This window comes from Cervus canadensis, chromosome 15 (genome assembly GCF_019320065.1).
Source record: "Cervus canadensis isolate Bull #8, Minnesota chromosome 15, ASM1932006v1, whole genome shotgun sequence".
NCBI classification, from domain to species: Eukaryota; Metazoa; Chordata; class Mammalia; order Artiodactyla; family Cervidae; genus Cervus; species Cervus canadensis.
The window spans coordinates 3,186,758-3,330,936 of record NC_057400.1 but is presented as its reverse complement, the minus strand read 5'-3'; the positions used below and the strand labels follow the sequence as shown (position 1 = coordinate 3,330,936).

At 38.6% G+C, this 144,179-nt stretch overlaps 1 pseudogene; it reads left to right on the top strand.

Moving 5' to 3' along the window:
• Window positions 1-52,668: 52,668 nt before the first annotated feature.
• On the top strand, window positions 52,669-52,915 carry LOC122453550 (annotated as a pseudogene).
• The last annotated feature ends 91,264 nt before the right edge of the window (window positions 52,916-144,179 follow it).

The window sequence follows — 144,179 nt, the reverse complement described above, 5'->3', positions numbered from 1 at the left end:
CCAGATTCCACATAGATGCTTTAATATGTAGTATTTTTTTCTCCTGCTGACTAACTTCACTCTATATGACAGACTCTAGGTCCATACACATCTCTACAAATGATCTAATTTAATCCTTTTTTATGGCCAAGTAATGTTCCATTGTATATATGTACCACATCTTATTTACCCATTCATCTGTCAAAGAACATTTAAGTTACTTCCTTGTTCTGGATAGTGTAAATAGTGCTGCAGTGAACTTTGAGGTGCATGTGTCTTTTTGAATTGTGAATTTTCTCAGGGTACATGCCAGTAGTTAGATTACTGGATCATATGGTAGTTCGATTTTTAGTTTTCTAAGGAACCTCCATAATGTCCTCCACAGACGCTGAATCAATTTACATCTCCACCAACCATGAAAGAAGATTCCCCTTTTTCCACATCCTCTCCATCATTTGTTGTTGCAGATATTTTGATGATGGCCATTCTGACCAGTGTGAAGCGATACCTCATTGTAGTTTTGATCTGTATTTCTCTAATAATTAGTGAAGCTAAGAATCTTTTCACATACCTATTGGTCATCTGTATATCTTCTCAATAATTGGTGCTGGAAAACTGGACAGCTACATGTAAAAGAGTGAAATTAGAATGTTACTGAACATCATACACAAAAGTAAATTCCAAATGGATTAAAGATCTAAGTGTAAGACCAGACAACATAGGAAGAACACTATGATATAAATCACAACAAGATCTTTCAGACCTAACTCCTAGAGTCATGAAAAAGAAAACAAAAAATAAACAAATGGGAACTAATTAAACTTAAAAGGTTTTTCACACAGCAAAGAAAATAATAAATGAGGTAAAAAGACAACTCTCAAAATGGGAGAAAATATTTGCACATGAAGCAACTGAAAAGGTATTAATATCCAAAGTATATAAACAACTTATGCAGCTCAATATAAAAATAAAATAAAATAAACCAACCAAAAAAAAAAATGTGCAGAAGACCTAATAGCCATTTCTTCAAAGAAGACATACAGATGGCCAAAGGGAACTTGAAAAGATTACTGAGGTTTAAAGAACTCATTGCTTAATTTTAATGTTCATAGTCTTCACCAGGATATGTCAATATATACAATGAAATGATATACCCAGGCAATGTATTTGAAAAACAAAGTGTTTAGGGTCCAGTCGTTTGGTAAGTGGAATATACTGTACAATCCTCTCTGAAGAACCATTGTGAACACTTGCATGTCTCTGAGAAGCCCAGCAGTAAAAGATCCTGGTAGATTCTGCTCTATCCAATACTCTTCAGACTCTAAATATATTCAGTTCTTCACTGTTACTTTGAGCTAACAATTCTTTTAGGAGATATTTTGTAAATATTGATACCTTCTAAGTAATTTTTATGATACCTTTTGAGTTTTTCCAATATATAAAATCTCATGTCTCAGCAGAAAAGCTTTGTTATATTCCATTTTGGTTCTTATCTGTTCAGAAACATTCTTGATACCGCTCTCTTTTCCTTTATTCCCAGCAGCTTTCCCTCTTTGTATATATCTATAATTTTATGAAATTCATTCTCAAAATCACAAGAATGAAAATTTCTTGGTTTTAGACAACAGAAAGGACTTGCACTTACTCAGTAGAAAATATATTTGTAGGAAGCATATCCAAACACTTAAATTGTTCTCTGAAGTAGGGAGTGGGCTGCAGAACCAGACTCAGGTAGGTGGCAAGGATCAATGGTGGCAAGGAAGAGGAGGACATCACCAGGAACCATCTACCTCAGACACCACTGCCTCCGGACACCCACCTCTGTCACTACTGCCTGATCCTAGTCACTCAGAAGTGCCCTCTCTGGATCTACTCTCGAGGACACTTGCTTCCACACTGCTGAGTGCTAGATCTTCTAGAAGTCTCTTCAGAATTCCCTAACATTTCTGTGAAACAGTGTCTCCCTTTAGTTACTGAGCTATGCTATCTACTTCACCAAACTTGGGCCACATGACCCTACTGTGTTATACAAAGGGGAAAACCTGAAACATTGAAGGGGAGCAGTATTTTGTCTCCTTCTCATTTTGATATATCCCCAAATTTAAAGGGTGCTTTTTGGCAAGGCAAGCAAATACACACACACACACACACACACATCCTTTATATCACTCATTTACTTTTTGAATTACCCTTTTCCCTTATGTTTACTGTGTACTCTTTATTATTATGTTGATGAATATTTGATTTTATAGCATTCTTCACATTATCTAGTTTCCTTGTTGTAAATTTCTGCTTGATTTTCAATTAACTTTTCACCTCATACTGTTATCCTATCTCATCTCTCATTATATAGAATACATGCTCCATAAATTTGACTAAGATAACAACAGATGCTATTTAAAGTTTACTCCTTTTCCCTACAGTGAATCTGTTGGGAAAAAAATGCATTTCTGCCTTTTATTGTTATATCTTGTTTCTGACATAATAGCAGATTTCCTTGAGTTTGATATTATTTTTTATCCATCTTTATTCATCCTTTTAAAATGAGACCACTCTAAAATTTAATGCCTATTCCTAAAACAAAGTATGGATAATTGTCTTTGATATGTTGTGTTTACATTTAGGTACCACTCCTCTGGAATCTGGAAACTGGAGAGCTGATTCAGCAACCCAGGATAAATGCAAAGGGCCAGGGATGGAGGAAGCTGAGTGGAGCAGCAGTGGGATTAACGACCCCAGTGGGGCACGGAGTCTAATGAGACTTACATGCTGTCTCACTATTTTCACCTTCCACGTCAGGGACTAGCATGTGCTCTTTATAAAGAAATTCCTGTCAATTCTCCGGATTCCTCCCTGTGATAACACTTGTCTCAACAGGAAAGATGCTATCATGTCTCTGAAGATGCTACGGGAGCCACTCGATGCTGTGACCTGCTGTCTCTGGAGCTACTGAATTTTACACATATTTCTTAGCCCCATTCTTAATACTATCCCTTGATATGCAAAGGACAAGAATATATTTCCTTTTCCCCGCTAAGAGCTATAGCTGGCACCTTGCTTGTAGGCGTAGGCAGCCATTCCTCGGGCCACCAATGGACTACCCGCCTCTAGGCTGACTGGCATTGGTCCGGGGGCTGCTGCCTGATCACGGGGGCAGCACGTTTCGGCCATGGGTAGCCTTCACTTGTTGCCATGGCCCACCACTCCTGTGGCTCTTTCGTTCACTAAATCCTAGCGGCGCATTCTCCAGGGCTCTGTTTCTTCTCTGTTCATTCCACACTGTAGAGAACTCATGGAACTCAACACATCTTTTAGTTATTTCCCACACATCTAAGCTGACTTCAAAGGAAGGAAGTCTCTGTGTCCTTCTTCAAAAGTAGTGTCGTCTGAATATCACCCTTGCTTATTTTTTAATAGTGACCAGACCTATTTATGTTCACTTTTTTTGGTTGTTGCATATGCTGCAGAGATGGAAGGAAGGAGAGTCATCTACTTCTACCCAAGTTTTCCCAAAGGATGGATCTTTATGAACTTTTCAGCATTAGCTATATTATCAATTGACTTCCTTACTTGCAAATAAAATTTAGTAGTTGCTTTTTATAGCAAAATGGGGTAAATTTCAAGGATTCCATATTTTGGCCTGATCACTTGGAACATAATTGTACACTGAGAGATCAGTTCAGAATCTTCTGACATTTGGGGAAATGTACAAGATCTTCTTGTTCCTGACCCAAAGTACAGTTCTAAGTTGTTAGAAATTGTTTCCCATGAATAGAGACATTCTGAAGAAATAATTCTTTGGGAAAAAAATAATTTGAGGTCACATTGAGAAGAAAGTAGAGATATATGGTAACTGTAGAAAATGGTTTAAGATAGATGTCATTTTTAGAATTTTAAGGAAAATCAATTTATATATTACTCATTTAGTAGATTATAACTGTTCATCTTAAATGGGCTAGATAAATTCATATAAATGTTTATTATAAACTACAGGTAAACTTCACTAAATTCTATGGGGTGTGCTTTTTTGAAAGTTATTTTTCATTTTATTTTCAATGAAAGAAAACATGGAAGCAGGCATAACCATAAGCAGCCACAGCAGGCAGACAGGCTGCCGAGCGTTAGACATCTCCTGTGCAATCTGAAGGCAGCCCTTGTCTGCTCTGCTTCATGCAATGTGCCCAAGCTAAGATTGTGGTGCCCCAAAGAACACAAAGGAATGAGACCTGTCTCATTTTCCAATACTTGTGGAAAATGGAACATTTTGACATATTTGGAAAAGTGTATCTGCTTTTCTAGTTTACTAGAGTCTTCTTTCAGATAGAGGAAAAATAAGAGTGTATGTTCTTGACTGTTCTTGGCATATAAGTAATAAAAGCAAGGGTCTAGATAGAATAAACTATACAGTAATAAATTTAATTTCGTGCTTATGACATAGTTTTAATAATAGTATGTATTATGGAGGGAGTCTTTTAAAATTCCTATTGGAGTGTAGTTGATCTACAAAGCTACATTAGCTTCAGGTATACATGTATATGTTATGAATATAACATATATATATATGTTTGTGTGTATCCATTATTTTTCATATTCTTTTCCTATGTAGATTATTTCAGAAGATTGAATAGAGTTCTCTGTGCTATACAATAGGTCCTTATTAGTGACATATTTTATGTATTGCAGTGTGTATATGTTAATTTAAATCTCTTAATTTGTCACACCCCCCAAGTTTTCCCCTTTGGTAGCCACAATTTTGATTTTTAGGTCTGTGGGTCTGTTTCTGTTTTGTAAAAAAAGTTCATTTGTATCATCTTTTATTAGATTCTACACATAAGTGATATCATATGCTGTTTGTCTTCTCTGTCTGACTTATTTCAGTTAGTATAATAATCTCTAAAGGATAAAAGGATAAAGAAGATTTGTTAATATACACAATGGAATATTACTCAGCCATAGAAAAGAAGGAAAATAATTATTAAGTACTGAAAACCCATTAGAAACATTGCTAAATCATTGGCCTTATGAAATTAAAGTTTAAAATGTCTTTGGGGTCAACTACAGTCTTTAAAGTAGACACGTCATAGGAAACAAATGTATGCGTGAGACGGGGCGGAAAACCAGGACATTTGTGAATGGGATTGCTCTGCAGAGAGGGAGAAAGTGTGGAGAGGAGCACAGGCAGAAGGAAGGCAGCTCTGAAGGAGAATGGAGTCCTTTCTTTAGCGCTTCTTTAGTAACAGTAAGAGTCTGTGACCTAAGCTAACACATTCCCGGAGAACTGGGACTTAATTATATACTTATTTTATACAGGCGTACCAGGTGGCTAAGTGAGAAAGAATCCGCCTGCCAACGGAGGAGATATAGGTTCAGTCCCTGGGTCGGGAAGATCCCCTGAAGAAGGAAATGACAACCCACTTCATTATTCTTACCTGGGAAATCCCATGGATGGAGGAGCCTGGCAGGCTATGTAGTACATGGGGTTGCAAAAGAGTTGGACACGACTTAACAACTAAATGACATTTTCTACACACAAAAATAAACATTTATGATAATTAAACTCAGAAGTATTGACAGTATTATTAATAACAGTACAACCTAAAAATAAACTAAATGTCTAACAATAAAAATTCATAAAAGCTTGTAATTCAATGAACTATCAGGTTGTTGATTGTGGTCATTCATATCTGATAATAATTACATGTGAACCTAATTATGTATAAATATAAAGTTAAAGTGGTTGTATTTAGATATCAAACTATGGTCTTTTTTAACATTTGTGTGGGGGTGCTTACCCAATTATTTTAACAAATTTTAATGAAATATATAGTAGCAATAAAAATAACATAACATGTTTAATACATATTCAAGTAAAATAACCTAATTGGAAAGGTTACATGCTGTGTGACTCCAACAATAAGACATACCATAAAAAGCAAAACTATAGAGACAGTCAAAAAGCAAAGCAGTGGTTTCCAGGAGTGGAGGAGTGGAAGGTGAATGATAAATAGTTGAAACACTGAGAAATTTTAGGGCAGTGAAAATGCTCTGTATGATGCCATGTGATGAATATATGTTATTATGGCATTTATTCAAAATCATAGAATGTACAATAGCAAGATTGGACTTTGGGTGATTATGATGTGCCAACATAGGTTGATCAATTGTAACCAAATGGGGAATGATGAAAGAGGGGGAGACTCTCCATGTGTTTAGGCAGATGATTCAGGGAACCTCTGTATCTTCCCTTCAATTTTTCTGTGAATCTAAAACTGCCCCCAAAGAGTAAAGTAATAACTGGAAAAAATTACAAATGTTAATATGACTTTCATTAAAGCACATTGGTTAAAGTTAAAGCTCTAGGTGCTATTCCAAATAAGCCCCCAATCTCTAGAGTTTCAAAATAAACTTTGTAGCAATTTTAGACTATTTTTAATTAAAAATAATTTAATTTTCAAACTAGCAGAAATCAACACTATGTATTTAGAGCCTAATATATTATAAGTGCCTTACATATTCTATATTCAATTTCATAAGCAGATTATTATGTGTTCCACATATGTGGAAACAAATCCTCAGAAACATTAAGCAACTTACCTGGGATCACACTGCAATTAACTAGCAAACCTGGATTCAAATCTGCATCTGTGTGACTCCAAGATGTGACTCTTTCCTCTCTACTTGGAACCACTGATTCACTGTTCGTCCATTCATAAGCCAGTGTTTCATAGTGACAAACAGGAAACTCAAAGTGCCATCGCTCAAGGCTTCATATGTGATACTTTTAGAAAGAACACAATCTATCTTCACTCTAGCCAGGGCTGGGAATTGTTTTCACAAAACTTTAACTCCCCACTGTGGAAAGGCCTCCATCTGATTTCACCATCCCTTGATTTACAATAGCCATTAGTTGGGGTCGGTCACTTTTACGGGTATCCATGTCCCAGTGAACTGATTTGTCCATGGCCATATATAATTATAGCCCAATTGGTTCAGGCAGGGACCATCCAACTGCCCAGACATTCATTTTATTACAAGCCTTGATTTGAGCTTTAATTAAATAATAATTTATTCAGTACCACCTTCAAAGAAGTCTGCTGTGATTAATACCCATATATCTCTCCAAATGTCTATATGTACTGTGGAAACTCAATAAACGGTGCTGACTAACTTCATGCCTGGCAGAAAGAGAAATATTGTTGAGGCAGATGAGGTGGAAACAAACCCAGTAGTGCGATATATAAAATTGAATCAGTTGATCTTTCTTTGGTTAATGCAGGGACACAGCCAGGCATCAGATGAGAAACAGCAGTTCAGAGCCATGTAATATCAGAAGCAGCTGCATAACCTTAGCTGCTGTGCCCACTGGCTCATTTCTCTTGTCATTAGAAAGATCAGCTATGACATTTCCACAAACGTACTGGCGTCTGACAGAGCAGACTTCTCTGGAGGTCGGTTGTGTGGCGATCCTGGGCTTCGGCCCCAACAGCCACTGCGAGATCAAGCTGTTTTCCCTTTACCCTGGTATCCACATGGGAAAACGGGGAGAGAGTGCTGCTGTCCTCAGTAACACCACACTGTTTACTTCTAGGAAAAGGAGTTAAGATGCATCTGTAGTGGATGGGATACCCAGCTCCAAGCACAGCATCTGCATTCTGCAGATAAGAAAATAAACACCCAATTATAAATAAAACATCAATAAAATAAATGAAGGTAGTCAGATCACATGCATACCATACATGCAAAGGCACAAAGCCTTAACCATTATAATTGAGCAGTCTAAATGGTAATGAATATTTAAGAAGAGAATTATGTGTATCAATGGGTCAAATAGATAAAGAGCCTGTGATTTATCACCAGACTTATTTAGGTAAATATAAAGCACATGAAAATGGATTAGTACACAGAACCATCTCTTATTTGCACCTTTCAATGCTGTGCTTCCAGTGGATTCAGAGATTATTCTGCTCTCTCATTTACCAAAGCTACATAGACTATAGCCCGCCTGATTCCTCTGTATTTGGAATTCTCCAGGCAAGAATACTGGAGTGAGCAGCCATTTTCTCCAGGGGATCTCCTTGACCCAGGGATTGAATGCAGGCATCCCACATTGCAGACAGATTCCCAGGTGGTGCTGGTGATAAAGAACCCGCCCGCCAAAGCAGGAGGTGTAAGAGACTCAAGTTTGATCCCTGGGACAGGAAGATCCCATGAAGAGGGAATGGCAATGCATTCCAGTATTCTTGCTTGGAGAATCCCATGGACAGCGGAGCCTGGAGGGCTTTAGTGCATGAGGTTGCAAAGAGTCAGACACAACTTGAGCATGCGTGTCTCATTAACATTCCCAAGACTCCCTCATACTCTCTCTCAGTCAAGGATGACTATGAATCCTCTTCCCATGAACACACATCTCATGTTATTTTTCCTATCAAGTCAGTCATCAGCTATGAACTTCTGAGAAAAGGGACTAAGGAAAGGGGTAACAGGGAACAAGATTCAGTTTAGTTCAGATCAGTCACTTAATTGTGTCCAACTCTTTGTGACGCCATGGACTGCAGCATACCAGGCCTCCCTGTCCATCATCAACTCCTTGAGCTTACTCAAACCCATGTCCATCAAGTCGATGATGCCATCCAACCATCTCATCCTCTGTTGCCCCCTTGTCCTCCTGCCTTCAGTCTTTCCCAGAATCAGGGTCTTTTCCATTGAGTCAGTTCTTTGCATCAGGTGGCCAAAGTATTGGAGATGCAGCTTTAGCATCAGTCCTTCCAATGAACACCCAGGACTGATCTCCTTCAGGATGGACTGGTTGGATCTCCTTGCAGCCCAAGGAACTCTCAAGAGTCTTCTCCAACACCACAGTTCAATACCACAACTCTTCACTGCTCAGCTTTCTTTATAGTCCAATGCTCACATCCATACATGACTACTGGAAAAACCATAGCTTTGACCAGACAGATTTTTGTTGGCAAAGTAATGTCTCTGCTTTTTAATAAGCTGTCTATGTTGGTCATAGCTTTTCTTCCAAGGAGCAAGCGTCATTTAATTTCATGGCTACAGTCACCATCTGCAATGATTTTGGAGTACTAAAAAAATAAATTCTCTCCCTGTTTCCATTATTTACTCAACTATTTGCCATGAGGTGATGGGACTGGATGCCATGATCTTAGTTTTCCAAATGTTGAGTTCTAAGCCAACTTTTTCATTCTCCTCTTTCATATTCATCAAGAGGCTCTTTAGTTTTTCTTCAATTTCTGACATAAAGGTGGTGTCATCTGTATTTCTGAGGTTATTGATGTTTCTTCCAGTAACCTTGAATCTAGCTTGTGCTTCATCCAGCCTGGCATTTCACATGATGTATTCTGCATATAAGCTAAATAAGCAGGGTGACAATATACAGCCTTGATGTACTCACTTTCCAATTTGGAGCCAGTCTGTTGTTCCACGTCTAGTTCTAACTGTTGCTTCCTGACCTGAATATGGATTTCACAGGTGGTCTGGTATTCCCATCTCTTTAAAAATTTTCCATAGTTTGTTGTGATCCACACAGTCCAAGGCTTTTGTGTAGTCAATAAAGCAGAAAAAGATATTTTTCTGGAACTCTCATGCTTTTTTGGTGATCCATTGGATGCTGGCAATTTGATTTCTGGTTCCTCTCCCTTTTCCAAATCCAGCTTGAACATCTGTAGTGCACAGTTCATGTACTGTTGAAGCCTGGCTTGGAGAATTTTGATCATTACTCTGCTAGCGTGTGAGATGAGTGCAATTGTGCAGTAGTTTGAACATTCTTTGGCATTGCCTTTCTATGGGATTGGAATGAAAACTGACCTTTTCCAGTCCTGTGGCCACTGCTGAGTTTTCCAAATTTGCTGGCATATTGAGTGCAGCATTTTCACAGCATCATCTTTTAGAATTTGAAATAACTCAGCTGGAATTTCATCACCTCCACTAGCTTTGTTCGTAGTGACTTACGAGGCCACTTAGGGCTTCCCAAGACCCAGTCGACTTTGCATTCAAGGATGTCTGGCTCTAGCTGAGTGATCACACCACCGTGATTTTCTGGGTCATGAAGATCTTTTTTGTACAGTTCTTCTGTGTATTCTTGCCACCTCTTCTTTCTGATTCTCTTAGGTCCATACCATTTCCCTCCTTTATTGTGCCCATCCATCTTTGCATGAAATGTTCCCTTGGTATCTCTAATTTTCTTGAAGAGATCTCTAGTTTTTCCCCATTTTATTGTTTTCCTCTATATCTTTGCATTGATCACTGAGGAAGAGTTTCTTATCTTGTTATTCTTTGAAACTCTGCATTCAAATGGGTATATCTTTCCTTTTCTCCTTTGTCTTTAGCTTCTCTTTTCTTAGCTATTTGTAAGGTCTCCTCAGACAACCATTTGCCTTTTTGCCTTTCTTTTTCTTAGAGATTATTTTGATCACTGCCTCCTGTATAATGTTATGAACCTCCATCCATAGTTTTTCAGACACTCTATCAGATCTAATCCCTTGAATCTATTTGTCACTTCCCCACATAGTCATAGTCATAAGGAATTTGATTTAGGTCATACCTGAATGGTCTAGTGGTTTTCCCTACTTTCTTCAGTTTCAGCCTGATTTGGCAATAAGGAGTTCATGGTCTGAGCCACAGTCAACACCCAGTCTTGTGAATATAATCAATCTGATTTCAATATTGACCATCTGGGTATGTCCACATGTAGGGTCTTTTCTTGTGTTTTTGGAAGAGGGTGTTTGCTATTACAAGTGCATTCTCTTGGCAAGATTCTGTTAGCCTTTGACCTGCTTTGTTTTGTAATCCAAGGCCAAATTTGTCTGTTACTCCAGGTATCTCTTGACTTCCTACTTTTGCATTCCAGTTCCCTAAAATGGAAAGGATACCTTTTTTGGGGTGTTAGTTCTAGAAGGTCTTGTAGGTCTTCATAGAACTGTTCAATGTCAGCTTCTTCAGCATTACTGGTCAGGGCATAATCTTGGATTACTATAATATTGAATGGTTTGCTTTGGCGACAAAGAGTTCATTCTGCCCTTTTTGAGACTGGATCCAAGTACTGCATTTTGGACTCTTTTGTGGACTATGAGGGCTACTCCATTTCTTCAAGAAGGTTGGATTCTTTTATTACATGAGGTTATAGATCCTTGAAAACGCAAGAACTCCAAAGCCTTGTTTTTGTCTTAGGTTGTCTTCATACCCTTCTTTATAAGGATGCCTATCATAACTCTATTCAGAACCTGCCCCATTTCTCCATCCTCACTCTCAACTTCCACTTGGTTGATTGAACTCTTGTTACCTGCAGTCAGAATGCACTAGGTTCTGACACTGACTGCCTACTTGTTTTTGTTTGTTTGTTTGTATAACCTGTATATACAGTAATATTCCCATGTTTCACTTGTATACAGAGCATCCTCAGGACTTAAGTTAGCATTCTGGATGCTATAGAGGAACTTCCCAGACAGCACAAGTGGAAAAGAAACCACCTGCAGATACAGGAGATGCAATAGATGCAGGTTTGATCCCTGGGGTGGGGAAGATCTCCTGGAGTAGGAAATGGCAGCCCTCTCCAGTGTTCTTGCCTGGAAAACTTCCATGGACATAGGAGGCTGCTGAGTTACAGTTTATGGGGTGGCACAGAGTTGGGCATGGCTGAGTGACAGAGTACACACGTGCACACACTAGAGACAGCTCACCCCTCCTACTTGCCACAATTTACAAGTGACATGATCTGCCTTTTGGGTAAGACATCTCTGTCTCTGTCTCTTTATTTCTTACCTACTTTTTTTTTCTCATTTAAAAAACAAAACAAAAAACAACAACAACAACAACAAAACTCCTTGCTTCTGTCTGTGTAGATAGCTCTTATAAACTCCTGAGAAATTTTTCCAGAATTGCAAACCTGTGGAGATCACATGAACTCAGAGAGGCTAACTAGAAAGTGTAATAATGGCCATATATTGCCCCTTGCTCTAACATTTACTCAAGCTTCACAACAGAAGGCCTTGTGACTAAAATGATGGTTCGGAATCTATAAGCATCAGTAGATAAAAGTTTACAAGTTCTGAAATTCTCTAAAAGTTCTCCTTTTGGTTCCCCATTTTGGTAAAGGACAATTCTGCCTTACCAGTTGTTCAAAAGCAAGAACAATGGAATCATTGATTCCTTTACCTCTCTTATCATACATCAGAACCACCAGCAAAGTCTGTTAGCTTTGACTTCAGAGCGTGTCCTCTGTCCATTTACTTCTCTCTACATATCCTGTCACACTGCTTCTCCCCGTGGTGGCCACACATTTGGTCTCTATGTCTGTGTCTCTATTTCTGCTTTGCAAATAGATCATCTGTACCATTTTTCTATTCCACATATATGTGCCAATACAGGATATGTATTTTTTCTTTCTAACTTACTTCACTCGGTGTGGCACTGTGTAGGTCCAACTTGTGAATCATCCAGCCTGGCATTTTGCATGATGTACTCTGCAAGTAAGTTAAATAATCACGGTGACGACATACAGCCTTGTCACATTCCTTTCCCAATTTTGAACCAGTCCATTGTTCTGTGTCCTTTTCTAACTGTTGCTTCTTGATCCACATACCGGTTTCTCAGGAGACAGGTAAGGTAGTCTTGAACTCCCATCTCTTCAAAAATTGTCCACCGTTTGTTGTTATCCACACAAAGGCTTTAGTATAGTCACTGAAGCAAAAGGAGATGTTTTTCTGGACGGCCCTTGTTTTCTCTATGACCCAGTGAATGACAGCAATTTGATTTCTGGTTCCTCTGACTCTTTGAAGCCTAGCTTGTACATCTGCCCCTGGCTTAAAGAATTTTGAGTATAATCTTTCTAGCATGTAAAATGAGCACAATTGTGTGGTAGTTCGAACATTCTCTGCCACTGTCTTTCTCTGCATCAATTAATAATACTTCCCTACAATGTTCCTACCCAAGTTGCTCACAATCTCTATTCCACTTTCTGCCTCTATAAATTTACCTCTTCTATGTAACTCATAGAAGTGGAATCATAAAAGAGAAAGAGGGAAATAGAGTTTAAATGTTGGTAAGAGAAGACTATCATTACTAATAGTCATCTATAAATATTCAAGACAATAAGCTATCAACTATTAGAACTAATGAGTATCTAAAATTACCAAGATACAAGATAAATCTTAGAAGAATCAAAAGCTCTCACTAAAGTAATCAATTAGAATTTTTAACTTCAAAATGACTCAAGTTATAGTGAATTTAAAATCAGCAGTGTTAACAGATGTTAAAAATTGCCTATCAATAAAATTGAAAAAATCTAAAGTGAAGGTGTTAGTTTCTTGAGTCGTGTCCGACTCTTTGCAACCCCATGGACTGTAGCCTCTCAGGTTCCTCTGTCCATGGAATTCTCCAGGCAAGAATAGTAGAGTGGGTAGCCATTTCCTTCTCCAGGGGATCTGCCCAACCCCGATCAAACCTGGGTCTCCTGCACTGCAGGCAGATTCTTAACCACCTGAGCCAGCAGGTAAAGCACTAATAAGCACTGTAAAGACAAAAAAGTGACTTAACAAACAGAAAAGTAACTATATTCCTCTATTAAAAAGCTCAATTAGAGTATGTTAAAATTTCAAAATCTATAAATGTATGCACTTCACATTTAAACCTTTGTAGTATTCATTTATGAATTTTGTATAATTATATTGTAGGAATATCTGAATTTTTAATAGAATAATAATAAGAATTGTACTTTCAAATATTAACACACACAATGAAGCTATGTTCATTTAAATGGTGGGATATGTTCAAAAATTGACAATTTCATCAATAGAACAGATTAGAGAATCTAAAATATGTAGAATTTGTTGCATTATAATGGTAACGATTCTAACTGGTGGCAAGTAGGTTGATATATTCAATATATGTCATTCAGACATTTGGCTAAATATTTAGAAAATGTGTCTATTACCTTACCTGTTCTCTAAATAGGATGGGTCAAAAGCTCTAATGTAAAACACAGAATCACAAAATCAACAAAACTGTAGCAAATTGCACATTGAGCTTGAGTATAATTAAGGCCATGGCAAGTAAGATGAAATTTTAGAAACCATAAAAGATGAAGAGATTTGACTCTAGAAATCTAAAATAGCTGAGCAGTGAAAGGTACTATAAATATATTAAGAAGCCCTATACTGGAATAAAATACTTCCTTTTATACAACTAGCATCTATGTAAATTAATATCTAAACTTATAAAATAATTCTACAAATAAAAATAATAAATATAATAGCCCAAAAGATAAATTAACCAAGGATAGAAATTGAAAATTCATAAAATAAGACCTTCATATGGTGAGTGGATAAATGAAAAGATGTCAAATTTTTCTAGCAATTAAAGAAAAGCAAATTGAAATAGTAAATGCTATGCAGATTGATAAAATTTTTCAGAATTTGATAATATTGATGTTTGCCATGGAGATGTGGAGGTCGTGTGGCTATTTTTATAAATTACAGATACGGAGTAAAAATTAGTTCAGCCTCTTTGAATTTTAAATATGCATAGACTTTGAACTCAGAAATTCTATTTTTCAAAGTTCAGCTAGGGAAATATGTATTCAGGTAAACATGAATATATGTGTATGGTACCCCACTGTTTGTAACAGTAAAACTGGAAATAATCAGAGAACATACTGAGCATAGAAAAATAAATTATAACATGTATGTTTTTTAAGAATAAGTTGGAACTATTAAAAAGAATGGCTTAAATCTGTTCATATTGACACAGAAATTTAGGTAAGCTTTAATATGCCAGTAAAAAGCCTAGTGGTAGAACATATGAATACCAAGATCCCATATGTGCCTTGAGCAAAAAATTTGGAAAGATGTAATCCTATTAACAGTGGTTACCTCTAAAATTAGTGTATGAAGAGGGAGAATTGGCTTGAGAAAATACAATAGGAGCTGAAGAGAAATTATAATTCTCTTTCTGTAGTTTTCTATATCATTCTTACCATAAGCATGCATTAATTCTATAACTGAAATGAAAATGTTCACTAATTACAAAACAATATAAACTAATGGTAAGTATGTACCGTTAGTAAAGAACAGAGAAGAACTCAGAGTAGCAGAAAAGAAGTTCCAGGAAAGTTGGTTTAAAGACAAACAACAGGGGCCTTCACGGGTGGTCCTGCGGTTAGGACTGCTTCCACCGCAGGGGTGCAGGTTCCATCTCTGGTCTGGGAACCGAGATTCCATATACCAAGACACGGCAAAGAAAGAAGAAGAAAGAAAAGATAGAAAGCAGAAGGGAAATGTCTTCTGGAAGGCCTCTGCTCTACAGTCTTTAACCCAGTTTTGATTTTGTGATTATTAAATATCTGTAGATCAGCATATCCTAGGTTTGCACTGTCCGTGTCCTTGCGTTTTATCAGAAATACCTGTATGAAAATATAGAATTTGTCTCTGCTTCCACCGCAGGGGTGCAGGTTCAATCTCTGGTCTGGGAACCAAGATTCCATATACCAAGACACGGCAAAGAAAGAAGAAGAAAGAAAAGATAGAAAGCAGAAGGGAAATGTCTTCTGGAAGGCCTCTGCTCTACAGTCTTTAACCCAGTTTTGATTTTGTGATTATTAAATATCTGTAGATCAGCATATCCTAGGTTTGCACTGTCCGTGTCCTTGCGTTTTATCAGAAATACCTGTATGAAAATATAGAATTTGTCTCTGTGTTTTTGTGTTTATGTTTGTGTTCATGAATTTAAGAATTAGAGATTTTCAAAGACGTATTGCTTATTTATCCCTTGTTGTTTCAAAGCATTGATTAGCAGAACCTCAAATTATTATCTCTTTAACCTGTGTGTCTCTAACTTATTATTGCTTGAGGCCTGGGTAATGTTTATATGCAACATAAATGATGAACGTAAAATGGCACAGGGATGATGTTTCCCCTAGATATGTAGCAATTGCAAAAGCAACATTTGATCATTTTAGAAAAAAACTGAAATTCTTCTGTCTCTGTTAAGTGGATGTGTTTTTTTTTCCTAAGCCCTTTCACTGTGTAGCTGTGAGATTGACTACCAACAGCTCTCCCTAGATGTATTTATTGAATCTAGGAGTTTCATTTTGTTGCCAGAAATGTTGTAATTGTGAAGAATGGCAAGAAATAATAAAATACAGATAGAACCAGCCTGATCCTGTCATCCCTGGAAATGTTTTTCATGGGCCTTAAATTTGGCTCCTGGCTCCATTTCAGTCTGTTCAATGTTGATGGAACAATGAAATGCAGACCTTCCTAGCCAAGGAAAAGGCTGCTTGAATCATCAGGTAGGTGTGTGGCAGGCAGCCATAAGGAATTCAAACCCAATAAATCTAAAAATCCATGCAAACGGTGAGTCAGTGAACCCCGGAACACTAATGCCTTAGACACCATCTGTTCATTTTTCCAATCACTAAAGGCAAATTCAAAGTTCCTCAGCTCTTGAGATAGCTGAATACACAAGATTTTTCATTTAATAGTTCTATCTGTCCCTTTCTCAGTTTCTGACCCAATCCTGCTTCCCTGTAGCACGGAAAATAGTTGGCTTACAGTGACTCCTTCTTAGTTACATATTTCTTAGATTGCTAACATGTCAAATATGTAGAGTATCTATAAAGATGAATAATTTGTCTTCCATATTTTAAAGGTACTTCCACACGTTAGAAGTTACCTGGCTTGCCTAGAGTCATAACAGAAAATTTTGTCTCATGGTCTGAGGCTTTCTTTAGAAACATACTAGTTTATCACAATGAAATGTAAAGTCCTCAAAACACTGAAAAACAGCAGAAAAAAAGAAACTTTCATATGCAAGAAAAGCAGGAATTGAGGGAAAGGGAGACAGAGAAGGAAGAAGAAGGGCATAACAGGAGAAAGGGAAAGTGAGAAGAAAAATATGAAATTAGAACATAAATGTGAAGCCGAAATGAAATAAATTCATTATGAGGAGCTGTTACAATAATAAAATATAAAAACCCAGGCATCATTTTTTAATCCATAATTAACTCCAGAATATCATACTGAGGACTAATATCATACTGGATAAAATAGATACCCAAAGAACAAAAGAGTATAAGACTAAGAAACTCTCCACCCCAACAGGGAGACAAAAAGCAAGATAAAATTTTCTATCCAGTAAATACAGTGAAGGCTTTCCAAATATGAAGAAAATGGCATAAAGGGGAGGTGGGGAGGAGAGAGAGAGAGAGAGATGCAGAAGGAAAGACATGTATTCTTTACTGCACTTATTTCAAATTCGTTCATGTAATATTTAATTAAATTATTTAAAGCACAAATATTTTGGAAAGAAGCATATCCAGTGAGAGGAGGATGGTCCAGCCATACTAGACAAGAACTTACTAGCAGGGAGTATTCAGGATTCCATTAGCATTGGTCTGTCTGTAAGGTTTCTGGAGTGTAGTTTAATTCAGTTCAGTTCAGTTCCATCCCTCACTCATGTCTGACTCTCTGTGACCCCATGGACTGCAGCATGCCAGGCTTCCCTGTCCATCACCACTCCCAGACCTTGCTCAGACTCATGTCCATCGAATCGGTGATGCCATCCAGCCATTTCATCCTCTGTTATCCCCTTCTCCTCCTGCCTTCAATCTTTCCCAGCATCAGGATCTTTCCAATGAGTCAGGTTTTTGCATCAGGTGGCCAAAGTATTGGCGTTTCAGCTTCAGCATCAGCCCTTCCAATGAATATTCAGGACTGATTTCCTTTAGGATGAACTGGTTGGGCCTCCTTGCAGTCCAAGGGACTCTCAAGAGTCTTCTCCAACACCACAGTTCAAAAGCATCAATTCTTTAGCACTCAGCTTTTTTTATAGTCCAACTCTCACATCCATACATGACTACTGGAAAATCTATAGCTTTGACTAGACAGACTTTTGCTGGCAAAGCAATGTCTCTGCTTTTTAATATGCTAAGTTGGTCATAACTTTTCTTCTAAGGAGCAAGTGTCTTTTAATTTCATGGCAGCAGTTACTATCTGCAGTGATTTTGGAGCCCCCCAAAAAATAAAGTCTCTTACTGCTTCCATTGTTTCCCCATCTACTTGTCAAGAAGTGATGGGACTGGATGCCATGATCTTCGGTTTTTGAATGTTGAGTTTTAAGCCAGCCTTTTCACTCTCCTCTTTCACTTTCATCAACAGACTCTTTAGTTCCTCTTCACTTTCTGCCATAAGGGTGATATCATCTGTGTATCTGAGGTTATTGATATTTCTCCCATCAATATTGATCCCAGCTTGTGCTCCATCCAGTCTGGCATTTCGCATGATGTATTCTGCATATAAGTTAAAAGCAGGGTGAAAATATACAGCCTTGATGTACTCCTTTCCGAATTTGTAACCAGTCTGTTGTTCCATGTCCAGTTCTAACTGTTGCTTGACCTGCAAACAGATTTCTCAGGAAGCAGTTAAGGTGGTATGGTATTCCCATCTCTTTAAGAATTTTCCAGTTTGTTGTGATCTATACATTCAAAAAGGCTTTGGCATAACCAATAAAGCAGAAGTCCATGTTTTTCTGGAATTCTCTTGCTTTTACCATGATCCAAAGGATGCTAGCAATTTGATCTCTGGCTCCTCTTCCTTTTCTAAATCCAACTTGAACATCTGGAAGTTCATGGTTCATGTACTGTTGAAGCCTGGCTTGGAGAATTTTGAGCATTACTTTCCCAGCAGTGAGATGAGTAGAATTGTGTGGTAGTTTGAACATTCTTTGGCATTGGAATTGGAATTGGAATGAAAACTGACCTTTTCCAGTCCTGTGGTCACTGCTGAGTTTTCCAAACTTGCTGGTGTATTGAGTGCAGCACTTTCACAGCATCATTTTTTAGGATTTGAATTAGCTCAACTGGAATTCCATCACCTCCATTACCTTTGTTTGTAGTGATGCTTCCTAAGGCCCATTTGACTTTGCATTCAAGAGTATCTGGCTCTAGATGAGTGATGAAAGCATCATGGCTATCTGGGTCATGAAGATCTTTTTTGTAGAGTTCTTCTGTGTATTCTTGCCACCTGTTCTTAGTATCTTCTACTTCTGTTAGGTCCATTCTCAGTGGATCATTAAGTTGAAGTCAGCTCAGATAGCTCCTACTGTAAATAACCAATAATAATCTGTCATCCTTTCAGCACTTGCTTTCTGAAATTGTTCTGGCAATGAACTCAGCTGGTAGGTATTCTTCTAAGTGATTTAAAATAACAGATTTAGAAACCTCAGATGCATGCCCACTGTGAATAGACCCCCTTGAAAATCCTAAAAGGATAATTTTCTCCTATAGATAAGATTCTTCATTGCAGAGAACCTCATCTTCCATCAGCCAGTTAGGTTAATTCAGTAGCACCATCAGTGCACAAGTAAGACTGTGGCCTCTAGTTAAGGAATTCTTTCCTGTGATATGTGTTAGATAAGAGTCAAGCTTTCTCATGTTTTTCTCTAACTTCAAGGCAATGTAGCTCAGTTAGATGCAAGATTAGTTGTCCAAAATTATTATTGGGGATCACAGGGCATTCTTAGTGATAGAAAATGTAATTTTGATAGAAATTAGCTCAAAGTTCTGAAAGAAGCAAGTAAAACCAAATCTGATTTCTATTTCCAGATATATTTGCATTTCTGTCCACACATGTATGTGTTCATGCGTGCATGTGTGTCTGGCCATTTCTTTATACAACTTCCTGTGTAACAATCCAATGAAACTTAAGAAGTAATTGAAGAAAATATTCACTTTGTAAAAAATTTTAGTAAGTACTTGTTGAAATAAAAGCCTTACATTTGTATATATATTAATGTATATTAATAATATAAGAATATTTATATGTCCTACTATATAATTTATACATATTAATATATTGCTATACACATAACTAGCTTCCCTGGTGGCTCAGAGGTTAAAGCATCTGCCTGTAATGTGGGAGACCCAGGTTCGATCCCTGGGTCAGGAAGATCCCCTGGAGAAGGAAATGGCAACCCACTCCAGTATTCTCGCCTGGAGAATCCCATGGATAGAGGAGCCTGGTAGGCTACAGTCCACAGGGTCACAAAGAGTCGGACACAACTGAGCGATTTCACTTTCTATACACATAAGTCATATATGTATATTAATTAATATATTAATATGTTAATACTTTTATATAGTGACATATATATTAAGGTATATTATATATGTGTATATATATGTATATTCTGTACATACGATATGTATAATATACAATATACATTATATAATATGTATATATTAATATATACATACAAGGCTTATGCATATATTAATATATATTAATTTTGTATTTTAACATAAATAAATTCAAAAAACTAAGATCATGGCATCTGGTTCCATCACCTTATGGTATATAGATTGGTAAACAATGGAAAAAGTGAAAGACTTTAATTTCTTGGGCTCAAAAATCACTGTGGAGCTGACTTCAGCCATGAAATTAAAACACACTTGCTCCCTGGAAGAAAAGCTATAACAAACCTAGACAGTGTATTAAAAACCAGAGACATTACATTGCCAACAAAGGTCCATATAGTCACATCTACGGGCTTCCCTTGTGGCTCAGCTGGTATAGAACCCTCCTGCAATGCAGGAGACCTGAGTTCGATCCCTGGATTGGGAAGATCCCCTGGAGAAGGGAAAGGCTAACCACTCCAGTATTCTGGCCTGGAGAACTCCATGGACTGTATAGGCCATGGGGTTGCAAAGAGTTGGACACAACTGAGAGACCTTAATTTTCATTTCACGTTCATCGTTTTTCCAGTGGTCACGTATGGATGTGCGAGTTGGACCATAAAGTAGGCTGAGCACCGAAGAATTGATGTTTTGAACTGTGGTGTTGGAGAAGACTCTGGAGAGTCTCTTGGACTACAAGGAGATCAAACCTGTCAATCCTAAAGGATATCAACCCTGAATATTCATTGAAAGGAATGCTGAAGCTGAAGCTCCAATATTTTGGCCACCTCATGCAGAGACCCGACTCTGATTCTGGGAAAGACAGAAGTCAGGAGAAGGGGATAACAGAGGATGAGATGGTTGTATGGCATGTCTGACTCAATGCACATGAGTTTGAGCAAGCTCCGGGAGTTGGTGAAGTTCAGGGAAGCGTGAAGTGCTGCAGTCCATGGGGTTGCAGAGTTGGACACAACTGAGTGACTGAACAACAACATATAAATATATATTGTATATGATATGTACTATATGCTATAAATGCATATACTAATATATATGCACATTCAAGCCTTTTTATTTCAACAAATATTTAGTGAATATTTTTGTTAAGTGGATATTTTCCCTGGTAGCTCAGAGTATAAAAAATCTGCCTGCAATGCAGGAGACCTGGGTTCAATCCCTAAGTTGGGATGATCCCCTGGAGAAGGGAATGGCAATCCACTCCAGTATTCTTCTCTCAGAAAACACCCTTGCTGTTTGATTGAAGCATAGCTTTCTAGGACCACATTACTTTGAACAATTTGGGCTTGATGCCCACCATTAATCTTGCCCAACCATCTATAGGAAATGTGATTGAAGGATAATAAAGATTAGGAAGACACATCTCCATTAGAAATATTTGCCCTGAACCCTTCTGACTTTACTTTTATTTTTTTCCATCTCTGACCCAGTCTCAACCTTAATTTGATTAAAATTATCATTTAATTACCAATACTGAGTTCCAACTATTCTATTGAGCTGTTGAATAATATATATGCATTTAATTTTTAGCGCATTTTTGAGAAATATCTTATTTTCTAGTTAAGAAAAAACAAAACAAAACATGTGTCTAATGTCACACACTACTGGAAACAATATCCTCCTAACTTCAAAATCCATGATTTCCCAAATAGATCCTTAGCTTTCCTAAGGACTTAGGATTTCACTCACTGTTTACTTTCAGTAACTTAGATGCATAAGAGTAGTTTATCTTAATCCAAGCCTTCTGGAAGAGAAAAGTTTGGCTTTATTTCTATATTTCTTGTCTAAAATGTTCCACTTCTGCAGGACTGGAATGTTGAAATATAGAAACTATTTGCAATTAAAAATAAATACTAAGTGCATTCCAAGGTTTCCTTCTGTTTGCTGTGTAATAAACACAGTGAAATTCCCTGAGGTGACCCTGAGGTATACAGGGATATAGCAAAAAATGATCATGTTATGATGCTTCTGTACAAATCGTTCCAGAAGATTATACTTAAGTTAGTGTTTCTAATTCAGTTTTGTCCTGTGAAGTTCAAATACATCTACAACTTATGTAAAATAATTCATCAAAGTTAAAAGGATTATTGGCATGTCTGACTGTACTCCTACATTTGACATTTAACAAGTAGGCAAGATTGCCTCCTAATTTGGAGGTGGTACCATTTCCGAGGCCTTAGTATGGGTACATTGCTTACCTTGAGATTCACCTTAGCTCTGGGAGCTGTGTTGATCAAAACTTAATCTAAACATAAGCTTAATGAAAATAAAAATGTCTTTTTCCACTAGTTCTGATAGGAGAGCAGTCTTGAATTTCTTGTGATCCCCATGTTGTTATTTAATAATGCATATTTTGAGTGAATAATTATTACCCTATCTAAAAATAGATGATTTCAGAAGTTGGGCTTTTTCTTCTGTTTATAAATGGAAGGATTTTACAACTGCAAGAAAACTTAGGTATTTCTGTTCATTCATTATGCATATGTATTTACTATTTTTAAACAGAGTTATATTTTATTTTATTTCTTACATAATAAAGAAAATCATCTTTGTGTCAAAAGTTACTATAGATGAAAGAGGAGACCCTAGGAAAAATGTTTGGTAACATGTAAGAAACAAAGTTACTATTCTTTTTTTTCTTAATTTTTATTTGGATATAGTTGCTTTATAATGCTGTGTTAATTTCCGTTGTAAAACGAAGTGACTCAGCTACATGAATACATGTGTCCCCTTCCTCTTGGACCTTCTGCCTACCACCCACACCCAGGTCACTACCAACCTGGGGGTCTCACTGTGATATACAGCAGCATCCCACTAGCTATTTTATACATGGTAATATGTATGTGTTGATATTACAAATTATAGGAAATGCATTTCATAATAAAAAGAAGAAAGATATTAGTGTGTGAAATGCACATAAAAGTAGAAGAAGCCAAAAATGTGAAAAAATATAGAACTTTATAGTAATAGAGGAAATGCAAATTAAAATAACATTGGGCTTCTCTTTATCAAATGAGCATTTTTTCAAAGGAAGATACTCAATATTGACGAGAGTACATAAAGTTCGGTATTTGGGCAGGTGAGGGTGTTTGTCCTGAAACCAATCTCTTGTGAATACTGAGAGAGGGCTCTGTATAGACTTCTCTCCAATTCTCTGGCATCAGTCAACTTTCTTTCCTAGAATGTATTCATAGGGGAATAACTGGACCTGAAATCTTTTACCTGGTCTTAGGAGGGTTGCAACAATAAGAACAAAAACAAAAGAAAACTTGTCAGGAATCGCTAACTCCCACTTATGTGTTCATGCACATGCGTCTTTCTTTCCCTTCAAAGTACATCTCAGTGCCTGAAATTTGGTTATTTGGTTTTTGAATTATTTAATTTATTCATCTATCATCTTTTTCAAGAAAGTGAACTGTATAACGACATGAATGCCTTATCTCTTTTACCTCAAAATTTCCAGAAACTAAACAATGGCTGGTACAGAGATTGAAAATATTTACATATTATTTTATATTAAGACAATAACATGCTAATGGAAGAAAGCAAAGAGGAACTAAAGAGCCTCTTGATGAGGGTGAAGGAGGAGAGTGAAAGAGCTGGCTTAAAACTTAATATTAAAAAATCCAAGATCATGGCATCCAGATCTATGACTTCATGCAAACAGAAGGAGAAAAGCTGGAAGTAGTGACATATTTTCTCTTCTTGGGCCCTAAAATAACTGCAGATGGTGACTGCAGCCATGAAATCAGTAGACATTTGCTTCTTGGCAGGAAAGCTATGATAAATCTAGACGGTGTGTTGAAAAGCAGAGACATCACTTTGCTGACAAAGGTCTGTGCAGTCAAGGCTATGGTCTTTCCAAAGGTCACGTACTGTTGTGAGTGAGGGACCTTAAAGAAGGCAGAGAGCCTGAAATTGATGCCTTCAAACTGTGAGGCTGGAGAAGGTTTCTGAGAGTCCCTTGGACAGGAAGCGTATCAAACCAGTCAATGTTAAGGGAAATCAGCCCTGAATATTCACTAGAAAGACTCATGCTGGAGATGAAACTCCAGTGTTTTGGTCGTCTGATGTGAACAGATGGCTCATTGGAAAAGCCCCTGATGCTGGGAAAGATTGAGGGCAGAAGGAGAAGAGGTGTCAGAGAATGAGATGGATAGATGACATCACCAAAGCAATGGACATGTGCTTGGGCAAACCGTCAGATGGTGAGGGACAGGGAGGCCTGTCATGCTGCTGTCCACGGGATTACAAAGGGTTGGACAGGTCTGGGCGACTGAAAGCAACAGCAATTAATGCATGTTTCTCAAGTGCTTCCAGTGGTAAGGAATCTGCCTGCAAAACAGGAGCTGTAAAAGACGTGGGCTTGTTCTCTGGGATGAGAAAACTTGGAAGAAGGCATCGCAACCCACTCCAGTATTGCTGCCCAGAGAGTGCCATGGACAGAGAGCCTGGCTGGCTGCAATTCATAGGGTCACAAGGAGTTTGACATAACTGAAGTGACATAGCATACACCTATTAATAATATTGTTGTTGCTATTCAGTCACCCAGTTGAGTCCGACTCTTTACCACCCCATGGACTGCAGCACACCAGGCCTCCCTGTGCATCACCGTCTCCAGAGTTTGCCCAAGTTCATGTTCATTGCATCACTGATGCCATCCATCCATCTCATCCTCTGACTTCCTCTTCTCCTTCTGCCCTTGATCTTCCCCATCATTAGGGATTTTTCCAATGAGTCATCTGTTCATATCAGATGACCAAAATGCTGGCGTTTCAGCTTTAGCATCAGTCCTTCCAGTGAATATTCAGGGTTGATCTCCCTTAAGATTGACTGGCTTGATATCCTTGCTGTCCAAAGGAATCTCAGGAGTCTTCTCCAGCACTACAGTTCAAAGGCATCAATTCTTTGGTATTCTGCTTTCTTTACAGTCCAACTTTCACAACCATACATGACCACTGGGAAGACCATAGCCTTGACTATACGGACATCTGTCGGCAGAGTAATGTCTCTGCTTTTCAACACACTGTCTAGGTTTATCATCCCTTTCCTGCCAAGAAGCAAACATCTTCTGATTCTGTGGCAGTGTCTGTATATTAATATACATAAATATTTAAATATAAGTATACATTAAATATATCTTCAATTTAACATATATAATTAAATATATGTATCATATATATTGTTCAGGAAGAATGAAAGAAAAAGAAGAAAGGGAAGAAAGGAAACCAAGAAAAAGAGAAGGAGTGAAATTAAGCAAATGAGGAATGAAAGAATGGAGAAAAGAAAGAGCCATTGAATAAAATGAAAGACGAAAAGAGAGAGAAGAAAAAGAGGGCAAGAATTTTGAGTGTCTTATACTTCTTGTGCACTTAATAATAAGTGTACAAAGATAATTCTCAGCATAGTATTTAGCAGAATGTCATTGATATATAGGCCAATAACCTGAGAGCAAAGCTTCAGTATATTGTTCATCCCATTTCTCCTTTGTATTCTGTATTCAACATGTGCCATTTCTTCAAGGCTCTTCAGTGCTATGTAGAAGAGCCTGCGTAGAAGAGAGGAAATTTATTTCCCCTTTGCCTTCCAATCCTTTTGCTGTAACCTTCTTCTGGCCCTCTTTTCACAAGGGTCAGCCTTAGATGGCCTTCTAACAAGTATCCATTCTTCCCCAGTTCAGTTCAGTTCATTGGTCAGTCATGTCCAGTTATTTGCGACCCCATGGACAGCAGCATGCCAGGCGTCCTTGTCGATCACCAACTCCAGTTTACTCAAACTCATGTCCATTGAGTTGGTGATGCCGTCTAACCATCTCAACCTCTGTCGGCCCCTTCTCCTGCCTTCAATCTTTTCCAGCATCAGGGTCTTTTCAAATGAATCAGTTCTTCACATCGGGTGGCCAAAGTATTAGAGTTTCAGTCTAATACTTCCTTCCTTCCTTCCATAATCAGTCCTTCCTATGAATACTCAGGGTTGATTTCCTTTAGGATGGACTTCCCCAAGTACAAGATCTTCCTCCCCAAAATCCTGTCAAATTAATTTCTCTAAACCAGCGATCAATTCATGCCCACTCAAAATAAAATCTAAGTCTTCATTAAAAGCAGAACAAGGTTGAATCTTCTTTCCCTCACAATCAAATAGATTCTCCCATAAAGTTGCCCATCATCTTTTCTAGTGTATTCGGCCAATAGTGGTACGGCATAGGAGCTCTGGTCACAAACCAAAAGATCCCGTTCTTTCGTCATGTGGTTTTGGAAAAATTAATCATCACTTTTCCTGTGGAAAAATGTCTGTGAGGAGTGCCTGTGTTACAGAGTTGTTGCAATAATTGTGAGCCATAGAGCACCTGGGCCCCGGGTTTCAGATTCAGTGTCTCCATGTTTGCTCTGTAATTTTGAGCACACACTTAAGGACTCTGCGATTTAGCTTTTCAAGTGTAAAACGAAGATAGTACCTACTTCACAACGTTCTTATAGGGTTTAAGTAAATATCTGAAGGCTCTTCAGGCATATAATGTTCATATATGCTCATTTGGGGTCTTCCCTGGCGGCTCTAGTGGTAAAGAACCTGCCCGCCAATGCAGGAGACATAAGAGATTCAGGTTCAATCCCTGGGTTGGGAAGATCCCGTGGAGGAGAGCATGGCAATCACTCCAATAGTCTTGCCTGGAAAATCCCAAGGACAGAGAAGCCTGGCAGGCTACAGTCCATGGGGTCGCAAAGAGTCGGACATGACTGAAGTGACTGAGCACACACGCTTGCATGTTCATTTATAAGACACATAATTTTAGCCAAATATTCATTTTAAAAATTAAATTTACCCTGGTTTCCTTTATATATTTCCATCTTGTTTTCAACAGAAGATCTATTCTGAGATTCTGGCAATAAAAATCCTTCTCACTCTTCAAGGCTCCTCCCTGGAGCCTTCTCTAGGTTCTTATTGAAGTTCTAATCTATCTACAAATTCTTATATCCCTCTTCCTTAAGAATGCAACAATGTATGCCTTTCTTACAATATTACTGTTTCCCTTTATTTTTTAACTGAAAAAAAAATAGTTTTTAGTTAGTTGAGATTTTATTCTTGTAGGTATGACATTTTTCTCGCTTCATGGATCACAGCCTTGTCATAGCAAAGAGATTGGCATAAATCAATGAAACTATGAGTCATGCCATGCAGGGTCATCCAGGATGGATGGGTCATGCTGGAAAGTTCTGACAAAACATGGTCCACTGGAGGACCGTGGCAAACCACTCCAGTGTGCTACAGTGAGAATCCCATGAACAGTATAAAAAGGCAAAACGCTATGACACCTAAGGATGAGTTCCCCCAGAAGAGAAGGTGTCCAACAGGCTACTGGGGAAGAGGGAGGGCAAGGTCAAGGGCACTGACCTTGGAGAAAGAATGAAGTCGCTGGGCTAAAGCACAAACACTGCTCGGTTGTGGATATGTATGGTGGTGAAAATAATGTCCAATACTGTAATTAACAGTTGCATAGGAACCTGGAATGTTAGGTCCATGAAATCAAGGTAAATTAGATGTGGTCAAGCAGGAAATGGCAAGAATGAATATAGACAGTTTAGGAATCAGTGAACTAAAATGGACAAGAATGGGTGAATTTAATTCAGATGACTATATATATATGGGAGTAGCCCCCATAGTCAACAAAATAGTCCAAAATTCAGTACCTGGGTGGAATCTCAAAAATAACAGAATGATCTTGGTTCGTTTCTAAGGCAACCACTCAACATCAGAATAGATGCTGAATTCTAGATTCAAGTCTATGTCCCAATCATTGATGCTGAGAATTTGAAGTTGACCAGTTCTGTGAAGACCTATAAGACTTTCTAGAACTAATACCAAAAAAGAAAAGATGATGTCCTTTTCATCATGGGGGACTGGAATGCAAAAGTAGGAAGTCAATAGATACCTGGAGTAACAAACAAGTTTGGCCGTGGAGTACAAAATGAAGCAGGGCAAAGGCTAGCAGAGTTTTCCCAGGAGAACAAGCTAGTCATAGCAAACACCCTTGTCCAACAACACAAGAGATGACTCTGAGCATAGACATCACCAAATGATCAATACAGAAATTAGATTGATTTTATTCTTTGCAGCCATAGATGGAGAAATTCTGCATAGTCAGTAAAAACAAGACCAGAAGCTGACTGTGGCTCAGATCATCAACTGCTTAGGACAAAATTTGGGCTTAAATTTTAAAAGTAGGAAAAAACCACTAAGCCATTCAGTCATGACTTAAATCAAATCCCTTATGATTATACAGTGGAGGTGATGAATAGATTCAAGGGATTAGATCTGGTAGAGACAGTGCTTGAAGAAATATGGACAGAGGTTCTTAACATTGTACGGGAGGTGGTGACCAAAATTATCCCAAAGAAAAAGAAATGCAAGAAGCATAGCACTTGTCTGAGAAAGCTATAAAAAAATAACTGAGGAAAGAAGAGAAGTAAAATGCAAGGGAGAAGGGGAAAGATATACCCAACTGCATGCAGAGTTCCAGAGAATAGCAAGGAGAGCTAAGAAGACCTTCTTCAATGAACAATGCAAAGAAATAGAAGAAAACAATAGAATGGAAAAGACTAGAGATCTCTTCAAGAAAAGTGGAGATATCAAGGGAACATTTCATGCAAGGATGGACATGATTAAGGACAGAAATGTTGAGGACATAACAAAAGCAGAAGAGATTAAGAAGAGGTGGCAAAAATACATAGACAACTGTATCATAAATGTCTTAGTGACTAGGCTAACTGTGATGGTGAGGTAACTCATATAGAACTAGACATCCTGGAGTGTGAAGTCAAGGGGGCCTTAAGAACTAGAGCACTCTCTAACAGCATACACAAAAATAAACTCAAAATGGGTTAAAGATCTAAATGTAAGACCAGAAACTATAAAACTCCTAGAGGGAAACATAGGCAGAACACTCTCTGACATAAATCACAGCAGGATCCTCTATGACCCACCTCCAAAATAATGGAAATAAAAGCAAAAATAATCAAATGGGACTTAAAAGCTTTTTCACAATGAAGGAAACTATAAGCAAGGTGAAAAGACAGCCTTCAGGATGGGATAAAATAATAGCAAATGAAAGTGAAATTGAAGTCATGTCCAACTCTTTGCAACCCCGTGGACTATAGCCTACCAGGCTCCTCCATCCATGGGATTCTCCAGGCAAGAATACTGGAGTGGGTTGCCATTTCCTTCTCCAGGGAATCTTCCCAACCCAGGGATCCAACCCAGGTCTCCTGAATTGCAGGTAGACACTTTAACCTCTGAGCCACCAAGGAAGCCCTATAGCAAATGAAGCAACTGACAAAGAATTAATCTCAAACATGTACAAGCAACTCATGCAGTTCAATACCAGAAAAATAAATGACCTAATCAAAAAATGGGCCAAAGAACTAAACAGACATTTCTCCAAAGAAGACATGCAGATGGCTAACAAACACATGAAAAGAGGCTCAACATCACTCATTATCAGTGAAATGCAAATCAAAACCACAATGAGGTACTGTCTCACGCTGGTCAGAATGGCTACTATCAATAAGTCTACAAGTAATAAATGCTGGAGAGGTTGTGCAGAAGAGAATCCTCTTAAACTGTTGGTGGGAATGCAAACTAGTACAGCCACTATGGAGAACAGTGTGGAGGTTCCTTAAGAAACTGGAAATAGAACTGCCATATGGCCCAGCAATCCCACTTCTGGGCATACACACCAAGGAAACCAGTGTTGAAAAGACATGTACCCCAGTGTTCATCACAGCACTGTTTACAATAGCTAGGACATACACTACTGTAAAGTAATTCACCTTCAGTTAAAATTTAAAAAGAAAGAAAGGAAAAAAAAAAAACATAAACTATAGGATGATGTTATAAATGAAGAATGGGTTTCCCACTTAATAGCATTCCAACTGAAACAATCAAACCCTGTATCAGCTAAATAAATTCAGTGGACTAGATTCAACTCATAAGCCTTAAATTTAAGCCCACTAGTCTGGACTTGCATTTTAAAAAGAGAGAGAAACAAAAAAGAAATGTGAAGAGTGTGCCTGTGATTAATCGCGGGGGTGGGAGTGGGGGTGATGTGCATTCTGAGTGTAGCCGGAAGAGGGCAGCAAGCGGCAGGCTGGGCTCTACCCCTGTGTCCTGATGGACTGCCCAAACCCTCTCTCCTCTGTATCTGGTGCAGCGCAAAGCAGTCTTTTTCTAGATGGTCAGGTACCATGTATTGGATTGTACATATTGAATTCCATCTGTACGATCACTTCTTGGCATCCATGCCTGATTCAATTCCTTGACAGGTCATCCTGTTTCTCTGTAGTTAAAGACTTAAGCTCTAAATTGACAATTCCCAAAATCCTTCTGAAACCCTTTAATGTAAAAAAGGTTCAACATAAACCCTGCTCTCTCTTGTTCCATTCTGGGCTCACATAGGTAGCTCTGTAGGGATAATAATGTGACATAAAGAGACATTTTTTAGTGTTTATAGTTAAAAGGGTCTTTGTGTAAAAGCTTTAAAATTAAACTCATGGGAAAAATTCAAGCATTAACAGAATTGTTCCACTATTCACTCAGTTCTACCATCCTTCAAACAGAGATTTTAAACTTTCTCTGCCTGTTTCTTTCTCTATTAATAAAGAAAATTATAGGACTCCCTTTATAGTTGATACTTAACTACAATGACACTTGCAGTGTACCGATTAGGCTATTGTGGAGAGGACCTTAGTGATCCAGCTTCCTGCCTGCTTCAGAAAATAAGTCAAGGTTGTAAAGATGGCTGTTTGAAGTGATGTCCAAAATGAAGACATCATGGCTTTTTGCCCTTTGCTCTTATTTATTTTGATTTTAGAAAAATCTTTAGAGAAACAGCATGCTCCTTACCCCTTCCCACCCTACCTCACCATCAGAATTACTGTAAATGTATTTCTTGATTTGATTCACATCTCTCTGTAATCCTTGGCATCCCTCATTGTTAGAGAAAGTCCTTCTCCCCTCAACACTGTCCTTGCTTACCCTCATCACCTGTGCGAAAATTCTCATGCAAATAAGACATAATTCTGATGTAAATTTAAGCTTGTAGACACTGCTTTGTTTTGCAGAGTTCTTAGAAAGGTTTCACATTATCATTTGTCTTCCTTCCTGTATACTTGAGATCTTATTTGCTAATTCATTAGAGGCATAGTTCTTGTCAGTACATAGCTCTTGAAAACACATTCATGTTTTAAGAAGAAAAAAAAAAAGTACAAAAATCTAATCATTCAGTTTTGGGGATTACAGACAGCATAGGTTTGGAGAGATTTATGGACAGAGAAGGAGATCAAACCAGTCAATCCTAAAGGAAATCAGTCCTGAATATTCATCGGAAGGGCTGATGCTGAAGCTGAAGCTCCAATACTTTGGCCACCTGATGCTAAGACCTGACTCATTAGAAAAGACCCTGATGCTGGGAAAGATTGAAGGCAAGAGGAGAAGGGGACAACAGAGGACAAGATGGTTGGATGGCATCACTGACTCGACAGACATGAGTTTGAGCAAGGTCTGGGAGTTAGTGATGGACAGGAGGGCCTAGCGTGCTGCAGTCCACGGGGCTGCAAAAAGTTGGACATGACTGAACTGAACTGATGGGCTAAAAACCTTCACAATGTAACATATTAAAGCTAGCCTCTTTCCCCAAGAAGTCAGTTTTGCTTGATTTTTAGTTTTGAAATCAGACTGAGATTGACTCCCTGAGCTAATGTGTGGCTTGGAAATGTTGCTTCCCTTCTCTGTACCTTATTTTCTTCACCCGTAAGTTAGGTGCATATCAATAGTAATTGGATCAAAGGAATTTTTACAAGAGCCCAATGAATAATTCACATAAAATATTTAGAAATGTGCTTGACAGAAAGGAAAGTCTCAGTAAAATTCTAACTACATTAATTATAATTGTTTCCAAATCCAATAGATTTGTTTAAGACCCCAAATTTACTTCCTACTAATTATTCATTGGAAAGACTGATGCTGAAGCTGGAACTCCAATACTTTGGGCACCTGATGCGAAGAACTGACTCAATAGAAAAAGACCCTGATGCTGGGAAAGATTGAAACAGGAGGAGAAAGGGACAACAGAGGATGAGATGGTTGGATAGCATCACCAACTCAATGGACATGAGTTTGAGAAAGCTCTGGGAGTTGGTGATGCACAGGGAAGCCTGGAGTGCTGCAGTTCATGGGGTCACAAAGAGTCAGGCATGACTGAGTGACTAAACTGAACTAAATTTAACTGCATCGGTCTATAGTTTCCTCATCTGAAAAAGAGACAGAAAGATTACATGAGAAGTCAATGAAATAAGAAATATAGTACCATTATGAATATCCAACATAGACTCACATTTTTGATAAACATAATGAAGATGTATTTAAAGTATTTAGTATATTTAAAATAAAAGGTTTGATGGAGTCAACAGTGTTGACTAAAAAATATTGTCACAACCTGAAAGTAGAGTTATTTTATTTGGTGGGAATGTTTAGGACTCTCAGCCTAGGAGACAGCATCTCAGTAGCTCTGAGAAAACTGCTCCAAGAAGGCAGGATGGGAAGTCAGGCGATATGCAAGCCTGCGACAAAGGGATCAGGCAATCTGAACATCAAAGATTAGGTATCAAGATAAAGAATTTAGCATTCTATGTAGGGGAAGATGCAAGCCTCTGGACTCGCTGAATTCATTCCTTTCGTAAGCACTCCCTGGGGCCAATCCTGTTTCCTTGTTCACCTTGCTTCTTGCATTCCCCCAGCTCCTCAACAATCACTGTGGGGGCTGGCAGCATCTGCTGGATCACAGGGATCCCTCGTTCCCTGTGTCTCAGAAGGTAAAGCATCTGCCTGCAATGCTGGAGACACGGATTCTATCCCTGGGTTGGGAAGATTCCCCGGAGAAGGAAAGGGCAACCCACTCCAGTACTCTTACCTGGAAAACCCCATAGACGGAGGAGCCTGGTAGTCTACAGTCCATGGGGTCGCAAAGATTTGCACATGACTGAGCGACTTAACTTTCATTCTTTCTTTCTTTCATTCGTTCGTTCGTTCGTTCTTTCTTTCACATTTGGAAGCCAGAAATCACTGGTGTCTGTGACATTTCTTCTTTATTAAAATGGCAGGAGATATTTTCATTTCACTATATTCAATAAATATCAGTTTTCTGTCTCTGTTATTCTAACCTCCTGTTCTGTTCATTGTTTTTCTTGATCAGTCACTAAGTTGTGTCCAACACTTTGTGATCCCGTGAACTGCAGCCCACCGGGTTTTCCTGCTCTTCACTATCTCCCAGAGTTCGCTCAAACTCATGTCCATCAAATTAATGATGCCATCCAGCCATCTCATCCTCTCTGGCCCCCTTCTCCTCTTGCCCTCAATCTTTCCCAGTATCAGGGTCTTTTGAATGAGTCAGTTCTTTGAATCAGATGGCCAAAGTATTGGAACTTTAGCATCAGTCCTTCCAGTGAATATTCAAGGTTGATTTCCTTTAGGACTCACCGATTTTACCACCTTGCAGCGACTCTCAAAAGTGTCCTCCAGCACCACAATTCAAAAGCATCAATTCTTCAGTACTCAGCGTTCTTGCGGTCCAACTCTCACATCTTACGTGACTACTAAAATATACATACCTTTGGCTATGCACACCTTGTCGGCAAAGTGATGTCTCTGCTTTTTAATACCCTGTCTAGATTTGTCATAGCTTTTCTTCCAAGGAGCAAGCATCTTTTAATTCCATGGCTGCAGTCGCTGAAAATAGTAGCATTTATAAAATAACTTTTTCTTTCTAATGCTGAGACTGCTTGATGAAGTGAATACTGCGTAGTTACTGACACCCCCCTTCATGCACAAACAAGAGCTAGGTTGTGAAATCTCACAATTACAGTAGTAAACAATTGCAATCTCTTATTTAAATTAAATTAAAAACAACAAGAACAGCTTTGAAAAACAGATTCTGGCCTATCCCTAAATAAGTTTTAAAATAATCTTTTGAATAAAAATGCCAAAAAAGATTAAGTTTTTTTTTTCATTTATTTTTGTTAGTTGGAGGCTAATTACTTTACAATATTGTAGTGGTTTTTGCCATACATTGACGTGTGTTAGTCAGAAGGAATTTTATCTTATTTCTCACCACCCCCCTTTTCTGCTAGGCACCTGCCATTCTGCTCTGCAATGAGAACTCAGCAGTGACTAAGATACTGCCGTTATCCTCAAGAAGCAGCCAGGTCTGGCAGAGCCCCTAGTCTGTGAGAAATAACTGTGAAGATTTTCCTTACATCTAATATTTTCATTAGTGAAGGAGGATCAAAATATTCATAGACCATAAATGAGGATGGGCTGCTGAGATGACCTGAAATGTTATATTGTGCTATTACTATTCACTTTCATCTAGCACTTAGATTTTAGGGAAATTCAGCAATACAGAGGGCAACTGAAGACTTAATTCATCTGAAAAGCATTTAAAATTCATTGTAGAACTGTTGGAATGTATTGCCAAGGTTACAGTGGAATAAGGTAACTGATGTTAATGTCCGATTCCGTACGCTGTGGAAAAGTTCCCAGTTTCCATGTGTGTTAGTTGCTCAGTTGTGTCCAACTCCTTGGGACCCCGTGGACCATAGCCCACCAGACTCTGTCTGTGGGATTCTTCAGGCCAGAATACTAGAGTGGGTTGCCATTTCCTTCTCCAGGAGATCTTCCCAACCCAGGGATTGAATCCACGTCTCCTGTATTGCTGGCAGATTCTTTAACATCCGAGGTACTAGGGAAGTTTCCCTCATTTCCATAGTTACCAATAAGTTTCTGTTTCCACATTCATCCTGTTCTGAGTTTTGTTTCTGCTGGATCCAGAACTTGTCTGTCAGGTCAAGGTTAGGTCCCCAGTGGGCCCTTTCCAATCAGTCCTTCTTTTTAGTTCCGGAATAGAGAAATTATACTGCAGCAATGCCAAAAATTTTAAAGTAAATATCAGTCATTTTATGAGTAAAAATCCAGTCTCACTTCCTAAATTTGGACTATAGATTTTTTGCATATCCTCTTCTCTCCTTCCATGTTTTAATCTTCTCTCTTAACTCCCAGGCTCCAGTACCTGTTCATTTCTCATGCAGATGATTTATCCGTTTATTAATCTTTATTTGTTTCCTTGTCCAGATGAGAGATAATTTATGTGCTTAAAGTTGTACCTCTTTCTCCAAGCATCATTTAATCATATTTCTAAAACAGAAAGACATTCTGAACATTAATTCAAGATGATATATAGCTTTACTCTTCTACAATATGTGAAAAAAAAAAAAAAACAGATGATTTAGCAATAAAAGTCACATGTATACCTTGTCCTCCATATGGACTCTATTTTCTTGTGAATGAAATTTTTATTTTTAATTCCTTTGAATCCTCTCTTTCATCTAAGATAGCACTCTAAACATACTACTCATGGAAGGCAGAGGATGTTCTGCAGGCAAAGAGAACATATGTTGCTCTTTTGGTTGCAACAGCAGATTGTAGGAGGTAGAATGCTATGGAAAGTCAAATTTTCTTGCTAGACTCTGTTACTGCTTACCATATGAATTGGGGTACATCATTTAATTATACTGAGTTTTAGTGTCTTCATTTGCAAAACTGATTTTATATGTCATAGTAATGTTGTTAAAACTAAATAAGGTAAAGAAATCAAAATATAATTACGTTTCTTCTCTTCACCATATATAGCTTTGTGAATGCTTTAAAAAGTACAAACAAAAAGTTTGAAGTGCTTTCCATGACTGTCATGCAAATATAAAGGGAAACTTTCAGTTGATTGAATCTGGGTATTATGTCTCAGTAGTCCTTCAACCAACTTGCTTCATTCCTAGTAAACAATAGGGTATGAGCCATATCTCTGGTTTGTCAACTAGATGCTCTAGCATCTGCTATACAAGCATATGCCAGACACACATATCCAGGGAAAACCTGATGTTATACTGGAGTCACCTGGCTTGGCCCCCTTTAGGGCCCCCTTTCTCTTTTGGAAGAGCCTTCCACAGAGAGCATGATTTTCAAATTAAAGCATTCAACCTGGACTCCACACCCCCAAGCACCTCGTCCGTTAGGCTCTCAAACTCCAGCCATTATACACCTGAACCAATCACCTAGGGCCAGGTACCAGACAACTCGAGGCAACCCTTATGGCCAGAGAGCCTGTGCCATTATCCAAATTAGTTGATCCAGAGTTTTCTTATCTTATCTCATCTGTTTCCCTTACCCTTGCCATGGAAATTACAATAAAGGCTCTTGCCCATAAATCTTCCCATTCTACCTGCCTCAGAAACAACCCTGGAAATTCCCAATTGCCTCCTGCCTCCCCCTAACCATGACATGATATATCCTCCTTCTTGTGAGATGTTTAAGCACAGAAAACTATCTATTCCACAACAATCAGCTCCTGATATATTATCTTTACAATATCTCACATTTTCTAGCAAATGCACTTTGTTTAAATCATCAGCGTAATTCAATGCAGTGCCACTGGGCACATCTGGCTTTTGTGACATTAAGCCCATTGGTGGTCCCACGGACTTTTTCTCTTAATTAGATTGCTGAAAATGAATTAGATTGACTTATAGTTACAGTCTTTATTTATAAATAGCTGTCAGTATTTGGTTTCTTCCTGCCCTTAATATTGTCATTTTAACTACTTTTGAATATATGATGAATAGACAGACTCTTATGGGACTCAAAAACCAGTAGGGCAGAGAGAAAAGTCAAATAACAAGACAAACATATGTAAACGGACATGTGTGAAAATTCCTATAAGGAAGAGTCATGAGATACTTGAGGATGTCTTACCACAGCTGGAAGGCCAAAGAGAGATTCTCTGTGGAAGTGACATCTGCGGTGGGATCTGAATGACGAGTAGGACTTAAGAGGCAAGAAAAGGGAGACCTCTCTTCTTCTGGGCGTAAGAGAAATGAAAAAGCTTTGCTGCTTCACCTTCATCATCCGTAGAGTCTTCTATAAAATCAAAACCAAAAACAAAACAAAAACCTAGAGAGCAATAAAATATGTACACTAAGTCCTCTCCATATGAACCTTCAATTTGCAAACTTTCAAGGATGCAGATGTGTGTTCAAACATCCAATCATTTAAATTAGTTCCAGTGTCTGGCATACCTGGTCACTTGCGTGCGTCCTCTGCAAGTGGCTATGCTTCTGTGTACGTCCCTGTCTAGTTCTGTGTAGAGTATCGCGCTGCAGGATCTTTATCTCAAGCCCAGGATGCTTGGAAGCCAGTGTAAAAGCAGCAGTGATGTAACTGGTACCGTGCTGTACTTTCCAAGATACTCTTCTGTAAGATTAAAAATGTTCTCCTCATTTTCTTTGTTTTTAATGTAATATTTGTGTAGAAAGTATTATCAACCTATTACAATACAGTTCTATTAAACCCATTTGTTAATTACATACCTAAACTAGTTATGTTGGACTTAACAAATAAATTGGGCTCATAAACATGCTCTCAGAACAGAACTCATTTGTATGCAGGGGACATACTGTAATTGTGTTTAATCCATAGAATTTTGCACAACTGGTATAGTTTTGATAGGAAATTTGATAATAAAGATATTTTTATTCAGACTTGTGACCAATGGCCCCTGTTAGGTTTAAGTTCAGTTCAGTTGCTCACTTGTGTCATACTCTTTGTGACTCCATGGACTGCAGCATTCCAGGCCTCCCTGTCCGTCACCAACTCCTAGGGCCTGCTCAAACTCATGCCCATTGAGTCAGTTATGCCATCCAACCATCTCATCCTCTGACATCCCATTCTCCTCCTGCCTTCAGTCTTTCCCAGCATCAGGGTCTTTTCAAATGAGTCAGGTTTTTGCACCGGTGGCCAAAGTATTGGAGCTTCAAAATCAGTCCTTTCAATGAATATTCAGGACTGATCTCCTTTAGGATGGACTGGTTTGATCTCCTTGCAGTCCGAGGGACTCTCAAGAGTCTTCTCCAACACCACAGTTCAAAAGCATCGATTCTTCAGTGCCCAGCTTTCTTTATTGTCCAACTCTCACATCCATACATGACCACTGGAAAAATCATAGCTTTGACTAGATGGATCTTTGTCAGCAAAGTAATGTCTCTGCTTTTTCATAGGCTGTCTAGGTTGGTCATAGTTTTTCTCCCAAGGAGCAAGCATCTTTTAATTTCATGGCTGCAGTCACCATCTGCAGTGATTTCGGAGCCCAAGAAAATAAAGTATGTCACTTTTTCCACTGTTTCCCCATCTACTTACCAATAAGTGATGGGACCAGATGCCATGATCTTTGTTTTTTGCATGTTGAGTTTTAAGCCATCTTTTCACTCTCCTCTTTCACTTTCAGCAAGAGGCTCTTTATTTCCTCTTCACTTTCTGCCATAAGGGTGGTGTTATCTGCATATCTGAGGTTATTGACATTTCTCCCAGCAATCTTGGTTTCAGCTTGTGCTTCATCCAGCCCAGCATTTCACATGATGTACTCTGCATATAAGTTAAATAAGCAGGGTGACAATATACAGCCTTGATGTGCTCCTTTCCCAATTTGGAACCAGGCCATTGTTTCATGTTCAGTTCTAACTGTTGCTTCTTGACCTACATACAGATTTAATGTTAAGTGTAGTCTGAAATTTAAAAGTAATTACCTAAATTAACCCTAATACTTTGTTATGATACTAACGTGGAAAATGGTACTGGAAATATAATATATCTTCTTATACTGGACAGATGTTACAATGCATGCAATATATTTTCTATATGTACATACCATCATATCCATTCATTTGTTCATATATGAAATATTTACTGAGAAGCTACTAAGTTATAGATATACAAAATGGAATGAGTCGGATTTCTAGGCTAAGGGATTTAAAACAGAGTTGAAGGTACAAAAAGTCATAGGATTATAACACAAGGATAGCTGTACACAAAAGTCTTTTGTGGAGACAGAAGGAAGGAAAATTTTATTGGACAGAGGGCCCCGATCTACTCTCTAAAGGAAAAGACATTTAACAGGAGCTCTAAAGAATTAAATGGGATAATGGCCCTCAACACCTAAGCGAGGGAGACAGGCTGAGAACACAGTGAAATGAGGAGAGTTAGGGATGTCTTTCAGAGAAATGATTTCATAATCAGAATCTGAGCAACTCATTCTTCACTTTGTAGATAAGGGTTTGATGAAACCCGGGGAGCTCAAGTGCCTCGCCAAGGGCTACAGAGTAATTAGCTCCTTAGCCAGAACCAGACTCTCTGCTTCCTGACTCCACAGGGGCAGGAACTGAAGCCACACAGGAAAAGCGAAAGGACTGTAACATAATGGTGAGGTATTTTAGGACATGTTCTCATCTTGGAGTTTTTTTCAAGGCTCTTTGCTGTCAAGTGTACTTGGGAATAGATTTGTTTCCCTGTCCCCATGTAGCCTCAGAAGGTTACTCTGCAATTGACCCCACAAGAAAAAACCCACAGGTGACAGGAAACTATTATTCTACAAAGAAACTAGCTCACCTCTGGGGCTACAAAAGAGAGAAAAAAAAAAAAAAAAACTTAAAATCAAGGCTAGAAGAATTTTTTAAATAATCAGGAACTTGGAAAACTAATGACCAACCTAGACAGTGTATTAAAAAGCAGAAACATTACTTTACCAACAAAGATCTGTCTAGTCAAAGCTGTGGTTTTTCCATTTGTCATGTGTGGATGTGGGAGTTGGACTATAAAGAAAGCTGAGCGCTGAAGAATTGATGCTTTTGAAATGTGGTGTTGGAGCAGACTCTTGAGAGGCCCTTGGACTGCAAGGAGATCCAACCAGTCCATCCTAAAGGGGATCAGCCCTGGGTGTTCATTGGAAGGACTGATGCTGAAGCTGAAACTCCAATACTTGGCCACCTGATGTGAAGAACCAACTCCTTGGAAAAGACCCTGATGCTGGGAAAGATTGAAGGTGGGGGGAGAAGGGGACGACAGAGGACGATATGGTTGGATGGCATCCCCAACTCAATGGACAGGGGTTTGACTTGGCTCCAGGAGTTGATGATGGACAGGGAAGCCCGGCGTGCTGCCGTCCATGGGGTCGCAGTCAGTCAGACACAGCTGAGTGACTGAACTGAACTAAACTGGAAAACTGATATTGATGTCATAGTTTCTTCGGGCATTCTTTACGTAGCGTATGTTGGGATAATAGAGGAACAGAAAGTAAAAGTTGTTGTGGTGGTTGTTGGTTTACTCATTTCCATGTTTGCTCATTTCCATAAATACCATGTAGGGACTGGAAGTACATCTTAGTTTTGTTAGCTGTGTCTTCAAAAGAGCTAAGGCACATGTGTTGAATAATGCATATCTGTATCTTATCTAAATAACATTTTTATTAATCATTAACACATTAACTCAGAAAATAAAGACACTGATGCTGGGAAGGATTGAGGGCAGGAGGAGAAGGGGATGACAGAGGATGAGATGGTTGGATGGCATCACCGACTCAATGGACATGGGTTTGGGTGGATTCCAGGAGTTGGTGATGGACAGGGAGGCCTGGCGTGCTGCAGTTCATGGGGTTGCAAGGAGTTGGACACAACTGAGCGACTGAACTGAACTGATTTTCTAAATAGTATTTACCATTGAGATTAACATTGTGCTACCATTTCAAATGCACCATGGTTCTTGATCACTGAGAGTTTTATACCTCTTAATATTGAAAAGGAAAAAACAACAACAACAAAAAACTAGAAAGCAAAACTCCTAAGCAATCTATTCCCTAGTTGGTGAAATTTCCCTTCCTCGTCAGCCCTGGTTGGGCTTACTCTTATGATCCCTTTAAGATCCAGCTTATGTGTTACTTTTTATTTTCTTGACCTGACCTTTCCCATATGGATCACATGCTCTTAATCTTTGCTTGACATCACAGTGTATTTTAATTACAGTACTGACCACACCAGACTGTGATCATAGGCTAATGTGCTTTCCTCCCTCATTAGAGTGTAGACTCTTGAAGGTCAAAGATTACATTTTATTTATTGTTATCTTCTAAATATAAGAATACAAAGTAATTGTAGATGTTCAAACAATGTTTAAGTGAAGAAAATTGAACATATAACACGTAGCTGTCCCTTTCATAGCAGTATCATGTCATATTCACATTAGCATCCAAGAGAATTCTGAGCTTGACATAAGATAGGAATTCATACGTTTAATGAATAAATGTGATTGAATGGGAGGTGGTCTGAGGGCAAAGTATTAAATGTAATGAACAGTAAAGAAGGAAGATATCTATATTAATTAAAACAATGAAAAAGGTTTATAGATAATTAGAAGGTGTCAGCTGGACCTTGGAAGACCCTAAACTTTGACAGAGACAGAGGAAGGGAACAGGAATTTCAAGTGGGAGATAGCTTATATAAAGACATATGATTGGATTTTTCCATAACATTTTATGAAAACCTGAACAACCTTTCAGGCCAACCCAATATATTTGAACACAGGTCAATTGGAATATTGCATTAAGGATGGGCAAGGCCAGTCAGTCAAACCTATATGAGATTCCCAAGGCACAATTTATAGGCCCTTGATGGTAGAGTATAAGAAATATTAAGTAAATACATATTAATATTCTAACTTTAGTTGGCCAAGCACAGTTATTGCCTAGTAAAGCAACTACAAGTTTCTACAATTTTCAGATGGCATTCATGTTTTGCCCACTTAATTAATGCTAAGAGGAAATGCAGGATTTTTGCACTCCACAATATGTCACAATGCACAAAATTCACAATTAATAAAATGTCTTTGGCAATATTATCTAAAAATATGTATGATCTCTCAGTTGGTAAAGAGTCCACCTGCAATGCAGGAGACCCTGGCTCGATTCCTGGGTCAGGAAGATCTGCTGGAGAAGGGATAGGCTACCCACTCCAGTATTCTTGGACTTCCCTTGTGGCTCAGCTGGTAAAGAATCTGCCCACAATGTGGGACACCTGGATTCAATCCCTGGGTTGGGAAGAGCCCCTGGAGAAGGGAAAGGCTACCCACTCCAGTATTCTGGCCTGGAGAATTCTGTGGGCTGTATAGTCCATGGGGTTGCAAAGAGTCATACATGACTGAGCAACTTACACTTTCACTTTTCACTTTCATGACTTAATGAGACATTGACTTTTCAGCCCAAACATACAGCTTCTTCTGAAGTCAACTAAAGAAATGTATCCAACCAGAACATTTACTCAGATAAATAAGATTTAGATCTTGCCTCTCCATGATTGTACTAACTATACTTTCTCTAAAGATATTAAAGAGAACTTCCTCCAGAAAAGCCAGTGCATGCACTGAAATCAGAGGAGTCTTTATTCCACTACTTTCTTTCTTTCTTTCTTTCTTTTGATGTGGGCCGTATTTAGAGACTTTATTGAACTTCTTACAATAAAGTAGATCCCATGAGATATCTGGGATCTCCCATCTGACACTTTGCAATCCTGTGGACCATAGCCCTCCAGGATCCTCTGTCCATGGCATTCTCTAGGCAAGAATACTAGAGCAGGTTGCCATTGCCTTCTCTAGGGAATCTTCCCAACCCAGGGATTGAACCTGCGTCTCAAGTCTCCTGAATCGGCAGGCAGATTCTTTACCACTAGCATCACCTAGGAAGCCCATATTTAAAGTCTTTATTGAATTTGTTACAATAGTACTTCTGTTTATGTTTTGATTTTTTTGACCATGAGGCATGAGGGATCTCAGTTCCACAACCAGAGTATGAACCAACATCCCTTGCATTGGAGAGGCAAAGTCTTAACCCAGGATGGTCAAGAAGTTCTTATTCCAATACTTTCTTTACTACCTCCTAGTACAAAAGAAATTTAGCATTCTTGAGCTTAATTGTTATCTAAATGCCTACCTTACAACATTGCATCAAATACTTACCTTAAAGAATTGCTATTACAAAGTGTTTAGTAAAGCATCCGAAATATACAGGATGACTATAAAGAATATTTTTAGTAATTCATTTATTTGTTATAATTTAGTATTCATTGCCATTCACCTATTTATTCATCCATTCATACTTTTATAGTGTGATAAATGTGTGTGTTTGTTTCTATTGCATGTGCTAGTGGTATGTCTGTGAATTAAGCCAATAAAAATAATGTTATTCCTATTTGCTTAAACCCTAATCTTGTTGATTACTGGGTGGAGGGAGAGGAAATAACAATTAGGTAAATATCTAATATAAGTAATAATTACTGGGGAAGGGGAAAATCTAAGCAAAGCAACGGGGAATGTCAGAGATAGATGAGTTAACAACTTTAAATAAAGACAGAAGAAAGTGACTTGCTGAAATGTGGCACTGGGTCCGAACTTTTGAGAGGGTGAAGGGGTGGGGCTTCCCTGGTGGTCCAGCATTTGACTCTGCATTTACACTGCAGGGGGCCTGGGTTTTATCCCTGGTTGGAGAACTAAAATCCCAGAAGCCAAGTGGCTCAAAAAACGACAAAGAAGAGGATGAAGGGTTGAGCCATTCGGGTGTTTAAGAAAGAGCATTCCAGTCATAGAAAAGAGCAAATGAGGAAGGTTTGAGTTGGGGTTGACTGGGCCTAATTTAAGACCAGCAAGGAAAACAGCATAATTGGGACGGAGAGAGCTAGGGAAAGCTGGGGAAAACTGAAGACGAATTCAGAGAGGGAGCTACCAGACATGTGAAAAGTTAATAACTTTGGCTTTATCCCTGAGTGGATCAGAGAGAGCATGATCTGACATTTGACATATTTTAATAAGGTGATTTGTGAAAAAAGACTTCATGGGAGTTGAGATCAGGGTTGGGGCAGGGGAAGTACTGAATGAGGATTAAATGCTTGATACATCACAGATATAGTAGATAGAGACTATGGAGGAAAGAACAGCATCAAGAATGATAGCAAGTCATTGGCCTCGCCCGGGAAAGAATGGAGTTGGTGTAGGAGGGATGGAAGATGGTGGAAGGAACAGCCCTGTCCTTCTACAGCCCCAGGCTTTCTCAGGAAAAGTGTACATCTGCAAGGCCACAACGAGTCTATATCCCACTTGTTTTGCCAACAGGACATCCCCCCTCCCCCCCCCCAAAAAAAAAGAAAACATGGGTCTTAGGGGAGGGAAGGATGAATTGGGAGATCGGGCTTGGCACATATACGCCACTATGTACAAAATAGGTAACTAATGAGAACCTACTGCATAGGACAGGGCATTGTATTCAGTGTTCTGTAATGACTTAAATGGGAAAGAAATACAAACAGGAGGGGATATAACTATATGTGTGGCTGAAACTGTACAGCAGAGACTGACATGATATTGTAAAACAACTGAGCTTCAATTAAAAAATAAATTCCAAAAAGAAAAAAAAAAAAAAATGGGTCTTAGGCAGCCAGTGGTCAATAAATACAGGAACAGAAAAGGAACTAACTTTTATTACAGTCTCTCTATGTTACTTCACATACATTATCTTATTTAATGTTTGAAGGGCTTTGTGACTTTTTATATTATTAAGTAAAACTTGAGAATCGGGTCTGTCTACAGTTTCCATTGAAATTGTCTGTGATCTCTGGCACTGAAGAATATGATCCTATCGTTCAACTGCACCTCAGACCTACAGAATCAGAATTCCTTAATTTGAGCCTTAGGAATCTGAGTTTTTAACAAGGACACATTAATGTAATGACTCTAATACACCCCAAGTTTTTAGAGTCATCATTCCAAAGCTTACTGACTGATTGACAATTGAAAAGGAACAAGGCGGCAGACACATCTCCCATGGTAACTATAACTGCATTCTGGCTCTAGCCATTTTGTTTGTGTCTCAAATATTTAAACATGGATGTCTGTAGAATGTATCTGCCACAGTTTCTTACTTCACATTAGAAAGCTGTGTCAATGTAGGTAAGTCACAACCCCCCAAATGAGGAAGAACAACACCTCTTAGATTTTCTGAGAGGGTTACATGAAACATGTCCAACCACATCTCTGTTTATAGGTGAGAAACGAATAGTTGGCTTATCAGACAGCATATTCTTCTTGTGAAGGAAAAACACTAAAAGCCACAAATTATAGTTGTCTTTGACATTATTTTATAATAATCAATATTTATTGGAGTAACAGTAACTTCAAAAATCACCAAAATTTTTGACCACTTTCAATGTAACATTTATTCTTAAAAACATCAGAATTAAGTATTAATTTCTCAGGAAAAAATAATTCATCATAAGGAAATAGATGATAATTAATACAGAAAAATAGAGGAAACATATTTAGTTTTTTTCTTCAGATTGCGCTATTCATCACTTCCTGTCTACCATGTCATGCTCACTCAGCATTTAAATTAAAAGGCCATGGGCCTCTCCTGGCTTCAGATTTAACTCTGCAAACAATCCAGATAGTTTTGATAGTCCTAGGAATTTAATGAAAACCCTTCTGTTATAACCTCCTGTAGCACTCTGATAGTAGAAGACAGTATGGTTTGATCCTGTAATCTCTCCTTCTAGAGCCAGATCAAGCTTCAAAAATGATTTAAGTTCTTCCCTACATATTCCCTGAGTGGCTCTAGTTTCCAATCAGCTACATCATCATTTATTTACTGAAGCAGCCTTTCCTGATTTCTGTTCTAGCAGACACTAGTTCCAGATAATGCCATGAGGTCAAGAGAATATAGGAGATAGACTTTTCTCTTAGTGTATACCGTATACTTTAGCAAAATAAAGGATCCGACAAATCTCATAGCAAAAGAATATATTTGATTTTTTTACCCCAATGCTACCAATCTTATTGTGCCAGGGAACCACTTTTGTCCTAATACTCAATGAAACTGGGTGCCTTTGAACACTTACAAAGCACTGTTTTTCTTAGTTTAATTTATAGGTACCTCTGACCATAAGTATTCTCAGTTCACTTGAGTATATTCAACTGCCATATCATTTCACAATACCAGGCATCCCTTAAGTATTTATTCTCAAGATTATCAGTTCTATAAAGTTATCACACTGTTTGGACTCACTGATCTCACTGTGTTTTAAATGACACCGACAGGCCCTGAGAAGAAGTTGAGAATATTCTCTCCCAGTAAGTAACAGCAATGGGAAGTGGGAGGCAGGGGAGAAACAGTAAATGACTAAAGTTGTGAAAAATTTAATTGGAATAATGCAGGTGATGACTTCAGGCTAGTGCCTGGGGGTTGGCATATGCTCATCAGTCATTCTCCCCTGATTTCTGATCTTGATGTTGAGAAGCAGCAGCATAGAGGTGAGCAGTAGAAATCCAGAGCGTATTTCAATCAGAGCTTAGCACCAAAACAAACAAACAAACAAACTCCACAGCTCTTCAGGAAAGTAACCCAACAGAGGGATTATTAGATAAGAACTTGTATTTTTAAAATTTGTCCAGTAGTCTTGCCTGAGAAAGCCCATGGACAGAGGAGCCTGACAGGCTACAACCCATGAAGTCACAGAAGAGTCATCTTTACTGAATCAATGGGATGGTGTTAAGGAAATTATAATTACAGATTCAATAAAAGTAAAACTTAAACACACACACAAAAAAAGAGTCAGACATGACTTAGCGACTAAACAACAACAGATTTATTTTTCAGAACTCTCTCCTCAAGTGTTCAACTTAGCTGTCACTGAAAATGTACCAAGTATTGGCAGTTCAATGCCACTGTTAACCACATTGGGTGTTTCTTTTTGTTTTAATGTTTCTAGTTTGATAAATCAAATGTTATCTTGTTGCCAAAAAAAAAAAAAAGGGAGCTTTGTACCAACTCTCAGAAGCCTGTTTATGGAAAATAAACAAAGAGAACTCAAGTACAGTCCAGAGGTGGCCAGAAGGTGAATGGTTAGTAGACTCGGGAGTAAATATATGAGCATAAAGATACTGTCCCAAAGATGTCTGGGAGAAGCACTTTAGTGTCAGCCTCCACGTCCCCTATCCACCAGTGTTAGAAAAAATGAGACTCCCAGTCAACAAGATTTGTAAATAAAAAAGGTAAATAAGGTAAATAATTTTGTAAAAATGTGACAATGTTCATGGGATTAAGAACCAGGCAATCTTCTACTTTTTTACTAAAGGAAAGAAGCTGATCATTTTATGATCTACATAGGCTGACCTGATACAGAGACCCTGGGTGCAGACATACCGCTCCCCAGAGGCCTCCTAGCCAGGAGTCAGCCTTATGCCTGAGACAAAAGTAGGGGGACCAGCAGGGCGCAGAAGAATCTAAGTCAGTTCCTCCAAAGTCAATAAGCTGATTTGTAAAATGCACCAGCTGTCTTCAAGACATGCCTGTCAACCTGTCAAGGGAAAAGGAAAGTCAACCTGAATCCAGAACAATGGACTTTAATCTTCTGGACTAAAAGCCTGAAGTGTAGGTGTGAAGACTAGGAGGAGTTAGGGATAAAAGCAGAATGTTGTAACCGCTTGGGGCAGCCATCTGGGGCTGGCCTCTGCGCTTTCCCTCTAGGGATACTGGGCATGTGGGAAAGTGCACATACATACACACCCACACGCAGACATGCACACATACACACGTCCTGAAACCAGATCAGGAACTGTTGCTGCTCCTTTGGCTGGACTCTCCCACGGCAGCATTTGATTGAGTTTCTCTAATCTGCTCTAAGCGAGTGTCTCTAAAGGAACTGCATGGTAACTTACTCATACGAAGAATTCTTTTTGACCAACTAATTTTTTTGCAAACTGTTCCATTACCACCAAAGTGGGGACAAGACAAGTCTTTCCATGCCCTTCCATTTTTCTTTTCCTCAAGATATGTTACTACATCAACCCAAAGTGGCTGGAAGTGAACTTTTGTTGCTAGGTTGGCAAAATAACTGTGTTTTGACATGGGTATAATTCTGTTATTCTCTCTTCTGCTTGCTATATCCCCAGTTCATTTTGAGAAAGGGTGTCTAGCTACTTCTATTTCCTTAAGTCCCTCTGCTTTGCGGATGTACTCGGTCATCTTAACTTTACTGGTGTGTCTGTTTTAAAAATCCTCTTCTGTCTCAAATGTTCATTTTTTGCTAAGGTGTTAAAAAGAAATATGGTGGATTGAACTAGTTTCTGTTAAGATGTGGATGACTCATAGCTCATTTGGTGCACTAACAGATAGTGCATAATAATGAACACCTTTCCGGCAATCATAACGGAAGTAAAGAATTTCTTGAGAAGGGAGCAGAAAGTATCCGCCTGAAATTTTCTAAAGTGTATCACTGAACTCTATTATTTAAAGAAGTGCCTGACTTTATTCCATGTTCATAGTGAATGTGAAATTTGAGGTAACTTTAAAGAAGAAAGGAGAGAGGAAGAGAGGGAGAGAGAAAGAGAGCTAGAAGAATTTTTTATCCAGAATAATCTAAATAATTGCTTCAATTCTGTTTTATTTGGGTTTCTCATAACTGGCTTTACCAAGAGAAAACTTCTGCAAGAAGCAAAAATTAACAATTCCAACAAAGCAGTGAAACTTTAAGAAGTATAGCTAATGGAGAAGCCATACAAAAATAACGAGCTATGAGTTTCAATCGTTGTCAGACTAATGCCGCATCCTTATGACAGAAACACTAATCAAGTTTAGAACATCCGGTTTGTTTCCGATTTTTTTTTAAGTAACCAAATTAGTCACCCATACAATATTAAATCTCCTGTTCATTATCCATAAAATGTTTTGCTTTATTTGGGGAGAGAAGTTCCTGAAATTAAACAGAGAATGACACATAAAGTTATAACTAGTTTTCCTGTAAATGAATGTCTTAGAGTAGCATATTTTTTCCTTCCTTAAATGCAGTTGGCCTCACACACATCATAATTCCTGCAGCAAATTCAATTTTGATACTCAAAACAGAAACATTCTTACAAGTTTTATTGTCCTATATTATCTAGTGCAATTTTCTATCTTCCTCAGGGTTCAGTTGCTTTGCTAAAAAAGAGAACAACTGAATTGGTTATCTTCTTGCTAATTTAAGTGCGAGTGAGCAAGAGTGTATTGGATATTTAATAGAGGATCAGAGTTAGACTTGCATCAAAGTCAGCACCGTGCCTCCACATCACTGAAGCTAAGTCAGGATCTCATTCTCAGGCTGTCACTGAGCATACTAGAGATTAACAGAAAGGAGGGGAAATGGATAGCACAGTCAGAAAACTATGTTTTTGTAATGCAGGCTTAGGATAGATGAAGGGAGCTTACAAGTCAACTCGGGTAACTGATACAGGGCAGAAGGCCAACTTGATTACTACGAAGGATGTAGGCAAGAGAGGTTGTCCTTTCTGCACCGTTTGCTGGAGTGAGGAAAGCTGGATAAACCTGCAGGTTTGATAGTGGGCAAAGACTGCTGTTCTGAATCGCCTAGTGCACCTGTGAAAGTAATTAATGCAAGCAAAAGAAAGATATAGTTTACATTGCAAATCTATGGTGAGCTTCCAGATTACTCTATCTCTGAGGCCATATTTTCTAAGACAGGAATGTTTAGTCATGAGAAGAGTACCATGCCAGTTTTTGTCCCAGGCAACATATCAGCTCCTTAAGGGCATCTATTTGTTGACTTGAATGCATGTGTCTGTCATACTGAGCATCTCTATTGCACAGAATAAGACTAAGTGCTGGTCTGGTCTCTTCATTTTTTGTTCTTGATGTGTCCTGACCTGACATGACACTCTTTCTTTAGTTATGATAAGGTCATTCTTTAAGCTACAGCCAAGGAGCTGTTTCTGTCCATTCATGAAATGCTGTGATTCTTTCTAGATATTAAGAATTTACCTTGGAAAAATGATGACAATGTTTTCTTTGCAAATGTTTGGAAAGCACCTACTTTTATCCCCAGATGTTGCATTTGGCAGCCAAAATCCTGTGGTTTCTCAACAATGTTATAGACACTTAGATTCCCAGTGCAGTCAGAGCTGCCAAATCTATTGACAAGCTAGATAATTGTTTCATTTTTGATACAGAGTTTTAGTGAACAGCATCATACGCTGCCCACTGACCTCATAAAAGCATCCAATATCATGTGTTTCCCTTGGCAACCCCTAAGCAAGGTTGATTGCCATAAGAAGTTCACAGAGAACCCCAGGCTATTGCATTTTACTAGAAAATGTCATGCGCAACTGGTAACACCATAAAACTGCGCTAATGGGACCTGGGCCCCACTAAGACTCATCATACATTTCGTCTGTCTCCAGTTGGCTTCTCAATACCTCTGGCAGGGTTGATTCACTCTCCCTAATATTGAGATCCTCTCCCTCTGGTGAGGTGACACTTTACTGATGCATTCCCAAGAGTGCCTACATCTTCTACATAATTTTCTGCTTAAAAATGATTTTCCTTATCTGTTTTATCTTTCCTTCAATCCTTTTTTTCCCTTCCCTCCTCTGTTTTTCCTTTATGCTTCCTCCCAATTTTAATTTAAATTTAATAAGCATATTTCTGGCTTTATCATGGCAAGGATTTATAATCTGAGGCAAATTCCCTTCTGCATCAGAAGAAGTCTTCCTCTTCTTTCCAGAATGAGACTTTAAGACTCAAACTAGGTGTAATTGCTTCTGAGAAGTGTTCTCTGAGCTCTCTAAGCTAACTTGGTTCTCCCTTGCTATGCAGCGGGAGACCACAGGCTGACCTCTTCCTTTATGACACTCCATTGTATTTGGCTGCTGGCTCCACTCATGTGTGATCCCATTGAAGAAAACACTTGCCTTTGGCTATTTGTATGTTTCTCGTAGCATTAGGTTCTCAATATTATTTTTTGAATTATAAAACACTTAAAGCAAATCCTCAATATTATTTTTTTGAATTATATTATAAAACATATAAAGCAAATCCTCAATATTATTTTTTGAATTATAAAACATAAAAACAAAAACAAATATTTTTAATCCCTCGCTATACTCATTTGTTTATGCTTTATTAACCTTGCTGAAAATATTACTCCCTATTTTAGCTGCGAACACAACATCTTCCTACAGGATAAGACCAAGCTTATCCTGCTCACCATACAGCAGGTCAATCTTTTAAGATGAGGTCTTGGATTAAGGAATAGCGACTCTGTTCAGGAAGCCAGCTGACCGAAAAGATGGTAGATGAGTATTCCAAAGAACCATCTTCTGCAAGTTAGAATCCAGGCTTCCTTTATACTAAAAGAGGAGGGAGTGTGGCTGGTTGTTGCAAACAGATGTGCCGGAATCCTTTATTTATGCGCTTGTCAATATAGGTCAGGTTACAGTGTTTCTGGAAACCTCCAACAAGACAAATGCAATTCTCTTTTGCAGCTTTTTATCTTTGTATGAATGAAAAAGTGTTATAGCTTCAAAGGTCAAGCCTGGGAGACAGAGACTTGAGAATGAGCTGTCTTGTTAATTTCAGGCTATAGCCAACATTCTTTTACAAAAGGTGCAGAGTCAGCATAACTAACCGCAAGCAGCAGAGCACAGTGGTTAGAGCTCAAGAAATAGATCCAATATAGAGTCAGGTTTGCTCTGTTACACTACCATCTTCTTCTTCTTTCTTAAGCTTAACACATGTGCTTAATCTGCCCCTATTAAAAATTCTGCATTTTTTTGATGCTATTAACTTAAGTTATCCCTCATTTGGGGGGATGGTAATTTGTATTTGTTGCCTCATTTATCACATCTAATTCACAATTCTACTGCAATCATTTCTCAAACTGTGATACCCAGATGGGTATCATCAAGCGCATCCATGTGAACTTGTGACACATGCACGTTTTTGGTCTTTAACCAAGAGCTAATGAATTAGAAACCCTAGGGTGGGGTCCAACCATCTATGTTTTGATAAATCCTCCCAGTAATATTAATGCATTCTATTGTTTGAAAACCACTGCTCTTGAATTATTTTTCCCATGAGATTAGGGACCCTGATTTGGTTGTCAAATTAAATACCACTTTTTAGCTTTCCTCATAATAGATATTTAGAAAATATTCAGGTGAGCTTTACAGGACAGGAGTCATGGAGCCAGCTCTGAGAGAGGCTGCGGCCAGAGCAAGCGGGAGAGACAAAGGCTATGATAGGACCACTTGTGTGTGTGTGTGTGTGTGTTTAAGTAAATCCTCAAACTGAAATAAGAAGAAATCTTCAAAGAACAACTTCTACTGACAGTGAGTCTGCAGTCATCTGTATGCATAATATGGAATGTTCTCAACCCAGAGATAGCTCTGTTGACAAGGAGTGAGTGACTACCTGTGAAGACCATAAGTCAAGACAACAAATTTTTATACCTTTCCTGGTGGTTCAGAAACGAGTCTCTGTAGAACCAGAAGCAAAGAAAGGAAATAATCTGACCTTTTCTTTATTAGATTGACTACAAAAATTGCTTGACTTTCAGAAACAAAAACACAGAGAAATAATAAAATTATTTTGGCATCATTGGACATTCATCATATTGAGAAGCATGCTTTGTGAAGCTTCCTGAGTTGAGATTTGGAAACTTCTATGGTGCTCATTTATAACTTGGACTATACACATGAGTGAATTGTGGTTGTGTTTCAACTGCTGTATTCTTTCGATCTTAAAGGGGCCAGCAGATTGACTGAAGCACAACTGGGGAGACCACAAGGTTTGTGCACACAGTTCACGCGGGGTCAGGAGACCTGCGAAGTGGGATGAATCCCGGGAGCGCCATTCAGAACCAGATGTGGTCCCAGGGAGGCTCCGGGGGTGCCCTGGCTGTCACAATGCAATTGCAGCTCATGGACGTGAAGACAGGATAGCCCCAGGCCTCTCCTCCAAAGTGTGATGGGTGTCTTCTTCACCCTGTTGTGATCACTCCACTGACATGTTCCTGTTCTGCTCTGAAGAAATTGGTCAGAACAATCCTGCATTTCTTTCTGCTGGCATGTGTGCCTTTGGACTCATGGACAGAGTTCTTTGGATTATGGTTTAATTATTGATTTTTATGAGTGTGGATCTGATTTTACCAAGATCTTTTTTGTGAATGTTCGCACTGTTCTGCACTTCCCCCCTCACTTTTCTCTTTCCACCTCCAACCCCTCTGCCGTATGATCTTATTGGTGAGCAAAGACCTGCTCCTGTTAATCTGTCACCGTTTATGCGTGCTTTGGGGCTTCCCGGGTGGCACGGGTGGTAAAGAAGCCACCTGCAATGCAGGAGACATGAGAGACACAGGTTCAAGTCCTGCGTCAGGGAGATCCCCTGAAGGAAGGCCTGGCAGCCCACTCCAGTGTCCTTGCCTAGAGAATCCCGCGGGCGGGGGAAGCTGGTGGGCTACAGTCCACAATATCACAAGGGTCAGACGTGACTGAAGAAGCTTAGCGCACATACGTGTATATATTTTGGAAGGTATGAGACTCACAAGCACAGTGATCATTTCTATTCATTTGAAAGTTCAGCAGAGTAGCATCTGTATGTTTTATGAAGTTGCCTGTGTGGGAACCCACAGGATGCCAGAGATGAACTCTTCTTTTCTGCCCTTTCTGCTGCTATCATCAGAATCATAAATTATCATCAGAAAAAGGCTAGTTGTGGCACCAAGTCACATCAATTTCATTAAAAAAATGGCAATTAGTGGCTTATTTTAGAAGTATAACTTTTATTTAGATAGAATTATAATTTTTTTAAAAAGCTTGCATTCATAGAGCATTTGTTCATTGTAAATATTCACTATATTTATTTGAGAACAAGGACCTGGTATTGTGAGCATGTACAGTTATGTATCTGAGTCTGGGGTAACACGCTCCTCTTGTCCTGTCTGAGCATCATGACCTCAGTAGCCGCTCATTTCTCTGTGTGCTCCTTCTGTTTCTACATGTCTATGCTTAATATTACTTTATCCAGCTGATTTCACTAGCAATTTGTTGAGCTTCTAGCCTGTACTTCTAACTGTGGACTCTGTAGTCTTGGTCTCTCCATATTCATATCTTGGGACAGTGGAAGTCACCAGGAGCAACAATTGACCTTCCTGTGTTATTACCTATGATAACAACTTGCATGGTGACTTAAGATATTGGTGTGAAACCTTTGGCTCCGGTTCCAAAATAAATTTGTTCTTCAGAGATTGTATTTCTATAAATGCTTCTCCTTCCCCATAAGTGTCTAGTGCTAAGCCAAGTAGTGATTTGTTTTCTTCTTTTCATTAAAATTTTTAAATCCTATGTTAAGTTACATTTGATAGGAGTAACTTTCATGCAGGAAATGGGCTTAATTGAAAACTGACTTAGAAAACTGTAAGGATTTAGGTAACTGCATAAAAAAGGGCGATCATTTTCTCTTCACCTTAGTCATATGCAACAGGTAACTGAATAAATATTGGGTTATATAGGCAAAATATGGCAGCATTTCTTCCCCCAGTTCTTTTAATTTACCCAGTACAGTTGGCTCTAGATTATTCAGTCCTTGTATTTCTGCAATTTTGAGTCTTCATAGATGTCAATCCCAGAGAATCTGTCAAGTAAAAACATTTATGCTTAACAATCAAAATAGGCATTTTACAGTTTAATGACTGCTAAACTTGAATTCATCTGATGTCATTAATTAACTATGTTGATACTGCATTCTGGATTTTGCTTGAGTACCAGTGTAATTCTGGTCAGCAGAGTCAGGGTCCAGCCAGGCACTCTGCCGCATGCAAGATCCTATAAAATGGATTTTTTTTTTTTTTTGGTATTGTCATTCCTGATGCATTTTAGTCTACTTCCAGTTTGACTTTAAAAATTAGTACACAGTTTATAATTGTGTAATTCTAGAGCAGCACAGAGAGCCATGGTCTGCTTTCCCTAATTCATTATTTCATTTTATTTATTTATTTTTTCTCAGTTGCTTGCTTTCCTGATTCTCCAAGGATCCAGTACTCCAGTGAGCATGGAAGCGTGTCTCCATGGTAACCAAAGGCTGCGCACTTCAGCCTCCATCTGCTCTGCAGCCACCCTGACTTGACAGGCACAAGTGGCCTCACTGTGTGCAAGAACGCCTGCCAAGGAAGGTGTCAACAGTGAGTCAAGAATAAGAAAACACCCATTTTAAGACACTAACCTGGGACTCAAGTTTTTTAGGGAGTCAGCTTTCCCACACTGATAAGTGGACTTGTAAATTTGGGGAGGTCATTTGCTCCCCATAACAATGTGTCTCATTTGAAAAACGAAGCTAACTGAATATAACTGACTGCTAATACTTACTGAAATGGTGCCTATGAGCACACAGTGGAAACGTGAACCGTGGTGATTAGGTTCAGCATTTCCCATGTAGCACTATCAGCGGACCTTTAAAGATGCTTTGTGAGTGTACATTAACTTTCACTTTTGTTATTAAATTATGGCAGTTCTATTACAGAGAGGGAGTTGGACTTGATTTTGTTCAAAATGACTTCTGCTCAGCACCCAGGAGATAAAATTGACCTATTTTTACAACATAAGCCTGCTTATTTTATACATTGTGTTCATTCTTGAATAAAGTTCAGTGTTGGCTTGTAGATAGTAAAAATAAAGTATTCGATTTTGATTCAACAAATGTTTTTCAGTCCTGAAAAAAAGCATCCACACAGCTTGATAATAAAGCATATACACATGATTCTTATTTGCTTGACATGTGCTTAAATTGTTTTAAAGAACATTTAGCTATTAATTGAAATTATTAAAAGACTGGTTTTCATTATTCTCTTTAAGTATTTACAGTGACCTTAAATTTCTAGATACTTGAGGGAAGATTTTATTGGTTTTTAATTTTATTGTACTGTGACCAGAAAACATTATCTATATGAGGTTGATTCTTTGTTGTTTTTTGATATTTTCTTTGTGACGAGTACCTGATCATTGTTACTTTTATGCTTGAAAAGAATGTATACTCTATGATTGTTGGTTATAGGTCTCTATCTATGCTATATTAAGCTTCATGATAGGTTGTTCAGATTTTCCTTAGGCTTACTAAGTTGCATATGGAAATTAATATTATTCACAATATTAATTATGAGTTTTTTTATTTCTGCCTCAAATTCTGTCATTTTTTGCTTTACATATTTTGAGGCTATATGTATATACAAATTTAAAATGTTAAAATTAATATTTTTTTCATTATGTATCTAAATATATTGTATATCTAAATATATTGTACCTTACTATTACTAGTATAATTATATTAATATTATCTCATTTATTTTCTCTAAATCATTTCTCACCTTCTATTTTAAATGTGTGCTTTAGAAGAAATTGGTAATATGAATTCAGTAAACATAACATAAGACTTAACATAAAAAAAAGATCATAGTAAGTTTAAAAAATGAAGTTTCTTCCTGATTGAAATAATAGAAACTGAAAAACAAAGTATTTTTATTATAAGAAGAAAAGTTAAAAACAGTGGGGAAAATGGGTGTACTAAAAATGGAAATGCTGAAATAGAAAAGGGACTTGAAACGATTAAAGTTAATGACAAGAGAAAAGACAAGGAGGTTAGTGGAAATAGAATGTAAAAGATGTAGAGGACAAGAAAGAGCAAAAGGTCAACTTTATCCCCAGATCCTGGCACTCTGAGTAAAATGAGCATGAAGAATTAAGACTTGGATATGATGAAGAGAGTCCCAAGTGATCAGAGATGTTTCTTTGAAGAATGAGCAGCAGTCATGGGAGAATGAGGAATATGTCGACAACAAGTACAGGCAGGCTTTAGGAGCTGTTAAACTTTGTTTAAATTATTGAATCCTATAATGCAATTCGTTATAAGGAGAAACATAAGTGTAGTCTTCCAGAATGAAGTGGATTATATGAAAGGAAGAAAAATAACCACGGGCAAATAATACTCCAAGTCAATCTTTTATTGATTAATAAAGGCCATAAAAGATATTATCAAATGTATAATAACTTGGGGGTACAGGCTGCATGCATGCCCTATTCTGCAAAAAAGAAGGCAAAATCCAAACAATATAAATGACTGCAGTGAAAATGTTGTCTTAACTGTGGAGGACATGAGGCCACATCTCTAAGTATCTATGCAATGTTCAATGGTCCAGAAAATTTTTATTTAGACAAATTTTCCTTTTATATAAAAACATCATATATATAATCTTAATAGGGCAAGAATTTACAATGCCCTAAATTTGACCCATCTTTATAATAGCTTTATTGTGATGGACTAGGAAATATATAAACCAAAATCAATGAGTAAGAAATGAAAAAATGTATGGCAAACAAACCAGCAAAGAATATTTAATCCTCTGAGATATTGAAATGAGAGTAAAACTGTTTGGTAATTACACTTGTAGAAAAGGAAGCAAACGTACTCAGTTCTAACAGAGTTAAGTTTTGTAAATAAAAAAAAAATACAAAAGTCAGAGAATGAAACAGGTAAGAAAACTTATGGAGAATATTTTTTTAAGTTTTCAAGTAGGGAGAAAAATTGCTTTATATAAAACTGAAAGAAGTAGTTAATGTGAAATCATTGCAAATGTAAATTACTAATGTTTTTTATAATAATTATCTTTAATTTAAGGTATATTTTAGAAATCAAAAATTTGTTTTGATTAAATATTTGTCTTATGTTAATATTTTCAATTTCATCTGTTTTATTTTCAAGTTAAAGTAAAATGATGATGTATGAGTCATATAATTTATTTGATAAAATTATTTCTAAATATCTATTAGGCTATTTATGAATGCTTATAAATCTCTTTCAGTACATACTCATTTAAAGATTTTTCAAATGTTTACTTATACCAGGTGATGAGTTTTTTGCCCCCCCTTTTTTTTGGTACTTTTCAATACTTTTGATTGTTTTTGTTATTGTTTTAGTCAATAACGAGCAAGAACCAACTTTATAAAATCATAGCCTCTTAATTTTTTATTATAATGATATGTTTGCTGTCAAATAAATGTTGAAAACATAAAGAAGAGAATATAAGCCTTTTATATTAATTTCACCTGGCACCAGATTTACTTTCTTAGAAATTCTAACTTCCATCCACCATCATCAATATAAAGCTACAGTGACCATCCAAGTCAAAAACAAGGCTGTCAAACCCACTTAATCTCTCTTGGTACTGGAATAGGTCAATATGCATTGAGTAGGTAAAATTAGAATTTATCTATTCAAGTGAGTTTGTAGCTACTAACTCCCTTCAACTCATTAAAATAAAATAAAATGTGGATGTCACTGACATAAGTCAGTTATTCAGAAGATGAGCTCATATTGGCAGAGAAGAAAGGATGAATAAGTTTCTGATTCAATGAACTCAAGGTGATGATGCTAGAGAAGTGTATGGGTGTCATGTAGGCAATAGAAAGTGCAGGATTGTATGGGAGGTCAGGGCTGGCAGTCTAAACTGGAGACTGAAAAAGCCTCGAAGAGCCAAAGCAACCTTAAGAAAGAAGAATGGAAATGGAGGAATCAACCTGCCTGACTTCAGGCTCTACTACAAAGCTAGACATCAAGACAGTATGGTACTGGCACAAAGACAGGAATATAGATCAATGGAACAAAATAGAAAGCCCAGAGATAAATCCACGAACCTATGGACACCTTATCTTTGACAAAGGAGGCAAGGATATACAATGGAGAAAAGACAATCTCTTTAACAAGTGGTGCTGGGAAAACTGGTCAACCACTTGTAAAAGAATGAAACTAGAACACTTTCTGACACAATACACAAAAATAAACTCAAAATGGACTAAAGATCTAAATGTGAGACCAGAAACTATAAAACTCCTAGAGGAGAACATAGGCAAAACACTCCATAACATAAATCAAAGAAAGATCCTCATGACCCACCTCCCAGAATAATGGAAACGAAAGCAAAGCAAACAAATGGGACCTAATTAAACTTAAAAGCTTTTGCACAACAAAGGAAACTATAAGCAAGGTGAAAATACAGCCTTCAGATTGGGAGAAAATAGTAGCAAATGAAGAAACAGACAAAGGATTAATCTCAAAAATATACAAGCAACTCCTGAAGCTCAATTCCAGAAAAATAAATGACCCAATCAAAAAATGGGCCAAAGAACTAAACAGACATTTCTCCAAAGAAGACATACAGATGGCTAACAAACACATGAAAAGATGCTCAACATCACTCATTATCAGAGAAATGCAAATCAAAACCACAATGAGGTACCATTACACGCCAGTCAGGATGGCTGCTATCCAAAAGTCTACAAGCAATAAATGCTGGAGAGGGTGTGGAGAAAAGGGAACCCTCTTACACTGTTGGTGGGAATGCAAACTAGTACAGCCGCTATGGAGAACAGTGTGGAGATTCTTAAAAAACTGGAAATAGAACTGCCATATGACCCAGCAATCCCACTTCTGGGCATACACACTGAGGAAACCAGATCTGAAAGAGACACGTGCACCCCAATGTTCATCGCAGCACTGTTTATAATAGCCAGGACATGGAAGCAACCTAGATGCCCATCAGCAGATGAATGGATAAGGAAGCTGTGGTACATATACACCATGGAATATTACTCAGCCATAAAAAGAATTCATTTGAACCAGTCCTAATGAGATGGATGAAGCTGGAGCCCATTATACAGAGTGAAGTAAGCCAGAAAGATAAAGAACATTACAGCATACTAACACATATATATGGAATTTAGAAAGATAGTAATGATAACCCTATATGCAAAACAGAAAAAGAGACACAGATGTACAGAACAGACTTTTGGACTCTGTGGGAGAAGGCGAGGGTGGGATGTTTTGAGAGAATAGCATTGAAACATGTATATTATCATATGTGAAACAGATCGCCAGTCCAAGTTCGATGCATGAGACAGGGCACTCAGAGCTGGTGCGCTGGGATGACCCTGAGGGATGGGATGGGGAGGGAGGTGGGAGGGGGGTTCAGGATGGGGAACACACATACACCCATGGCTGATTCATGCCAATGTATGGCAAAACCACTAAAATATTGTAAAGTAATTAGCCTCCAATTAAAATAAATTAATTAAAAAAAAAACAAAGAGGAAAAAAATTTCAATGTGAAAAGTGTAAGAGATATACTACCTGATACATAAGTCACACATATGTATATACAAAACTTATTTATATTGCTATGTTTTCTATATACTTCAACATAGGTACTTTCTATTTTCTTGATCACTGTATTAAACATATATGATTAAAAATAATAAAAATTATTATTTACACACACACACAAAATATATATATATATATAAATTGGAGACTGTGAGTACAGCAGTTCTCCCAAGTTTTCTAGTTTTGTGTAGGAGTTGGGTCAAGTGGGGAGTCTCCCAAGGCCACCAGTTTGGGCAAGCATCACAGGAAGTAATGACATCTTATTTCTTATCAGTAGCTTCCTTTTGACAATCATTAGAGAGTTGCCCCATATGTGCATTCTAGAAGCGATCTGCAGTCTGTTAGACACTGTGGAATAGTGTGTATAATTACCGGAAAAGTTAGTGGGAAGCAATTGTATTTTTATGAGATATTGTTACCCAACAAAAGTGCCTGTGCCCAATGCATAGTGAGGTCAAACCAACAGAAACGTCAAAGGGTAGAGCAGAGAAAGTATAATTCCAGGGCGATGCATGGAGAATGGATGACTCATGCCCCCAAAATCTGAACTCCCTGAAAAATTTCAGCAAAGCATCTTTATAGATATAGATATATATTAATTTTTATTGGAGTGTATTTGAATTCCATGGACAGAGAAGCCTGGTGGGCTACAGTCCAAGGGATCACAGAGTCGGACATGACTGAGCTAGTAACACTACTTGCTTATAACTGATTTACAATGTCATGTTAGTTTCTGCTGTACAGCAAAGTGAATCAGTCACACAGATACACGTATCCAGTCTTTTTTAGATTCCTTTCCCATATAGTCCATTGCAGAGTATTGAGTATAGTTCCCTGTGCTATACAGGAAATTCTTATTAGTTATCTCTTTCATGTAGTAGTGTATATATGTCAACCCCAATCTTCCAGTTTATCCTCACCTCCCTTTTCCCCCTTGATAGCAATGTTTTTCTACACCTGTGATTATTTGTTTCATAGGTAAATTCATCTGTATTTTTTTTTAAGATTCCACATATAAGTGACAACTCAGAAAGCTTCTTTAAAGGCGGAGAAAGGGAGGGGCATGGTTAGTTGTTGCTATAACTTATTGGTGTAGCAATCCTTTGTTCTTCCCGCTGTCCACTTAGTTTAGGCCACGATGTTCCTATAAAACTCCAAAAAGATGAATAGTATTCTCTGTTTTGCAATGTTTTATCTCTACATGAATGGAAAAGTGTTATACCCTTGAAGGTCAGAGCCTTGAGAATGGGTTATCCTGTATATTTCAGGCTATAGGCAACATTTTAAATCAAAGCAAAAGCAATGGAATACAAAGGTTAAAGTAAAAGAAACAGATCTAACATGAAGTCAGATTTGTTCTTCCCTATTACAAAATACTAAGTATTAGGCTAGTCTTCTTATGGTGGTATATAATAGCTTTAATATTTCTTTCAAGTTTTGTAAATCTGTGTCTAGATTATCAAAGAAAAAGCATAAATGTGTGTTTGATCCTATTAAATATCACATATATAGGAGTTTGGGGCATTCTTGGGTGTTGACTGAAAGTTCATAGGGAATCAGAATGATAGAATCAGAATTGGTGAAGTAAATAAGGATGCTCCCAGATGAAGCTCTTTTGGGTAGTAAAAACAACTGTTAGAACAACTTACTGGTTTCACTTCTTTTATTTTTTTTTAAATCATTCCAGTTTAACTCTTTGCTATGCTTCATGGTGTTTAGTAGACTCAAAAATAATGGTACCAAGTGACAAGACAACACCATTTGGTAGAATAAAATGGGCTTCAGTAGGGAGAATGAAATTCAAATTCAGTTCCATCAGTTAGTTTTATGACCTTGGGCAGGAAAACCACCCTTTGTGCAGCAGTCTTTTATGTGGCAAAAACATGGGGGATAAGCCTGGCACATAGGGGAATTGTGAGGATGACATGAGACAGTGTTTACAAAGAGCTTAAAATGCAGTCAAGCCTCCATGAGTGGCAGCTACTGTTGCAATAGAGTGTGGGAAAAAATCTGTTTTGAAAGTTTTGCATCTTTCAGGGATGCATAATTTGACATTCCAAAATCCTTACAGATTTTAACATTTTTTAAAAATATTTGCATCCTCATTTCATTAGCAGATGTACTGTTAATTGGCACATGCTGCTATTTCTTAGGTAGCAACATTCGCTTTCAGATTATTTGGCTGACATTCCCAGTTATATCCTGGCTAACTATGATCTCACATTCTGTCCCTAAAGTCCCAAGCACTCAAAAGCACAGTCATTCTTTTCATGAAACCAGACATGAATGTGATTGCACAGTTGTTGATGACATAAAACAGTCATCAATCTGGTTTACTTATCTGATCCAAATAAGTTATGTACACTGGAACAGATTCAACTAGACAAATCTCTATTTCAAGCCCAAAGCCTTAAAGTGATTTGGATAACAATGAAAGCAGGAACTGGACCATGCATTAGCCCTCCCCGCAAATTCTCTCCCTCTTTAAATCTGCTTAAACCTTGAATAACAATGCTTCTGTTCAATATCTTTTTTAAAAATGTCAGTTCCTTTGTTTGAGGCAATGTACTAAATGATTCAATGCATGCAGGCGTGCTCAGTCATGTCCAACTCTTGAAACCCTATGGACTATGTAGCCCACCGAGCTCATCTGTCGATGGAATTTTCCAGGCAAGAGTACAGGAGCAGGTTGCCATCCCCTTCTTCAGGGGCCCTTCTGACCCAGAGATTGAACCCAGATCTCCTGCCTCTCCTGCAGAGCTGGGTGGATTCTTTACCATTAAGCCACCTGGGAAGCCCTAAGTGGTTTATAGACACTAATGTATGCAATCCTTACAACAACCTGGAAATATTAGTGTATCTATTTTATTTTTAATGTATTTTTTATTGAAGTACGAGTGATTTACAATATTGTGTTAGTTTCAGGTGTAGAGCAAACTGCTTCATATATGTGTGTGTGTGTTTATATATATACATATATACATCATTTTCAGATTATTTTCCCCTATAGTTTATTATAAAATATTGAGCATAGGTCTCTGTGCTATACAGTAGGTCCTTGTAGGTTATATATTTTATATATAGTAGTGTGCATATGCTAATGCCAAACTCCTAATCTATCCCTCCCCCACCTGTCCTCCTTGGCAACCAAAGTTTGTTTTCTATCTCTGAGTCTATTTCTCTTTTGTATGTAAATCTATTTGTTTCACTTTCTTTTAGATTTCACATGTAACTGATATTGAATAATACTTGCTTTTCTCTGACTTACTTATTATGATAATATCTAGGAGTATTCTTTTTTATGACTGAGTAATATTCTGTCATATATATATATATATACACACACATCACATCTTTATCTATTCATCTGTCAATGAACATTTAGGTGGCTTTCAAGTCTTGGCTATTTTAAAAAATTCAGCAGCAAATATTGGGGTGCATTTATCTCTTTTGAATTATGGTTTTCTCCAGATACATGCCCAGGAGTGAGATTGCTTGTTCACACGGTAGTTCTATTTTTAATTTTTAAAGGAACCTCCATACTGTTCCCCATAGTGACTGCACCAATTTACTTTCCTACCGACAGAGTCGGAGGGTTATTGTTCTACACATCCTCTCCATTTGTAGACTTTTTAATGATGGTCATTCTGACAGATAAGAGGTTCTTTTTAAAAGAAGAAAGTTGAGGCTCAAAACATTGATGCAATTTGTCAGATTCTGTACAGCTAGAAACACACAGAGCTACCTTTTAAGTCCAAGTCTTGCTACTAGTTGCAGAGGTTTTAGAGTATACATAACTACAACAGGTGTTGTTTTGTTGTTTTGTTTTCCTCACATGAGTTCTCAATTAAAAACCCTTCGCTGACTCCCCATTGTTCACTAGGTAAAGGTCAGATGTTTAGATTGCTTTTAAGTTTAAATTTTGCTTCAGCTTAGTTGTCTACTACCCCAAAAAGTACCACCTGCATCCCGAGAGGCCAGTGGCCCAACTCGTGAGCAACTGGTGGTGGTCTCAACCTGCTCAGAAGAGAAGTCTGTAAACCAAATCCATTCCATGCCAAGATGACTCAAATAGCTATACAAAGGAAAGTGATTACAGAAAATGCTAGGAAGAAATTATTATAATAATTGGAATATTTTTGCTGCTGCCGCTGCTACTAACTCGCTTCAGTCGTGTCCAACTCTGTGCGACCCCATAGATGGCAGCCCACCAGGCTCCCCCGTCCCTGGGATTCTCCAGGCAAGAACACTGGAGTGGGTTGCCATTTCCTTCTCCAATGCATGAAAGTGAAAACTGAAAGTGAAGTCGCTCAGTTGTGTCCGACTCTTTGCAACCCCATGGACTGAAGCCCACCAGGCTCCTCTGCCCATGGGATTTTCCAGGCAAGAGTACTGGAGTGGGTTGCCATTGCCTTCTCAGAGCATTCTATATTTCCTTTTTTACTTTCTTAAGGTGAGTACTTTCAGTACCATTTTCATCTATGATAGGAGATTTTCTTGACATGAAATACAGAACAATGTAAAAAAATAAAACAATCTTTGAACCCTATTAGGTTTGATTCATTTCAAATTTGTATTAAGTCCACAGTATTCATGTATGCTGGTTTTCATAGGTTGCATATATTTTACATACATCTTCCTATATATTTTATTTTGTTACATCTTTATTCTTAACATGAATTTAATTAAATTTTTTAATTTCAAAATGCACTTGAACTAATCAGATATTAAAACCTTCTTTGAAGAAAACATCTGCTTTTCATAAACAGAAATTTTAAACAAAATCATGTTGTTATGGAGTAGTTTCATCCTAATGATCTGACCTCTCTCTTAACTCTTATTTTTAGATCTTTACCTAAAGCAGGCAGGGCTTCCCCTGGTGGCTCAGACAGTAAAGAGTTCACCTGCAATGCAGGAGATCTGGGTTCAATCCCTGGGTTAGGAAAATCCTCTGGAGAAGGAAATAACAACCCACTCCTGTATTCTTTGACCATATATTCAAAGCTATGGTTTTCCAGTAGTCATGCATGGATGTGAAAGTAGGACCATAAGGAAAGCTGAGCGCCGAAGAATTGATGCTTTTGAACTGTAGTGTTGGAGTCCCTTGCACTCCAAGATCAAATCAGTCCATCCTAAAGGAAATTAGTCCTGAATATTCATTGGGAGGCCTGATGCTGAAGCTGAAGCTCCAATACTTTGACCACCTGATATGAAGAGCCGACTCATTGGAAAAGACTCTGATGCTGGAAAAGATTGAGGGCAGGAGGAGAAGGAGACGACAGAGGATGAGATGGTTGGATGGCATCACTGATTCAATGGACATGAGTTTGAGTAAACTCCAGGAGAAGGTTATGGACAGGGAAGCCTGGCGTGCTGAAGTCCATGCTGGGTCACAAAGAGTCGGACATGACTAAGCAACTGAACAAAAACTAGTATTCTTGCCTGGAGAATCCCATGGACTGAGGAGCCTGGCAGGCTACAGTCCACCGAGTCACAAAGAGTCGGACACTACTGAACGACTAACATTTTCACACTTTCACTTAAAGCAGTCATATACATACATACATATAGATAGATACATATAGACATATTATATATATTTTATATATGCTGTAGCTATTCTTTTTCACATTCTTTTCCCATTTAAGTTGTTACATAATATTAAGCAAAAAAAAAAAAAATTGAGCAGAGTTTTCTGTGCTAAATAGTAGGTCTGTTTATGTTATCCATTTTAAATTTAGCAGTATGTACATGCCAATCCCAAACTCCCTAACTATCCCCAACCCCCCAACCCCAGCTTATTCTTCCTCCCTGGCAACCATATGTTTCTTTGCTAAGCCTATGAGTCTCTTTCTGTTGTGTAAATAAGTACATTTGTATCATTTCCTTTAGATTCCACATGCAAGCAATGGCATACGGCATTTCTTTCTCTGACTGACTTCACTCAGTATGGCCAGCTCTAGGTTCATCCATGTTGTTGCAAATGGCATTATTTTGTTATTTTTATGACATGCATACGTGTACCACATCTTTTTTTTTATGATTATAAGAGATATCATTTAATCCAATCATTTGTAATCACAAAAATTCATTTTCCATAACCATCAATCAACTCAACTGAATGTTTTATAACCTATATACATACCATCCCTGAAAAGCAGAGCAAATTACCATTATTTCAGTTGCAACTCTAGGAATTTTCAAGTTACATGTAACAAAAAAAAAAGCCTTTTAATATTGGCACTGATTAATAATGAGTTCATTTTTAATTAGAAGTTGAAAGTAAGAACTATTTAAGACTGTTCTAATTTTTAGAAGGTACGTCAGTAATTGTCAGTGGGGATGGGTGTTTAAACATAAACTGAAATGCCTGGGATACATATTAGTGCCTTAAAGTATTGAGTAAATGAATATATAATTACTATTTTCAATGTTTTGATGGGAAGAAAATTGGACTAAAATTCTTTGGCACTGTTGAAGTTATCCCAAATGAACTTGCTTGCTCCTCAAGTTCTTCCTGAAAGAAAATGCCTTGAGTAGAATTCAGCCCGAAGCAAGATAATTCTTCAACTAGGCACTTAATCATCAGCAGTGGCTGAACCCACATCTTTTTTATCCATTTCTCTGTCAATGGACATTTAGGCTGCTTCCATGTCTTGGCTATTGTAAACAGTGCTGCAATGAAAGTATTGTTTGTCAATTTTTTGATGATAGTCATTCTGAATGGTGTGCAGTGATACATCATTGTATCAAATCAAAATGATTTGCATTTCTCTATGAAATAGTGACATCAAACATCTTTTCATGTGCCTCCTGGACATTTCTATGTCTTCTTTGGAGAAATGTCTATTTAGGTAGAAAGTTTGAAGGTAAAAGAAGAGGGTGGTAGAGGATACGATAGTTAGATGGCATCACCAACTCGTGGACTTGAACTTGGGCAGACCCTGGGAGATGGTGAAGGACAGAGAGGCCTGGCATGCTGCGGTCTACGGAGTCGCAAAGAGTCAGACACAATTTAGTGACTGAACAACAGCCATTTAGGTATTCTACCTATTTCTTTATTGAACTGTTTGTTTGTGTTTTATGATGAGCTGCATAAGCTCTTTGTAGGGAGACGGCAATGGCGGCACACATCAGTACTCTTGTCTGGAGAATCCCATGGATGGAGGAGCCTGGTAGGCTGCAGTCCACGGGGTTCTGAAGAGTCAGACACAACTGAGTGTCTTCACTTTCACTTTTTACTTTCTTGCACTGGAGAAGGAAATGGCAACCCACTCCACTGTTCTTGCCTGGAGAATCCCAGGGACGGGGGAGCCTGGTGGGCTGCCGTCTATGGGGTCGCACAGAGTCGGATACGACTGACATGACGTAGCAGCAGCAGCATAAGCTGTTCATAACTTTTGGAGACTAATCCCTTTTCAGTCACACCATTTGCTAATATTTTCTCCCAATCCATGGGTTGTCTTTTTGATTTGTTTATAGTTTCCTTTACTGTGTAGTAGCTTTTACTCTTAATTAGTTCCCATTTGTTTATTTTTGCATTTATTTCCATTACTCTAGAAGATGGGTCAAAAAAAAGATATTGCTGTGAATTATGTCAGAGAGTGCTCTACCGATGTTTTCCTCTAAGAGTTTTATAGTGTCTAGTTTCACATTTAAGTCTAACCCATTTAGAGTTTATTTTTGTGTATGGTGTTAAAGAATGTTTTAAGTTCCTTTTTTTAAATGTAGCTGCCCGGTTTTCCCAGCACCATTTATTGCAGAGACCGTCTTTATTTCACTGTGCAATCTTGCCGCCTCTGCTGTAAGTTAATTGACTGTAAGTGTGTATGCTTGTTTCTGGGCCTTGTCTCTTGTTCCATTGATCTATTCTTTTCCTTGCCTGCCAGCACCACACTGTTTTGATTACTGTAGTTTTATGTAGCATGTAGTCAAGAAGTCTGATTTCTCCAGCTCCACTTGCCTTTCTCAGACTGCTTTGGCTATTCAAGGCCTTTTGTGTCTCCACACAAATTTCAACTTTATCTTTTCTCTAGTTCTGTGAAAAACGCCATTGGTTATTTGACAGGAATTACATTGGATCTGTAGATTGTTTTGTGTAGTATAGTCCTTTTGACACAAGTGATTTTTTGAATCCAAGAACATGTATAACATTCCATCAGCCTGTGTCATCTTCATTTTCTTTCATCAGCATCTTATACTTTTTGAAGCATAGGTTTTTGTCTCCTTAGGTAGATTTACCACTAGGTATTTCATTCTTTTTGATGTCATGGTAAATAGGATTACATCTTGAATTTCTCTTTCTGATCTTTTGTTGCTATTATATAGCAATGTAACAGATTTCTATGCACTAATTTTGTAATCTGCAGCATTACCAAATTCGCTGATGAGCTCTAGCAGTTTTCTGTTAGCTATTTTCAACTATATCATAAGTTAGCATGCTCAGTGGTAGGAGCTCTACTGATGTACAGTGAAAGGCATGAGAGAGAGAGAGAGATGACATCCACAGTGCCCGCACAGACCGAGGCTTCTGGTCAACACCTGTTTGGTTACCGAAGTCCCATGATGGGCTCCTATTTTTTTATTTCCAGTTGACTTTATCAGAGCAGCAAATGATTGGATCCAAAGGTACTTTTATGTAAACCAGCTTTACTTGACTGTGTTATATAAACTATATACTAGGGCAGCTTTTATAATTGTTGCTTCTCCCTTCCTAGGACTGTAATATTTGTCTCCATCCTCAGGGCTCTTCCATTTTGAACTCATAGGCTCTGAAAATTAAGAATGGCTAGTGTTTAAGTGTTATATCTTGAATCTAGGGGGTTAGATTTTGTTTAAAAAAAAAGTTTTTCCCACAATAGGATACACCATCACTGGGATTAGAATATCCAGACCAGAACAATCTTTTTTTTTTTTTTTTAAATAACTACCTGTAATGATAGTTCTATATTAGAAATACTTCACTGTTTTTTGTTTGTTTGTTTGTTTTTGTTTTTTCAAACATTCTTTCCAAACTTGATTTCATGAATCGGATCTTGCTGGTTTTGTCCTGTCTTTTCAGGAACTGAAACTCTGCCTGTGAGAGGATTTGTGGGGTTTCATAGAGCAGTGCAGATGAAAACGGTTCTGGTACAGTGTTCACTGTGAGTCTCTTCCACGCTGTTTCTTCCTAGGGCACACCAAAGAGAATCTAGCTTCTTGTGCAGTAGCTGATTCTCTTTCCCCATCCTCCCAAGGGGGTTCTATTTTTCAAGTTGATTTCAGACCTTTTGCAATGGAGAATAAAGGGGAAATGTGGAAAGATTTAGGGCAGTGAAGAGTGTGGCAGCCCAGGCTGGAAGGAAGTTTTATAAGAACATTGAAGAAAGTATCCCATATGAAATTACATATTTCCTGTAAGTACTCCTTACAAGGCATTTAGCTTACATCAGCTTTATATTAAAGAGAAAGTGACTGAATTTTTAAAAGCTTACAAAAAAAGGACTGTTTTGGTTGTTGTGAAATTACAGATCTTTTCAATGAAGAAATATAAACAGAGAACATAATTTTGAAATTGCATTTGATTGCACAGACTTTAACAAAATTAAACAATCCTTTTCTACCTTTTAGACAAATGCTGTGTGAAAATTGCACTTGCCCATGACAGGCCACTTTTTCAATGTGCTTAATATGTATTTTTGTTGTTTCAAAGTGTATATGCTGTTTGCTTACTTTTTAAATTTGTATAAATAGCATATTGCTATACAGCACATTTTTGGTAGAAGTTTGTATTAATCACTTAGATTTTAGCTTCATCTGGGTTCCTGTTTTATTGTCAGTTTAACTTCTGTTTTAGTTTATAAAGATCCATTAACCTAAGAAACCACTCATTTCATACACAATAAACAACTTCAATACTTAATAGAGGATTAATTGACTTAATCTCAATATGCAGTCATTAAAAGAAAATAAATATAAACAACAGAGAAAAGTAATAGTGTATACATCACCAAACTGGGCCAAAAACCTATATCCAGACTTGAACAGTACTGGGAAGTCCTAAATGAAAGCAATCTAGGTGCAGGGCAGTGTATTCATTCCACAGGTGAGACTTCAAATTGTAGTTCTAGGGGCTTCCGTTTATAATCCCAGGCCACAAACTGATATCATCAGCAGTTCACATGCAAAAATGAAGTTCTTGTTTTCCTTTTAATTTTTACAATACTATTTGTTTCACTTTGTGAGTCACAAGATTTTCCAGACCCCAGGGAGCTGGCCAGGCCTCCAGGGGCTCAGGAAATTCTAAGCCCACTCCCTCTCTTCTCTCAGATGCCACCTGACTTGCTAATAGTAAGTGGAGTGCTTGCAGGCAGGCACATAGTCTAGGCAGGGTCCAGGAAAGGTCAGAAATCAGTCAGACATCTGTTCCCCTACTTCCAAAGCCTGAGCAAGACTACTTCCATTTTAATTTCCCTGGGAGTTTTAACATGCACATCTAAGGTAATGCTTTCTTGATGTAATGCTAATGTCATGGTGCATAAAGCTCCAAAGTTTTACCTGTCCACTCTTCTGATGTTGGCCACAGAGGTTTACCCTGTTCTCAGTCACCATACATAAAACTACAATAAACATTTTTCATATACTATTTTATGGACTTGTGCACAAATTTATTTGAAGCATATATACAAGGGTACATTTGAGATATATATCCAGGAGTGGAATAGCTATCTCAAAATAAATGCATGTATTTAATTTGATGGTCTAGGATAGATACTCCATCTCCAGCTTCTGTGAAACTAGAAAATGGTATCTATAGCCTCTATTACTGCAAACACGGGGGTCTACTGATCTTTCTAACCCTCGTCAGATTGAAAAGTACACACTGCTGTTTCAATAGGCATTTTAATTCTAGAAAGTATTATTTTAGCTGTCTTGATAATTTTAAACTAAGCTATATGGGTTATAGCTTCGTAAGTACTACAAACATATACTTTCTATTTAGAGTAAAGCAAATAAAGGTCACACCAGTCAAAAGAAGGGTAAACGTCTGCATTTAAATCCTTTTATAAAGAAGATAAAAAGAAGGTAAAAGTCAAAGAACTCATATGGGCAATTCAATTGAGAGTTTGGCAGAGTGGCTTTTAGCTCTATAATGACCAAGACACCATTTTATAATAAAAGTTTCATAAAGATGGAGAAGCTCTATACAGTCAGCAAAAACAAGACCAGGAGCTGACTGTGGCTCAGATCATGAACTCATTATTGCCAAATTCACACTTCAATTGAAGAAAGTAGGAAAAACCACTCGATCATTCAGGTATGATCTAAATCAAATCCCTTATGATTATACAGTGGAAGTGAGAAATAGATTTAAGGGACTGGATCTGATAGACAGAGTGCCTGATGAACTATGGATGGAGATGTGTGACATTGTACAGGAGACAGGGATCAAGACCATCCCCAAGAAAAAGAAATGTAAAAAAGTAAAATGGCTGTCTGAGGAGGCCCTACAAATAGCTGTGAAAAGAAGAGAAGTGAAAAGCAAAGGAGAAAAGGAAAGATATACCCATTTGAATGCAGAGTTCCAAAGAATAGCAAGGAGAGATAAGAAAGCCTTCCTCAGTGATCAGTGCAAAGAAATAGAGGAAAACAATAGAATGGGAAAGACTAGAGGCCACTTCAAGAAAATTAGAGATACCAAGGGAACATTTCCTGAAAAGATGGGCTCAATAAGGGACAGAAACGGTATGAACCTAATAGAAGCAGAAGATATTAAGAAGAGGTGGAAACAATACACAGAAGAACTGTACAAAAAAGATCTTCACGACCGAGATAATCACGATGGTGTGATCACTCACCTAGAGCCAGACATCTTGGAACATGAAGTCAAGTGGGCCTTAAGAAGCATTACAATAAACAAAGCTAGTGGAGGTGATGGAATTCCAGTTGAGCTATTTCAAATCCTAAAAGATGATGCTATGAAAGTGCTGCACTCAATATGCCAACAAATTTGGAAAAGTCAGCAGTGGCCACAGGACTGGAAAAGGTCAGTTTTCATTCCAATCCCAAAGAAAAGCAATCCCACAGAATGCTCAAATTACCGCACAATTGCACTTACCTCACTTGCTAGCAAAGTAATGTTCAAAATTCTCCAAGCCAGGCTTTAGCAATACGTGAACCATGAACTTCCAGATGTTCAAGCTGGTTTTAGAAAAGGCAGAGGAACCAGAGATCAAATTGCCAACATCTGCTGGATCATCGAAAAAGAAAAAGAGTTCCAGAAAAACATCTATTTCTGCTTTATTGACTATGCCAAAGCCTTTGACTGTGTGGATCACAATAAACTGTGGAAAATTCTTCAAGAGATGGGATTAGCAGACCACCTGACCTGCCTCTTGAGAAATCTGTATGTAGGTCAGGAAGCAACAGTTAGAACTGGACATGGAACAACAGACTGGTTCCAAATAGGAAAAGGAGTACGTCAAGGCTGTATATTGTCACCCTGCCTGTTTAACTTATATGCACAGTACATCATGTGAAACCCTGGGCTGGATGAAGCATAACTTGGAATCAAGTGCACCAGGGGAAATATCAATAACATCAGATATTCAGATGGCACCATCCTTATGGCAGTAAGTGAAGAAGAACAAAAGAACCTTTTGATGAAAGTGAAAGAGGGGAGTGAAATAGTTGACTTAAAGGTCGACATTCAGAAAACTAAGATCTTGGGATCCAGTCCCATCACTTCATGGCAAATAGATGGGGAAACAGTGGAAATAGTGGCTGACTTTATTTTTTGGGGCTCCAAAATTACAACAGATGGTGACTGCAGCCATGAAATTAAAAGATGCTTACTCCTTGGAAGGAAAGTTATGACCAAACTAGACAGCATATTAAAAAGCAGAGACATTACTTTGCCAACAGAGGTCTGTCTATTCAAAGCTATGGTTTTTCCAGTAGTCATGTATGGTTGTGAGAGTTGGACTATAAGGAAAGCTGAGTGCCAAAGAATTGATGCTTTTGAACTGTGGTGTTGGAGAAGACTCTTGAGACTCCCTTGGACTGCATGGAGATGCAACCAGTCCATCCTAAAGATCAGACCTGAGTGTGCATTGGAAGGACTGATGTTGAAGCCGAAACTCCAATATTTTGGCCACCTGATGCAAAGAGTTGAGACATTTGAAAAGACCCTGATGCTGGGAAAGATTGAGGGCAGGAAGAGAAGGGGACGACAGAGGGTGAGATAGTTGGATGGCATCACCGACTCAATGGGAATGAGTTTGAGTAAACTCCGGGAATTGGTGATGGACAGGGAGCCCTGGCATGCTGCAGTCCATCGGGTCGCAAAGAATTGAGCTCGACTGAGTGACTGAACTGATTTAACTGAGTGCCATTTTAATATTTTGAAATGTAACTTATAGATAATATAACTTACCAACATAATGTTTTTAAAATATTGACTAAGTCCAGTGTAAAGGAGAAACAAAAGGAAAGTAACTTATTTTGAATTAACATGCTTCTTAATATGCAAATAACCAGAAGGGGCTTATAAAGAGGACAAAAAGAAAAAGGCTTGTATCTGTACATAAGCTTGTAATGAAATCAACACCTAGAGAAGGTGCCCAGAACAGGTGCATTTTATTAGCAATTCAATTATTACAGCATTATTGCTCATGATGTGTTTTTCCAAAAGAGTAAGCAATTCTCAACAGCATTCTTAATGAAAAAAGTAAAACCTTGCCTCAAGTTACGGGTTAGTTGCACTTCTGGAAATGTCATAATTATTAAAATTATGCACAAAAAACCCCAAATTTGTAAAATGTGAAATGAAGTGATTGCAGGCTCCAAAATTTTGAAAAAGTTTTTCCTCTTCCGTGAATGTCCATTCAGACACTTGAAAATGATGTGGAATGAATACAGGGTGATTCATTTTTAGTTACCCTCCTATTCTCTACTATGTTTGTCTCTGCTCACAAAATACCAGCCAGATCTTTTGCATGCTTTAAATATCCCCTGTATATGGAAAATTACTGGCTTGTCTAAATGATATTTGAAGCCAAATCTAAACATGTTACTACTCTTTTGACTCGGGTCTAGTTAGACCTTCTTAACCTAACAAGTCCCTAACCAGTTACTGCTCAAGTAAAGCAAATACCAATGTCTAACTAGTTGACTTTATTTTGGGGGCTCCAAAATCACAACAGATGGCGACTGCAGTCATGAAATTAAAAGATGCTTACTCCTTGGAAGGAAAGCTTTGACCAACCTAGATAGCATATTAAAAAGCAGAGACATTACCTTGCCAACAGAGGTCTGTCTAGTCAAGGCTATGGTTTTTCCAGTGGTCATGTATGGATGTGAGAGTTGGACTATAAAGAAAGCTGAATGTTGAAGAATTGATGCTTTTGAACTGTGGTGTTAGAGAAGACTCTTGAGAGTCCCTTGGACTGCAAGGAGATCCAACCAGTCCATCCTAAAGGAAATCAGTCCTGGGTGTTCATTGGAAGGACTGATGTTGAAGCTAAAACTTCAATACTTAGGCCACCTGATGTGAAGAACTGACTCATTTGAAAAGATTCTGATGCTGGGAAAGATTGAAGGCAAGAAGAGAAAGGGGTGACAGAGGATGAGATGGTTGGATGGCATCACCGACTCAATGGCCATGAGTTTGAGTGAACTCCAGGAGTTGGTGATGGACAGGGAGGCCTGGCGTGCTGCAATTCATGGGGTCGCAAAGAGTCAGACACGACTGAGCGACTGAACTGAACTGAACTACTCAGTTTAATTAAATCACACATATAAAGCCATGATGTACATAAAGGGGGGGAAAGAACTATAAATTCGATGAAACCAGTATAAGCAATAGTTTCTGAGAACAGAGAATATAGGTTTTTTATCTAGTCAGGTTTGAAATCTAATCTTGATTCTCTCACTTAGATATAAATCCAATCAAGTTATATGTCCTCCCTAAGCCTTGAAAGGCTGAGTCATTGATATTTGCTAGACAGCATTGTTGTTTAGTACAAATACAATAATATATGCACTGCCATGCCCCAGAGCAGTCAATGGATGTCAGCATGCACACTCGCTGTGACGGATAAGTGCTTCTACAAATGGCCTTGCTCACCGACTGGGAATTGCATTTGTGTGCCTTCATCTCAGTAAGTACACAATAAGTCCTGTGGATGGGTCAGCTTCTAACTAGTGACAGACAGAATCATTGAAAGTAAAATCTGTTTGAGAAACTTGAGCCCGTATTAACACAAAAGAGAAAAAGAGAGATTAGCAAGAGGAAAGGTTTACCAATAAGAAGGTTGATAAACCTTTTTAGATTGGAGTTTGGTCCTTGCCCCCAGATTCATTCTGTAGCATTTCACAAACCTTCAGAAGGCAGAGCAACTTGATATCCCCGTTGGCTGACTGACAATCCCTGAAACACTGCACAAGGAGGATGACGTCCCTGAAGTTGTTCATTTTCAGGAGTCCAGTGTGTGAAGAGAGTGAGGGATGGAAGCGCATATAAAGTGCGGCTCTCTATTTAACTTTTTGATGAGCTTAGATTATTATGTAGTTAGGTCTACTGACTCTCTAACGTGAATTCTGTTGTGGTGTGCTATTTTAAAATTGATTTTTTTAAGCAATCACTCCATCTGTCATATATCATCTATCACATGTAGTTGATCCTAAAAGTTAATTTTCCAAAATGCATTCTGGAGACCGCTCTTGCACAGAAACTACATTTTTGTATTTACCTACAATGCCCTTTAAACAATCCGTGCCCTTTGCAGAAACAGGAACAGCTTCAGAAACCACAGGGACCCTTTAAGTTAGTCTACAATCCGTCGGAGTCATTGAGATGCACTAACATACAGAGAGTGGCTTACCTCCACTTCCCCTTGGGGAACCGAGGTCAATAGCAAGTTTTGTAAAGCATTTATGGAATGGCTAGAGATCCCAAGATGAAGCATGCAGTGGAAGAGCAAGGCATTATGCATGGAGTGTGCTGGCTTTTATCTCTTAAAAGTACAGTCTGATCTTTGCCTGCTACACCACTTCAGCCGGGCACAATGGGGTGGATGAGGAGTATGGGAGGGCCTGGCACACAGCGTGGGGAAAAGAGGTGGTCATGGAGAGATGAAAAGAAAAGTGGAGACTCAAAAGCTTCTTTCCAGAGTCAGAAGCAAGAAGCTTATTGCCAGCAGACAAATTTCCAAATAGATTTGGTGTTCTTTTATCTTCCTATGGCTTTTCAAAACTTGAAAGTATTTGGGGGGCAGACACAGCTGTCTGCATAAAGACAGTCTGTTTGTTTTAACAGAATGCTTCATTCAAAGGCTCTCCAACAGCGAGAGTTCAGATGATCTTCCACCTTCACCTGGAGCAGAAAATAATCCAGTCTCACACCTTCACTGCTGCCAAAGTGTGTGACTAATTACAGGAATGGGTTTCTGAGGAGGAGCCGTGTGCAGCTGAAAAGGTAGAGAAACAGAAGATATTAAGAGCCTGAATAAAGGTCCCGTATCACCAAAGAAAAGGACTACAGTAGGACCAGATTGGTCATGATGATAAAGAAAATAAAGGGAATGGACTTTTGAATTGGTAAATGAAAATGTCAAACTTAGAGAAATCAGATTAGGTCAGCCTTGGGACAAGGATGTTTCTGTGGACCCAGGCTATCATCAACCAAATAGGAAGACGGGGGAATATATTCTGACTCCACGCATAGGGCTAGGCCGTGTGCTAATCCCTTTGTTTTTAACTGTTAGTGGTCCTTAAAAAGTGGTCTCTGGACCAACCGCATCAGCATCTTCCGGGTACTTGCATAAGTGCACATCCTCAAACTCCACTCCATGTCTAGATGCAGAACCTCTAGGGATGAGCCTGGGAACCTGGGCTTTAACAAATCCTCAAGAGATTCTAATGTGCCCCTAAATTTGTTAACCTCTCTGTTCATTTATTCAGTCTTCAAAACAGCTCTGCAAACTATTGTTTAGACTGACTTTTAAAATAATTAAGCAAGCCTAGTGATATTAACAAACATGTGAAACGTCTACATCATGGGTGGAATTCATAGCCAGACCTGACTGACTTCAAAACCTGCTTCTTTTCTGACTTTTTCCACACTATTTTCCCAATAGACACACAGATATTTGGTAAGAAAGGGGAAGGCAGATATTGTATGCATGCTGTAAAGAGGTAATTGAGATTAGGAAAACAGTTCTAAATATCGAGGTTACGAGGGCCTTAGACTTTGTTAACAGGTTCAGGTAGAATGGTTATCTATAGCAAGTAGCCAGGTTACCCACAGCAAAGCCAAAAGCTCTTCTGAGCCAATATCTCTTTGGCTGGAGTGATGAGGTTTAGAGTGTGTTGGGGACTAGCACTATCATTTAGAAACTTGTTACAAATGTAAATCATGAGCCCAAGAATCAGAAAATCTACTGGAGCTGAGCAATCTTTAGTGAACTCTCCACATGCTAAAGTTAAACCACTGGATTAGAGACAAAATAGTATCAGCAGGGGGGTGTGAGTGAGGTCATATACAGGGTCGTTAGTAATTAACTGGCTTCAGTGAGTGGGGAAGGGGCAGGGAGGTGATCAGTCTAAAACTCAGTGCAGGAAAGAAAAATGAGCCGCATTCAGAAAAGCAAGAGAAGCCCCTGGAAAACTCTGGAGGCAGATCAATCTTCTTTTCCTCTAGTATGTTCTTTTTGCTTGATCAGTTCAAACTCTGTGTCAAAGGGTAATTAATTCTCTGTTAGTAAAACAGCTAATGGAAGTTGTACTTTTGTTCTGAGTAAGATATCATGCAATTATTATTTCACATACTTAACAGAGCTTGAAATTAACCCTATCACCAGATTGAGAGTCACTGCTCTCATCTCCAGCCATGGCAGGAAGTGTCCTCTTGAGAGCGTAGCCTCCTCTCCTCACACACTGGTGATGCTCCTGAATCAGCTGCGTGATAGACTCAGAAACATGTCCCTTAAAGCCTTTATCATTTTTGTTATTAGTGTTTATTGTCAAAGTCTGTATTCATCATTTTTCAGTTTATGAGTTTATGTGATGGTTCTTGAGGTAAGGTTTAGGGAAGGGACCAGGTCTGAATGGTCTAGCTTATTGTGAAGAACAATAAGTTTAGAACTATACCTCTGAACACCTTCTCCGTATTCAGACATTGGGGTCACTTCCCCCACAATGAAGACCCTAGTCACACTTTTCCATGGGAAAAGTGGTGTGAAAAGAAAAGAACAGAGATTTGGCATCAAGAAAACACAGGGGTCCAGCTGCTCTGGACAGGTTTTATATAAACTAGGCTGCCCTGGAAAGGTTTGTTTGCACTTCGATCCTCCCTTTTCTCATGTACATTGGAAATAATGAATCATAACATAGCCATTGCTTGCAGGTTATAACCATTGTTATAACCTGGTAACAATATAAGAAACCTGAAATATCATCTGGCGTAATGACAGTTAACATTTACTAAGCATGTATTCTACACTAATACATAGTTACTTAAGTTGTTTTTTTAACCCTAGAACTTCTCATTGTAGTAATTTTAATAATAAAGGAGAACAAATGATATCACAAAATCCAGAGACAGAGCCTAATGTGACCTGCAAATAGCATTCCATTTGTATGAATACATGCATTTTATGTGACTCACAAATATAACTCTGGAGTATAATTATATTTGTTTTCATAGAGAGTGTATTTTTAAACTACTAATTTCAAGTAAATAAGTAATCTGAGTTTTACCCCATGATATCAATATAAAGATAGTTCATGATGATGAAAACTACCTGGAGAGCAGACATATCTTTCCTGCTAGGGACTAGGTTAAGTGCTTTATTTGCATTATCTTGTGCAGTATTCCAAATTACTTCATGCTGTAGGTTCTATTATTATTCCCACTATGTAGTTAAAGAGACTGTGCTTTGAAAGGTTGAATACTCTCAAGATTACAGAGCTTGTAATGGATCGGAATTTAAACCCAGATTGTCTGGCCTGAGATCCCAGGATCTATTTCACATTTCACTGGAGGTTTCTTCCTTTCTTCTTTTTTTCACCAACATATGTGTACTTCTAACTTGACTTCTAGTTTGCAATTGGTTTCTACACTCCATTTTATTTATTCCTGTTCTATATTAGCTATTTTCTTTCTTGTGTTAACTTTGAGCTTAGGCTGTTTTTATTTATCTACTTTGTAAATGAGTAAAGTTAAGTTGTTTAAGATCTTTTTTCTCATAATTCATATGTTTACTGACATAAAATTCCTTAAAACTGCTTTTGTTGCACATCATAAATTTTGGTGTGTTGAGTTTCCATTTTCACTTGTCTCAAGATTCTTTTTAGCTTTCAAAAAAATGTGTTCTTTAATTTCCACATATTTGTGAATTTTCCAATTTTTTGAACAGGTGAAGTTGACAGACTTTTAGCTAGATTTGTTAAGAACAAGGAACTTCCCTGGTGGCTCAGACAGTGAAGAATCTGCCTGCGATGCTGGAGACCCAGGTTTGATCCCTGGGTCAAGAAGGTCCCCTGGAGAAAGTAATGGCCATCCACTCTCTTGCCTGGAGAATTCCACTGACAGAGGAGCCTGAAGGGCTACAGCCCACGGGGTCACGAAGAGTCAGACATGACTGAGGGACTAAGACTTTCATTGAGGGAAGAGAGAGAAGAATCAAATACATAAAATTATAGGTGAAAGAGGAGATATTACAGCTGAAACCACAAAAACACAAAGGATGATGAGACTACTTTGAATAACTATATGCCAACAAATTGGAAAACCTGGAAGAGGTGGATACATTCTTAGAAACAACCTACAAAGATTGAATCATAAGGAAACAAAATATCAAAGCAGACTAATTACTAGTAAGAAAATTGAATCTGTAATCAAATACCTCCCAAGAAAGAAAAGTCCAGGACCAGATGGCTAATTGGTGAATTCTATCAAACATTTAAAAAGAGTTAATACTAATTCTTCTCAAATTCTGCCAGAAGACAAAGAGCAGAGGATATTCTCAAATTCATTTTATAAGGCCAAATTTGTCCTTATAACAAAGACAGAGAAGGACATAACAATAAAACTCTGTGTCAATATTCCTGATAAATACAAATACAAAAACCTTTAACAAAATACGGGCAAACTGAACACAACAAATCATTTAAAGGATCATATACCATGGTCAAGTAGGGTTTATCCCCAGGACGCAAGCACAGCTCAACATACAAAAGTCAATAAATATTATACATTATTTATTAACAGGATGAAGAATAAAAAACACATGATCATCTCAACAGATGCAGAAAAAACATTTGACAAAATTCAACACCTTTCATGATAAAGACTCTCATCAGATTAGCTATATAGAAGGAATGAATATCAATGTAATAAAGGCCAGTTATTATAAGCCCACAACTAACATCTTAGTCAAAGGTGGAAAACTCGAAAAAGTTTTTCTTCTAAGATCAGAATACAAAATCAACATGCAAAAAAACAGTTGCATTTTTATACCCTAACAGCAAAGTTATGTCTGAAAAAGAAATTTAGAAAACAACTGCATTTACAAAAGCATCAAAAATAAGAAGATACTTAGAAATAAATTTAGCCAAAGACATGAACACCCTGGACACTGATAAACAGAGACAGACATAGAGAACAAAGGTATGGACACCAGGTGGGCAGAGGGGAGCGGGATGAGCTGGGAGGTCAGGGCTGATGTGTGTGCGCGGCTTCGCTGGTGAGAGCAGCGGGTGGACCCTGCCTACAGCGCGGGGAACTCTGCCCAATGCTCCCCGGTGGCCGAGATGGGAGAGAACACCCAAGCGAGGGGGTGTGTGTACACACGTGGCTGATTCACTTTGCTGCATAGCTCAAGCTGGCACAGCGTTCTGAAAAAACCGTACTCCAATAAGTACAAAATAAAATAGATAATTAGTAAATACTTGATGTGTAGCACAGGGATCTCTACTCAAGTATTCTGTAATGACCTATATGGGAAAAGAATCTTAAAAAGAGTGGAGATATATGATATTTATGTGTGTGTGTGTGTGCGCGCGCGCACATACATACATAAGCTGATTCACTTTGTTGTACGGCAGAAACTAGCACAACAGAGTACATTGACTATAACTTCAATAAAAATATTTTAAAAGCTTAAAAACCTGTAAACATGGATGAAACAAATTGAAGAAGGTGTAAACAGATGGAAAGATACCTTGTGTTTGTGCTTTGGAAGAATCAATAATGTTAAAGTATGTATCACACCCAAATACATCTACAGAGTTAATGCAAGCCCTGTAAAATTTCCAAGAATGTTTTTATACAAATAAAAAATAATCCTACAATTTACATTGAATCATAAAAGGTTGTGAAAATCCAGAGAAATCTTGAGCAAAAACAACAAATCTGGAGTCATCACACTACCTGATTTCAAAATACATAGCTATGGTAGTCAAAACAGCATGGTACTAACATAGGAAGAGACATATAGACCTAAAGAACCAAGCAAGGGACCCAGAAATAATCTACGTATTTATGGACAACTGATCTTCTTTAAAAGTTCCAAGAATGCACAAGAGGACAGAACAGTCTCTTCTATAAGTGGTGCTGGGAACCTGGATATGCACAAGCAGAAGGTTAATATTGGTCCTTAATTTTTCACATCATACAAGTGTCAACTCAGAGTGTAATTAAAGACTTAAATATAAGACCTGAAACTGTACAGCTATTAACAGGAAACATAAGGAAAATTCTTCCTAACGTGGATGGGGACAATAATTTTTTGGATGCAACCATCAAAACAAAAGCAAAAATAAACAAATGGGATTGTATCAAATTAAAAAGCTTCTACATAGCAAAGGAATGATGAATAAAGTGACAATACAACCTATGGAATGAGAGAAAACATTTGTAAGACATTATACATGTGATAAGAGGTTAATATCCAAAATACTGAAGGAAGTCATACTAGTCAATAGCAGTAAAATAAATAACCCAATTAAAAATGGGTCAAAGTTTTGAATAGGTATTTTTCCAGTGAAGACATATAAATGGTCAACAGATAAATGGGAAAAAATTCAGCATCACTAATCATCAGGGACATGTATATCAAAGTGAAAATCAGAACCACAATATTACCTCACACTTAGACTGGTTATTATCTAAAAGATAAGCATTTGCAAGGATGTAGAGAAAAGGGAACTTTGTTCATTACTGATGAGAATGTAAATTGGTACCACCACTATGGAAAACAGTGTGGAAGTTCCTCAAACTATTAAAAATAGAGCTATCATATGATCCAGCAATCCAACTCTGGGTATATATGTATCCAAAGAATATGAACTCAATGTCTTGAAAGCTATCTGCACCCCACATTCATCGTAGCATTGCTTTTAATGGCAGATCAATCTGCATCCATCACATTTGCAACAATACGGATGAATCTTGAGGAAATTATGCTAAATAAAATAAGCCAGCTCAGGAAAAATATCCTGAATAATCTCACTCACATGTGGAATCTAAAAAACTTCATCTCACTGAGGAATAGAGTTGAAGGCTTGCAAGGGCTGTGGGTTGGAAGAAATAGGAGATGGTCAAACAAACAAAGCTTCACTTATGCAGGATGAATACATTCTGGAGATTTAAAGTCCAGCATAATTACTACTTAATATTACTACATTGTATACTTGAAATTTGCTAGGAGAATAGATCTTAAATGCTCTTACTACACACAAAAAAATGATAAGCATGTGAAGTGATGGATATGTTAATTAGCTTGATTTTAATATTCAGTTCAGAATGTATATGCTTCTCAAATTGTTTTACACAATAAATGCATTCAATTTTTTCAGTTATATCTTAATAAAGCTGTGAAAAATAGCTTTTCCAAAATCTTTTCATAGTTTCCATTCTCACCATTACTGCTTTTGTTTAGAATATACTCACTCTGCAATGAATTACAAGTAAGCAATTATTACAATGCAACTACTCCTATAATGGAAGTAGATAGAATTTGCTCCAGATTTAATAACAAATAACTTGATAAGTAATAAATATTACAGTCCTGAACACTTTGCACATAAAAAGGCCTTCAATAAATGTTTGCTGAATTTAATAAAAGCTCGTAAGTAAGTTAATAAACTAATTTAGTCATCTTAGAAGAACCTACCATATAGAATTATTATGGCAACTGACTATAACCCAAATATATATATTTTAAATAAGTTCCCAAAGTGTCTTAAATTCTTTCAGTTTAATTCAAGCTGTTTATCCACTTTGCCATTTACTCATTCATTTACTCAACAAACATTTATCTGGTGCTTAGAATGTTACAAAAACCACTCCAAGTCCAGAAAACATAAAAAAAAAAAAATCAAACCCGATTATCTGCCTTTGAGGAAATGCAACTTGGTGAGACCACTGACACAATTTGCTTAATGTTTATGTTACCTAAAACTAATGAAATAGTCTACCTTTACAATCATTTTGAAACCATTAGGTGGTGTTTTGGGGGGCTCTGAAGAGCTCCTATGCTTTATGTCCCACCACAGAAAGAATTCAACGAGAGGCAAAGAAATAGATAAGAAGTGACTTATTAGAATAGGGTGCTTGTGAGGCTTACAAGCAGGGAGCAAGAGGGTGCTGTTCCCCAAGAACCTAGTAGGCTACAATTTTATAAACAAAGAAAAAGTGGAGAAGGACAGACCACTATATTGTTCATTCTTTTTTTTTTTTTTATTCTTCATTCTTGAGTAGACATCTTGTTCCCATCATCAGGTCCTCCCCCAGGTTGGGCAGCAGAAATTTTGTCCCTATATGGTCAAGCCAGGACTGCAAAAATTGCTTCAGGTTTCTGTATGGTGAGCACTTTTCCATCCTAGAGATCTTTAACGTACTGAGTTCCCTGGACAGGGTGTGGGTCTCATGCCACCATTGTTTTATTTTAGGGGGCGGGGCCTGTTTCATGCTTATGTTTCATGGTTTTATTGCTAAAGCTAAGCAAGCCTGCTTGGTTTTCTGGTTAAGCAAACCTTCTTTATTGAACCATCATTAACTTACAGGGGTCTCCTATGTCTTTTCTACTTATAATTCCTTACAGCCTCTTGATGAAAGTGAAGGGGAGACTGAAAAAGTAGGCTTCAAAGTCAACATTCAGAAAACTAAGATCATGGAATCTGGTCCCATCACTTCATGGCAAATAGATGAGGAAACAGTGAAAGTAGTGACAGACTTTATTTTTTTGGGCTGCAGATGGTGACTGCAGCCATGAAATTAAAAGACGCTTACTCCTTGGGAGAAAAGTTATGACAACCTAGATAGCATGTTAAAAGGCAGAGACATTACTTTGCCAACAAAGGTATGTCTAGTCAAAGCTATGGTTTTTCCAGTAGTCATGTAGGGATGTGAGAGATGGTCTATAAAGAAAGCTGAGCACAGAAGAATTGATGCTTTTGAACTGTGGTGCTGGAGAAGACTCTTGAGAGTCTTGGACTTGGACTGCAAGGAGATCCAACCAGTCCATCCTAAAGGAGATCAGTCCTGAATATTCATTGGAATATTCACTGATGCTGAACCTGAAACTCCAATAATTTGGCCACCTGATGGGAAGAACTGACTCATTTGAAAAGATCCTGATGCTGGGAAAGATTGAAGGCGGGAGGACAAGAGGATGACAGAGGATGAGATGGTTGGATGGCATCATTGACTCAGTGGACATGGATTTGAGTAAGCTCCAGGAGTTGGTGATGGAGAGGGAGGCCTGGTGTGCTGCAGTCCATGGGGTCGCAAAGAGTCAGACACAACTGAGCGACTGAACTGAACTGAACTGAGGATTAACTATTTAATCACCTACTTTTTCCCTTTACTCTGTCTCTATTGATTTCACATATAGTTTCCATTAATTCAGACTGACAAATAATCAATTTAGTTAAATAAGTAAGATTTAAGACAGAGTTAGCATGTTTAGCAGACTTCCTTGGTGGCTCAAGACAGTAAAGAATCTGCCTGCAATGTAGGAGACCTGGGTTCAATCCCTGGGTCAGGAAGGTCACCTGGAGAAGGGAATAGCTACCCACTCTAGTATTCTTGCCTGGAAAATTCCATGAACAGAGGAGCCTAGCTGGCTACAAAGTGTCAGACATGACTTAGTGACTAACACTAACAGGTTTAGCAAATTAAAAAAAAAAAAAGAAGAAGAAGAAGCAAGCAATTAAATTTGAATTTCACATAATTTTTTTAGTGTACATATGCTCCATGTAATACTTCCAAAGTACTTATATAATAGTTTTGTTTATCTGGACTTTAAATGTATGTTTGTATCTTGTATTTTATCTGGCAACCCTAATTTCAGGGCTCTTATAATATCATTCACTTTTCTAGTTATATTAGGATGGTAAAACTAGAGAGAAAATAACACATCCCACTGAGGCCCCTTCCCCATCCTACTGAGGCCCCTCCCCCTTCACACCACTCTCTTAGCACCCTCAGCAAAATTAATGAAGCTTTGGGACCTTTGTATGAAGGACATTTTTCTCAAGCAACGTTATATACCCCATCTGACATACTTTCCACTGAATGCAATAGTTTTCTCATTTAAGTCTCCTGTCAGGGAATATTTTGAGTGTAGTGATATTTTTAATATCATATTTCACTGGAGGATTTTCTAGTGCTTTAGAAATAATTACATTATTAATGCCTTTGTGACCCCCGTTGGGTAGCTAAGGGGCATGTAATATTTATAATCACATTATGATGGAGAAACTGAGATAAAGTTAAGCTTAGTGGGTTTTGTCAAGGTCACAGAATGAATCACCAGTGAAGCTGAATACAGAACTTACAGTCAGCGAGCCAATGGCTCTGTGCACTTAGAGTATGGAAGATTTCATTGGAGATAAAATTGGTTGAGGATTTTAAATAGAGAGTAATCAGAATTATATGGAATACACTAGAATTATCTCTATGCCCTTCTTTCCCTGCCCTGGTCATCTCTTTGTCCACTCCTAGGCAGTCTCGTGTAGACGGGATGGTCACAGAGCACCTCACATAGGAGATGAAGCACTTTCATGTAAGGAGTTTTACGATCTGTGCTGTAACGTTGCTTCTACTCAGATGAGGCAGAAATTAGAACCAAACCAAGTCCGATTCACTACCCGTCTTGTCAGTGTACTAGAGGTGTAATCCTGGGAAAACCACCCAAAGCCTCCCAGCTTGAGTCTTTATCATGAAGATATTAACATCAATCTTGACAGACAATGCTTTTATAGATGCTGTTCATGAAACACCTAGAAAACCATTACTACATACTTTTATTGAATAGAAAAGAATCAAACATTGTATATAGTTTCTTCCTTTCTCTGATTCTTGGTTTCATCAGTAGAGAAATGATGGGATTAGGAGTAAATGACCTCAGAGGTCTTCTCCAACTGTCTTACAGACAGAATTTATTTATAGAATTTAACAGATTGGGAACTGCAAAAAAAATCACTGAAATTCACCATAAAACAGTGCCCAGTTTATAAGCTGTCTCTTAAACAGGCTTCAATTCTATACCACTCTCCTGCAGTGACTCTGTTACTGATAATCCACATACAGGGTGCAGGTAATGCCCTTGTACACGCACACGAGGACCCTCTAGTAACTGAAGATTTATTTATAGCTTTAAACACAACCTTTTTTCTCTGTTTCAAAAAGCCCTCATGTTATGGTACTTGAATTTAAGCGAAGATTGTGAAAAGCAAGGAATCTCTGCCTAAAGCCATTTTTTCTGCATGTTAGGTAACAAAGGAAGAACCTTCAACTTTGGAGTCAGACATTCATGTGACCTTGGGCAGAATGGTTAACTTCCTCCAGGTCTCCCTTAGTTACTTTATATTTGAAAGATATAACACAGGTTTGTTATAAAATGAAATGACATAGTGAAAAGTGTCCTCTTAAATAACTTTCCTATTTAACTGGTTTTCCAACAACTTAAAAGTTGGAAAGTCATATTCAGTGTACTTCCTTCTTAGATGCAGTTGTCTTTTGAGGGCACTCCATGATAATTATTAAAGATTCGTTCATTTATTCCACTCATTTATTCATGAGCCTTCTCTCTTTTCCATGCAAAACTGTATAACTCATTATTGTTACAAAGGAGGCCATTTTGCTTATATTAACTAAAAGTGTTATTCTCTCTTATTAACAATTCAGCATTTAAAACACATGCTTATGGTTCTTTTTGTCTCATTTACACTTTTCTTAGTTGTGCAAAAGCTTTTGAGTTTAATTAGTTCCACTTGTTTATTATTGTTCTTATTTTCATTACTTTAGCACATGGGTCAAAAAAGATCTTGCTGCAATTTATGCCAAAAAGTATTCTTCATATGTTTTCCTCCAAGAGTTTTATGGTGTCTGGCTTTACATTTAGGTCTTACTCCATTTTGAGGTTTTTTTTGTGTGTATGACGTTAGAGAGTGTAATAATTTCACTCTCTTACAGAATAGGAGAAAATATTTGCAAACAAAGCAACTAACAAGGGATTAATCTCCAAAATACATAAATGGTTCATATATATATATATATATATATATATATATATATATATATATATATATCCCAAGCTACATGATTAAAAAATGGCAGAAGATCTAAATATATGTTTCTCCGAAGAAGACGTAGATGCCAAAAGGCACAAGAGAAGAGGCTCTGTGTTGCTAATTGTTACAGAAATGCAAGTCAAAACTACAATGAGGTGTCACCTCACAGTAGTCAAAATGGCCATCTTAAAAGAAAATCCACGAGCAGTAAATGCTGGAGAAGGTGTGGGGAGAATGAAACCCTTTTGCACTGTTGGTGAGAATGTAAGTTGATATAGTCACTATGGAGATCAGTAGGGAGAGTCCTTAATAAACCAAAAATAGAACAACCATATGGCCCTGCATCCCACTATGGGGTGTATACCCTTAGAAAGCCGTAATTCAAAAAGAGACATGCGCCCTAGTGTTCCTTGCAACACTATTTGCAATAGCCAGCACATGGGAACATCCTAAATGTTCATTAACAGATGAATGAATGAAGATACTGTACATATATATGATGGAATATTATTCAGCTATAAAAAGGAACAAAGTTGATCATTTTTAGAGATGTGGATATACCTAGAGTCGGTCATAGAGAGTGAATTAAATCAGAAAGAGAAAGATCATGTCTAATGCATATAGGTGGAATCTAGAAAAATGAGACAGATGGACCTATTTGCCTGATGGGAATAGAGACACAGATGTAGAGAACAGACACGTGGACACAGGAGGGTGGTGAGGTGGGATGGATTAGGAGACTGGGGCTGACATATATACGTGACCATGTGTAACACAGACGGTGAGTGACGAGCTGCGGATAGCACTCGGAGCCCAGCTCAGGGCTCGGAGGTGCCCGAGAGGCAGGAAGGAGATGGGGATGGGCGGGGGAGTCGAGGAGAGGAGTGTGCATACATATGCTGATCTGCTTCTTCTATAGCAGACAGCAACACAAAATTGTAAAGCTACTATACTCCAATTAAAAAAATGCTTGCAAGATAAAAATATCCTTTAATTTTTCTATCACAATTTGAAATACCTACTCAGTTAGCAGTGACATGCCAAATGAGAAGGGCAAACAAGTAGGAAACTGTACAAAACTGGTAGCAAGTTTCAGTTCAGTTCAGTTCAGTTCAGTTGCTCAGTCGTGTCTGACTCTTTGCGACCCCATGAATTGCAGCACGCCAGGCCTCCCTGTCCATCACCAACTCCCGGAGTCCACCCAAACCCATGTCCATTGTGTTGGTGATGCCATCCAACCATCTCATCCTCTCTTGTCCCCTTCTCCTCCCACCTTCAATCTTTCCCAGCATCAGGGTGTTTTCCAATGAGTCAGCTCTTCGCATGAGGTGGCCAAAGTACTGGAGTTTCAGCTTCAACATCAGTCCTTCCAATGAACGCTTAGGTCTGATCTTTAGGATGGACTGGTTGGATCTCCTTGCAGTCCAAGGGACTCTCAAGAGTCTTCTCCAACACCACAGTTCAAAAGCATCAGTTCTTCAGTGCTCAGCTTTCTTTATAGTCCAACTCTCACATCCATAAATGACTACTGGAAAAACCATAGCCTTGACTAGACGGACCTTTGTTGACAAAGTAATGTCTCTGCTTTTTAATACGCTGTCTAGGTTGGGCATAACTTTCCTTCCAAGGAGTAAGCGTCTTTTAATTTCATGGCTGCAATCACCATCTGCAGTGATTTTGGAGCCCCAAAAAAGTAAAGTCAGCCACTGTTTCCCCCTCTATTTGCACATATACAAATGATTTATAAAAATATTTCAGTGAAACAACACATTCTTTTAAGTAAACTACTTATGAAATCCCAAAATAATGATTCATCTTTCAAATCCAATTTCTATGATCCCACTTCAACCTTTGGTTATATTATCCTATCATCCAGAATTCTTACCTCCTGTGGGGAATGTAGCCCCAGCTATTTACTGGGCAGCAAAATACCAAACAGCAGATGATGATTGTCTTCTACATAGCACTGTGATCCTTGAGCCATACCACTTGCTACATGCTGGTTGCACTCTCTCTGGTTGCTAGCTTCTGGCTGTGATGCTCAGGTGTATATATCAGTTCAGCTTTACCTGCCACCTCCCCCACTGACCTCACTCACTGCCTCAGTGCCCTTTTTCTCATCCCATGGCTGATAAACTTTCAGGAATTTTTCAAAATTTTATGCTAGCTCTTGCCTCTGTGGGTCTGCTTGTGTCTCTATTTAGAATACCCTTTCTGGCACACTTTATTTCCTTTGGGGTTTTTCTATTTAGATTCTGCTGCTTCTGTAAAAACCCTCTGTGGCCTCCCTAGGTTGGCCTAGGTGTAGGTACAGTATCCTCTGTAACCTCTGACCCAGGAGATTTCAATCAGATCACCCATCATGACATTGACTCCCTATGAGAATAGAAAAGCCAAGCTGTCCGGGGCCATATTTTTTCTTTCTGAATGTTCACTGCCTGATACATAAAAGCTCAATACGTGGTGAACAAGTGAAAAATAGGTAAATGAATGAGCATATTCACTGATATCTTCCATAGGGATCTCTATAGCCAGGATTCAGGCTGAGCAGGAGCTTATGAAGCAGCCCTGCATGAAGAGATTGGAACAACAAAAGCAGACACAAGAGGATCATGTTTAAATTAACCAAAAAAAAATCTCTCTCAGGAGGGTGTACAGAAAGAGTAAGTGCTTAGTGTTGGAGATAGAAGCCAGAGATACATGTGGAGAAAAACAGCGTGTGTGCCATAAATAATGAGAAATCATCTACCATGTGGGTAAGATAGATGTACCTGCCTCATGAGACTGTTGCAAAAGTTTAAGAAATGCATGGAACACATTTGCCTTGTTCCAAGTAATCAGTCAGAAAATGCTAATAATAACCATGGTTATTATATTTTTTACTTAGAATAATAAAACTATATCAACTTATGAAAACACCCTAAGTCTGTTCTTGGGCCTCTGTGATGCTCTATAACAGTTCTACTATATCTCTAGTTAGTGAAAAAGCAGAGACATTACTTTGCTGACAAAGGTCAGTGTAGTCAAAGCTATGATTTTCCCAGATAGTCATGTACAGATGTGAGAGTTGGGCCATAAATAAAGTGGAACACTGAAGAATCGATCCTTTTGAACTGTGGTGTTGGAGAAGACTCTTGAGAGTCCCTTGGACAGCAAGGAGATCAAACCAGTCAATCCTAAAGGAAATCAGTCTTGAATATTCATTGGAAGGACTGATGCTGAAGCTGAAGCTCCAATACTTTGGCCACCTGATGAGAAGAACCAACTCTTTACAAAAGACCCTGATGCTGGGAAAGACTGAAGGCAGGAGAAGAAGGGGGCGACAGAGGATGAGATGGCTGGATGGCATCACTGACTCATTGGATATGAGTTTAAGCAAGTTCTGGGAGTTGGTGATGGACAGGGAAGCCAGGTGTGCTGCAGTCCACTGGGTCTATTCTTTTAAAAACATCCATTTGCTACATACACAGTGGATGCCAATGGCATCCCAAGCGGTCTCAGTACTTGTTTCACCCTCTATGTAGCGTGCTCTTGGGGACCAAATGAATGCAGAGTCTTCACTGTGATTAATAATTTTTCCTCATCACGTGCCTGTGTGTGCTGAGTCCCCTCAGTCGTGTCTGAATCTTTGCAGCCCCATGGACTGTAGCCCACCAGGCTCCTCTGTCCATGGGATTCTCCAGACAAGAATGCTGGGGTGGGTTGCCATGCCCTCCTCCGGGGATCGTCCTGACCCGGTGATTGAACCCGTGTGTCTTATGTCTCTTGCACTGGCAGGCGGGTTCTTTACCACTGGGGCCACCTGGGAAGCCCCGTGTGTACAGATATGTTAGTTTAAACCAGGCTCAGGTCCCTTATTAGACTTTCTCTGTGAAAGAGAAATAACATATGACATCCCTTGTGTGTGGAAGCTAAAAATAAATAACACAAATGAACTTTTTCACAAAACAGAAAGAGAGTCACAGATTTAGAAAATGAACTTATGTTTGCCGGGGGAAGGGGCAGTTAGGGAGCCGGGGATGGTCCTGTGTGCGCGGCTATATTTAAAATGAGCAGCCAGCAAGGACCTACTGTGCAGCACAGGGAACTCTGCTCAATGTAGTGTGGCTGCCTGGATGGCCGGGGAGTTTGGGAGAGATGGTTACACATGTATGTATGGCCGAGTCCTTTTGATGCTGACCTGAAACTATCACAACACTGTTAATCGGCTACACCCCAACACAAAATAAAAACTTCGAAAGAAAAAAAAAAATAATAAAACCTTAAATAAAGAAAAGATTTTGTCTATAAGTCTCCCAAACAGTTCCTATATCCCCAAAGGTGCAAACAGGTCACTAAGATTTTTTTTGACATCTCTCTTTTACAGTGAAGGAACCCAGTCTTTGGGTGAAATCAGGATCAAATTGGGTCAAAGATGTGTATGGCATTTCTTGAATAGTAATTCACAAACTTGTTTTACTAAGTATCTGTTAATATGTTGGATAATTTCTTAGACAAAACGGCTAAAAAGAAAACAGGAAAGGACCCAGGAACTGAGTTACAAAAGTCAATTTTGAAAAAACTGTGTTGAAAACATTCATCGTACAGAGAAGTATAAACTAGACGAGAATAGAAAACAATAGAATAGCATTGAAACGTGTATATTATGATATGTAAGATACATGACCAGTGCAAGTTCGATGCATGAAGCAGGGCACTCAAAGCCGGTGCTCTGGGACAACCCCAAGGGATGGGGTGGGGAGGGAGGCGGGAGGCGGGTTCACGGTGGGGGGACACATGCGCGCCCATGGCTGATTCATGTTGATGAACTGCAAAAACCACCACAGTACTGTAGAATAATTAGACTCCAATTAAAATAAATTAAAAAATAAAAGAAAAGGGACACCTCCCAATTGGGGAAGAAGGGTGTTGGGGGCACTTTCATAGTAAAGATGATGACTAAAATACATTTTGAAAAATGAGCCAGTGTTTGTGACATACAGAGACATTTTCAACAAGAAAGAATAGCACTTTGAAGGAAAAAGACAAAAGAGCAAAATGTACTCTAGTGATTACACCTACATGTTTTTGACATATTTAACGCTAATATAGATCATTATTATTTATACAATTAAATTTACAAAAGGAAAAAAGCTTCCAAATAATATATCTTGTTATGTAAAGCCAAGATTTATTATAAGTCCAAATTTGCTTTTTAAAAAAGAAATGCTTTTTTAAAAAAATGTTGTTGGAGTATAATTGCTTTACTATACTGTGTTAGCTTCTGTGTTACAGCAGAATGAATCAATTATATGTGTACACATATCCCCTCCCCCTTGGACCTCCTTCCCAACCACTTCCCCAATATACAGTGAGCATACACACTGAGAAAACCATAATTCAAAAAGATGTGTACTTCAGTTTTTATTGCAGCACTATTAACAAGAAAGCAACCTAAACGTCCATCAATGGAGAAATGGATACAGAAAATGTGGTGGGTATATACAACAGAATACTACTCAGCCATGAAAAAGAAGTCCAGATTTCTTGATGAAGTGATTTGACCTCTGATAAGTTCACTCACCTTGCTTCTCTAGCTTCTTATTTCCCTCTTTCTTGGTGGTTGATAGTCATTGCTTTTCATGCGTGTGTACTGTCACTTCAGTTATATCCGACTCTTTGTGACCCTATGCACTCTAGCCCACCAGGCTCCTCTTTCCATGGGATTCTCAAGGCAATAGTACCAGAGCGGGTTGCCACGCCCTCCTCCAGGTGACCTTCCCAGCCCAGGGATCAAAGCCACGTCTCTGATGTCCCCTGTATTGGTAGGCGCGTTCTTTACCACTGGTGCCACCTGGGAAAGCCCAGTCATTAACTTAGGTGTTGATTTTGTTTTCCATAAACAGCTAGATAGTAATATTTATTTTGTGGGCCAGGCAATCTCTGTTGCAACTATTCAATGCTTGTTGCTTGAAAGCAGCTACAAGCAATACAAAAATACATGGGCATGACTGTGTTCCATTAAAATTTTTTCAGTGGACACTAATATTCGAGTCTTATGTATTTTGCATGTTATGAAATTGCAATCAACAAAACTATAAACAGAATTACCATATGATCTAGCAATCCCACTCATGAGCATTTATATCTGGACAAAACTATAATTCCAAAGGATGCATGAATCCATATGTTCATAGCAGCGCTATTTACAGCAGCCAATACTTTGAAGAAACCCTAAATTGACAAGAATGGATAAAGATGTTAGACTCACATGCGTGCACACCCTTGCACACATAACAAAACACTGCTCAGCCATAAACAATAAAATAATGCCATTTGCAGCAATCTGGATGGAGCTAAAGATTATCATAGTAAGTGAAATAAGTCAGAAAGAGAATACAAATACCATCTGACATCACTTATGTGTGTAATCTAAAATATGACACCATAGAACCTATCTACAAAAGAGAAACATGCAGATGTAGAGTGCAGACTTATGGTCATCAATAGGGAAAAGGCGGGGGAGCAATGGGGTGGGAGTTTGGGATTATCAGATGCAGACTATTATAGAGAGAATGGATAACCAACAAGGTCCTACTGTGTAGCACAGGGAACTCTATTTGGTATTCTGTAAACCATAATGGAAAAGAATATAAATTAGAATATAAAAAAGAATAATTAATTATTTTGCTGTACAGTAGATATTGACATATTATAAATCGATTATACTTGAATAAATTTTTTAAAATAAAACTTTGTTAGCTTGTGAGCCATACAAAAACAAGTACAGAATGGATTAGGCTCTCAGAATGTACCAACCCATATTTTTATTTTATTTTATTTTATTTTTTTTGGGGGGGGGATTTATTTTTTTTTTTTATTAGTTGGAGGCTAATTACTTCACAACATTTCAGTGGGTTTTGTCATACATTGATATGAATCAGCCATGGATTTACACGTATTCCCCATCCCGATCCCCCCTCCCACCTCCCTCTCCACCCGATTCCTCTGGGTCTTCCCAGTGCACCAGGCCCGAGCACTTGTCTCATGCATCCCACCTGGGCTGGTGATCTGTTTCACCATAGATAGTATACATGCTGTTCTTTTGAAATATCCCACCCTCACATTCTCCCACAGAGTTCAATAGTCTGTTCTGTATTTCTGTGTCTCTTTTTCTGTTTTGCATATAGGGTTATCGTTACCATCTTTCTAAATTCCATATATATGTGTTAGTATGCTGTAATGTTCTTTATCTTTCTGGCTTACTTCACTCTGTATAATGGGCTCCAGCTTCATCCATCTCATTAGGACTGGTTCAAATGAATTCTTTTTAATGGCTGAGTAATATTCCATGGTGTATATGTACCACAGCTTCCTTATCCATTCATCTGCTGATGGGCATCTAGGTTGCTTCCATGTCCTGGCTATTATAAACAGTGCTGCGATGAACATTGGGGTGCACGTGTCTCTTTCAGATCTGGTTTCCTCAGTGTGTATGCCCAGAAGTGGGATTGCTGGGTCATATGGCAGTTCTATTTCCAGTTTTTTAAGAAATCTCCACACTGTTTTCCATAGCGGCTGTACTAGTTTGCATTCCCACCAACAGTGTAAGAGGGTTCCCTTTTCTCCACACCCTCTCCAGCATTTATTGCTTGTAGACTTTTGGATAGCAGCCATCCTGACTGGCGTGTAATGGTACCTCATTGTGGTTTTGATTTGCATTTCTCTGATAATGAGTGATGTTGAGCATCTTTTCATGTGTTTGTTAGCCATCTGTATGTCTTCTTTGGAGAAATGTCTGTTTAGTTCTTTGGCCCATTTTTTGATTGGGTCATTTATTTTTCTGGAATTGAGCTGCAGGAGTTGCTTGTATATTTTTGAGATTAATCCTTTGTCTGTTGCTTCATTTGCTATTATTTTCTCCCAATCTGAGGGCTGTCTTTTCACCTTGCTTATAGTTTCCTTTGTTGTGCAAAAGCTTTTAAGTTTCATTAGGTCCCATTTGTTTAGTTTTGCTTTTATTTCCAATATTCTGGGAGGTAGGTCATAGAGGATCCTGCTGTGATTTATGTCAGAGAGTGTTTGCCTATGTTCTCCTCTAGGAGTTTTATAGTTTCTGTGGTCTTACATTTAGATCTTTAATCCATTTTGAGTTTATTTTTGTGTATGGTGTTAGAAAGTGTTCTAGTTTCATTTTACAAGTGGTTGACCAGTTTTCCCAGCACTTGTTAAAGAGGTTGTCTTTTTTCCATTGTATATCCTTGCCTCCTTTGTCAAGATAAAGGTGTCTAGGTTCGTGGATGAATGACAATTCTTAGTTTCATTCTTTAAGTGTTGACAGTTTTCCAGCACACTGTTAAAGAGGTTGTCTTTTTTTCATTGTATATCCTTGCTCCTTGTCAGATAAGGTGTCATAAGTTGTGGATTATCTCTGGCTTTCTTTTTTTCCATTGATCTATTTCTGTCTTGTGCCAGTAACATACTGTCTTGATGACTGTGGTTTGTAGTAGAGTCTGAAGTCAGGCAGGTTGATTCCTCCAGTTCCATTCTTCTTTCTCAAATTACTTTGGCTATTCAGTTTTTTTGTATTTCCATACAAATTGTGAAATTCTTTGGTCTAGTTCTGTGAAAAATACCGTTGGTAGCTTGATAGGGATTGCATTGAATCTATAGATTGCTTTGGGTAGAATAGCCATTTTGACAATATTGATTCTTCCAATCCATGAACACGGTATGTTTCTCCATCTGTTTGTGTCCTCTTTGATTTCTTTCATCAGTGTTTTATAGTTTTCTATGTATAGGTCTTTTGTTTCTTTAGGTAGATATACTCCTAAGTATTTTATTCTTTTTGTTGCAATGGTGAATGGTATTGTTTCCTTAATTTCTCTTTCTGTTTTTTCATTCCAACCCATATTTTTAAAAAATCATTACAACGTAGTGATTGAAAGCTAGAGCAGGAGACAGATAGTATGGAATTTAGTCTCAACTCAACAATTGTATTAACTTTGTAATCTTGAAGTAGAGTTTAGATATATTGCTCAAGATCATCTCCCTGAAGGTGATGGGGAGTCATTTAAAGAGTTGGAACAGGACTGCAGAGTAATCTGATTTGCATTTTAGAAAAGTGTTCCTATTTAAAGGGTTGGACTTGGATAAATGGAGGGGTGTTAGGAAGAATTATAGAACAAATGGCATTCATTTAGTCAGCTTTTTCTCCTTGTTAGATCTGAAATCAGAATACATCATACTATATTACATGTCTTTACTAAAATACTGTCTTTTTTCTAATGACATTTATAAATATACTATATTTCTCATTATAAAATAATTAAAGGTCCACTGTATATTTTGACCTTGTGAGTATCACGGTTGATAGGAATGGATTCAGAACCTGGGACCTCAGGTGGGAATGCCTTTGTAAAGCATTTTTACTAGGAACATGGACCATCGATTTGCTTTGGTGATACAGTATCTCATTCCATAAAGTGGTTCCAAATAAATAATGAAGACCGTTTTTTTTTTACAAGTTAGCTTTATCTGTTGCAGCAGTGATTAATAGCTCATAATCACCCTGGCTTACAAAAAGAAGTAAAACATGTGAAAACAATTTTCTGAGTGAGATGAATCCACATTTTGCAAATAAGATGGAAGTCAACAAAAGTAGGTGCCATTGAGTTTAGAGCTTTTCCTATTGTGCTATGTAAAAGAAAGAATGTGAGTATTGCAAACTGCACGTCTTGGGTTAGAAACCAGGTTCCAGTATCTGCCTATTGTGTGGCCTCCCTCAAATCACTTAACATTGCTGAGACTTCATCTCACTTCTGTGAAATGAGGATGACAACACATGCCTTGATATATTTGGGGAAATATTCATCATGTTGCATGTATGAGGTCTAGAACACTGTTAGCTACATAGTACTAAATCATGTGTTTTTGAGAATTATATTTGGAATGATGTACCTGTGTGTATCAGGGTACATGCCAAAAAATTCTCATCTTTCCAAATTAGCTCTTTATTGGGCCACAATGACCTTCATGTCCCTGAAACAGACTTTTCAAAAACTTTTTTACCTTTTTAACACTATCCATTATTCAAAAGGAAAGTATTTCCCTTGGTTTCTCGAACATCAAATAGCCAATATTTTCTAATAGCTGTAAATGGAACCTTTAAATTGTGTGTAAATGTAACCTTTAGAAATGTTGTAAAAATGTTAAAAAATGTTATTGTATCTGTAAGACTCTCACATCTCCTATTTAGAACACAAATTACATGTGTTTCAAGCTATTGGACATTTCCCCACAGTCTCAGAAGTCCTACTCAGTTTATTTCTAAGCACGTTTTTGTCTTTGCGTGTCCGTTCCCTGTCCTTTCACCGCACTCAGTCTACGTAAAGTCTGTCACATGACTTCATTTCTGATTTTTTTTTTTTTAAATTTTGTTGGAGGGTAGTTGTTTTCCAATGCTGTGTTATTTTCTGCTGTATAGCAAAGTGAATCAGCTCTAAGCACATCTATCTCCCCTCGTTTTTGGAGTCCCTTCAACTCTGATACTTTTTCATTCTAGATTTTCCATTTCTTCTTTTTTGTAGTTTTCTGTTTCTGAAACCACTCATCTCATCATATGTTTAAACTTCCTTTGCTATTTCCACTTTTTTTTTTTGATATATTTATCCTATTCATTTAAGAATTCTTCATCAGGCTACCGCTTTGCACTAAGTGATGGTCTCAGATGATTTAGGAGGACTTCTACCCATTTCATTTTCAAACCTGAGCCTTTGTTGTGCTGCTTCCTACAGAAAATGGTTCATGAAAAAGAAAATGATGATGGAAGTTGACTTACTCTGTAATTGGAGCACCTAGGAACCCTCATTCCTCATACCAAGCTTCTTATGATCATTACATTTGATTTGAAGTTAGGCTTTTTCTTTCATATTTTCCTTTATGATGGTTCCTTCTAGCTCTGGATCCAAGGATAAAAGCATGCAAGGTCTTTTTTGAGTCCTAGAAATGTCTTATTCCTTTCAGGAATTTAGCTTCTGTTTCTTTGGGTGTTCTGATTTCTGATTAGGTATCTTTCTGTTATTACAGGATTGGCATACAATATTTTGTAACATCTTACAGCCTAATTAGAAGAAGAAAGGGGAGGCATTATTTTCATTTTTCTTTAACTTTTTATTTTGTATTGGAGTATAACTGATTAATAAGCAATGTTGGGATAGTTTCAGGTATACAACAAATACATACACATGCATCCCTTCTCCTGCAAACTCCCCTCCCATCCAGGCTGCCACATGACATTGAGCAGAGTTCCATGTGTTCAACGGGTCTTTGTGAGGCATGATTCTTTTTTTTTAATAAAAGTCTTCTTCCATTATTTTCCTGAATCTTTTGCCGGCTTTTTGTCTGAAAATCTTTAGAACAGCATTCCAGACCAGCAAGTGCTGCGTCATGCCCACTGTCTGGTCTCACCGCTTCCTTGCCTCTCCTCTCTGCTTCTCCCTCTGCCCCAGTGACCGTCCTGTGCCTCCACGTCAGCACGCTCCCACGTGTCCATTTTTCCTTCTTCTTTCAGGGATGCTTTTCCTCAACACCAGGATGGGTTACCTCCTTACCTCCTTCAAATCCTAAAACACAAACACAAACAAGAAACAACAGTAAAATAATAATAAGGCGTGGAAAGGTAAAAAAGAGCAAGAACCTTCTCATAGTAATTTTCCTGGCCACACTATTTAAAATTGTACCTTTTTGAGATGTATTTACTCTCCTTCCTCCTATTTCTCTATGGCATTTATTACCTTCATATGCAGGAGGGCGGGATGTGTTTGTGTATGTGTACGTATAATTTACTGGTGTGTTATCTTCTCCTCAGTTGACCACAGGTTTCACACACGCAGAATTTTGTCTCTTTTGTCCTCTGTTGCAACACTGCAGCACTTCATACAATGCTTGCACATATTGTGTTTGATAATTGTTATAAAATGAGTAACTAAGTAACACAGTTTAAAACATGATAGTCTCTCTGACATCTATACCTTATTCATTATTATATGTTTAGTAATTAGTGGCCTCAAGGAAGGCTTGGGCTTTAGATTAGGCATCATGAACAAAGAAAAATCCTTGTCAACTTGACAAATTAAGCCTTTTACTAACATCATTCTTATTGAATCCATATGCTACCTGATTTTTCTGTATAGCCAGGTACTTCCTTAGAAGTTCTAAGAGTATTAAGGAGATTAATGAGGTAAAGTATGAAGTATTTTATTTCCCCTTAAGAAATTGCATGGTGTGTATGTCTGTGTAACTTCACTTATGTAACAAGTAATGTCATAAAGTAAGTCAGCTTCATATGGTCAAACCAAGACATATAATTACATATGAGGAGAACGTAAATGTATTTTTCCAAAACTTTAATGAGTAGAAAATTTTTTAAACCAGAAAATAATCCTTGGTAATGTTTCCCAAACATCACAACATTAAACTTATAGGAAATCATGAACTATTTGGATTCACTAGAATAAATTCCTGGCTACTTGCTTTGCTGACTTTAATTTGATTGTCTCTGCCTCAGTTGCCTGGCCACCTCGGCTTTCCATATGAGAGACGATGGCTAGACCTGTTTTCAGGGCTCACACGGCAGCAGAGCGGAGCTCAAAGAGATGGGCCTTGACATCAGCGAGTGCTGGTTTATGACCCACGTTCCACGTTTCTATCTGCGGAACTTTCTCAAGCCTGTTTCCTTATCTGAAAGTGATTGCTAACACCTTCTAACTAGTATGAGGATCAGAAATAGCAGGTGTAAAGCACTGTGTACATCATGGAGATGCAGCTCACGGTGCTGAAGGTTGTGCTGAAGGATTCCTAAGAATATGTGTGTTCAAATTTAGTTTCAGAGCAGTTCAAAGGGTTGAATATGTAAAGACCCTGGCTGAAAGGTTTCTCCAACTTTCAAAGAAACTCTGAGCCTTGGGGCTCATGGATATTTTTCCCCAATACCAAACATGTATCACTTCTTTACCTCCTTCAAATCTTAAAACACAAAATAAACAAAGAGAAAACACCACCACCAACAACAACAAAAATATTAAAGAAAGTGAAGGGGAAAAAGCAAGAACCTTCTCACAGTGACTAGAGAGACTTTAGAGGACTGAGGATAGGAGATACTTAACATAAAATTTTACAACAATGAAAATCTGAACTAACAATTTGCACCCATTTTTAAACGTAATGATTTCAAGTAAACTAGTTTATTCATGACAGTTTTGCTATCTGTGTATTACATATAAGAAAGTATCATGTATAATGGCTTTACTTGCTAAGTCATGCTCAACTCTAATTCATAGGGCACTGTTTCAAGGAAGTTTAACATTGGCCATATAAGCTGAAAGAACACTGGCCATCACATTGCTTTCTTGAAATGGACAGTGTTTATTAACATATTAAGGTCTGAGAAATGTGTAGTAAAAATAAATTATTTAACTTTAACAGTTAAAGGAACAAACATATCCACATATGGAGTCTATATTTTCCTTTGAGAGTTTATCACAGCACTTGATATGGAATCCTTTGGGATACCTTGGGAAGTGTGACTTGAGGTCATTCTCAAATTAGGACCCAGAGGTGGTGACCACACATTTCCTTCTACAGTACTATTCAGCATACTAATTAGTTTTGTGGCACCTGGTCAAGTCTTCATTAACTTCAGATCTTCCTTGGCACAATTTTTGACAAAGTCCTGGTGCAGACGTCAATTTGAAGTTTTTTGACATTGATCAAAACAAGGGACTTTTTAACTTGTACGTTTATGGTATTATGATAAAGTATTTTCCATGAAGTAACCTCTGCTCCATCATTTCTTAGCAATAAGAAGTCTTAATTCAAAGTAAAGATTTCATTTGTCATATTGTTAAGACTCTCAGTTGAAATTTTACAAAGAAAAGATGAACAGAAAGTCAGTTTGTTTTGTAACTGGGAACAAACCTAGTGTTTATGGGCACAGTCCAAGCAAAGTCAATAATCTTCTTCACCCTTGGCAGTTTCTTCTGCAAATGAGGCAGACAGGTCCCATCCTAAGTGGAACTTCCTGTGTCCTACACTTTTATGTACTGAAATGAATGGGAAGCATCAAAGCATATCAGAAGGGCTGAGATCTGGCTGATAGAGGGAAGGAAGATGCACCTGAGTAGAGAGTGAAACGCAATGATGAGAGGAAAGAAGGTTTTGCCAAGTCGATGGGTACACTGGACATACGATGAAGTGAAAACAGAAAAAAGGAATTGGAATGTGAAAACCATGCAGCTATGGCTTTAGAACACTGATTTTGTCCTGAAATCACTTAATATCTCAGTGCCTCAGGTTCTTTATCTGTAAAATGTGTTCTAACATTTTTCGGATTTATTGCCATCACTTATACTACAGAACTTCTTATCTACACAAATATCCTTGTGTCTTCCAAAGGCTTGTAGGCAACTTACCAAAAATGTGGATAATTAAGATAAAATAAATGTAAAAAACAAAAAAGTCAAGATAAAGCATTAAGATGAGACCACCTTTAAGGTGAGTTCATAGATTTGCTCAGTTCTCAGAAATAAGCTATTGGTTTGTTTCAAAATTTCTTAGATGCTAATGCCAGAAAAGAAAAACTAAAGACTACAAGTTTCATACTGTAAAAAACATCACTCGTGCTTAGAAGCAGAAAGGCATTTTTCTCGTGTCAGTGTGCTGAATAGGCCTGGTGTGAGCTCCCTGTGCGAGGCTGCCCACACTGTCCTGGCGACAGGACAATTTGATGCATGAGGTCACATCATACCTGCATGAAATAGGTCTCCAACATCTGTCTTTTCACTACCATCATGAACACATGGGGCAGTTTCGATGACATCCTCACAATCAATATACTAGAGACAAAGCTTTACAAAGTGATATTTCTCATAACACTGATCAAAGAAGTCAAGTCCCTATTTAATCTGCAGTTTTTCAGGGTGTCGTGCCACTGACTTGGGCTCACTAACTCTAAGAATATTAACTTGTATTCATTACTTAAATTTAAACATAGCCTCTACTAGCAAAAAAAAAAAAAAACTTCAACTTAGGAGGAAATTAAAAGTATTTGATTTTAAATACCATTATCTACATTTAAGAGAATATACTTAAGTGATTTTTGTAGCTTATTTTACTCTGTATTTGGGCTTCCCAAGTGGCCCTAGTGGTAAAGAACTGGCAATGCAGGAGACATAAGATAATCAGGTTCTATTCCTGGGTCAGTAAGATCCCTTGGAGGAGGGCATGGGAACCCACTCCAGTATTCTTGCCTGTAGAATCCCATGGACAGAAGAGCCTGGAGGGCTACAGTCCATGGGGTCTCAGAGAGCCTGCCATGACTGAAGCCACTGAGCAAGCAGGCATCCTCTATATTACCCATGTCAGATGGTAAAAGTGCTTTTTCCACTCCCTCTTTTGGTGTGGGTGTTGATTAGAAAGGGCATTCCACTCTGATCTTCACTGTTCTGATCTCACAATGCTCATCTGTATGAAAAAGTCAATGGTACTTGACTAGTATATGCAGCAGTGATTCATATTGAATTGATTTTATTCATTTAAGAAATGTCTCTACATGGCTACTATTCCAGGCACCAACCTAGGTTTCAAATCAGAAATGGGAAGAATGCAGTTATTATCTAGTTATAATGTACATGAAATATATAAATAAAATAGTCTTTAAATATTACTTGCTGTTGCCCAGAGATAATACTTATATTTTAATTAACAAATATTAGATGTGAGGTGATAACTCCTGATAATTTTGATTTGTATTTTCCTCATGATTACTGATGTGGAGCATCTTTTCTTGTGCCTATTGGCATATGTTAATAGTAGCTATTACAAATTCTTTATCTGATAAGCCCAACATCTATGTCATTTCAGAGTTGACATCAATCAATTTTTTCCCCCTTTCAGGATGTCAAGATTTCCAACTCCATCAATCAAGGTGTTTTTATGCTCTATAGATTGATGTATGCATAGATTTGGAATGGTCCGAATATGTGTGAAGTTTATGGTATTTGCTAATGCAGTGTCTCCTATATCTTACAAACTCTTATCTGCTCACTCATGTTTGAAAGACTCAATGGAAAAGTCTCTGCACCTATAGTTTGTGTGAAATGTAGGAATCTGACTCAGAGAAGCCTCAGAGATCTTATTTTCTGCTCAAATACATATTAATGGTGAATATTTGTTCATAAAATATCTATATAGTGTTGTGTTCAGTAATGTGACATATATAAAAATTACAGAATAAAATTCAAGTCCAAATTTGATAAAACAGATCTAAACTCTTTTAACATTAATTCAGAGGGAGTATAAAATTATTAATTTATACAGAGCACTGTATATGACTAAAAAGGAGACACTCTTGGAGCATATTATGATTACAACATGATTTCCTGCACAGACCAAAGCTTTTTAAAAAAAGCCTTCCTTTTCTCTGGGCAGATGCAGCCTTATCCAGGGCACACAGCTTGGGTAGCTTTGGACAGGCCCCAAAACACAGGGGAGTTGGACAATCCTGAGTCAGTGTCAGTAGAAAAGAAATATCAAGTAGTAAAAGATTAATTAGAAAATTAGTAATGTTGTCCTTAAGGTATTTTGAAAAGTAAAAGCTCTCTTTAGGCTCCTTTTACTCAACAGGGCTTCATGAAAGATGGACAAAGGTATTTGCATTTTGAAGTGTAAGCAGGATTTGTGTAGGAGTTAAAGTCATAGAGATACTTTCAGTTGGGCAGCTGAAACAGAGCGAATGCAAGTATGAATTTGGGAGCGGGAAACTTGTAGGAACATCTGGTTAAAGCATTTGGTTGGAACTGCTGTTTTGAGAATTAGAATTAGGATGTAAGTGTGGAAATGCAGCTTGGTGCTAACTGACAGAGGACTTTGATTACTGGAATAAAGAGTATAAAATGTATCCTTTAGGCAGCATCAAAACATTGCAGCATTTTGAGAAAATGATTGATATAATTAAGAGGGAATCTTTTTGGAAAATATCAGTACAATGCAATGGATTTATTTTTCCATTTAAAATGAGAATCAGTGCTAGTTAGTTGTTATAGAGAAATTGCACATGAGGTAAATAAAATCAAGTCTAATTCAAGTGCATAGAGGTAATGATTTCTAGTTCTTTGGTGTACTTGAATCTAGATTCATTCCATGAATGTCAGTATATTTATTCAAGCTGTGTCTAATAATTTTAAAATATTCTATTATTTAACAAGACAATATGGATTTATAAGTTTAAACTTCAATATACAACTTATTTTCCAACTCCATCGAAATTATAAATACATGCACACACACATACAGACAAACACACACACACATGCATTCAATATAAATACAAACAATACAAATATAACTTGTCTTTTGAGCACAGGACAGAATAAACATACAAATAAGGAAGAAGGCTAAAGCCATGGGCGCAGGCAAACCTCTATCAGAAATTATGAAAGAAAAAGGTCAAACTTCAAAAAAACATGGGATTTGAAAAACTGACAACAATTATGGGTAAAACGGGGAGTTATAAATCAAGAGAAGAAATTATGAACAGCTTCAAGTCAGCAAATAAGAAAAAGGATGAAAATGGAAGGTTTATAAGTATATAAAAGAATAGCAATAATAAAAAAGGATAAAATCTAAATATGTCTCAACCATCACAAAATTTGTCTGCAAGTAAATATCACTGCAAAATATTATTAGTTCAGGAATGCTTTATAAGCAAATACCAGTAAACCTTCAAAGAGATAACAACTCCTAAACTGTACATTTTTCAGAGAAAAAAATTGTAAATATTTGTGTAATAAATGAAGGAAGATAGCTAACAAACTTTACAAAGATAGAATAATGTGAAACAAAACAGAATAGAAAGAAATCAAATACGTAAACTTGACGTCAGCTCTCTTCTTGTAATTTGATCTCTGGTTCCTCTGCCTTTTCAAAATCCAGCTTGTATATATGGAAGTTCTTCGTTCATGTACTGGTTCAAAATTGGGAAAGGAGTACGTCAAGGCTGCATATTGTCACCTTGCTTATTTCACTTATGTGCAGAGTACATCATGTGAAATGCCAGGTTGGTTGACTTACAAGCTGGAATCAAAGTTGCTGGGAGAAATATCAACAAGCTCAAATACACTGATGATACCACTCTAATGGGTTGGATGCCATCACCCACTCAGTGGACATGAGTTTGAGCAAGCTTTGGGAGCTGGTGATGGGTAGAGAAGTCTGGTATGCTACAGTCCGTGGAGTCACAAAGAGTCAGACGCGACTCTGTGGCTGAACTGAACTGAACGGCAGAAAGCAAAGAAGAACTAAAGAGCCTCTTGAAGACGGTGAGAGAGGAGAGTGAGAAAGCTGGCTTAAAACACGACATTCAGAAACCTAAGATCATGTCAGCAGGTCCTATCATTTCACAGCAAATAGCAGGAGAAACAATGGACACAGTGACAGACTTTGTTTTCTTGGGCTCCAAAATCACTGTGGACTGTGACTGCAGCCTTGGAATTAAAATACCCTTGCTCCTTGGAGGAAAAGCTATGACAAACCTAGACAGTATATTAAAAAGCAGAGACATTACTTTGCTGACAAAGGCCCATCTAGTCAAAGCTCTGGTTTTTCCAGTAGTCATGTATGGATGTGAGAGTTGGCTCTAAATTTGAATTTTTCACTGCTGAATTTTCATAGTTTTTTAAATTTGAATTTATATTAAGACCAAGGTTTCTCTTGGTCTACACTGCTGTGTAGATTATTAAAATAATTGATTCATTTTTATCTATCCTCAGATGAAAATAAAAATGAGTCATCATTATCTCCCCCATTAGTTATAACAGTCTATTGCATATATTGAGAGATAGATAATGCCAGGAAAGTGTACTAACATTAAAATATAAGACACTAGTAATGTCCAGTCTGACTAGGAACCTGAAGTTAGCAAGACTATTTTTCTATTGTTTATTTGGTACTATGATAAGGAGGCCTGTATTACCCCATTGCCTCATGACTTAGACTGCTGCTGTTTACCCTGGTTGGCCTTGATCTCCACTTCTTTCACTTCCCCATCTTTCTGACCTCTGAATTTCTTTCCCACTGTGAAAAAATTTTGTATTTTATGGCAAGATAAAAAAAATTTAAACACAAAAATTTTTCCCTGTCCTTTGGCCTCTTCTTTTCACCCAACATCATGCATTGTGTATCTGTATTTTTCATCAACCAAATATCGCCCATTAGCTGAAATACCTGCTCAATCTTAAAGAGCAACATTCTAGCATCATCAAGAAAAGTCCCTATAAAATAGCATTCATCCTTATTCTTGGAAGAAAAGTTCTGACAAACCTAGACAACATATTAAAAAGCAAAGATATTACTTTGCTGACAAAGGTTCATTATTCAAAGCTACAGTTTCTCCAGTAGTCATGTATGGATATGACAGTTGGACCATAAAGAAAGCTGAGTGCCAAAGAATTGATGTTTTTGACCTGTGGTGTTGGAGAAGACTCTTGAGAGTCCCTTGGACTGCAAGGAGATCAAACCAGTCAATCCTGAAGAAAATGAGTCCTGAATATTCTTTGGAAGGACCGATAGTGAAGCTGAAGCTCCAATACTTGGGCCACCTAATGCAAAGAGCTGATTCATTGGAAAAGACCCTGATGCTGGGTAAGGTTGAAGGCAGGAGGAGAAGAAGAGATGGTTGGATGGCATCACTGACTCTAATGGACATGAGCTTGAGCAAGCTCTGGGAGTTGGTGATGGACAGGGAGGCCTGGCATGCTGCAGTCCGTGGTGACGCAGAGAGTCAGACACGACTGAGAAACTGAACTGAACTGAACTTACTCTTGTAAGGGGCCATGATGGTGCTTAGCTCTGGGTTGGATAAACTTTCAGTGATGCATCATTTAATTATGAACAGTCCTCTTTCTCAATAAACTTATGTCATTGTGCTTTGATCTCTAAAGGGGGGAAGAATTCTCAGAGGTTTCTAAGATGCTCTCCCAGGGTTATAATCCTCAACTCTTCAAATAAAGTTTTTTCTTTCTTTCTTTGATTAACTGCTTAACTTTTCATCAACACCACTGAAAGTTTTGGGAGACCCATAATGGTAATGCTTACCATATACTTATAACACGCGAGGCACTGAGGTAAGCACTGTATCATTTAATCCTCACAAACAGCATCTCACTTAATTCTTAGAAATACATGGTGAGGCAAGTAGGTTTCCAGTTCTGTGAAGATGGCATAGCACCATTCCTCATGGGTCTTCTCAATTACAACTAAAAACCCGAACATGAAACAAACATGAGGCATCTCTGGAGGATGAGGAGGGGAGGGGGGCTTCGGACGGGCCTGAGGACTTGAGGAATGACTGGGCTGTGCGTTCCCTGGCTTCCTTCACCATCTGCAGAGCGCTGGCCAACCCTCCAGCCCTGAACCACCAACAGGCATAAACCAAAGCAGCTCTCAGAAAACCTGCTACTCCCAGCCAGACGGCCAAGAAAGGGGTAGCTGAACTCCAGAACACCTTTCTGGATAATATGCTCTCCACTTCAGCTGAATGCCAACGGAACAAACAGAAAGCTGCCTCCCTCCCCACCGTGGTTTCTTTGAGACTGAGCAGGAAGTTGGTAGTTGGTTTTCCACCTCATCCTACCCGTTCCCTACCTCCCGTGGCCCCTCCATCCCTCCCTCCCCACCAGGCGATAAACAGGGACTTTACCTCCCTCTCTGCCTGCATCACATCATCAGAGAGCTGAGCCTGCACCCCACACGGCAGTCAGGAGGTTTCTCCAGATAGTGTCATGCAAAGCTGTCTCCACCAGGCTTTACCAAGTTCCCATGAGAAAGCAGAACAAGGTGATGTACAAACAAGTCAGTAAGTATGTCACTTTCTCCTCTTCTCTGTGACCAGGAGGACCCAGCAGAGAGCTCTGGCTCCACCGCGTGCATACCAGTAAGTCACTTCAACCCTGTCCCCCTCTGTGAGACCCTGTGGACTGCAGCCTGCCAGGATTCTTTGTCCATGGATTCTCCAGGCAAGGATCCTGGAGTGGGTTACCCTGCCCTCCTGCAGGGGATCTTTCTGACCCAGGGATCGAATCTGCCTACCTTACGTCTCCTGCATTGTCAGGCAGGTTCTTCACCACTAGCACCATCTGGGAAGACCATAGTTCCACCACACCCATCATGAACTAGAGAAAATCGGATGTGGAAGGCAGAGCTAGTTGGTGCTCCACATCTACCTACCTAGTAAGAGTAGTAGGGGGAGGAGGTTGAGCTTCCACCCGCCCCCATCCTGCAGCAACAAAACGGAATGACCCGGCCTTCCCTACCCGCTCCCTGGTGTCAGCAGGGTTCAGGAGGAAGCGGCTGATCTGCCTCCACTTAGAGGCAAAGAGTGATGAAAGTTCACGTCCTGCTCTCTCAGGGATGCTAGCGGTGGGTTATTTCCAGCTCACTCCCCTCCTAAGAGGCAGCAAGAGCCGCTTCCTGACATTGCGAGGATGCGTCTGCACAAGTCTGAATGTACAAATCAAGTTAGCCCTTTCGTTTACACGTACCTAGACGGACTGCCTACTAAAAAAAAAAATAAACTAAAATAAAAAGAGGATCCAGCATTTCATAACATAATATCCAAAATGTCCATGATATACGAAAAATCCCTTCTCATACCAAAGGCCAAGAGAAAAACAACATGAAGAACATAACTTCTGCCAACACCGAGATTTATCAGATGTTGGAATTCTGTGATAAGGGTTTTAAAGACTCCATCATGACTGTGCTTCACAAGGCCATTACAAAGAAAACAAATAAAATTACAAAATATCAGCAAAGAAATAATAGATATGAGAGAAAATGGAAATTATAGAACTGAAAAATTTAATAACTGAGATAAACAAAAACAAGCACAAATCTTGTTGGATATGCTCCAAGGTAGAGTGGAGACAAGGAGAAATACTCAGTAAGCTGAAAACATTAATAGAATTACAAAATCTGAACAAAGGTGGGAAAATAGATTGGGAAATAAGTGGACAAGAACCTTTGGTACCTTTTTTTTTTTTTAAAGCTAGTACTCATACCACTGGAGGCCCAGAGCTATGTGACTTTTTTCCTAGTAAACCTACCCTTATAGAATGACTGGAGGATACAGTTGAAACAAAACAGAAAATTGTTAGGGAAAACACGGACTGAAACCACCCGCCCTGGCCAGGCAAGATTATAGCCTGAGCATAGCTCACTTGCAAGAGCTATCTTACAACACAAGGGTTGTAGGGGACTAACAGCTACCACCAGCTGGAATAATTTGAGGACGCTCAAAAGAAGAGAAGAGACATCAGTCTATATCTTCTACCAACCTCCCAGAATCCTTCTCACTGGAATCCAACTAAACTGAGCGATGAAAGTGCGTCAGGAAGGACCATGCATCAGAGAGATCGGCCAAAGAGCCCAGGGGAACTCACCCCATGACCATAAAACCCAAGCCTGCAAGTCGAGAGTCAGAGCAATGCTCCTAGGTTCCCAGACGTTGCTGTTCTCTGCCTGGGCATGCCTTACCAAAAAATTCTGTTGCTTTGTCAGCCCACGTGTCTCCTTGGATAAGTAATTTCCACGTGTTAGATAGGAGCCAACTCTTGGGCCCTGGAAGGGGTCCTCCTTCCTGCAACAAAATGACAGAATGAGGCTTGGAATTTCAGAAAGGAAAAGAATATAGAAATGAGTAAAAATAGAGGTAAACAAAACAGACACTCATTTCTTGTTTCTTAACACAAACCTATCTGATCTGAAGGTCAATATATATAAAATAAGTATTTAAGACAATTACATTTTAAAAGTGTGGAAAGTAAAGACACTTAAATGAAAATAAAGTTTCTGTACTTGAAGTTCCAAAATGTCAGTACTAGTAGACCATGTGAAAGTATGACTGGAAAAGGTCAGTTTTCATTGCAACCCCAAAGAAAGGCAATGCCAAAGAATGTTTAAAATACCATATAATTGGTTCATTTCACATGCTAGCAAGGTAATGCTCAAAATCCTTCAAGGTAGGCTTCAAAAATGTGTGAACCGAGAACTTCCGGTTTAGATTTAGAAAAGGCAGAAGAGCCAGAGATAAAGTTGCCAATAGCCATTGGATCATAGAAAAAGCAAGGGAATTCCAGATAAACATCTACTTCTGTTTCATTTACTATGCTAAAGCATTTGACTGTGGATCACAACAAACTGTGGAAAGTTCTTAAAGTGATGGGAATACCAGACCACCTAACCTGCCTCCTGAGAACCCTGTGTGCAGGTCAAGATATAATGATTATAACTGGACATGAAAAAAGACTGGTTCCAAACTGGGAAAGGAGTGCATCAAGGCTTCATACTGTCACCCTGCTTATTTAACATATGCAGAGCACATCAAGCAAAATGCCAGGTTGGATGACTCCCAAGCTGGAATCAAGTTTTCCAGGGGAAATATAAATAACCTCACATATGCAGATGACACCAATCTTATGGCAGAAAACAAAGATGAACTAAAGAGCCTTTTGATGAAGCTGAAAGAGGAGAGTGAAAAAGCTGGCTTAAAACTCAGTATTCAAAAAACAAAGATCATGGCATTCAATCCCATCACTTCCTGGCAAATAGATGGGGAAATAATGGAAACAGTGACAGACTTTATTTTCTTGGGCTCCAACATCACTGTAGACAATAACTGCAGCCATGAAATTAAAAGACACTTGTTCCTTAGAAGAAAAAGTATGACAAAACTAGACAGCATATTAAGCAGAGACATCAATTCACTGACAAAGGTCCATCTAGTCAAAGGTATGGTTTTTCCACTAGTCATATACTTTATGAGTTGGACCATAAAAAAGGCTGAGTGCTGAAGAATTGATGCTTTTGAACTGTGGTCCTTGAGAAGACTCTTGAGAGTCCCTTGGACAACAAAGAGATCAAACCAGTCAATCCTAAAAGAAATCAGTCCTGAATATTCATTGGAAGGGCTGATGTTGAAGCTGAAGCTCCAATAATTTTTGGCCACCTGATGCGAAGAACTGACTTGTTGGAAAACACTCTGATGCTCGGGAGGATTGAGGGCAGGAAGAGAAAGGGGCAAAAAAGGATTAGATGGTTGGATGGAATCATCTTCTCAATGGTCATGAGCTTGAACACACTCTGGGAGACAGTGAAGGTCAAGGAAGCCTGGCATGTAGCAGTCCATGGGGTTGCAAAGAGTTGGTCATGACTGAGTGACTGACCAACAATAAGTAGACTGTAATCTGTCACACAGAGAGAGAGATACAGACATGTGATACACATATACAAATACATTGTAGTACAAATAGTAACTAGTAAGAAAGCTATAAAGCAATATATAAACAAAAACTACAAATAAATCTATGTAGAATTCTGAGTGGGAAAACGTATTACCAAAGGAAGACAAGAAAAAAGAAAGAAGGGGGGAAACAGAGGCAATAGAAATTTTAAAAGGTCAAATTAAGCCCTAATGCATTGTTACCTCAAAAATATACACACACAGACATCCCCCTGTCAAAGGCATAGATTAGCAGTGGGTTAGAAAAGTGATCCATTGATATACTATCTATTTTGTCTATTAGAAATACATGTCAAATAAAGAACGTAGGTAGGTTAAACATAAAAGAACAAAAATTTATATGTCAAGCATGTTTTTTAAAATGTGATAGTGCTATATATTAATTTTGGATAAAGCCAACTTCAGAGGAAGGAAAATTACTACAAAGAGAGACATTACAGATTGATAAAAAAAAATCAGTCCACCAAGAAGACATAAAAATCTTAACAATGTCCATACCAAAATGACACAAGAGCCTCAAAATAAGTAAAAATTGAAAGAGCTGAAAGAAAAAGCAGGCAAATCTACAATTATGACATTCATCAGTCTTATCTTGGTAGGTGTTAAACTATTAGAAAATTATCAAGGATATAGAAAGACTGCATGATACAATAAATATAATTATATATATATATATATGTGTGTGTGTATATGTATATATATATATATATATATATATATATATATATATATATGTATACATGCTAAGTCACTTCAGTCGTGTCTGACTCTTTGCGACCCTGTGGCCTGTAGCCTGCCAGGCTCCTCTGTCCATGGGATTCTCCAGGCAAGAATACTGAGTGGGTTGCCATGCCCTTCTCTAATATATGTGTGTGTGTATATATATATATATACACATATATATATATAATACTTTCAATCCAACAAGAACATGTTGCACATTCTTTTTTTTTTTTTTGCAATGGCTCATGAAACATTCACCAGTACAGGTCATATTCTGAGCCATCAAATAAATCTCAAAGTTTAAATTAATCAAAATCATTCAGAGTATATTCTTGGGCCAGGATACAACGAAACTAAAATGAATAAGAGACAGACAACAAAAAAATCTCTAAACATGTCAAAATTAAGCAACACATTTCTGAATAATTCTATATATTAATATCAAAGAGGAAATCTCAAAGTAAATTTAAAAATAATAGTACTTAAGGTTAAATGAAATTGCAATATCAAAATATATTGGCTTAGCTAGAAAGTACTGAGAGAATTTTTGTAGGTCTAAGTAATCACATTAGGAGATTAGAATGTCTCAAATCAAAACAAAAAGACTGGCTCTCTCCTGAGGAAGAGAGAACTCTTCCTGACTGTCTGCCTTCAAGCTGGTACATCTGCTTTTTTCCTGCCTTCGGAATCAAAGTGAAATGTGTGCTCTTTTTGAGTCTAGAACCCCCACCTTCAGGCTGAATTGCACTATTAGTTTTATTGGGCCTCTAGCTTGATCTTGGGACTCACTAACTTCCATAATCATGGATCAGTTCTTCAGAATAAATCTTCTTATACACATGTATAGTTATTTCTGGGCTTCCCTGGTGGTTCAGATGGTAAAGAATCCTCCTGCAATGCAGGAGACCTGGTTCTGTCCCTGGGTTGGGAAGATCCCTTGGAGGAGGGCATGGCAACCCCATTCCAGTATTCTTGTCTGGAGAATCCCCATGGACAAAGGAGCCTGCAGGCAAGCGTCCCTGGGGCCACAAAGAGTCAGATGTGACTGAGCAACCAAGCACGCATATTCGTTTCTATGTAAACACACATCCCATTGGTTCTCTTTCTCTGGGGACCCTGAGAAACACAGCAGTTGTAATATTCTTTTCAAACCCGAGAGATCCATTTCCCTAGCCCCCCTCCTTCAGGGGTTTTTGCTGCCTTGTTAAGGCAACTTTGGCTTACTGAGAACTGTAAGATTCCCACTAAAACTGGCTGCCGGAGAAACAACAGGCTGCTCTTGGAGGCTCTGATCACCAGAGGCCCACCTTTCTCTTGGCTCTGACTTCATATGCCCGGAGTGTGGAATTGCCCCCACAATAGGATGACAGCCTTGTTATTTCCTGGAATGTCTAATTTACTGGCTGTGATTAATATAAGCCAAAGCAGATAATCCCAAGCCATCTCCAGGCAAACCCTGGTTTAGATGAGACTCCCTGAGAGGAGGGATACAGTGAACTTGCTTGTACTGTGTCACCAAAACTTTGAGTAGAATCTAGCACACATTTGGGAATCAAATAATAGAGATAGGTGGATAGATCTAATCTATATTTTGAATAAATCACTTTGTTTGTATATACAAATTTATATTTGAAATGAACTTGTAAGTCTAACTGAACATTTTCTACTTTTCTGGAAGTAGCTGGGTCAAAAAAAGAGAAAAGGGGACCCCCCTTGCACTGTTGGTGGGAATGCAAATTAACACAGCCACTAGGGAGAACAGTATGGAGATTCCTTAAAAATCTAGGAATAAAACTATCGTATGACCCGGCAATCCAACTACCGGGCATATACCCTCAGGAAACCATAATTGACACATGTACCAAAAAATATACAGGTACCACAATATTCATCGCGGGACTATTTACAGAGTGAAATAAGTCAGAAAGGGAAAACAAACATTGTATATTGATGCATATATATGAAATCTAGAAAGGTGGCACTGATGACCCTATTTACAGAGCAGCAAAGGAAATGCAGACATAAAGAATGGACTAGGGTCACAGTGGCGATAGGAGAGTGTGGGAAGACTTGAGTAGTGTTGAACCATATACACTGCCGTATGTAAAGCAGACAGCCGGTGGGAATTTGCAGTCTGATGCGGAGAACCCAACGCTGGTGTTCTGTTACAACCTAGAGGGCTGGAATGGGAAAGGAGGGGTGAGAGTGGTCTAAGAGGAAGGCAGCATGTGTATACCTATGGCTAGTTCATGCTGACGTATGGCAGAAACCAACACAGTATTGTAATTACCCTTCAATTAAAAAAAGAATTTTTTTTTAAAGTCTGTGTCGGATGGGTACTTTCTATCGTTGATGTTATGCATGCCCAGTCGCTTCAGTCACGTCTGACTCTTCGCCACCATTGGACTATAACCTCTAGGCTCCTTTGTGCCCACCTGGTTCTCCATGCAAGAACACTGGAGTGGGTTGCCACGCCCTCCTCCAGGGGATCTGCCCAACCCAGGGATTGAACCTGCAACTCCTGCCTCCTGCGTTGCAGCCAGGAGCCTTTACCCACAGAGCCACCTGGGAAGCCATTCTATTTTTGAGGGTGGGTTCTAAAAGCACTGGTGATTGTAATCACATCCAAAGCCTTTCTTTTTTTGTCACTGATACCTGTTGCCTGTAAAAACAGGATAATTGTTGCCCTGAAATAATTTTAATACCATGTGGCATAACTGCCTTGGCACTTGTTAGAGGTCATTCTTTCTTAAAGGTTTGTTCAAGATAAGTTTTCCAAAAGTGAGTTTCCAGTATTTCCGGAGTTCTAAGAGGAAAGAGTTAGAAGGAGGGCAGACATCCATGATGGCAGTACACCATGAAACCAGGTACCCTAGGGGGGCGTTGTAACCGCACACTTCATCTTAAACAGCGGTCTCATGTCTCCACTTGCAAATGAGGCTCTCAGTACCCCGGGGCAACACCTTACATATTCCATATAGCATTCCTGAACTAGGAGACACATGGACTTGTCAACAGTCATGATTGCTCTCTTTACTATGTGCCCTAACAACAGAGTAGTGGGAGTCTTTGATTGGAGTGAAGGAACCCATCTCTTTAGTTATGTTTAACAAATCAAGTCAACAATCTCATTTAGGGGTCTCTGGAGGCAGACAGATGATTCTTTGTTTTTCTTTTAGCAATCAAAGTCACTATCATTCAAAGATTCCCTGCAGCCGGATGAGTGAATATAGACATTGCTGTTGCTACAATGTCATTGTACTATGAATGATCACTTCCTGTGTGCTGGGGCTGGTCCAAATATGAAAGTATATGAGCTGTTCTCAATGGGATGGGAAGAGAGACTGCTATTTAATTAGAAAGGGTCACCAGACATTCTAAGTGACAGTATTCATGGGCTGAGTCCATGAATACTGGGGTGATAGATTTGGATTCAGAAGATAGAAGTTGTTGCAACAGTAATTATGGGAGCTACAGTAATTGTGGGTGGAAGTGAATGTAAGGAAACACTGTCTTCATTTCTTCTTCTGTCAAAAATTGATAACACGCATAATCATCTACTATTGGTTTCTGTGCTTTAAACTCCACTGTCCTGATATCTAAACAGAACCATGTCTATACCCCTTGATGTGGTAATTTCCTTAAAAATAACTGGCAAATGATTTCATACAACAATAGGAAATAATAAAACAGGTACATATCAGACAGATGTAATACGTGTTTTCATTTTGTAATATAGTTCAGAGTTTTCTTTTAAAGAAATACACAAACGAAGCCTTCTTTCTAACTCCTGCAATGGCTATTTTTCTCCCATCATCTCCATAAATAGAATGCTTCTAAAGTTGATATTGTAATATCTATGTGTGTCTAAAATTTTACTTCAAATACAAGTTTTCACAATAAACAATATTGTTTGGTGTGTTTTGAAACTTGTAGTAGTGGTAATATTCTCCACATGTTCCCTTACGTCTTCCTTTCTTTAATGTTTCTAATATATTCTCATACATTTTTGTATTTTCATCTTTCTAAAGTATAAGTCTCTAAATACAACGTCATAGCTGCACTAACACTGTGTGGGTAATCCCGGGAACCTTGGCACTGTATTCTCGTATTTTAAATTTCTTTTTCTTTTTTTCATTTATCTTTATTAGTTGGAGGCTAATTACTTTACAATATTGTAGTGGTTTTTGTTATACATTGACATGAATCAGCCATGGATTTACATGTATTCCCCATCCCGATCCCCCCTCCCACCTCCCTCTCTACCAGATCCCTCTGGGTCTTCCCAATGCACCAGCCCCAAGCACTTGTCTCATGCATCCAACCTGGGCTGGTGATCTGTTTCACTATAGATAATATACATGTTTCGATGCTGTTCTCTCGAAACATCCCACCCTTGCCTTCTCCCACAGAGTCCAAAATCTGTTCTGTACATCTGTGTCTCTTTTTCTGTTTTGCATATAGGGTTTTCATTACCATCTTTCTAAATTCCATATATATGCATTAGTATATTGTAATGGTCTTTATCTTTCTGGCTTACTTCACTCTGTATAATGGGCTCCAGTTTCATCCATCTCATTAGAACTGATTCAAATGAATTCTTTTTAACAGCTGAGTAATATTCCATGGTGTATATGTACCACAGCTTCCTTATCCATTTGTCTACTGATGGGCATCTAGGTTGCTTCCATGTCCTGGCTATTATAAAAGAGTGCTGGGATGAACATTGGGGTGCACGTGGCTCTTTCAAAGTCTACAAGCAATAAATGCTGGAGAGGGTGTGGAGAAAAGGGAACCTTCTTACACTGTTGGTGGGAATGCAAACTAGTACAGCCGCTATGGAAAACAGTGTGGAGATTCCTTAAAAAACTGGAAAGAGAACTGCCATATGACCCAGCAATCCCACTTCTGGGCATACACACTGAGGAAATCATACTTTAAATTTTATATTTTTAATTTTATTGAAGTATAATTTATAATTTTATACTAATTTCTGTACAGCATAATTCAGTTATACTTATATATGTGTATACATACATATATATTAATATTCCTTTTCATTATGATTTATCATAGATATTAAATATATCTCCCTGTGCTATATTATAGAAACATGTTTATTCATCCTATATATAGTAATATTTTGCATAAGTTTTAAACATGCTAGACATCACGTAATTCTGTTTGGATATAAATGAAGTGGTGATCAATTGTTACCTCTCACTTTAGATTGGTTATAAATATCATGGTGTTCCCACATTCTCGATAATCACTGGAAAATAAAGTAAAGGGGGAACTTTTAAAGTCCCAAAGCCACACAAGTGCCTGTCACAGACTTTGAGAACAGTGTCTGAAGTCCACATCTGCCTTATCTAACTTGGTAACTGGACCACATTTGTAGCACTTGCGGTTTTGCAATCGAGTTCCCCGACAATTGTCTCTTTCATTCTGGTGGAGACATCTCATTTTCCTAATGCTTACTTTTTATTTCATATGAGTTTTAATTTCACTGTGATTATGTCTTTGAAAGGTGTTTCCTGATCATTGCAGCCTTCTGCAATGATGACACCTTCCTTCAAGTCCTCATTGTCCCCTCACCGGCACCCTCCCAGGGTGCTGTAAGGTGTATTCAATAGGAAGGTGGCGTGCCAATTGTTAAGCTCTTGCCTCTCAGTTTCCAAATTTCTTGTGCATCCTCTGCTGTATGATGCTGTAGCTGAGGCTCAAAACCCCACTTCTGCTTTGCCAGCTGCTCCCTGTTTGGCTCTACCAATAGAGACAGTAGACACAGCGTGCATTTCCATCTACTTACTGTTGTCTACAAGGTCCTTCCTCAGCATCTCATAGTTTTCCAGGTATAGGCCTTTTACCTCCTTAGTTATATTTATTCCTAGATGTTATATTATTTTTATGTGTTTGTAAAGGGAATTGTTTTTAAAATTTATCTTCCTGATAATTCATCATTAGTCTATAGGAATGCAATAGATTTCGGTATACTAATTTTGCACCCCACAACTTTATCAAATTCATTGATGAATTCTAGTAGCTGGTGGAAAAATGGAAACAGTGACAGACTTTGTTTTCTTGGGCTCTGAAATCACTGCAGATGGTGATTGCAGTCATGAAATTAAAGATGCTTGCTTCTTGGAAGAAAAACCACAATGAACCTAGACAGTGTATTAAAAAGCAGAAACATCACTTTGCCAACAAAGTTCCATCTAATCAAAGCTATGGTTTTTCCAGTAGTCATGTACAGATGTTAGAGTTGAACCATAAGAGGGATGAGCACTGAAGAATTTATGCTTGTGAACTGTGGTACTAGAGAAAGCTCTTGAGAGTCCCTTGGACAGCAAGGAGATCAAACCTGTCAATCCTAAAGGAAATCAACCCTGAATATTAATTGGAAGGACTGGAGCTGAAGCTCCAATAATTTGGCCACCTGATACAAAGAGCTGACTCATAGGAAAAGACTCTAATGTTGGGAAAGATTGAGAGCAGGAGGAGAAGGGGTCAACATAGAATGAGATGGCTGGAGGGCATCTTTAACTTAATGGACATGAGTTTGAACAAACTCCAGGAGATAGTGAAGGACAGGGAAGCCTGGCATTCTGCAGTCCATGGGATCGCAAAGAGTCAGGTACAACTGAGTGATTGAATGACAGTAACAAAGTAGTTTTTTAAGCGTCTTAAAATTTTTCTATATAGAGTACCATGCCACCTGCAAACAGTGACAGTTTTTCTTCTTCTTTTCCAATTTGGACTTTTAATGCTGAATAAAAGTTTCAAGAATGGACATCTTTGTCTTGTTCTTGATCTTAGAGGTAAGCCCTCAACATTTCACCATTAAATATAGTATTAGCTGTGGGTTTCTGTTATATGGCCTTTATGTTTAGGGATGTTCTCTCTATACCCACTTTGTGGAAAGTTTTTTCTTAAATGTATGTTGAACTTTGTCAATAGCTTTTGCTGCATGTATTAAGATGATCACATAGTGTTTATTCTTTAAATTGTTAATGTGTCACACTGATTGAGTTGCAGATATGGAAAAAGCCTTTCATCCTTGGGATAAATCCCACTTGATCATGGGGTATGATCCTTTTAATATATTGCTGGATGCATTTCCTAATATTTTGCTGAGGACATTTTATATCTTTGCCCTCAGTGATATTGGCCAATGCTTTTCTTTTTTGTGTTATCTTTGTCTGGTTTCTGTATCAGGTGATGCTGGCCTCATAGAATAAGTTCAGAAGTATTCCTTCTGCTACAATTTTCTGGAGTAGTTTGAGAAGGATAAGTATTAACTCTTCTCTAATTGGTTGATAGAATTTACCCATGAAGCCATCTGGTCCTGGACTTTTTGTTGAGAGTTTTTAAATTACTGATTTAATTTTATTCCTGGTAATTGGTCTGTTCATATTTTCTATTTCTTCCTGGCTAAGTCTTGGGAGATTGTACCTTTCTAATAATCTGTCCAATTCTTCTAGATTATCATTTTTTTAGAATATAGTTGTTTGTAGTAGTCTCTTATGCACTTCTGTATTTCTGTGTTGTTGGTTGCAATTTCTCCTTTTTCTCTCCAGATTTTAATGATTTGGACCCTCTTTTTTTTTCTTGAGACTGACTAAAGGTTTATCAATTTTGTTTATATTTTCAAAGAACCAGCTTTTAGTTTCACTGATCTTTTTTTCCCATTTTTTCTCTATTTATTTCTGCTCTGATCTTTATGATTTCTTCTTAATTTTGTGTGCTCTTCTTTCTCTGGTTGCTTTAAGTAGTGAAGTGAAAGTGAAATGTTAGTCATTAAGTTGTGTCTGATTCTTTGTGACCCCCATGGACTGTAAAGGACAGGCTGTTTATTTGAGCTCTTTCTTGTTTCTTGAGGTAAGATTGAATTACTATAAACTTCCCTCTTAGAATTGTTTTTGCTGTGTCCTATAGGTTTTGGAGCACACTCTTTTTGTTTTCATTTATGTTTAAGTATTTTTTTATTTCCCCTTTGATTGCTTCAGTAATCCATTGGTTGTTAAGTTGCATATTGTTTAGCTGTCACATGCTTGTGGGTTTTGTGGGTTTTTCCCATATATTGATTTCTAGCTTCGTAGCATTGAGGGAAGGATGTTTCTGGGGGAGAGGGGTCCTCGATCTTGTGTGAACCTGCTGGTAGGTGGGCCCAGGGCTCAGGTGATCCTAGAGCTGCTTCAGGACTCCTGGTGGATGGACTGAGACCTGACATGGTAGGCTTTGGAGCTGTGATTGTCCTGGGTCTGGTGTCTGCCTGGTAGTGAGTGGGGCCAGAGACCAAGGGATTCCAGGGTTGGAGCCCATCCACTGATGGGTGAGGCTGGGGTTAGTGCTGCTTCACTGATGGGTGAAGTCAGGTACTTGGGGACCCAGAGTTCTCTTATCAGCCTGTTGTTGATGGGGCTGATGCTTGCCCAGCCAGGAATGGGGCGAGCCCTGGTTCTCTGGTGCACAGAGTCATCACTATATCTGTTTAACATTCTCCTGGAGATTCCAACCAAGGAATCTAAAAGACATTCATACTGGAAAAGAAGAAAACCATCTCTATCTGCAGAAGACAGAGCCTTGCATGCAGAATATCAATACTAAAACATCACTAAAACATTATTAGAATTAATAAATGAGTTCACCAAGGTTGCAGGAGACAAGAGTAATATACAAAAATCAATTGTATTTATAAGAACTTACAGTGATCAAGCTGAAAGGGAAATTAGGAAAACAATTCCATTTATAATAATATTAAAGATAAAATAATTAGGAGTAAATTTTGCAAAAGAAAGGCAAAACTTATACTGAGAACTATGAACGAAAATCAGTCCCACATTCATGAGCCAGGAGACTTAAATTGACATTGTTAAGATAGCAATACTCTCTGACAGACTTTTTTGTAGAAATTGACAAGCGGAATTCTAAAATTCTTATAAAGTTGCAAGGAACGTGGAATAGTCAAAAGAATATATTTTTTTAAAGCAAATTAGGATGATTCACACTTCCCAGTTTTAAAACTTACTACAAAGCTACAGTGGTCAAAAAGTATGACAGTGTCATAAGGATAGAAATAGAGAAATAGAATAGAATTGAGAAGTCAATTCCAACTCCTGCAAAAACCTTTTCAACAGAAGGCACTGTGACAACTCCATGTCAGCCACAGATAAAACGGAATGACAATGAGGGACGCGTGCCCGCGGCTACTAGCCTCAGCCCGCTGCAAGCAGAGAGCGCGTGCGCAGCGAAGACCCAGCGCAGCCAAAAATAAACGCAGAGAACTGGCTTAAAAGACAAATATTGTTAACCTTTTGACTGCGGAAAAACCTGGCAGCAGAATAAACATGACGCATTTTTGCAAATAGCTGACAGTTCCTCAGAAAGTTAAACAGTTGCCAATGACCCAGCAATTCTACTAGAGAACTCTACTCCCAGGAGAAACGAAATATGTCCACACAAAAACTTTTATACAAATGGTTACAGAAGTTATATGATTAACACCCCAAAGTTGAACACCGCCCAGATGTTCACTAACTAATGAAAGGACTCTGATTTTACAGAAGTGGTATATCCATGTGTACACTCAGCTGCTCAGTCATGTCCGACTCTTTGCAACCGCCTGGATTGCAGGCTGCAATACTCCTCTCACCATGGAATTTTCCAGACTAGAATGCTGGAGTGGGTAGCCGTTTCCTTCTCCAGGGGATCTTCCAGAACCAGGTATCAGACCTGCATCTCCTGTGACTCCTGCATTGGCAAACGGATTCTTTGCCGCTGGGTCACCTGCAAGGTATATCTGTATGAAGGAACATTATTCAGCTATAAAAGGCATGAAATACTGATACATGCTATATATCAACGAACATTGAAAATATTACCCTATGTAAAAGAACTCAGTCACAAAAGACCACATAATATATTATTCCACCTATATGAAATGCCCGTAGTATGCAAATATGTAGATAAAGTCCATTTGTTATTATTTAGGGCTAAAGTAGGGTGAGATGAAGGGGGCTAAAGGATATGAGCTTTCTTTCTGAGGTGAGGAAATGTTCTAAACTTTACTGCAGTGATAACAGAACACCTTTGGATACACTTAAAACCATCGAATTTTACAATTTAGATGGTGCATAAATTGCATCGTAATAATGTGGTTAAAATAGTAGCTGTGATGAGACTCTAGGCAGACACATAAGCAAATAGAGATGATTAGTTGCACATACGGTTAGCTGATGTGGGCAGTGCAGTCTTTGAATTCAGATGACTTTTGCAGTTCGGAAGATTCAAAGGGAACAGGGTTCAGGGTATCTAGGAGGTGTCATTTTGATCCACTGAAGGGGTGTTTGATCCTCTTGGTGATTGATGAGGACAGAGGTTAGGGAGAGGAGTGCCTGCGATTTAACCTGTGGCACTTGAAACAGCTGAGCGATGGGCTTCTTGAGTCTCATTGCGTGAAACGAGGGACTCTTGGTCCACGTCCATGGGTATCAGAGATCAGGAGCCCTTTTCAGAGGACTGACCAGAGGCTCTGAGAACTGCCACAGGGCATGCTGGCCGTTGCACCTCGCCTTTTCCTTTTATTCAGAAAACCACTTCTGCCTTTCTCTGTGGTTACTTCGCTCTCAAGTCTTAGTAGACTGCAATATTTGTGAGGTCTTGTGAGTTGAGTTTATTTCTTCCTGAGAGTTAGATAAACAAAACTATCCACTTTGTTTTTCTTTCCTATTTGTGTCTCCACTCTGCTGGACACGTCCATTAACTTTGACTTATAAGATACCAACTGCTTTGCTCCAGGCTTAAAATTTCCCCAAATTTAGTAATATTTGGGCAGTGGCTCTATTCTGGAAACTCAACTGATATATAGAATGCACTCTGAAATGCTTAACCTACCTCTGAGATATAAAGCCGCTTCAGTCATACCCAACTTTTTGCAACCCCATGGACAGTAACCTGCCAGGCTCCTCTGTCCATGGGGATTCTTCAGGCAAGAACAGTGGAGTGGGTTTCCATGACCTCCTCCAGGCTATCTTCCTGACCCAGGAATCAAACCATTGTCTCTTATGTCTCCTACACTGGCAGGCAGGTTCTTTACTACTAGCGCCACCTGCAAAGCCCAAAGAAGTCCGTGAGTAGGAACCAACAGTCCAGAAGTCAGAGACTCTGCATTAGTGACTACATCTGCAGTGGTTCAAGACAGACTCTTGATGAATGTGTGATGAACAAAACAGAGATGTTATCATATGCTTGACAAGAAGACTGAGACAGTTATATTGGGCTAAGGGGTGGCAAGTGTTGACAGGGTGCTCGAGTCCCATCACAGTTGCATCATTACATCAAAAAGTAAACGTGACAATGGTAGATCTGGATGTAATTGCAAAACAAATCTGAGGATTAACGGCTTGCCTGTTACAGGAGGAATCCATATATAAGGCATTTTACTTGGTGTTATTTCTGAACATTAATTTCTTTTCCTATTGTAGAGTCTTGGGTTTCATAGCTATAGGCATTTTGAAAATTGATCCATCAATGAAGAAAAATGCTGACATTTTTAACCAAAATTGCTTTTATAATTAAAGAGCATGCATTTTGTCTCAAGTGTTTCTAAACTAAGAAAATAGCTTGCAGGGTAAACTGGGACATGAGTTGCTTTCATTTCACCAAGTAAATCAGTATAAATGAGAAATTGATAAAGTAATTCATTGAATCAACTCTCAAATTCCAAATGTTCCTTGTGACACTGAATCCAAATAGTCACAGTCTGTTTTCTCAGTTCTAATATGAAAAGGGTGATTAACATCACCTCTCAGCTCTGGTTTTCCAAGACTCTATGTCTCTGTGACTGGTCAGGTAGTTCTATTTAAAGGTCAAGCGTGCCCTCTCTGGAGTTAGACATATTGTGAATGGAGCCCTGGTTCCACTATTTACTTTTAAGTGCACTTCACAAGTTTTCTAACTTTCCTGGATCACGGGTACTTAATATGTAATGCAAGGATGAACAGAGCCCTCTGCATAAAGAGGTTGTATGAATTAAAGGGAGAACCAATGTAAAGCATTTAGCACAATCCCTTACCTTTTTAATGGAGAAGGAAATGGCAACCCACTCCAGTATTCTTGCCTGGAGAATCCTGTGGACAGAGGAGCCTGGTGGGCTGCTGTCCATGGGGTCACACAGAGTCGGACACGACTGAAGAGACTTAGGAGCAGCAGCAGCAGCTTACCTTTTCCAAGGCTCCATCTGCAAATGCAGTAACAGTGGGAACTAGGGCTTCCATGTGTGAATTTTAGAGGACACACAGTTCAGTTCATAAGGTGTCATTCCATAGCACTCGGGAGTATTTTATCTTTTGGAAAATATATGGTTAACAAAAAAAAGAGTGCCCAATGGCAAGTCAGAAAACTGTATTGCTTTCTTTGCTTTCAATTAGTTTTTGTTTTCATTTTGTATTTTAGCACTGTGATCTGCATATCTGAGGTTATTGATATTTCTCCCAACAATCTTGATTCCAGCTTGTGCTTCATCCAGCATGACATTTCGCGCTGGTGGCTTCGAAGGTAAAGCATCTGCCCACAATGTGGGAGACCTTGGTTCGATTCCAGAGTTGGAAAGATCCCCTGGAGAAGAAAATGGCAACCCACTCTAGTTCTCTTGCCTGGAATATCCCGTGGACGGAGGAGCCTGGTAGGCTACAGTCCATGGGTTCACAGAGAGTTGGACATGACTGAGTGACTTCGCTTTCACCACTTTCCCTCTGCATATATGTTAAATAAGCAGGGTGACAATACACAGCCTTGATGTACTCCTTTCCTGATTTGGAACCACTCTGTTGTCCCATGTCCAGTTTTAACTGTTGCTTCTTGACCTGCATACAGATTTGAAATGGTTAAATTATAATTGGAGAAAGGCTGCTGAGGCTTGGGCACTGTTTGGAAAAAAAATGAGAAAGTCCGAAGAAAACACAAGAACATACCATTTTGTGGAGAAACAAAACAAAAGTTTAGTGTTTAAAATATTTTGTGAATTCAGACATTTTTTATTCTATTTCATAGGTTGTTATGAGCATTAAGTTAGTTTCTCAACAACTAACAGGTTGTTGATCTGAAGTTTGCAAAACACTGGCTTTAAAAAGTTAATTAATTAACCAAAATTCAAGAGCTACTCAGAGCTGTAGACAGGATTCCAACAAGAGTTTGCCCAAATCAAGAGCCTGCCCAAGCGCTATGAAAAGCAAGAAAAATTTGTGTCTTCCCCAGGGGGTGAACAAGTATTCATGAGCCTGCAGGAGTTTTCAGTGAAAGCAACTAACAGAGAAATGGAAAAAGAAAGATCTTTCACCTTTTACCCAGAACTGTTCATGCCTGCCTGTGAGGGCGACAGGATTCTCCTTGAAATGAGACAGCAGACTGAGTCAGGCAGTTAACTTTGAAGATGCTTCGCACAACTGCTGTTTTAAAGCATTTTTATAAAACTCAACACTGTCATTAGAACTGTGATCCTTGCACAGTGGTGATGCCGTAGCTCATTAGGCCTGTGTGAGTTGTAATAAATGGAGAGCTGCATGGTGTGTTCATGGGGTGAGTACGTGGTGAGTACGTGGAACAGGTTTTTTTTCCCCCCTCTATTAGAATTCCTCCAATCTTGGATTAAGTACACACACACACACGCACACACACACACACTTACCTCACAACCACTGATATGTAAAGATATACCCAGTCTCCAAAAGATAAGTGGGAAATTTTTTTAACAACTCAATAGCAGTAAAGAGTAGAGCTTAGTAGAATCGGGGCAAAGTCTTTAGGGAGAAGACAGGCAATAGAAGCAGCCGCAGCGCTCTGTCTGTACTTCGGGCTGAGAGATTCTTCCAGGACCGGGCCCCAATGCTGATAAATCAGGCACTCATTACGAAGACGTTAAAGGAGGAAGGCTCAAGCTCTCCCCGCAGGTCCCCCTCTGCCCCAGCACTGAAGCAGAAAGGGCCGCCCGCGGGGGCTTCCTCTCCGGCACCGGGACGTGCACCCTGTTGTATACTGTTCTGAAGTCAGTGCGTGGCCTCCTCTGAACAAGACAGCGAAAGCCGCACTTGGCGAGAATGAGGTGACAGGTGGGAGAAGAGAACATGACTAAAACCATACCTGCTGCATAATATTTCAAATATTAAGCTTAGACTTGGCTATTTCCTCTCTCTCTCTTCACAAGAAAACACCAGAGACTCTGCAGGTCTTCTCATGTAACTGCTCAAAGGATACCTGAATTTATTTCACCATGTTATCCCAAACCAAGGATCAAACTGCGGCCGCTGCTCCTAAGCTGCTTCAGTCGTGTCCGACTCTGTGCGACCCCACAGACGGCAGCCCACCAGGCTCCTCTGTCCCTGGGATTCTCCAGGCAGGAATATTGGAGTGGGTTGACATGTCCTTCTTCAATGATCAGACTATAGTGTTTTAAAAAATGTTTTCATTTTTTGTGGGTTGATGTTTTTGTAAATTGCAAAACAACCTGGATGATGAGTTCATTTAAATTTTTATAAAAATTTCTTAATGTTTCTCTTATTTCCTCATCTTAACTCATGTAAGGCAGTCAATTAAAAAAAATCACATCACTGGTCTAACCTGTGTTTGAATACCTCCACTGTTACTACAGTGAATACCGGAGTGGGTTGTCATTCCCTTCTCCGGGAGACCTCCCCAGTCCAGGGATTGAACCCGGGTCTCCCGCATTGCAGGCAGATTCTTCACTGTCTGAGCCACCAGGGCAGCCCCTAAAGTCCTTTCTGTCTTGTGACAATTTGATTGTATTTTCCGTACACAGAGAGATGGAAACAGGGAGCCAGGCGTTCATCTTGGTGATGGAAACATAAAGATGACCAAGTGTGCTGTCAGGATTTGTGTGTGGAGGGGCTCTCAGCCCAGGCTAGAAAGCTGATGCTTCAGTGAAGTCTTCCAGAAAAGAGTCCAGAACAGTTTTGAGGGAAGAATAGAAATTTATCAGATGTGACACGAAAAAGAACACTGGTTTGAGCAGATCAAGCAGCATGATTAAACATGAAAATATGAATAAGTGTTCCCCAAAAAGCAGTTTCATGTATAGGAGATTAAACAGCCCTCTTTCTCTCTTTCTCTCTCTTTCTTCTTTCCATATGACCAACATGATATAGAGCTATACTGCTCTTACTGTACCTTCTAGGAACTGGTTTCAGCTTTACTTATGGGGACCTACGTCAGTTAGGACTTTACCATCACTAATGGCCAAGAGAAAGCCAGCGAGAGATGGGGGGGACGAAAAAGAAGAAGAGGAAGAAGAGATGGCAAAGAGACAGACAAAGCATAACAGGAAGAAGAAGAGGAAGAGAAAGGAGAAGAGGAAGGGAGGCACGGAGAAGGGAAGAAAGGAAAGAATCTCAAAGCAAATTAGCTCCAAGAAAATAAATATAATTATTTCAAATATCACAGAAAAGGCAGCAGTTTCCATTCTCAGACTCCCCCACCAATTTCCCCCTTAGTTTAATTTGCCACATTCCTATAACCTAAACACAGTGACAGGGCATGGAAACATATGCATACTGTAGAACTTCTCACATTTTACTCCAGAACTGTCTCTCTGGTGAATGCCACATTAGTCACATTAGGAAAGAGTGATATATCTGCTTCAGACACTCCTCACACCACCCTTTGCCTAATATTTGCCTGCCCTCACTCCAACATGGCTCATCTTTGAGGTCTTAGATTTCCATCTCTGGGGACAGTGCCTCTCTCTCTCTGGTCCAGGTTAAGTCCTTCTAGTATACGTTTACACTTCACTCTCTCTCTTTTTTTTTTTTTTGCTTCCTTCTTTCATAAATAAGTTAATGAGAATTGTAACTGTACCATAATTGTGAAGTCTCACTTTCCCACTAGAATGAAAGACCTATGAAAGTAGATAAATATTATGTTTTGTCTTTCTAGGCATAACAGAGTGCTTCTGCATATTAGTCATTTAATAAATACTTGCAGATGAGTATGTAAGTTCTTCCAATAATATTAATAAAGGTAAAACTATCTGAGTATTTACTCTGTGATATTTTGAAGACAACCATAATGAAAAAGGAAGGCAAGAAGAAGTGAAGTAACTTGTTCAAGGTGATAATTAAACAAGTAGCAAAGCTGGGATTTGAATATTGACAGCTTGACCATAGAATATCAGGAGAAATATCAATAACCTCAGATATGCAGATGACACCACCCTTATGGCAGAAAGTAAAGAAGAACTAAAGAGCCTCTTGATGAAAGTGAAAGGGGAGAGTGAAAAAGTTGGCTTAAAGGTCAACATTCAGAAAACTAAGATCACGGCATTTGGTCTCATTACTTCAGGCAAATAGATGGGGAAACAGTGGAAACAGTGGCTGACTTTATTTTTCTGGGCTCCAAAATCACTGCAGATGGTGATTGCAGCCATAAAATGAAAATACGCTTACTCCTTGGAAGGAAAGTTATGACCAACTTAGACAGCATACTGAAAAGCAGAGACATTACTTTGTCAACAAAGGTCTGTCTATTCAAGGCCATGTTTTTTCCAGTGGTCATGTATGGATGTGAGAGCTGGACTATAGTGAAAGCTGAGCACTGAAGAATTGATGCTTTTGAACTGTGGTGTTGGAGAAGACTCTTGAGAGTCCCTTGGACTGCAAGGAGATCCAACCAGTCCATCCTAAAGGAGATCTGTCCTGGGTGTTCATTGGAAGGACTAATGCTGAAGCTGAAACTCCAATACTTTGGCCACCTGATGTGAAGAGCTGACTCATTTGAAAAGAACCTGATGCTGGGAAGGATTGAAGGCAGGAGGAGAAGGGGACGACAGAGGATGAAATGGTTGGATGGCATCACCGACTCAATGGACATGGGTCTGGGTGGATTCTGGGAGTTGGTGATGGACAGGGAGGCCTGGCGTGCTGTGGTTCACGGGGTCTCAAAGAGTCAGACACGACTGAGCGACTGAACTGAGCGACCACAGAATAAAAAGCTCCTGCCATGCTCTTGTGTGTGCCTGCGTGCTAAGTTGCTTCAGTCCTGTCTGACTGTGCAATCCTATGGACTATAGTCCACCAGTCTCCTCTGTTCATGGGATCCTCCAGGCAAGAATACTGGAGTGGGTTGCCATGCCTTCCTCCAGGGGAGCTTCCCAACCCAAGGATTGAACCCATCTCCTGTGGCTCCTGCTTTGCAGGCAGATTCTTTACCTCTGAACCACCAGGGAAGCCCACCATATTCTTGTAACTCTGAGTAATTCACTCTAATAAAAACCCAAATCACATGAGCAAACCAGGCTTCCGGCTCTCTTTCTCCCAGTCTGGACTTATGTCTTTGATGCCCACACTTCTGCAATTTACTTAACACTTCCAAATTTGGATTAAAATAAATTGGAAGTCTATGTCTTGGAAAGTCTTGACTATGACTTTGCCTCTAGAAACAGTAGTGTATAGCTGAGACCCCAGAGCCTTGAATGCAGGGACAGAGTCCATGAGAAAGGAAGCTCTGTAACATACCATTTAAGGAAGGAGAGAGAATGGGAGGCATGGCTTTGATGGTATAGAACACTAAAATTAGTCCCTCAACATTGTCACTGCCATCCTTGTAAGCTTCTACACTGAGGACTTTATAGGACCTTCTGGGTCACAGGTGAAGAGAGATTCTATGAGATCTTGATCCACTGGAGAAAATGCTCTTCCTGCATCACTGTTGCCCTGTAATGCCACAGACCAGACACCAAAGCCCAATGTGTTGCTGCTGCTTTCTTTAATTTTGATTTTTTTAAAATCAATGGTTTATCATGGAAGTTAGTGTCCCTTGGTTCTGCCAGAGACAGGAGAGTGTGAATATGTGTGTGTGGGGAGGTGGAGGGTGTGGAGCAAAGCTCTCTTACCTGCAGGGAATTTATCTTGAGAGAGGACATGATTTTGTTTGGGGGAAAAGCCTTGATAAGCTGGGGAGGAAGAGAGTGAAGTTGTGAATGTTGGCAAGAAGCAAGAAAGAGTAGAAAACACTCAGGGGCTAAGCTCCACAACGTTGGCACTCGGGCTGTGCTCCGCGAAGGAGGGGGAAGGCCAGAGTGTGAGAGAGCGGTGCTGAGAAGGATTAGAACTTGAAGGCAAGGTTCTCCATTGTAGGCAAGCCAAAGGGGTGTGGAGGTGCTGGACAGAATCTGATGACATATTGAACTATGAAGGCAAGGTTCTCCATAGAGAGAAACACCTAATGGAAAGACCAAGGGGTAGGCTAAAAAGCCAAAGGGCACTTTATAACCAGAAGAAATTCTATGTTTAATCATTCAATTTGGATGGCATTTACCCAGAGACTAGGTGATGTGATCCTTTACTCTTCTCCCTGCCACCCTCCCTCAATTCAAACAGAATCTGCAAACACATATGACATATTGAAAATTCACTCTTGGTTTTTTTTTTCAAAATATTTTATGAAAAGAAAGGTGCAGTTCCCTGCCTGGTGTGAGGTTGTGTAAGAAGAAACAGCACATATAAACAAACAAAACATAATGAGATCTAATTAGGAGAAAGTAAGGAACTTGCTGCCCAGGAGACCACAGGATGATGCCAACTGGAATTCTAAGAAATCCTGGAGAAGAATTTAGATTTGTTCCAGGCCTGGAATTGGTTCACTTGATTTTATTTAGATCTCAGTGCACTAGGACACCCAGAATGATTTCTGCCTTTCCAGAGAATTAAAATTAATGATGGTTTTCGTCATGTTACATTTGTTTATTCCTATTTGCCTGATGCTACAAGAGATTGGCTACAAGCCAAAATAGGTTTTAGCTTGGGAGAGATGCATGGATGGCATTTATGAATTTTGGTGTTCATGTGAAATGCTGTTGGCAGGGAAAGCTTGTTGAAAATAAAAGTGCCAACTTAAGCATTCTCTATCAATATGCTGATTACTGGTGAACATTTTTAGTCATTCATCCAGAATATGTATCTCTATGTGTTTGCTCTGCTCATAGTGTATCAGCTCAAATAAACCTTAAAATAGAAAGTTTTTATATAAAAATGAGACTCAAATTATGTTGCTTCTTGATAATAAAGTAGCTATATTTATAGTGCACCTGCTACCTTCTAGAGGCAACACTGATTGTTCTAATGGCATCTAAGTACTGGCGATCTTCTCTCAGACACAAGAATCTGGGGGTGAACAGTGCTTTAGGCTTTGAGGCAGTTCAGTTCAGTTCATCCACTCAGTCATGTGGAACTCTGCAATCCCATGGACTGCAGCATGCCAAGCTTCCCTGTCCATCGCCAACTCCCGGACCTAGCTCAAATTCATGTCCATCGAGTTGGCGATGCAATCCGACTATCTCATTCTCTGTTGTCCCCGTCTCCTCCTGCCTTCAATCTTTCCCAGCATCAGAGTCTTTTCCAATGAGTCAGTTCTTCACATAGGGAAGCCAAAGTACTGGACTTTCAGCTTCAGCATAAGTCCTTCCAAAGAATATTCAGGACTGATTTCCTTTAGAATTGACTGGTTTGATCTCCTTGCAGTCCAAGGGACTCTCAAGAGTCTTCTCCAACACCAGAGTTCAAAGGCATCAATTCTTTGGTGCTCAGCTTTCTTTATAGTCCAACTCTCACATCCATACATGACCACTGGAAAAACCATGGCCTTGACTAGACAGACCTTTGTTGACAAAGTAATGTCTCTGCTTTTTAATATGTTGTCTAGGTTGGTCATAGCTTTTCCTCCAAGGAAGAAGTGTCTTTTAATTTCATGGCTACAGTCACCATCTGCAGTGATTTTGAACCCAAGAAAATAAAGTTTTTCCCCATTTCAATTGTTTCCCCATCTATTTGCCATGAAGTGATGGGACTGGATGCCATGATCTTGATTTTTGAATGTTGAGTTTTAAGCCAACTTTTTCACTCTCCTCTTTCACTTTCATCAAGAGACTCTTTAATCCATCTTTGCTATCTGCCATAAAGGTAGTGTCAATTGCATATTTGAGGTTATGGATCTTTTTCCTGGCAATCTTGATTCAAGCTTGTGCTTCATCCAGCCCAACATTTCTCATGATGTACTCTCCATATAAGTTAAATAAGTAAGGTGACAATATATAGCCTTGACATACTCTTTTCCCAATTTGGAACGAGTCTGTTGTTCTATGTCCAGTTCTAGCTGTTGCTTCTTGACCTGCATATAGATTTCTCAAGAGGCAGATAAGGTGGTCTGGTATTCCCATCTGTTTAAGAATTTTCCACAGTTTATTGTGATCCACACAGTCAAAAGCTTTGGCATAGTCAATAAAGCAGAAATAGATATTTCTCGGGAACTCTCTTGCTTTTTCTATGATACAATGGATGTCAGCAATTTGATCTCTGGTTCTTCTGCCTTTTCTAAATCCAGCTTGAGCATCTGGAAGTTCATGGTTCACGTACAGTTGAAGCCTGACTTGGAAAATTTTGAACATTAATTTGCTAGCGTGTGAGATGAGTGCAATTGTGCGGTAGTTTGAGCATTCTTTGTCATTGCCTTTCTTTGGGACTGGAATGAAAACTGATCTTTTCCAGTCCTGTGGCCACTGCTGAGATTTCCAAATTTGCTGGCATATTCAGTGCAGCACTTTCACAGCATCATCTTTTAGGATTTTAGGATTTGAAAGAGTTCAACTGGAATTCCATCACCTCCACCAGCTTTGTTCAAAATGATGTTTTCTAAGGCCCACTTGACTTCACATTTCAGGATATCTGGCTCTAGGTGAGTGATCACACCATCATAGTTATTTGGGTCATGAAGATCTTTTTGTATAGTTCTTCTGTGTATTCTTGCACCTCTTCTTAATATCTTCTGCTTCTGTTAGGTCCATATTATTTCTGTCTTTTATTGTGCACATATTTACCTGAAATGTTCCCTTGGTATCTCTAATTTTCTTGAAGAGATCTCTAGTCTTTTCATTCTATTATCTTCCTCTATTCTTTGTATTGATCACTGAGGAAGGTTTTCTTATCTCTCCCTGCTATCTTTGGAACTCTGCATTCAAATGGGCATATCTTTCCTTTTCCCCCTTGCCTTTATCTTCCCTTCTTTTCTCAGCTATGTGTAAGGCCTCCTCAGACAACCATTTTGCCTTTTTGCATTTCTTTTTCTAGGGATGGTTTTGATCACTGCCTCCTGTACAATGTCATGAACCTCTATCCATAGTTCTTCAGGCACTCTATCAGATCTAATCCCTTGAAAGCATTTGTCACATCCACTGTACAATTGTAAGGGATTTGATTTAGGTCATAACTGAATGATGTAGTGGTTTTCCCTACTTTCTTCAATATAAATTTGAATTTTGCAATAAGGAGTTCATGATCTGAGCCACAGTCAGCTCCATCTTGCTTTTCCTGACTGTACAGAGCTTCTCCATCTTTGGGTGCAAAGAATATAATCAATCTGATTTCGGTGTTGACCATCTGGTGATGTCCATGTGTAGAGTCTTCTCTCATGTTCTTGGAAGGGAGTTTTGCTATGACCAGTGAATTATTTTGGCAAAACTCTGTCAGCCTTTGCCCCCCTCATTTTGTACTCTAAGGCCAAATTTGTCTGTTACTCCAGGTTTCTCTTGATTTCCTAGTTTTGCATTCCAGTCCCCTATGATGAAGAAGACATCTTTCTTGGGTGTTGATTTTAGACGGTCTTGTATGTCTTCATAGAACCATTCAACTTCAGATTCTTCAGCATTTTTGGTTGGGGCATAGAGTTGAATTATTGTAATAATGAATAATTTGCCTTGGAAATGAACAGAGATCACTCTATCATTTTTGAATTTGCACCCAAGTACTGCATTTCAGACTCTTTTGTTGACTATGATGGCTACTCCATTTCTTCAAATGGATTCTTGCCCACAGTAATAGATATAACTGCCAATCTGAGTTAAATTTGCCCATTCCAGTCCATTTTAGTTCACTGATTGCTAAAATGTAGATGTTCACCCTTGCCATCTCCTGTTTGACCACTTCCAATTTACCTTGATTTGTGGACATAACATTCCAGGTTCCAATGCAATATTGTTCTTTATAACATCAAACTTTACTCCATCACCAGTCACATTGACAAGTGGGCGCTGTTTTTGCTTTGGCTCCATCCCTTCATTCTTTCTGGAATTATTTCTCCACTCTTCTCCAGTAGCACATTGGGCACCTACTGACCTGGGGAGTTCATACTTCAGTGTCACATCTTTTTGCCTTTTCTTACTGTTCATAGGATTCCTAAGCCAAGAATACTGAAGTGTATTGCCATTCTGTTCTCCAGTGGACCACGTTTTGTCAGAACTCTCAACCATGACCCATCTGTCTTGGTGGCCTTACAGAGCATGTCTTGTAATTTCATAGAGTTGGACAAGGCTATGGTCCATGTGATCAGTTTAATTAGTTTTCTGTGATTGTGGTTTTCATTCTGTCTGCCTCTAAAGGATAAGAGATTATGGAAGCTTCCTGATGGAAGTGACTGACTGAGGGGGAAACTGGGTCTTGTTCTGATGGGCGGGGCCATGCTCAGTAAATCTTTAATCCAATTTTCTGTTGATAGGCGGGGCTGTTTAACCCCCCTGTTATTTGGCCTGAGACCAAACTATGGTGGAGGTGATGAAGACAATGACAACCTCCTTCCAAAGGCCCCATGAAGACACTGCCACACTCAGTCCCCCTTCCCCTGCAGCAGGAGACTCCTGGACACTCACAGGCAAGTCTGGGTCAGTCTCTTGTGGGGTCACTGCTCCTTTCTCCTGGGTCCTGGTACACACAGTATTTTGTTTGTGCCCTCCAAGAGTCTGTTTCCTCAGGACTGTGTAAGTTCTGTAAGTCCTATATAAGTCCTATGTGAGGCAGACCAAAACATTGTTTGATAGCTTTGATGATTAGAAAGAATATAGTCATTCCACACTGTATGTCTCCCTAAAATCTCCACCCATGGGTTTTTGCCCTGGAAAAAAACAAGGAGTCTGTCCTCCATAAGCTTTTTTTTTATTTTTATTTTTTTAAGTTTTGTTATTTCTCTATATCCAATTTTTTAAATAGTTTTAGTCTTCAAAATAAATAAATATTATGGTTCTAATCAGATTCTTTTAAAGTCACTAAGATGAGAGACTTCAAAGCAAGAGCCTGTATCTGAAACAAAAACTCGGAGGTAAAGGGTCACAGGCTCCATACACATCTTCAGATTTCCGTTGTAGCATGTTGATACAAAACAGTGACCTTTAATTTAACATGCTATATTTTATACTCTTTCTTATTTTAAAACATTCTGTTCTCTTAATCTTTGAGTAAGATATATTTCTTATAGAAGAATTTGAAAATATTCATGAGAAACAGTGGGGGAAAATGCTGAATTAATAAAGAATATATAGTTGTTTCAGGTCTCCCAGGTGGCTCAGTGGTAAAGAATCCACCTGCAAAGCAGGAGATGTGGGTTCAATCCCTGGGTCAGGAAGACCCTTTGAAGGAGGAAATGGCAACCCACTCCTGTTTTCTTGCCTGAGAAATCCCATGGACAGAGCAGCCTAATGGACTATAGTGGCTTTGAGTTCCAACTCTATTTACTTTATGTTTTGTTTTATAAAACTGGGTCACATGAGACATATTTCCAAAACTCTTTTGAAAGGATGTGTGTCTTTCACCTAGGACACATTTTCTGTACTGCCATGCATCTTCCCTTTATTAGATTTTACTTACTAGACTTTCAAGGCTCAAGTAGGACAATGTGTAGTTTGGGATGGGAAAAGACAATACTGAAGAGTTTGGTAAATAATTTTGATTATCTTATCCTCCTGACTCACAATATGGGTTTATAATCTTTCAACATATTCTATTCTTTTTTCTCTCCTGTCTCTTGATATCTTTTCATTTACATATCAAATAGTTCAATTAATTAAGTCATCTTCTTTCATGAATCATTGTATTTATTTGTTTAAAAAGTTGTTCTCTTAAGGGAACTTTAAAAGCTCTTAAAACTTTAGTAAATGTTCAAGTGAAAAGTTGTTTACGACTCTATTTGTTTCTGTTGTGTTAAATCTGACTCAAATCCATTCTTTTCAAAATAGGTTGTGATTATGTTTTCTATTTGTAGGAAGATAAATGATACAGTAAAATTCTCATAATTAGGATGATGACTTATTTTCACTTTAGTAAGCTTCTCCCCAAAGATCAATCATTCTGAGATAAAAGGGACAATGGCTGACTGAGGAGAAAGAGAATAAATAAAATAAATGAGTAAATTATATAACATAGCAGAAAAGTGCTAAGAAGAAAAATGTCTTTAAAACTGGAGGTGAGATAGTTTATAAACTTATAAAAGTCATTACAAAAAGTATCTTTAAGAAAGTGACATTTCAGCAAAGGTTGGAAGTTGGGGGGCTAGTTTTGTGGATATCTGGATAAGAGCATTCTAGACAGAGGAAAGCATAGCTACAAAGGCCCTAGCAAGCTTGTTCCACCCACCGTTGAAGAGGAGTAAGCCAGAGGCAGAGTTGCTCACAGATATTCCAGGTGTATATACTGCAGTACCTGACTCGGTTTACCTGTGAGTGGCATGTGCACCCATTCTGCATTTGGAACAGAAATGTGACAGTGTATGACTTCCGTTTTAAAAGACTGACTACTGAGCTAAGCAAACAAGAATAGGAAAACTGATTCCAAGGGAGAAAATAAAATTTCCTAAAATTATTAAATAAAAAAAAATTATTGGATGAGTTTATTCACATACATGAAATTTTACAAAACAAAGCTCAACATGCAATTGCTAAACTTTTTGTATGTCAAGCTAAACAATGATGAAATTATAATTATCAACTAACATCTTTTTGTAAAAGAAAGGACATTTTAGTGCTTTTTCTCCAATACAAAGAAGGACATAATCTCAGGCTAAAGGATAGTTCTTAATCTAATACATTTAGTTTTATGAAGCTTCCCTGGTCACTCAGTAGTAAAGAATCTGACTGCCAATGCAGGAGACACGGGTTCAGTTCCTGGGTCAGGAAGATCCCCTGAAGAAGGAAATAACAACCCATTCCAGTATTCTTGCGTGGGAAATCCCATGGAGAGAGGAGTTTGGAAGGCTACATTTCATGGGGTAGCAAAGAGTCCTACAATTTAGTGACTAAACAGCAACGACTCGTATTGATAAGAAATAAATAAACATTTCTCTAAGATATCTTTTTGAAAACTGCAAAGTATATTCATTTTAATATAAATACAGTAGGATGTGTCCACTGCAGAGAATGCGGTGCACTGGAGAAGGGAATGGCAAGCCACTTCAGTATTCTTGCCTTGAAAACCCCATGAACAGTATGAAAAGGCAAAAAGATAGGACACTGAAAGATTAACTCCCCAGGTGGGTAGGTGCCCAATATGCTACTGAAGATCAGTGGAGAAATAACTCCAGAAAGAATGAAGGGATAGAGCCAAAGCAAAAACAACACCCAGTTGTGGATGTGACTGGTGATAGAAGCAAGGTCTGATGCTGTAAAGAGCAATATTGCATAGGAACCTGGAATGTTAGGTCCATGAATCAAGGCAAATTGGAAGTGGTCAAACAGGAGATGACAAGAGTGAACATCAATATTCCAGGAATCAGCAAACTAAGATGGACTGGAATGGGTGAATTTAACTCAGATGACCATTATCTCTACTACTGTGGGCAGGAATCCCTTAGAATAAATGGAGTAACCATCATTGTCAACAAAAGAGTATGAAATGCAGTACTTGGATGCAATCTCAAAAATGACAGAATGATCTCTGTTCGTTTCCAAGGCAAACTATTCAATATCACGGTAATTCAAGTCTATGCCCCGACCAGTAATACTGAGGAGCCTGAAGTTGAACAGTTCTTTGAAGACCTACAAGAACTTCTAGAACTAACACCCAAAAAAGATGTTCTTTTCATTAAAGGGAACTGGAATGCAAAAGTAGGAAGTCAAGAAACACCTGGAGTAACAGACAAATTTGGCCTTGGAGTACAGAATGAAGCAGGGCAAAGACTAATAGTGTTTTGCCAATAGAATGCACAGTCATAGCAAACACCCTCTTCCAACACCACAAGAGAAGACTCTACACATGGACATCACCAGATCGTCGACACTGAAATCAGATTGATTATATTCTTTGCACCTAAAGTTGGAGAAGCTCTATACAGTCAGCAAAAACAAGACTGGGAGTTGACTGTGGCTCAGATCATGAACTCTTTCTTGCCAAATTCAGACTGAAATTGAAAAAACTGGAGAAAACCACTAGACCATTCAGGTATGACCTAAATCAAATCCCTTATGACTATACAGTGGAAATGAGACATAGATTTAAGGGACTGGATCTGATAGACAGAGAGCCTGATGAACTATGAATGAAGGTTCATAACATTGTACAGGAGACAGGAATCAAGACCATCAACAAAAAGAAATGCAAAAAACCAAAATGGCTGTCTGAGGAGGTCTTACAAATAGCTGTGAAAAGAAAGGAAGCGAAAAGCAAAGGAGAAAAGGAAAGATATACCCATTTGAATGCAGATTACCAAAGAACAGGAAGGAGAGAAAAGAAAACCTTCCTCAGTGATCAATGCAAAGAAATAGAGGAAAACAATAGAATGAGAAAGATTAGAGATCTATTCAAGAAAACTAGAGATACCAAGGGAAAATTTTGTGCAAAGATGGGCTCAATAAAGGACAGAAATGGTAGGGACATAACAGAAGCAGAAGACATTAAGAAGAGGTGGCAAGAATACACAGAAGAACTGTACAAAAAAGATTTTCACGACCGAGATAATCATGATGTTGTGATCATTCACCTAGAGCCAGACATCCTGGAATGTGAAGACAAGTGGGCCTTAGGAAGCATCAGTATGAACAAAGCTAGTGGAGGTGATGGAATTCCAGCTGAGCTATTTCAAGTCCTGAAAGATGATGTGGTGAAAGTGCTGCACTCAACATGCCAGCAAATTTGGAAAACTCAGCAGTGGCCCCAGGACTGGAAAAGGTCAGTTTTCATTCCAATCCCAAAGAAAGGCAATGCCAAAGAATGCTCAAACTACCACACAATTGCACTCATCTCACACGCTAGTAAAGTAATGCTTAAAATTCTCCAAGCCAGCCTTCAACAATACGTGAACCGTGAACTTCCAGATGTTCAAGCTGTTTTTAGAAAAGTCAGAAGAACCAGAGATCAAATTGCCAACATCTGATGGATCATCAAAAAAGCAAAAGAGTTCCAGAAAAACATCTATTTCTGCTTTATTGACTATGCCAAAGCCTTTGTGTGGATCACAATAAACTGTGGAAAATTCTGAAAGAGATGGAAATATCAGAACACCTCATCTGCCTTTTAGGAAACCTGTATGCAGGTCAGGAAGCAACAGTTAGAACTGGACATGGACCAACAGTCTGGTTCCAAATAAGAAAAGGAGTATGTCAAGGCTGTATACTGTCACCCTGCTTATTTAACTTATATGCAGAGTACATCACTTGAAACACTGGGCTGGCAGAAGCACAAGCTGGAATCAAGATTGCCAAGAGAAATAGCAGTAGCCTCAGATATGCAGATGACACCACCCTTATGGCAGAAAGTGAAGAGGAACTAAAGAGCCTCTTGATGAAAGTGAAAGAAGAGAGTGAAAAAGTTTGCTTAAAGCTAAGATCATGGCATCTGGCCCCATCACTTCATGGGAAATAGATGGGGAAATAGTAGAAACTGTGGCTGACTTTATTTTTCTGGGCTTGAAAATAACTGCAGATGGTGATTGCAGCCGTGAAATTAAAAGACGCTTACGCCTTGGAAGGAAGTTATGACCAACCTAGACAGCATACTGAAAAGCAGAGACATTACTTTGCCAACAAAGGTCCATCTAGTCAAGGCTATGGTTTTTCCAGTGGTCATGTATGGATGTGAGAGTTGGACTGTGAAGAAAGCTGAGCACAAGGCTAACTGAGAACAGCTGAAGAATTGATGCTTTTGAACTGTGGTGTTGGAGAAGACTCTTGAGAGTCCCTTGGACTGCAAGGAGATCCAACCAGTCCATCCTAAAGGAGATCAGTCCTGGGTGTTCATTGGAAGGACTGATGCTGAAGCTGAAACTCCAATACTTTGGCCACCTCATGCGAACAGTTGACTCATTGGAAAAGACCCTGATGCTGGGAGGGATTGGGGGCAGGAGGAGAAGGGGACGACGGGGGATGAGATGGCTGGATGGCATCACCAACTCAATGGGCATGGGTTTGAGTAAACTCCGGGAGTTGGTGATGGACAGGGAGGCCTGGCGTGCTGCGGTTCACGGAGTCGCAAAGAGTCGGACACGACTGAGCGACTGAACTGAACCACACTGAACAGTAGGATGTATATCCAAAGAATTAAAAAAAAAAAAACAAAAAAACAACACTTTATTTTGTATTAGAATACAGCTGATTAACAATGATTTGGTCTTGTCAAGTGGACAGCAGAGGTACTCAGCCAACAGTGTGTATGTACCCAAAGCCCCTCTCATGCAGGCTGCCACATAACATCGAGCAGAGTTCCCTGTTCCCAAAGTGGTGGGAATCTGTATGTGTGTTGATCATAGAATCAACAGGATGTCTAATGGCTTGGATGTGAAGTCAAAGGAAAATGAGGTGGTGTGCGTACTGAGCAAAAAGGAAAAGCAAGGGTGGACGCTCTTTGACCTCAGCTACTCTCTTCTCTGTGTGTGGCCTCTTGTCTCTGACTCTGTGGCCCTGTGGGCTGTAGTCCTTCAGGCTCATCTGTTCATGGAATTTTCCAGGCAAGAATAGTGCAATCAGCTGCCATTTGCTACTCTCTTCTGAAGCATGTGTAAGTTTCAATATTTTGTTAACTGAGGGGCTGTAGTTTAAAACCTAACACAAACATAATAAGCCCAGAATATCAAAATTAAAGTGGAATAGACATTTCTTGTGCCCCTTTATTTTACTGATATGGAAACAAAAGCTCAGGGAAGCAAACATCATTCCTTTGAGACTTTATTCTCCTTTCACCCAATTTTTTTTAAATGTCAACTGGTATTAAGTGGGACATACACAGTGACATACACAACTCCTGAGTGTCAGTTAGGTGATGCACACATGTGCACACTCATATAATCAACATCTAGATCAAGAATTTCAACAGCATCTCAGAAATTCCCTCATCCTGCATCCTAGTGACTGTTTTCCCTCTGAAACAAGAACCACTCTTTCTAGTGTCCTAAAAGCATCAATTTTGCCTCTTTTTAAACTTAAAAATATAGTCACTTGATATATCTTTTCATTCAGCATTATTTGCTTGAGATTCATATGTGTTATAGAATGTGATTGTAGTCTACTTATTTTCATTGTAAAAGGTTGTTCCATAAATACACATAGTATTAATTCAGTTTACTCTTAACAGACATTTGACTGTCTTCCTTTTTTCTTTTTTTTGGCTACTATGATTAAATATTTTTGTACATGTTTCATGTACTATTTTATTTCTTACCTGGAGTTATATGACATTACCAATTATAGTTTCATCTCTCTTCCAATAACACAGTGGCTTTGCAAATGCATTTTTATTTGACAATTGACTTTAGCATGGGATATCCAGGACAATATGTCACCAGCTACATTTTATGAAAACAAAGCTTTGTTTCCCTCTCAAAGATGTGATTTCACCAACTCTCTTATTTTCACAGATCTTCTAAAAGGAAGTAGAATGCTGATCTTTTTTTTCTTAATTTCGTATTGGTATATATTTACTTTACAATGTTGTATTAGTTTCAGGTGTATAGCAAAGTGATTCAGCTATACATATACACATATCCACTCTTTTTAACATTCTTTTCCCATATAGCTTATTACAGGTTGCTGAGAAGAGTTCACTATGCTATATAATAGGTGCTTACTGGTTCTCTGTTTTATGTGTCGTCATGTGTATACGCCAATCCCAGTTTCCCAATTTATCCCTCCCCTCCCTAGCCTCCTGGTAAGCATAAGTTTGTTTTCTACATCTGTGACTTTATTCAGTTTTGTAAATAAGTTCATTTGTACTATTTTTTTGGATTCTACATTTTAGCAATATCTGTGATATTTCTCTTTCTCTGACTTCACTCAGTATGAAAATCCCTAGATCCATCCATCCTGCTACAAATGGCATTATTTTCTTCTTTTTATGGCTGAGTGATATTCTTATATAAAGATAATTTGCAGCTGAAGAGTACTCAGAAAGATATTAATCCCATATTGTGTGATTCGCTACTCAGGCTTGGCTGTAAATTAAAGAACATGGAAGAGTGAATATTATTATTCCAAAGGGAGAAGTTGGTTGGTAAGAAAAGGAATAGTATGGTAATAAAAATTAAATGCTAATAATAACACAAGCTATAATTTGTTGAGGTAGGCTGTGTAGCATAGTGATTAATAGAATGGGATCTGGGCCCAAACTGCTTGCTTAGAATATCCATTTCACCACTTTCTTATGATATTAACTTATTCTGCCTCAGTGTTTATCATCTTTCCAATATGAGAAATAACTGCACCTATTTAAGAAGGTGTTGATTGGAGACATTACTTTGCCAACAAAGGTCCATCTAGTCAAGGCTATGACTTTTCCAGTGGTCATGTATGGATGTGAGAGTTGGACTGGGAAGAAAGCTGAGTGCCGAAGAATTGATGTTTTTGAACTGTGGTGTTGGAGAAGACTCTTGAGAGTCCCTTGGACTGCAAGGAGATCCAACCAGTCCACCCTAAAGGAGATCAATCCTGGCTGTTCACTGGAAGGACTGATGCTGAAGCTGAGACTCCAATACTTTGGCCACCTCATGCAAACAGTTGACTCATTGGAAAAGACCCTGATGCTGGGAGGGATTGGGGGCAGGAGGAGAAGGGGAAGGCAGAGGATGAGATGGCTGGATGGCATCAGCGACTCAATGGGCATGAGTTTGCGTGGACTCTGGGAGTTGGTGATGGACAGGGAGGCCTGGCGTGCTGCGGTTCTTGGGGTCACAAAGAGTTGGGCACGATTGAGCGGCTGAACTGAACTGAACTGAACTGATTGAATGAGGTAACATGCATAAAGAACTGAGAACTCTAAATATAGTATAAACCTATATCTTACTATATTTTAGAATTCTTCAGTGCAGAAGACCTGGATTCGACCCCTGAGTCAGGAAGATCCCCTGGAGAAGGGAATGGTTACCTATTCCAGTATTCTTTCCTGGAGAATTCCACAGACAGAGGAGCCTGGCAGGCTACAGTCCATGGGGTTGCAAAGAGTTGGACACAACTAAGCTAGTAACACTTTGGTTTTCACATACATGCTTTGAGTTACTATTAGTTATCATTTTTGACCATGTGCATATATTATTTTTCATTATTTTTACAACCTCTCAAGATAGCTAAAAGTATCCCT